Raw genomic sequence first — 111,926 nt, 5'->3', positions numbered from 1 at the left:
TAAATCTTTATAAATTAAGTGATAGATATAAAAATATATATTTAAAATTTGTTAGAGAAAAAACTTAATAAAAACTTTTTTATTTATTTATTTTTGTAATAATTAATTTAACTCGTAAAAGATTATTTTATTGCAAGTCTTTCATTTTTAATCACGTTAATTCCAACATCTTTTAAAGAGATAAAACGTACAAGTTTCGAGTTTTGTCTGAACGTGAGTACAATTAAAAGGCTTTTTGTTTTACACTAAAACTTCGAGAGCATGCATGTATCATGAAACAATACATATAACTGCATGAAAAGGAAAGGATAAGCTCAGAAGTTATTTACAGTTGAAATATAAGATAAGCAATAATTTATTCATTTTTAAATAAAAATTATGCACTCCAGAAGAAAGATTAATTGTAAATAACTATTATTTTCCATCAATTTTCAGTTAGCATTACTAAAAAAATTATTAAATAGAAATTAATTTTAGAAGACTAAAAATCATTAATATTTAATTTAATTAATATAATAATTAAATTTTTTTATCTTTAAAATTAATTTTTATTTAATAATTTTTTCGTAGTGTAACTCACATAATATATTACTACATTATTATTTGTTAAACATTAGTGTTTTATTTTCAGGACTGAAAACCATTAAAGGAGCTTTGGCTATGCCATTGATGATAAAAGGATACAATAAGGGTTTGATTAAGTTTGTCATCATTACATGTAGGAAGTCTGGATAATTAAGCAAATTATTTTTATTATTTTGTTTATTATTTTCAACAGGTCATTTATTTTTATAGTTGAACAAAATAAGAGAAGCCTATTGAGAGTGTGAAAGAGGGTGACATGACATCAAATTGAAGATGTAAGATTATTCATGTTCAGCTTCCATCAAGTCATCACCAATAATGATACTTCATTTTTTATTTTTTTTTAATTTATATTATCTTCATCAAATATTTAAAAGATTCACATGCCAATATTGTTATTATTGTTTTTAAGATTACAAAATGATCATAACCAATACTGTCTTTTAATGCCTTTATTACGTGAATGTAATTTCCATTTTTTAGCTCTTTATAAACTTTCAAAATTACCAAACAAATTATTAAAAAAACATAGAACACAATTTGAATCTTATATATATATATATATATATATATATATATAAAACAAACTTAGTACGATGATAAATTGATAATATAGTAAAAAGATGTTGTATATACTTACTTTATAGATAATTCTATTTTTAATAGTTCTCTTACATGTGCTTACACTGTATCTCCTTCTATCAATCACACCTTTTGATGACCCTGTTATTCTCAATTATTTTGAGACCAACATTAGTATATAGTTGATGGATTTTTTTTTCAACATATTTGAGGTTATTGAATTTTATAAAACAGTCAAAGAAAATTATTTAATAGATTTTTTAAATATTAAAAAATAAAGTAATTTTTATTATTACTAAATATTTTTTAAATTAAAATATAATTAACTACCGAAATATTAGTTATTAATTTTATAATTTAATTAATGAATTACTAATATTTTAATAATTAGTTAGATCTATTATATTAACTATCTTATATATTAATAATTTTTTGTCTCTCAAATTTAGTTAATATAATAATTAATTATTTTTTGTTTATAAAAATAATTTATATTTAGTGATTTTTTATGGAATTTTCACTGATAAACATAACAAATAAGGCGATGATATTTATATATAATTTTTAAAATTCAATAAATGAAGGTATTAATAAAAAATAAGGTGATGATATTTAAATATAATTTTTAAAATTCAATGAATGAAGGTATTGACTTTAATGAGTAAGAGTAATTGACTTTATGATAATTACTAACATAAGTTAGTAAGTCACTCCAAAAAATGCATCTATTAACTTCACTTGACATCACCTCTTGAATATAATGTGAATCCTACTATGGTTTAAATTATGGACCATTTTTATGATCATTTTCTCCTATGATATACAAATGCATTTGGATTCTATAAATTATGCAAAAAAACTAATGATGGTTTATATTATATTTGATTATGATTATCTTATATTCTTTTACTGTGAAGATTTGTTCTAATATAGAATATATAAATTTGACCATCTTAATTATAAACTTAATCTTTACTTGAGTACAAGATATTAAAATAATACAAGTGTGCACAATATTTCTATTTTTTTCTTTGTATTATTTATTAATATAATAAACGGGTGAGAGATAGTGTTCTCTTAATCACTTCTAACTCTTTACACATGCAACCAAAATTTTCCAAAAATAATTTCATGAAATTGTTTCCTTAAAATGCTTTTCTTAGTTTTTATTAATTTTACTTTGATTCACTTAGAGTTAATCAACTTAAAATAAATTGATATATATATATATAATATATATATATATATATATCACACTGTTTTAACAAAATGGATCACAACAAATTATTTTATTCCACATATAATTATTAAAACAATATATATTGCTTTAAGTTTATGGTGTTGTAGCCCAATAACTTTGGTCTCTTATCTTACCCATAAGTCATTGCAGGCTAGCAGGGCTAAAAGAATACAAAATGACAATACTTTGGTTTTTGCTTCGCCACTATATATTTTAGGACATGTACAATACAAATTATTTTAAATGTTTAAAATATTTTTGTATTTTTTTCTTTAAAAGAAAAATTTTGGAAGAGAAATTTTGGCAGAGGAATTTTGGCTTATGAATTTGAATTTCTGGAAGAAAGTTTTTGGAATAGCTAGTGCATAATGGACATACGGAACAAAATATTAAAAAAATTATTAAATAAAAAATAATTTTAGAGACAAAAATAATTTATTATTATTTGATTAAATTACATATCGTTTTATAAACTAAAAAAATATTAATTTATAAATTTGTATTAATAATAGAAATAATTTTATATACAAATAATTTTTTAATCTTTAAAATAATATTTAATTTAATCAATATAATAAAAATTATATTTTTATTTTTAGTGTAAAATTCAGAATAAACAATGCCTACACAGTCAACTTAAATTATGAAATGAAATTTCAAAAATTTTACGCATATTATAATCCGAAAGAAGACAAAAAAAGTTAATATTTCAAAAGTTTTTTTCTTCTAAAAAAACACTTTCAAAATCAGCAACAAAACTAAAAAATCGCATACAACAGTCAAAATTTCGAAAATAATGTTCTTCCAACACATACAACAAAACAATATAATAACAAGACTATTTTGGTAACTTCACCTCTATGATAGTGCCAAGTTGGAATTTAATATAGTGCAAAAAGCAAATGCCATGTACTTTTTGTATTATGTTTTGTTTGCTCTCATTCTTTATCACTCAATTTCTTTTTCTTCTTTTTTATTTTTTGCAAACTTCTCATTAATATTATGGTTGTCTCGAATGAATGAACCAATATCTTGTGCCATTATTTGTTTTTATTCTATTAACACTTAATCGTACATGGTTCCTATTTTATTCGTATAAATGGTATTCATCTTTGTTTTTTTCTCAAATTAATTTTGAGGGCGTATTTCTAATTACATAAACAAACATTATTTTCTTGAGCTGGAGATTCTTTTGAAATGTTTTCCTAATTTGAAATTATCTTATGTAATGATATAAATAATTTTTTTATACTCGTTTAAATTATATTCCAACAGTTTGAAAATAATCTTAATTTACACATTTATTAAAGATGTTATTTAATTCGCACGAAGTATAAATATTTGTTTATAAATGGTTGGAGATCCCACATCGACTAGAGATTAGAGCCTTCCATGGTATATAAGTGGGTGCAAACCTCAACCTCATGAGTCGGTTTTATGGAGTTGAGGTAGGCTTAAAGTCCACTTCTTAACATGATATCAAAGCCATTTTGAACCTATTCCAGCAAGTGTTTGTGTTAGGCCTATTGTGTCACCCGCTATCGGACCACCCATAATATATAGTCCCCTTCTTAACATAAACTTTATTAAATAACCTCAATTTACACTTTATTAGTCAATGACAAATAATATTATAATGTATTGATTTTTTAGAAATAAATTGTATATTAGTTATAAATCTTCAATGTTGACCAAGTGTATAGTTGGGGAGTGTGTGAAGTGTATAAATGACTCATAATTGTATGAGAAAAGGGAAGGTGTGAAAGAATATACATCTTTTGTTTTATACTTGGAGTATGAATATTATTTAACTTTATTTTAATTATATATATCAGCAATTACCATAAGTACTTTGAGTTAAGCCATAGGAGTAATTGAGGTTAGATAAAAAAAAATGCCCAAAGCACACTATATCATAAAACATATTACAATAAATATTTTTGGGAAAAATATATTTAACAATTAGGAACTACAATGTAGGTTGTTCAATGTGGCTGGTTTGTAATACGATATGAGTTCACTAATTTAATTTGCTGATCTGTTTAGGTTTGTTATTATAATTGAAGTTCATGTAGATTTTGTTTCAATCTCTAAAAATAACACCATAATGTCATTTTCCTCTTAAATACAACTCCTTCTTCTACGTTCAAACAATCTTTTCAAAAAGTTTTTTTTTTATAGAGACAGACTTGTATTTAATGTAAACTAACAAAATTAATCCGTATTTTTTTATGCAATAGAGACTAATTCAACCTATATTTTGTGAGTGAAATTTAGAACGGATTAATGCAACAATCCTCATTGGAATCCCTATTAACAATATGATAATATTGATATATAATTTCTTCAAACATGCTCCAAGTATGAACAAGAAGCAACGATGCATGGAGAAAAAAAATATTGTAACCAAAATTTTACACGTCTCAATGATATTGAATTTCTCCATTATTTTAATACATATAGTAGTAAAGTATACTTTTATTAATAATATATATGTTTTCATTTTTCAAAAAAATATACTTTAGAGTGGTATAATAGTTTATATTAATAACTAATAAATTATAATATGCTTAAAAAGTATTTGATATTTCAAATAAAATATTCTATAATGTATTTAAAAACATAAGAATTAAGAAATAAATCAACATTTTCACCGGTATTCACCTTTTTTTTTTCTTTTTCGTAGTCGCAGCTAAGTTTTGTCTTAACTTCTGTCTGCTTCATAAATATTTTTTCTCAAAATTTTTAACATAATTTCTTTTTAAATAAGTACAAGTTCTGTTGAGAGAGAAATAAGCACAATAAACTTTTTTTAATACACATTTATTTTGGTAATGAAACTGTAATTATGTCTTTTTTTAATAAATAAACTATTTTAGCTTTGTTATGACTACGTAGCACTAATTAATATATATATATATATATATAAATAATATAATTTTTAAAATGTATTATATAAATAATAAAGATTTAAGTATATAAATATGTTTTAGTTCTTTTAGATGTTTTTTCATAAATAATTTATTTTTATTAGAATTTATAATAAATTTATTTTTTTTTAAAATTAACGTATTTCATTTAGAACTATACTTTAAAAATTAAATATATTTTGAATTACACATTTTATCAATACGTATTTTAAGATACATACGTGTATAATAGACATGCCACATGTTTGTTTGGTGATTAAATTTGGAGTTTTATAAATTTCCAAAATAAAAAAAGAAGAAAAGAGATATTATTGAGGTGTATGTCTGTAGGAGAAGATGGAATAAAGTATAGTATATTGAGAAGTTGTTCCTAACCAAATTCTTCTTTTTCTCTCTCTATATATTGTATTAAATAATTAAATAATTAATTTATTATTATATTAATTTTTTTGGTTTCTCTTTTTTACCAGTCAAATATTTCTTTTTGGGAAACCCATTCTCTCCCTTTCCCAGCCACTGTCTCTTGCCTCAGTTGGTTAGCCGCTATGCCCAAAAACCCTTTCACTTTGCCTTCTTCCACTCTCACTCCCTATCCATCCTTCACCACCATGTTTTCTTAGACCTCTCAGGTTCTCTCTCTCTTCTTTTCTTCTTCTACTTTTCATTCTCTTTCTTTTTTGTTGTTGTTGTTGTTTTCATTGTTTTTTTCTGGGTATTTTGGATTTTGGAAAACTGGCACTGCTCTCGGGTGAAACGTGTCTTGATTGGGAGATGATGGTGTTTGATCTGAGGGGGGAAATGGGAGAGAAAAAAGTGAATATGAAAAGGGTTTAAGGAATGGGTATGGCTGAGATCTTTGTGGGAAATTTCCTGTTCTCTTTTTTGGGTTTTTTCGAAGGTGTCGAACCGACAAGTGCCAATGTGTCTAAAATTTTATTGTTGCCAGAAGATTGAAATCTCTCTCTGCAATTTTTTGGAGTTTAGCAGGGAAACGGTGGCGGTGGAGTGAGCCCCAAATAGGAAAGAAAAAGGGTCAGAAGAGGGGTTAATATTTCAGAAGAAGAATTATTAATATTAATACATATACATATATATATATATATATTATTTCGCATATATATATATATATATATATATTATTTCGTATATATAATATAATAGATATAGAAAGATAAATTTGTTTTTCTATGGTGAAGGTGGAAGGTGATATTAATGTGGAAATGGAAATTTGAAATTATGCACTGTGGAGTGAGTGTGTGTTTCTGAGGTAATGAGATTTTGGTATTTGTTTATGTAGGTTCTTGGAGGACAACTCATTCGGTTGTTTCTGCTATTTAAAATGAAACCACATTCCAATGGGGTGTCTAGAGGTCATAAGGCAAATGGTACTCAAGTTGAAGGGCCTAACTGGCTTATTTTTGCTGCTGGTGCTTTGTTGAGTACGTTATCCATTCGCCTTGGTTACAAGTTGAAGCAGGCATTGGACTCCAAACCCAAGCAGAATGCAACTGCCATTCAGAAAGGTCATTATGTACTGATGGGGGGACACCATTTTTCTTGTTTTGTAGCTCTTTTCCCTTTTTATGTAGATGTGAAAATATATTTAATAGTCAATTTGGATATGTATTTTGGTTTAAGTGGATTCTAACTTCATATCTTTTGATGTTTCAGGAAATGGAAAATCCTCCAGCATGAAGAAATCTGCAGACTATTTTTTGCAGACTAATGGATATTCCCAAACACAAGATAACCACGGATGCTTCAGTTGTATTTCAGGTGGTTTACCATATGCTTCAAGTTGATGACTGGTTGTTATGTGTCTAGTATTTTTCTTCTTATTTAGAAGATTTTTTTTTTTCTGACAAGATTTTGTTTCTGAATTTGGAATGTTGTTGGATGATTATTAATATTTGTTGTAGGATGTTGAGCTTATTATTATCTGCTAGTACTTGTTAATTATGTTCTTTATCTTAGTCTATTTCTTCTACATCAAGTGTTAAGAGTGTTAGTGGAACATTTTCCACTCATCTTTATACCCTGATGCCTTATGATGATTAGTGCTCATCAAATAATTTTTTACCAAGTTGTCTTCCTTTAGTTTTGTTCCCATCTCATTTAATTGTTATCTCTGCTCCCAGTTTTATATCACTAGCATTACTATTGAGTGTCTTCATTACATGTGCTAGTAATAAACAGTATTCCACCTGAAGTTGGTAATGTATGAAGTGGTGTGAAGATCATCTGCTCTCATAAGATAGGGTGGGGATGGACACTTCAATGTTCTAATTAAGCAGCTCAGCTAAACGTTCTGAAACAAATTTTAGCTCAGTGATCTATAGCAATTGATACTTGACTTTGTCTGCTTGCAGTTATGGAGATAAAACTTTTTATTTGGTATCATCATATTTTTTTTCCTTTACCAGCAAAGAGATGCAAACTACACAAATAGTTCAGTATTTAAAGTAAACCTGGGTTTACTTACTCTTAAGCATGCACAAGTTGATGGACTTCCATTTGAAATTCTGTCAGAGATGGTGTAAACTTTGTACATGAGTCACTTGTAAATAATTGGTGATTGTAGTTTGTGGATCTGATTCTACATTCTCTGTGATATTATTCACCTAATTCCTTTCAATTACTGTTCTGTTTCGTTTTGTGTCTTACCTAGATTTTAAGTATCAATGTGATATTGTTTTGGGCAGGAACTGGTGGTACCATGGAAGTAAAGTGTCCACCAAATGGACAGATGCTGAATGAGTTTGATGGAGCTCTCCCATTGGTGACTGTTCCTGCTCCTGCTGCTGAATTTAGTAAGGAAAATGGTGTTATGTGGGCATGCTCCCCTGATCATCATCTTGAGTTGCCATCAAAGCCGTTCCACCATTCAAACTGCTCAGATTCACCATGTGTATCAGAATCTGGTTCTGATATTTTCAGTAAGCGAGAGGTCATTCAGAAACTGCGGCAACAGTTGAAGAGAAGAGATGACATGATACTAGAAATGCAAGATCAATTAGCTGAATTGCAAAATTCACTCAACTCTCAGATGGGGCTTTCTTCACATTTGCAATTGCAGCTTGATGCTACAAACAGGGACTTATTTGATTCCGAGAGAGAGATCCAAAGGCTGAGGAAAGCAATTGCAGATCACTGTGTTGGATATGTTCCCCATGACAAATCTTCCAAAGTGACAACTTCTCCTGCTGAGATTAGAAATGGATTTTTAAATGGGCATCTTGATGGGGACAGTAATTCTGATTCCCCTGAAAAACCAAGGGATGAGGAGGAGAGAGTTGAGTTGCTGAAAAGGCAAGTAGGAGAGTTGAAAGAGGTGATAGAAGGAAAAGAATACTTGCTCCAGAGCTACAAGGAGCAAAAGACTGAACTCTCTATGAAAGTCAGGGAATTGCAGCATAGATTGGATTCTCAGCTGCCTAATATTTTGTAGAAGTTGTCTAGTTTGTGAATACTTTGGTTCTTTTCATTTCACAAATCTTCACTGCCTTCTTCCTCATTCTTTATTTTCTCTGTAATTAGCTCAATATATTTCGAGTTTGTGCAATGTGTGCTGCTGATTAATGAGTGCTGCATATTAAAAATGGCAAGATGAATGCATAAATACAAAAATAGTTTTTTTTTTATATATTTAGAGTAAAAATATACAGTTGCCACTATACATGACAAAATAACACTTTTTCCTTGTCAGCATGTTGTTTTAGTACTAGTTGATCATGTGGGGTTTGTGTTGGTTGGTTGACAAAAACAGTCCATTGGTTGGAGATAGGGTGGTGGTGGTGGTGGTGGTACCAAGACAATAATTTTGACATTAGTTTTGCAGTCAATAGAATAAAAGAAAATTGCTTAGGAAGAAATTGAGATACAAATATTTTAAGGGTATAAAGGCCATTTGCTTCTTTCCAACAAGAAAATTTATATTCAAATATTGGTCTTTAAAAAAACAGTTTAGTTGTTATGAAATTATAGTTTCAGATCTGTGACTTTAATTTTTTACAACCATAAAATGAAATTCACGTTGTCCTTTGTTATTAGGAGTATTCCTTTGGGGTGTTAATTTAGACAATATGTTAAATATTAGTTCAGAGTTGTTGGAAATTATTTAAGTGTCAATGGTTCATGGAGCTGTAGCAATTGTGAAAGTTGTTGGAAAATAATTAAGAAGGAAATTAAAATAAAAAATAAAAAAAATTGCAGTTTAAGACAATTCTTTGTTACCATGTATTATTTTTATAAATAATTATATAAACATTATTTATCTTTTTCATTTAAAGTAAAATAAACTAAAATTATACCTTTAAGGATTATAAATAAAAGAAAAAATATTTTCTTAAATCAAGCAAATCCCAGTAGAAATTATAGACCCTTTCTCAAATACTATATTTAAGATTTTATTAATTAATTGGTTATAATATAAAATAATAAACAAAATAAAATGGAATATTTTTGTGGGTTTTGCATTAATTACAATATAGGAGTAATAATATTATAAAGCATTTTTTTCGGTAGTATTCATTGGGATCAGGTCACAGTACATTAAATGCTAACAAATCATGCATCCTAGAATGTCTCCCTATCATCATTAAGAATGCCTAAAACAATCAATTTCACGTAAGTATCAATCAATTTTATTAATTATTATTAAAATTGGACTAACCACTTTTACAGAGTTTTCTAATTATATCTTTTAAAAACTTATTTGTAAATTCAATTTCAGTTTCATTTCTATTAATAATATATTAAATTCATTTAAATATTAGTAAAATAGTTTCTCCCTTACTGTATGAGATTCCTTTCAACAAATATGTTATAATTCATTATAAGACTATTTGTAATTAAATTTACGAGAACATTTTTTTAAATATCTTTAATTAATTTACATGTTTATCATGTATATTACACTTTCACTCAATTACTTTAATTTTAAATATAATACCAATAATTTTAGAATATGAACAAATTGTTGATAAATTTATTATCTTCAACTAATTTAACTATTCTCCCCCTTTCTTATTATAAATTACATTTTAAAATAGATTGTTAAAATTTTATAAGATACTTTAAATTTCTTTATGATTTTAGATTTACTTTTCAGGTTTACTTCTATTAAACAATATAAATAACTTCTGTTCTGTATTAATAAACAGTGAAAAGAGTATTTTAATAATAATTTTAAAAAATAACAAATATTTGTATATTTGTATATATATATATATTAATGTTTTATATCAAAGAATATAGAAAGTAATTGTTTCAAAGAGTGAGAATTAATTAAAAGATTATTATAAGTGAAAATGGGAACAGAAGCATGAGTCCATAACACAAACTAGTAAGATTCCTATGAAGCTTTAATATAACACCTTACAACTTTATTCTGAAAATATATCTATGTAGTTATGATTTATGCCATTTAGAATCAAGTTATACAACAATTTTGTAGTTTCACCAAAGTTTAAATATTTTTTTAGTATATGAAATTTGAAGTAAATTATTTTTTTATTTAAAGTTATTTAAAAATACTTTGTCTTTTAAATTTGAAAATGTATAGTTTTAATCTTAACTGTTAAATTAAGGAGTAAAAATAAAAAATAGAAGTCATTTTAGTTTCTTTTAAGAAACTAAAACTCTTCTGTTAAAATTTGAGAGATTAAAATAAACTTTTTAAATTTGAGTGAAATAAGAAATTAAACAGCAAAGTAAAATAAAGTGCCAAAAATAATGAACTTGAAAAGAAAAAGATAAAGCATAAAATATAAGTATGCACTAAAAGTAAAATAAGAGAAACATAAAGAATGTTAAAGAAAAGAATAAAGTACCAAAGATACAATGTGAGGAAATGTCTCCATCAAATCCTCGAGTACCATGTGATTCAGGAAATATTTTCAGGTTAATATAAAATTCGAATCAAATCAAATAAATAGTTTGTAGTTTGTTTTAGATTAGTTTTTAATTTTTTATTATTATAAAATTATTTTATTACAATAATTATTATAAAGTTATTAAATATTATATAGTAAAAATGAAAAAAATATTTAAGGCGTTTTTTTTATCTATTTTGTAGAAAGTAGTATGATTATCTATTTTGTATGGAACTTCTACTTTACGAAATAAATAAAAAAAATTAAAATAGTATAAACCAAAACATATATCAACTTTATATATTTTATATATTATAGATAAACTCTTATCAACAAAATTATCATAAAAACTAACACGAATTGCTTATGAACATTTTTTTTTCTTGTATTCTCAACGGCAAATCATTTAAGAAATTTATCTTATATTGTAATTTTTTTTCTTGTGAGTTGTGAAATCCCCACTTTTTTGGAACCATAGCTTTTAAAATTCCGATGCTACACCAACCACCCTCTGCGTTGAGAATTAGGCTATTTGTACAGCATTTTTTAACATTAAAACCATGTTTTAACTCTTCATTACTTTCATTCATATGTTCTTCCTTTCTTCCATCACATCACAAGGATAATTTGTTCCCAAAACATGTTCAAACATTTTGATTCTTTATAATGGTAGAAGGATTGTAAAGACTTAGACAACCTAAAAAATCGAATGCCAAAACGATGAAACCAGTGTTTCCCAGAAAACTAACGATATACATTTGACTGAATTTGTATGGTTATATAACACTTATGAGCACTGAATGATGAACCATGTGCACTGTACTAGTCTAGAGCATAAACTTTGATATTCATCCAATCTAATACTGGTTCAATAGTTTTTCCTTGCGCCCTTGTGAAATAGATTTTGATCTTGAAAGTAATCTTTAAGATACTAACTTGAAGACATTGATTGAAACCCAGGATAATGATTTTTAAAATGGATATTGATCCCTTACACATAGTTTAAACTCTCCCAATTGGCTTTATTCAATCAGTGTCGAGAATCACCTAGCATTCAAATCAAATTCACCAACTTCGCGCCAGCCATCTTGGGTTCCAGTGTCTCCATTTTCGGCTTCATCGTTCAAGAAATCCTCTGATGGCTCCTTCTCATCTCTCTGTGTATTGTTTCCCCATCCATTAATCATCTCACCAGGGTTACCTCCCTGATCTTGCTCTCCCATGTCATGGCCAATCACCATGTCATTGCCTTGGGACCCAAGTGCACTCCCTCTCATGGGTGCTCGAGACATCATTTCAGCATGCGACTGTAAATCTGCTCGTGCCTGTGCCTGTTCTGCTTGAAACATTGCTGCCATCCGAAGTTTCGCCTCGTGGGCTTCACGGCCGGCCTTTTCCCTAGACTCTAGCTCTGCTCTTAGTTCATAATTGGCTCTTTTTTCTTCTTGGAGAAGTGCCTGCTCGATCATCAATCTCTCCTCCGACCGGAATTCCCCCAAACCTCTCTTTTGGGATATTATGTTGAAGGCAAGTGCTTGTTTCTCAAAAGTTGCAGTGAACTCGGCAATTTTAGCAGCAATATTATTATCCCACTGCTGTGACCGTGAAAGCATCTGGCCAGTAGTGTCGGAATCGAGTATCCTATCATCCTCTTCTTCTTCATAGTCTGCCACAACATGGTAAGGCAATAACCTGCGGAAAGAAAAATTAGGGAAATTCTGAAACATAAGAATTCCATGACAGAACATTTTCCGGTTGGATCAAACATAAGTATTCTCTCTTAATGGGGGGATACTAGCATTATTTTTCTTTTAAGCGAGAAATAATGTGTTTAGATTGGTATTAGCATATCTCAATGAAATGCAATCAGGACCAACAGCATTTAATGCTATGATAAAATACATATGCAGCAAGTAATAGGAAGCTGATCAGCACTCATTGTTGTTTTAATTTATCATATTAAAAACCATTTAAAAACTAAATTGTGGGAAGTAAAATACGAAAGCATTAATGTCTAATTTCATTTTAGTAAGATCATCATGAACAAGCATATCAAGGTCAGATTTTCTAAAAGGAAAAACTTCACACATTTGCACCATGGTAATAAATGAGTTCCCAGTTCATTTCTGCATTATAGTAATCAAACTGAAAGTTTTGTTTCCCTTTATTCAAGTACATTATCACGTATCAATTACCATAGGACAGAGCAAGAATAAAATTTGATAGAATCTAAATGTTACAGGTTCTGGAGAACTATATCTACTAAATAAAATATACATATAGTAAAATAACAAATAAGAGCATGGCATAGATAACAAATTAATCTAGCTGTGCAAACATAGATAAATGGATTGATTTGTTATTAGAATCAGGGTCAGTGGCAAGGAAAATGAATATGGGATAGAGGATGACAATAATAAGTTTGAAAGCAGAGCAACAAAACATAACAAGGAGCCAAATATCTAACAAAAAATTACTCTATACACAAGACCAAAAGGACACATTAGAATATAACTTGAAATCAAATAAAAAGGAGAAAGTAACATGACAGTATTCTGACTGTGCATAAAAAATCCACATAAGGAGCAGGTTGCAGTGAGGGAAATTGCAAGTGAAGAGATAAAAACAGTATTCAGACCAGAAAAAAACTGACAAATATAGTTGTAAATAGACTATAGGACTCTAAGCATATGACAAATACGTGGATTAGATTTTTTGGCATGAAACAGCTTAAATGAATGAAAGAAAAACCAAGCTCCATCAACAATACTTTCATTATCTTTGTAATCCCATCCAAAAATGAGACAAACACCCCATAAAGTCTCATATTTTCCTTTTGCTAAATTAACATCATGAAGAAAAATATTGCAAATTGGAAATCAATTCATAAGAAAAAACAGTTCTTAAACAATTTTTTTGGTCTATTTTGGATAGTGCAATGGTGAAATCTTTTTCAGAAGTGGGCCCTTCAACACACAAACAATGGCTGCAAATAAGCTGAGGCAACTTATGACCAGAGTGAAGGCCGTCTTTAAAACTCACAGTAACATGAATGTCTCCAACACTTCATCAATAAGGGCAAGTGAGCAGTATTAAAATGAAATCTATTATTCTCCTTTTCACAAGCACATTCCATCTGATTCTCACAAAGTTAGTCGAGAAGTTCCACAAGTTATTGTGTATTTGGTTTAGTTTATTTTGGAGAAAGAGTTACTTATTTCTACCAACTTCCAGAAGAATGTTATTATTATTATTTCTCCAACAATAAGTAATTTCCTAAAATACATACACCTTTATTGGAGAGGGCACTCTAATTACATTTACAACCCTTTTTCTCAAAAAGAAAATCTAAAATGAATATAAAGAGTATGATCAAAAGCATTACTCTGTAACTCTTACAGGCTATTTTCTCACAATGAAACAGAGATATTACAAACATTTGTTTATCTATGATGGGATAGGAGAAGAATATATCATGTAAAAGACTTATTTCACAGCAACAGACTACGTAATATACCAATATTCATCTAATAATCCTAGTATTTTTTTTTTATCATACTTCTCACATCTAATTGATTCAGGAATCAATGCAAACAATTAATTTTAAACTTGAGCTTTGCAGACAAACTTTGGAAACAAAAGATTTTTGCTAAACTAGGAGTAAGGTAAAATATATGCATTGCATCTTTACCCAGAGACAAAAGGAACATTATTATTATAAAATGATGAAAAATTAATGAAGATATCACACAAAATACAAACAAGGTGGTTAAAATGACAAAATAAGAAATGAATGTATATGAGAAAATATTTGGAGGACACCATTTGAGGAAAAAAGGACAAAAAATTGGTTAAATTGATTTAGACACATACAAAGGTCATTCTTTATACCATTCAGTTAGGAGAATAGATTGCATGACTTTTAGTCTTGTGAAAATGGATAGATGGAAACGAATAAAACATTGAAATAATTTGTTTAGAGGGACCTCAATGTGAATAATATTACTAAAAAATTTGGTCTTTAACCAAATCAAATGACATCATGTGAAGTAATGGGATAGGGATTTTGTTCTTGTTCTCACATGTAGTTGAAAATCATTTGTTTGATAAACATATTTGATCTGGTGGCTTTAGGAGGACACAATTTTTTCCACGTGCTGCAGCAACAAAAACCTCCACATACTCATCTATATGTGAGTGAAATAGCATAGCTCATCTTGAATATTACTTCTTTAAGTAGATTCCCTGGTGTACTAAAGTCTAAACTATCTATACAGAGTATAAATAATAGCTTCATTTGATGGCAAGTGTTTTTCTCATCCAAAGACTATTGACTTAATGGTAAAGCAAGAAAAATCACAAAATAGGGAGCTTGAGAGATATAAGACTATGAGCTGGGAGTAAAAAATAACTTCTGAACAAGCTGTAATAGAGTAAGTGCAAGGCCATACAAATAGTTCATGCAGTAAACCACTGATGTATACAAAGGGGCTGGCAAGGCACCCCAGAAATTTATGTGCAAAAGCTTCAATGACAGTATCGATTTCGATCATACAAATTTTCAGTTCAAGAAGGGTTTCATCATATGTCAGATAAATCCAAGAGCCATTGGTCATTACCATTCTTGTGACCGTCCCAATTTTAAGGAGAAAACCTTAATTGATCAAACAAGCCTCTTCAACACCACTTTGTCACTACACAATACACTGGGAATGGCCAAGTGTAACAAGATATCGCTACTTTTCCCATCCTAACGTTAAGTAATATGAATAAGAAAGCACACACAGAACAGGTATCTAGCTTCTTTCTACACTAAAAACTCAGCGAAACGTAACTCACTCTCAAGTTATTCAGAAAAACAGCAGGGAAATCACAGTCAGCAAGGTCGGAGAAAGATTAGAAAAATGAAATATAGTAGCACAGCAGGGGTCACAAGTAAAAAAAAATATAAAATTGAAATTCAAGCATGGAAAACACCATCATTGTTTTTGTTTCCACAGTGACCAAAGGGAAAAACAGAAAGCACGATGTTGGTAGGGTTAAAGAACAAACCTCTCGCAGGCATCTTCAAGAGAAGAAAAGGGTCGTTTGAAGTCCGGATGGCAGACCCGCCACGCGTCCTGGTAAGCCATCTGGAGCTCCATCTGGTTCCCGGGTCGAATAATCTTCTGCTGCTGCTGCTGTTGCTGCTGCGGCGGTTGCTGCGGCTGCTGGGGCGGAAGGTGGTTGGAATTAGGGTTCTGGTGCAAATTGATGATCGGATTAGGGTTAGGGTTGGTAGGAGGATTTGGGTTAGGGTTAGGGTTTTGTTGGAGATTGAGGGGTCTTATGGGTCGCAAGTGAGCGTCAATGTTGGAAGGAAAACGAGAAATTGCAGCTGCTTGCTGCTGTTGATGCTGCTGCTTCTGCAACTGCTGCAACAGCAGAAAATGTTGTTGATGCTGTTGCTGCTGCTGCTGCAACAGAAGTTGCTGTTGTTGCTGCTGCTGTTGCTGGTGCAATGCCTTTGCCTCTTCCATTTTTGCTGCAAAATCTGATTAAAACCGCTCAAATCCCCTCTATTTGGAATCCGAATTTGTGGGTCTGAAATTGAAGAAGAAGAAGAAGAGAGAGAGAGGATTTTGAAGAGTGTGTGTTTCTCCAAAATTTATATCTCTCGTTTCATGATCTTAGTTTCTGCGGTTTTATCTTTGGAATTTGAATCGACACAATCGTTTTTGTTGCCGTTCACACTCTCACCCTCCGCGGAATGCAGTGTGACCCAGATGCATCTCTCTGTTTTTTATTTTTTTTCTTTTTCTTTTTTTCACCATCAACCACTCCTCAAAACACCCAAATAAGTCAAAAAGAAAATTCAAAATTATAAGTTGACACTCAAAAAAATTGAGGATAAAATAAGTTTTAGGGATTTTAATTTTTTCTTCAGTTCTTCGACCTTAATTTTGTTGTAATTGAAGGTTAAAACACCTCTTAAAAGTGAACATATCAGACATACTTATATAATACATATTGGCTAACTATTTAACTTAAAAAATATTTATTAAATTTCTATTTTAATATAATTTTAAAAATAAAAAATACATTAATTTTTTAAAAATTTAAATTTATTATAATTATAAAAATAAATAATAAGAATGAATTTATATAATTTATAATTATATATTATATAGATTTGTGTTTTTTTCTTATATTTGATATTGATCTTATATCATATGCTATCAGTTTTTATGCTAATACTGAAACTAATAAATTTAGTTTTATATTTTTAATAATTTGAACCCAGAATAGTCGAATTTAAAATGCTTGAGTTAGAGATGTAATTCGGTGATTATTAAGAATACAAATTATTATTTTTAATTTAAATTATGGATTTTACTAATTTAAATAAAAAAAGAAATACATTTACTGTATATGTACTTGTTTTTATGAAATTTTTTTTTTCGTAGAAACTCAAATTAAATTAATGATTTTTTTTCAAGGTTATAATTTTAGAATCTAAGGGTCAAATCGATATCAAACAATGTGCTTTTAATACTTCTCTTGAAACTATTTGGTTAAGTAATATTTTAAAACTTCGTTTGATTTTTTACTCGATTATATTTTGAATCTCTATCATATAGTTATATTTATTTCGATATTCTTTTTGTTGTTCAACTTTTACTTTTTGGAATATTTAATTTTAGTTACTGTTATTGTATTTAAATTTTATTACAATATTACTTTTCATTCTTATAAGACGCATTTTCCAAAGAAAATAATTAAAAAATAAGAAAATATCGTAAGTTCTCAAACAAAAAGTTAATACTCCAGAGAAAATAGAGTAAAATACGAAGAAGAATGGAAACTATTTTTTTTAAGATAAAAAGTTAGTAAAAAATATTTAAATTTAGTTTCTCAAACCAGACTGAGACTGGAATCAATCGAATAATTGTTTTCTTTCTCGGGATCTTTGCTTCTCTTCTCATAATAGTTTCACAACTTTTCTTTCACGTTTCTCTTTTTTGTAAACTTCAAACTTAAATGATACCTACAAAAGATATTTCAACGATTAAGTAAGATCTCGGATGTTCGGTACAATTAATGATATAACTTACTCTCCAAATCTGTGACTATATGATTGTCATGGACCCTTATTGTTGGACCGGATTAAGATTTTGAATCATAATTAAGAGTATATTATCTAATATTTGATTACTGTTTGATCTTGTTAATTTTTTAAAAGCTTAATGATTTTAGTCGTGTTGATCGATTATGTCCGGATGACGAGACTTAACACATGTCGTCGTACAATTTTTGTTTTTGTTTGTTAAAAATGACTTTTAATTTTTATATCAATGAATATGAATAGTGTGAATAGTGTGAGAGTGGTGCATAAATAGAGAGAAGTGAATAAGAGAAAATAAAATGATTAAAATAAAAGGAAGATAGTGTTTCCTAGCCAATAAGGTAAGAAGAGAGAATGGCAAAGTGTTTGGTGGGGTCCACACTCATTTTTTCTCGCAAATGCAAAAACACCACTAATTCACTAATCACACCCCTCCACTTCTCCTTCTCCGCCTGCCACGTCACCTTTTCCGCCGCACCCATGCCCACTGCCGCCGCCCATCCCTCCTTCGAAATCCTCGGCGGCGCACACGACCGTTTCCTCCCAGCCCTACCTCACCTGTCTCGCCCCTACCGCCCTTTCCCCCTCCTCGCCGCCAACCGTCACCTAGAAACGATATTCGCCGCCTTCTTCCGCTCCGTCCCTGACATCAGGCTCCGCCGGGAGTGCCTCCGGACCCATGACGGCGGCGCTGTCGCCCTCGACTGGGTCGCCGGCGACGACCGCCGTTTGCCCCCCGACTCTCCCGTCCTAATCTTGCTGGTCCGTAACTGAAAAAACGATAAAGAACACTTTTTTTGTTGATTTGAAGTAATGGGTGTTGAAAATTGTAACGGGTTTGTGCAGCCAGGTTTAACCGGAGGTAGTGAAGATGCGTACGTGAGACACATGTTGATCAGAGCTCGCAGCAATGGATGGCGTGTTGTGGTTTTCAATAGCCGCGGTTGTGGAGATAGCCCTGTTACTACTCCTCAGGTCAGCTCAATATTGTTGTTGCTAATGAAACTAAATCTAAGAGTTGGGTTTGATTTGAATTTGACATTGGATGAACAGAAGAAAAACTATATGTGACACTGATTCTGCTAGTGTGTGTTGTGAACATTGATGTGCAGTTCTATTCAGCTTCGTTTTTAGGAGACATGTCTGAGGTTGTCTCCCATGTCACTGGTAGATACCCCAATGTTAATCTATATGCGGTTGGATGGTCTCTTGGGGCCAACATTCTCGTTCGTTACTTGGGTCAGGTAGCATTATTTTTCATTCCTGTGTTAATTTGTTTTGAAAAACAAAAGCATTGTGTTGCTTCAGGTTTTGGTGTAGAATATTGTTTTGGTGCTTTGGAAGGTGTAACTAGGGATCAACAGTATGTTGTCTTTTAAGAAAGGAAGAAATTGTCAATTTCGCTCTTGAACTATTGCTGTTTCTCCCAAAGAGTCTCTAAAGTAATTAAGTTATTGAAGTAATATTGAAGTATTGAGTATCAATTAGTTTGTGGTTATATATTTCAGTAAATTTTGTATAGTTTGAAGGGATTGTTAATATTTAGGGAACTACTCAGAATGATTTTTAATACTTCTGAGATTGCTCATGTAACTAGTTTTACTTTAAGGACCATTCAAGACTGAAGGTAATACCTTATGGATGAAATTGGTGGTTTATTTTGGTTTGAAAAATAGTAAAGGTGTTTGCTTGAATGAGGAGATTACCAAAAACCTGTTTTGTAAGAAAAAAATGGGAAATGGAGATTGAAATTACACTTTGCTCTCACAGTGTAAAAACAATTAGAAGTGATTTTAGGTGGATTATCTTTGCCTTTATCCATTGAATACTGCTTCTGCCATGTTATTTATGTTTTTCATTTGCTGATCTCAGGAGTCTCACAATTGTCCTCTTTCTGGCGCGGTATCGTTGTGTAATCCTTTCAATTTAGTTGTCGCGGATGAGGACTTCCGAAAGGGCTTTAACATTATTTATGACAAGGCCCTTTCAAAGGCTCTTTGCAAGATTTTCAAGAAGTGATACAAATTTATATGTTGTTGTGGTTATTCTAGCTACTTGTTAATGGATCCGTTTGCTGGCTATGATGGATGGTATCACTAATGTCTTGTATTTTTCTTCTTTGAGTACAGACATGCTTTACTCTTTGAAGATATGGGTGGTGAATATAATATTCCAATGGCTGCCAATGCCAAGTCTGTTAGGGAATTTGATGATGGACTGACCCGTGGTATGTGCCCCTACTCAATGGAAGCTTGATAGATAAATAGATAGATCACACTTGTGAATTATGTCTGCTCAGATATTCATCTATGAGGTTCGCAGTTTCTTTTGGATTCAAGTCTGTGGATGAATACTACTCCAATTCAAGCAGTTCAGATTCCATAAAACATGTTAAAACCCCTTTGCTTTGCATTCAGGTAAAATTTGTTGTTGACTCAAATAGTTTTATCTATGTTTCTTCTGGTGTTTAGTTGTGTAAAATTGAAATGATAACCTATTTCCTGCTTGTTGATTAATATTTTTGTCATTTATGCTTTTTGAACTCTATTTATTGATCTTTTTATGCTATCTCTTTCAAAGTGACACAATGCTCTCCTTATATTACAAAGGAAGAAGAAAGTATTTGGGAATTGTGAAATGAATCTTCAATCTAGACTGACTTTTATTTTTATAAATCAAGATATTGAGCTTGTAACCGAAATGGCACTAGCCCCAATCTCTTGAACTGAGAGTGTCTAGGTTTTTGCACCTTCTGTTGTGAATAAATAAATAAATTATTGAACTCAAAAGAATCTCTTACTTTTTCAGGCAGCCAATGATCCGATTGCTCCTTATAGGGGAATTCCTCGTGAAGATATCAAGGTATGTAATTTTGTATTTAGAGATGGGATTATGAAATTTAGTGTTACCATTCCATTCTTGACTACAATGTGTTTGATAATATCAAAAGTACACAAGTCACAAATACTTGTGTTTCTTAACCAAGGATTAGAGTTTGATTTCCGATTTAGGATGTAGTCTCTAAACATATGTAGCGCACACACAGATACTGAGATACATATAATCTCTAAAATGTAGGATACAAATCTATATATTATATAAATTGACAATAAAGATTTATGTGCACAAGTATGTTTTAGTTTTTTTTATAGCAAAAAGATTGTTCTTATAAATGATTTAAAAAGATTTGTTCCTTATTTTTATAATAAAAATTTATATAATAAATTTGAGTTTTTAGAAAATTAATGTATTTCTTTTTTTTAAAATTGTGTTAGAACTGTGTTAGAATTGTTAGAAATCCAACAAATATTTTTTGAATTGGACACTTCACGTAAACTTGTCTTATGAGTGTCTTACGAGTGTCGAATACGTGTGTCCAACACGGACACGCCATTTAGGCGTGTCCAAGTCTCATAGGTCTAAACTTGAAATAACTATGTACACACTAAAGATCCAACCTGGTGAAGGGGAATTAATTGGGTGACTAATAGAAGTTACAAATACCTCTTGGTAATACCAAATCAGTGTGTTTGATAGTAATGGCTTTGTTATGTGTACATGTTTTACCATCACATTGTTGGGTGTTTTGCTTTCATGTATGCTAGAGCATCTGTCAAAATAATCTACAATACCTCTCTAGGTTTGTACTAATCTTTCTCCCTCTGTTGGCTGATTGAACAAACTCCAATTTTATTTATTCTTTTTCTGTCAAATCATCTACATTTCTTCCTCTTTATTTGATTTTCATTCATTTTATTTTGACTCTTATTTTAACTATAATACTGTTTATCATGTCAGGAAAATCCAAACTGCTTGTTAATAGTGACACCCAAAGGTGGCCACCTGGGGTGGGTTGCTGGTGATGAAGCTCCACTGGGAGCCCCTTGGACTGATCCTTTGGTAATGGATTTTATTCAATATTTAGAGAGAGATGCAGTTAAGGCTCCAGGAAGTAAAGAGACCTTGCACCATCTTGAAGTGTAATGTTTGTTGATCTTTTTCATGCATCAAATGCATCCTTGAAGCTCACCAAAAAAAGGATGTCTATATATCCTGCAATATTATTTAGCTCATTCATAATTCTTAATGCGTGGAAGCAACTGCACTCTGCTTGATCATGGATCTCGTAGCTCGGAGGCAAATATCAATAATGTTCAAACTGATATTTGATTTACCAGTCAATTTATGTCTTGTAGCAAGGAAATAGAAAACAACTAAGACTGTACAAGTACTGCAATTATTACCATTTTTTGCTATTTTATTTAACTTTATTTGTTGCACTTTTCAAACATTCTTTCTGCGGTTATTATAGGAAAACCTGAAACTAGTATGATTTGAAGCTTGAAAGGCTTTAACTAATGCATAATAATGAAAAGCATAGAGGTGTGAGAAAGATGGTTTTTGAAAAACTCATTCCAAGAAACCAACATTTCAAACTTTCAATTTTTATTTTATTTTTGAGTTACTTTTATTCTCTCTGAATATCATTTTTCTAATAAAGTAAAGGATAGGGGACACTAACTTCTGGTTACATGAATGTTAATAGCAGCAAACAAACAAGCAATCAGTCAACTGAATAATCTCTGGAAATATACTCATTAAACAGAAGTGGAATTTTGTTTAGAGCAAAATGTCACCAATAATTTTCCTAGGTAATATATGAACCTTCAAAGGATTCTTCATTACTGTTGTGAACTGCAGCTCCTCTGACAGATCAACATGGTCTCCATCAACAGCCTTCCACTCAAAATTCCAAAGAAAATTGGCCACAAAGTACTCCAAGTGCAGTATTGCCAAAGCATAGCCAGGACACATTCTCCTCCCTGCCCCAAATGGCATCATCTTTATCTCTTTACTTCCCATTATGTCAAAAGTTGTGCCTCCCTTTTGCTCCCCAATGTTCATGAACCTCTCTGGCTTAAAGGCCATAGGGTCATCCCAAGCAGTTGGGTCCCTCCCTATCTCTGCCACCAAGAAATTCACTGAGGCATAGGTAGGCACCAAATAACCATTTAAAACAACATCTTTTGTTACCTTGTGAGGAGCCACAAAGTGCAATGGAGGGTGACGCCTCAACCCCTCCAAAATCACAGCCTTGAGATAAGGCAATTTATGCAAATCCTCCTCCTTCACTTCCCTATCCTCTCTACCAACCATCACCCCTCTAATTTCCTCCACTACACTTTCTTGGATTTCTGGGTATTTCACCAAATTTGCCATGATCCACTCCAATGCAGTTGAAGTTGTATCAGATCCAGCATTCAGAAACTCCGAACACAAGGTGCAAATTTTACCATCATCAAAATTTAACCCCTCCTCATCTTCCAACATCTGCAAATCCAACAAACTGTCCACATATGACAGCACAGAATCACTCTTCTGACTTGAGCCATTGCTCACTCTCTCTTCCTTAGCCTTCCTTCGAGCATTGATGTGAGGAATCAACACGGCATCTTGGTCTCTCCGCTTCTGCAAGAACTCCTTCCACCTCTTCCAGAACAAAATCCTAGTAACTGGTGGCCAAAAATTCAAGACACTGTACCTAGCATAGCTCACAAGCATGTCACGTTGACTCTCCTCAATTTCCCTTATTTGCTTCTCATCGAGTTTGTCACCAAAGCACATCAAAACCATCAAAGAAAACATGGCATATTGAAAATGGTCAATGACCCTTATGGGGCTGTTGGCATGAGAATCAGATATGAGGCCTTGTAGGAGCATGGCTAGGACCCATTTGCGTGCGTGTGCAAAAGATTTGACCTTTAAGGGATGAAGGATTCCTGAAGTGAGGTTGCGCCTAAGGAGGCGCCATCTGGGGCCATAGAAGCTGAAAAGAATGTCATTTTGGTTGCTACTTATAACCTTGTTGGTGGGGTTAGCCCTGGGGCGATCAGCAAAGATGGTGCCATGTTGGATCAAAGCTTGGTGTGCAAGGAAACGACTTGCGATGAAAATATCAGTGTGAGAATAACCAACATAAACAGTGAAAAAAGGACCATATTTTGCATGGAGTTTTTGAAGAATGGTTTTGGGGTCAGTGAGGTATCCTCGTAGCAATGTAAAGTTGCATTTGGGAGGCCCCGGAGGGAGGGAAGGAAAGAGAAGTTTGCATGTGGATTTGAGAATCAGCCAAAGGCAAAAACACAGAACAGAGAGAATGAACCACATTTCCATGTATGATGAGAATGAGTGCATGATAAACTATGAACAAACAGAACAATCAGAGAAAAAGTTAAAGGATTGAGATTTGAGTGTTACTTTTTCTTTTAATGTTGCTTTTAATTTAACAGGTAAAACTGATAAGGCGTTGTTAGATTCTTTTCAATGTTCATTTATGGTTAATTAGTAGCAATCAAGAAAGATTTTTGTTTGAAAAGAGTTTTGTTCACACTATGAACAATGAACAGTATAACATACATTTGATATAGTTTATAATAATAGAGTAATATTTTTAAATTAAAAAATAAAATAAAATAAAATAAAATAAATTATTAATTTATTAAGATGTGAAGTGTATGTTTTTATTGTTGAGTGTGTTAATATATCAGCATTCGGTTGATTTTCATGGACTGTTTGATTAAATATGTATTTATCCCTTTAAATATAATTCATTTTCTTTAGTCCCTACAGAAATATTTTCTAAATATTCTCTTTTAGATCTTATAACTAATTATAGTTAATGTAAAAAATAATAAGTTAAATTAAGATAATTATTATTTTTACTTAATTTTATTAAGTAATATATTTATTATTTAATATAAATAAGATAATTATTTTACTTCTTTTATTCAGTAATTTACTTTTAATATTTCATTTTAAAAAAATAAAAATAAAAATTTACTCAAACTCTTGTAATTTTTTATTTATATTAATTTTGAATTATATAAAGTCATTTATTTTCTCAAGGATTTTATTCCTAAAGAAAAAAATCGTAAATTATGTTTTGTAGTTTTAGAATTACCAATTATATCATATTAAAATTATATAATATATAAAATAGTCATTTTTATTTATACACAATTTAAAACTAGCATAAAATAATTTTATTCATAATATTTTTTTTCTCGGATCATTCTTTATGTATAAAATGATAAATATATAATTATAAACCACCAATTTTGCACTTGAACTACTACTCTATCTGCCCAGTACTCAGTTCTTGAGTTCATGGACTAGTTTGAAAGGATTTTAAATATTTAAGGAACTATTATAAATGTTTCTAAGGTAATACTTTAACACCAAATTGATGGTTTATTTGGTTTATAAAAGATCCTAAAAGATAGCACCAGAGAACATAAAAAAACTTGAAGGGTGGGTTATTCACTGGAATTTGAGTGTTATTTCCTTTCATATTATTGAATGCTAATGTTTTATTCACTCACAATCTTTTGCTTACAAAAAAGGCCAAAATAAGTTGAGCTGGAAACATTGTATTATAATAACTTTATTCAACTACACAATGTCTTTAGATTTTGGTTTAATTAATTGTTTAAAATAATCACATAGTCTGGAAAAAAGGAATAATAAATATTTGCTTTTTAAATTTTCAAGCTTCAGAAATTATAACTCTATCAAAATTATCATAATTGGTAATAAGATGTCTTTTACTATAGGTTGATTTGATTAATAATTAGGACCTTGAGGAATTTAAATAGTTCCAAGGATTATAGAAAATCTCAATGTTCTGTTTTTTTCTTCCTTAAAGTAATTTAATTCAATTTGATTTGCATGAAAAAAAAGATTGAATTAAAACTTGTGTTAATATTGCAAACAAATCTATTCAAAAGATTTCTTTTTCTAACAAACTGCCTCATGATTGATTGATTAAAATACCTCCAGAGTTAAAATCTACACCAAAATTGTAAGATGATTTCAAAGCCCTCGATACTTCAAATTTGGTTAGCAAAAGTGAAGAATAATTGAAGATTTAAGTTTTCTATCCCATGAATGATCCCTTCTAAACAGCAAATTTGTGTCCAGTTAAAATAGAAGAGAAATTTGCAGCAAGATAGAAACAAGTACCAATCACAGACTACTAAATGAAATAAAAGAACGAAATTATAGGTCATTTTGCAGGTTTGGTAATGTGTATCACATTAAAATCATGACTATGAATGGTTAAGAGTTTTAAGTATAAAACTGGTCAATGAAGAAAAGGGGAAACTCACCCCATAATTAGATTAGATGGACTTACAACATCAATTTCCGTTAAAATTGACAAATAGAAAAAAATAATTTTTTTATAGAAAATAAATAAGTAAAAAAGAACTGTTTTTCCCCAGCATGACAACATAGCTCCATTCCATAGTTCTCAGAATCTGAAGTCAGGATCCACATCCATTGCCCAACAGAATTTTGCCAGCAGAGACTTGTTGAAAATCTGTAACATTTCAAGCAAGTAGCTCAAGATTAAAAAACAAAATGAGTGATGAAGGCATGCATATAAACCAACCAAGCACAAGATCCTGTCAGTTTTGACCACAGATGAAACATTATTGAAAATGCAGCCCATGGGGCAAAGAAGCATGCCTGCCAGTAATAATAAAGCACACAAAGGGTCTTTTAGGGCACAAGAATAAATAAATGACCATAAAGAAAATTTAAATTTCCACATGCATTATAAACTAAGAAATTTTAGTATTTCCACATGCATAATATCTAACTAATATTTTCCTCTGAACAAAATACTACATAATTGTTGTGAGTACAAGAATAGTACATTATATGGATCAAGTAAAAAACCCTTTTAAAAATTTTAGGGGTGCCAAAAAAAATTGTAATTATTAAATAAACTTAAAATACTTTGGGACTGAACATGGTTCTACTAGACCACTCCTGCTTCTAGAAATTGATATCGCAACAATATTAATAACATGATCTAAACAAGGAAGAAGCCAGCACCTTTTCGATAGGAACCTCATGCCGCTTGCACCAAGCAACTGTAATCCTAGGGTCAAGGTAGTTTATCTTGGATGTGCCTAATGCCACAGTTTTTAAATCTTCTTTTGTCTTCATATCACGTTGCATCTTCTCGATTTTTGCATTGGTTTGAGATATCTTTTTCTCTAGTCTGTAGATTACATAAACCACAATCAAACATCATGTTAAGCAATCAATTGACAATCAATGACTAAAGATGTTACGAAAAGCTAAATTACACTTCAGGAGTCAAGTTCTTTTTTGTCTTTCCATCTGAACTCTTTGAAGGAGGCTTCCCTTTCCTTGCCCTGTCTAAATCCGTTTTCAGCTCCTTCAGAACAGCCTACAAGTAAAGATAAGCCACATATAACTGTGTGAATGGGCCACCCAAACCATCGCAGTCTCATATTAACAATTTTCAGATATTATTATTATGCATACCTGAAGTTCATCAATTTTTTCAGTTAACTTTGACATTTGTGCATCATGAGATTTTGAAACACTACGTTGATGATTGCAAATGATAGCAACCTGTTATGAAAGACACAAGTCATTACAACTTAAATATGAAAAAATCAAAATACTAAAATGCAATATCATAGGTATAAATAAGCAACATGCTTTAGCCAACTAACCTGTTTATTTGCATGCTGATAAACAACAATTTTCTCCCCAACATCTCCGTCTTTAGTTCCTTTGTTTAACTGTCCTCACAAAATTCCACAAAAATCATGTTAGTCTATTGTATATCCAATAAAAGAAATCATAGTATATACATGATCCAATAAACATATGGTTGACTTTACGACATATTGATAACATGAGAATTTTTAAGACATGCATAACAATTTCACCAGAAGCAACAATTTTTACAAGGGAATGCAATTTTGTATTTGTGCGGAGTCATTATATTGCATACAAAATGTATAGAATTTTTTTTATATGACCACACAGACAAATCTGAAAGCGTATAAACGAGAGGCTTTGGTGTATTGGTCTCTAATAAGACATGCTGTCTTAGCTATTTTCTTAGGGGGTGGGAGGTCCCACATTTAAAAACTCAATCATTAAACATACAATCAAATAACAATGTATACTGAGGCTGAGATCATATAGGAACAGTGAAAAACAGAACAAGAGAACTAGCTTTTTTCCTTTTTCTTTATTTTATCTGCAAGAAATGTGAATATCAGGAATTTTCAAAATCAACTTGTACCATATTATCCAATGTGATTGATGCATTGAATGTACGGAAGACTTTTGCTGTTAGACCAGGCATGAGTTCCTTTAGATGAGCATTCAATTTACTTGTATCCAGCTTATCAAAAAGATCATCACCAGGACGTTTATCTGAGTATTACAGGGAAAAAATTATTAAGTGCTTCAGTCTCATGCTTAAAACATAAAAAAATTAATAGCTAATTTCCCACCTTTTTGTAACTTCAAGATTGCATTATATACAGGAAGCTCAACCTCAACTGTATTTTCATACTTGATAGAATCTTTACCAAGGAAGTTAAACTGTACAAGACACAGGTAACAACGTTACTAATAAATATAATTATCAAGGGAGGCTACCATTAAAACAATCTGAGAAGGACTACTAAACTTAGAAAAACCCCTGAAGGACTTAAAACTCATCAACCTTAACATGAAGTGAAAATAATTAGAAATCCAAATACCTTGAGTTTGTTGGGAGGTTCTCTTATCACATTCTCTACTTTTAATGTGCAGCAACCAACAGTATCAGCTTCATCGTCATCCTGAAGAAATGCAATTATGAAATACCAAATTTAACAACTACAATCAAAATAATCATCTACTATGAACACAGTCAAACACACTGTGGAAGTTGCATGTGTAGAACAAGTTATTTCAACAAATTGAAATAATGTATACATTTATTCACCTCTAGGTTTTGCACTATAAAAAAAGTATATGATATTTAGTCGAGGGTAGGAATACCTCCATGGCATTTCCTAACAAAGCCTTACATACAATTAATTTCTTTAGGAAATTTTATCGAAATTTACTCAGGTTAACAAGCAAGACTTTATAGTGACAACTTATAACTTTAATCAGTCTGCCTTCCTTTGCCAAGTCAGATTCTACTATATACATATAGATAGATAGATATAGATATTATAAACATGGAATTAAAAACAAAATATTCAAGTAGTACATGATTAATTGATTCTTTAGATATTGGGGTAATTTAAATGAAATTAGCAAGAGCCTAAGAGTTCAATTGACAAAAAAAATATCAAATGCTAGCAAAGTATGCATTTCTATGGCTTTTGACATCATGTATACAAATGTATGTTTTGTTGAAGAATGTAACTTGCTGTTAACAAATGAGAGTGTGTAAGTGCATATACCAACATAATACCTTCTCATTGCCAGCCCTCAGAGCTAGTTTATCAATAAGATAAGTAGCAACAGCAATTTGCAGCTTAGTAATATCTTTATTGGTAAAATCTTTTGTGTATGCAGACCTAATGTTCTCTATATAATCCTGCACCAAGAAGTCAAGAACTACAATAATTAGACAGGCCCTTAAAAATGTCATCCCAAAATATCAAACGAAAAACATGAAATTCACAAGGCTGGCGAACACAGCATGAAAGCACCTTTAACATCCTAGCTTTCTCATACTTTTCCTTGTCACTTTGACCCTTCAAGGAACTACTAGCAGCCAGAAACACATATTTGAATAACTTTGGATTTATAGGGTCACTCCAATAGGCTAACCAGGTAACTGTATTATCATGTCTTATCTCCTTCCACCTGCCAAGGTTTGACAACTAATGATTAGAAAAACTGGCTTTCAACTTGGTAGCATATTCAATATTCTTTTAAATTTCTTCTCTATGTCAAATAATGGAAGTAATACCTTTCACCAGGAATAGGACATTCAGGAATTGGGGCATCCTTTCCAATATTAATTGTGATGTCACCTGGATGAATGCGTTTTTTCAATTTTCCCATCTAGTAACATAAATTACAGTCAATAAGTATACATTATAAACTGTAGAAGCCAGTCAAAATCCAGAAGTTGAAGTCACCATATATAAAACCACTGTATCTGAAAAAAATAAGTGTATCTTGTTCCAGTAACAACCTTGGGGTGCTCTCCCCGGCCTCGGAACAATCCTGGTGGTTCAACTCTAAAATTCCCAACCTAAAAACAAAGATTTGATAAAAATAGTCATAAATTAAAATGATTCCTAATGAGTATATTAGAGAAAGGATTGAGTATAGAATGCCACACAATTAAATAGGAGAAAAAAGTGGAGCTTCAAGCACATATACAACTCCCTTGAAAACAACCATGTTGTAAAGAATACAGAAACACATTATATGGAAAGAAAGATATAGAGCATCCTTACAGTGCCAATTATTCAGCAAAAGGTGTCTACTAATGGGAGAAGTGAAAATTCAATATACATGAAAAGTTAGTATAATTTTAAATTAAGCCCTTTAACTTTAGACCTTGAACAGATTAAACCTTTATGGTTTAACGAAGTGCAAGTAATCCCTTGAAAACCAGATTTTCTACTTCTTCCATCTAAACATGGATTGTGTAATCAATAATGTATTATCAGGTTAAATATTTTAACATAGGGTCAGTCACTTTGTATTCCCCTAACAGCAGGGTATATGCACAAAATTTGAACACTAAGGTCTAATATACACATGGCCCAAAATTAAAGGGTGTAAACTTGTCTATATTAAATTGGCAACATGATGGTGACTGACATTGTTCTGGTCAGCATTATTAACTTCACAAAGCAATCTAGCATTAAACAAGTATGGAGATATAAAAAGTAAGTCAATATCCAACCACAGTAACAATAACTCAACAACTACACGAGAAAGCAACATGAATAATTCTCCAACAAAAAATAGAATGCCCGATTACAGTTCATAAAGTCTGACGGAAATTTTAAGATAGAAATCTACACAAATTAGAGAGAGAGAAAATTAAACCTTCTCTTTAACACCATCTACAATAGCCCACATGTATTTCTCCTCTTGTTTCATTTTCTCTTCCTTCACAGTTTTCTTCTCCTGCATAAAGACAAGACAAAAAGGGGTCAATAATCAAAACAAAAAATAATAAACACAACAAGAATAAACCTCTCAGGCTAACTCAGATCAAACTTGCCACAATTCAAATTCATACAAATAGGGTATGAAAAATGTGCATAGAATATATATTTCTGCAATTCACTAAATCACTCTTTCCTAATATCAACCCCCAAAGAAGTTCTTACAGAAAACAAACTTCTGAATACGGTAAAGGGAAAAGAAATAAATACAGACACAATTTTCCCTAAATTTTCCACTAAATGTCTATCTACCCTGCTGCTCACAGTCCACTGCCTTCTTTCGAACAGAACTCAATTTCCCCATCATTTTGCCATGTGTGAGTTCTGTTATTCCTATAGTGAGAATTTTCTGTGGTCCATCTGCCTACTTCCCCGTGTGAGCTGTGTCTCTTTGTGAATTTGATTTCCCATTTTAGGCACACTTTAATTGGGTATATATATAATGTGAGTCTTTCATAAAATAAATTAAAACTGCAGTGTGAAGGATCATTTAAAACTGCAGTATGAGGGGTCATTTGCTTCTTCTTTTCCTTCTCACATTGGAAATAAATAAAAAATCTGCTTAAAAATCAGATAGTGCTCTAATATGTAAATTGCTATCATTGTCAAGTGAAGTGTAATGTAACAAATGACAAACTTACATCGGTGGTCATTTGCTTCTTCTTTTCCTTCTCACTTTGGTACCAGTCATATATTGGAGTGAAATCACAGTCTTTCAAGTTCTGGATAACATGATTTCTTCCAAGCAACTTTCGCCAGTCAGACCAGAAATTATCCTTGAACTTATCTTTCTGCATGTACTCAGTATCTCGCATGACTGCATACATTGTAGCAACCTGAAAAATAATTTTGAAGTTTATAATTTGGAAAAAGGCTCAAAAGAGAATTCAGAAAGAAACTTGCACATTAATGTACTTAAATAATCCCAATTCATCAAAAAAGAAAAGGTACAAGAGCAGTTCGTCAACCAAAATCTGAAGAGCGTAGTCTTCAGAAATAAAACCCTACCTCCTCTTGCTCAGGAGTCAAATCAACTGGTCTTCCCTTATAGAGCATCTTTACACCATGCCGCTGGTAAGGAGGGGGGAAAATGACACCATTGTGAACCAAAGTAGTCCATTTTTTCTGCCCATCACCAGAGCTAGGAAGAAGTTTGCTAGATTTGGAATATTCTGAACCACTGCCTGATTTTTTAACTGGCTTCTTGGTCTGTTTCTTGAAAGATTTTGAGCTAGACTTGTTAACTTTAGCAACCTTTGTAATCACCTTCTTCATGGAAGATGATTTATCACCTGACACGGTTTGTTTCTTTATTCTCTGGGAAATAGGAATATCATCATCATCATCATCATCCTCTAGCTTCAGCTCACGTTTCTGAAAGCCTGGCTTGGTTTTGATAGATGCATCTGAGCCTGAGACCTTAGGCTTCTTAACAGAAGGGTGCAAGGAATTACTATTATCTAGTGGTCTTTTAGCTGGCAATAGAGATGGCCTGTCCTGTTTATTACTCATGCCAGAACCATTTTGCCGCTCTTTCTGAATTTTAGAAATAGGCTTCTTATCAGAGTCGTCATGGTTACTGCTACTTGTTCCCAAATTGAAATTACGAGGTAACTTTTTTGACAAAGGGACATCATCATCACCATCAGAGTCTTCATAAGATTTCTTGACGACAGACGTCACCTTGTTATCATGGTTAGAATTCTTCAGCCTAAAACTCAACGGTTTATTATCCTCATCATCTTCAGAATCTTCACAGAAATCTTTACCACTGTGTACAGTAGATTTTGGTTCCACCTTGACGTCAATGGACATTTTCTGCTTATCTGCCAATGAAGGTGATTTTGAATTTGCTACAGGAAACTTCACAGAGGAGGTGTTGCCAACAGAATTTGGAGCTCTTGAGATACCTACAGAAGGCTTCATGGCTGATGGCTTAAGAGATGGGGCAGTATTACCTTTCTGCATGCTAGAAGTTTGGCCATTCGAAGAAGATGCATTAGGAATCTGTCTATATGACTGTCCCTCATGAATGTGAGAACTTGACTTCCTTGCTTCTGAAAGTGATTGATTTTTCTTAGCTGATAACCTTTTGTAAATTATGGGTGCATCATCATCATCGTCAAAATCATGAGGTAAATTTGGTGCTTCTGGAAGTGATTGATTTTTCTTAGCTGATAACCTTTTGTATATTATGGGTGCATCATCATCGTCGTCAAAATCATGAGGTAAATTTGGTTTATCGGAAGTCTCAACAGCCATTATTCAACTATTGAAAGTGTGGGCATGTACATCAGATACAAATTCTGGATAAAAAAAATGAAGTTTCAATTAATCATCAAACATCAAGTTTTAAATTTCCAAACCAGACATAAAGTAACATCACCAATACAGAACTATAAAGACAAAGGGGTTTCAATTGCAACAAAAGGGATAACAACCTAATCCATACAAGAACTGATTAAAATATCATCACAAATAGATCAAAAAAATTATTTAAATCCCGCTGTCATCTGAAAGAACGAATTGCAAACCCAACCCAGCAATTCCCATTCAAACTATCGAAAATAACAAGACTAAAACATCCATAAAAAAAATCACGGTAAAAGCTATGTCCTGAAGGTGTAGCATTGGCATAAGCTGCCCAATTGAACCAAGAAGAATGCCCTATAACTCATACTCGCTCACACACACAAAGAAAAACAAAAACCCCAATAACATATAAACAAAAGGACAGCAGCAGCTGGGGATTGCATGAAAACAACAAAAAAAGGTGGGAATGAATAGGCAACTAACAAGCTACTACCCTAGCCTACATCAGATTCCAATAAACAAACACACAAAAAATCAAAAGCTCAAACCCAAGAAAAGACGAAAACACACATTCAACGGGCGGAAGCAAAAAGAAAGCGAGGAACTCATATTACGGAGCTCGCGAGAGCCTATTACGATTATTATCGCGGTGTAAAAGAGCTGAGAAAACGAGGGTTTTATCCAAAAAACCTGAACAATCACGAACCCACGCACGCACAAGTTAAAATCTCAATCCAAAATTGAGAGAAGCAACGAGAAAGGTGGAGGTTTAGGGCGTGTGGGGATTCGAGGAGGAAGAAGAGGAGCATGCAGAAGGTGAAAGGGGGAAAGGGGAAATGGTGGGAAAAAGAAAGATCTTTGAAGAAATTGCAGAGATTGGAGGAAGTAACAGGAAGTGAAGAATGAAATAGAGAAGGGATTGATTACCGGAAAGGATGCGAATGAGGGTGGGTTGAGGTGGAGGAAGAATAGTGGGAGGAGGGTGGGTAGCTCACAGATACAACCAAAGGGGAAGAAGAAAGAGAGAGAGAGAACGAGTTAGGGTGGGTGAGTCCAACTCGACTCGGCGAATTTCGGATGAGATATAAGAAGATATGAAGCAATACGATACAATACAATTTTACAGATGTCAGGTTCCGCTCTGTTTTTCTCTGTCCGATTACTTTCTTTCAGCTAACGTTTTTCCTCTCTTTCACTCTTTCTTTGTCTTTCTGACACCAATGGCCCAATGGGCCCTGTTATTTCCCTTAGAGGGTATTTATTCTTGCACCCCTACATTTTACTTTCTACAGCCCTAATTTTACTTTCTTACATCCCTACATTTTACTTGCTACACCCCTACATTTTAATTCCTTCATCTCTACGTTCTTTGTAATGAAACTCAGACACTCCTCTTAAATGGCGTGTCGGTGTTGGATACTCATATCGAACACCGACACTCATATAACACTTGTAAGACACATATTCGTGAAGTGTCTAATTCAAAAAATATTTGTTTGATTTATGACAATTCTAGTACGGTTCAAACACAATTTTAAAAAGGAAAAATACATTAATTTTCTAAAAACTCAAACTTACTGTATAATTTTTATTATGATTACAAAAATAAGAAACAAATCTTTTTAAACCAGTTATGAAAAACATATTTATGCTCCAAAAAAATAATTTGGAACATACTTGTGTACATAAATCTTTATTGTCAATTTATATAATTCATAATTATATAATATATAGATCTTTGTCCTCGTGTCCTAAATTTTTTATTATACTTATCTTCGTGTTTGTGTCCGTGTAGTATCAATGTTCGTGTGAGTGTCTGTACTACATATTATAATACCACCAGAATTATCTTTGTTAATTGTGATTGATTATGGAATAAGAGTTTCAGCAAAAGGTATTTCTGGAATAAGAATTTCGTAAGTAAAGTGTTTTTAAAATAGAAAATCTGGAAGAGAAAAAATCATTATGGAATATTTTTTCCATAACACATTTTTTTAATTTCCAAAATTGTAAATCTGAATTTATAAAAATGTATTCTGAAAAGTATGTTATGAAAATATTCAAAAAAACTAATCCGAAAGTCATTTTTAAAAAGTGTAAGATGGTATTTTTCTGAGAATGATGGGTGCAGGAAGTCATTTTTTTTGGAGGACAGAAAGAAACACTCTCGGAATATTTAAAAGATATTATATAAAAAAAACATTTATTATTATTTTCTTCCAAGAAAATCCATATTAAGTAAATTTGTCAAAAACTAACACTAAGAATTGAGGAAAAATCATTTTCAATTTTAAGTGATTTTAAAGAACAAGAAGTGTGTTCTTTTTGTTTCGAAAGGTGAGATCAAATTATAAACATTGAGATGAAATTAAAAGAAAAGACAATAGTCACGAAAAAAAATCACTGAACAGAAAAATAACATGAAACAATTAGAAATACCTTTGCTGTTATAAAACACCGAACTTGCAATCTCCAGATTAGCGATTGGGTATGGCAGTAATGAAAAACACAAGAGTGATGAGAAATTTATCTGAAATTGAACTTATTTATAGTGTAAAATATGATATATATTTGTAAGAATCTTTTTATATTCTATTTAAATGACTAGTAAAATCTTTTCTGTTAAAATCAAATCTTGATAAAATATACACCAAGATTTAAAGTTTAAAAAGGAAAGATAACTTTATCTTTTTTATATGTAGGATAAAATAATATTTTCCATTAAATAATTTTTATAAAATGAACACTCAATAACTAGAGTATTTATATAAGTTATATAAATTTCAAAAAAGTCACTTTATAAATTGAGTTAATTATGGATTGGAGTTTGAATATCATGGGATATAATATTTAATTTGGAATGACTTTTTGAAAAAAATTAAAAGATCTTGTAACCAGGAGTGGGTGTAATAAATGATTGTAAATGTGTGTTTTGACTATTTTAGTTGTTCGTTGGTTTGGATAAAGTGTTTCAATAAACTTGTATGTTTTGGTTAAAATTATTTTTTGATTGATTTTAGGTTAGTTTTAAGGAAACAATTTATGGTAATTTTCTACATAAATTGTGTATTTCAAGAGAGAGATATATTAAGAAAAATCAATATTAACGAACTATAATAATCCATAAAAAAACACACTATAAATTTGTAAGTCTTATTTGATAAGTTATTCAACTTTTTCATTTTTAAGTAGAATCCATAACATGCATTATTTAAAAAATGAATATCTTCAATTTATTTTGAATTTCAAGATGCATAGAGAGCTTAAAATAAAATAAATCAAGTGTTAGTTTTTGATAAAATTTATTTAATATAGATTTTTTTTAAAACATTTGTAATAAATATTATATTTATCGAATTTATCTTTATTTTGTCTAAGCGAATTTTTTGGATGGGCCGAAAGGAGAAAAGTTTGGTCTATTATTTTCTCTTTAGTTTTCTTTTCTCTTTAGAAATTGTTGTGATTTTACTCATAGATTTAATTGATTTATCATTCTTTAGTCACATTCTTAAGTGTACAAATAAGCTAATATCGAAGACGAAAAGTGAGAAAATACTGTTTGGATTTGCAGATAAGAGGAAATGAGAGCACGAAAGGGTGGGAGAGGAGGTTAAATGCTTCTTCACAAAGTAGCATAGAAATAAAGATCATAAATATGTAAAATAACTTATATATCCTTATTCTATTACAATATTTACTATAAATTATTCACATTTTAATTTTTTTTAACAGAACTGCACATATAATAAAATATTAAATATATTTTATTTCAAATATATTTAAATAATAATAATAAATATAAATTAAAATCACTTAATTTTATCTTAAATAAACTGTAAATATTCAAGAAATATTTAATATATTCATAATAAAAATAAAAATATTAAATATATTTTTAATATACCTAAAATTATATTTATATATTCATAATAATAAAATTTATTATATTTAAATTATATATTATATTAATTTATTAATGAGAATACAAAATTCATTTAAATATTTAAATATTTAAATTCTAACTAGTGAGAATATTTTATTTTTTTCTAATTAACATTATCATGTTCTTCATTTTTACATAATTTTAAAATTACAAACAAATTAACATGTCTTTATCTCTTTCTACATTAAATATAATGACTTTATATTATACATTTTGACAATTAGTTAATATTTATGCTATATTCTAAATATCTATTTTTTTAAAAAATATATTCATTTTGTTATTGATAATAATGAAAATCATTATTAAAAATAATTTTATATATTTATATATAATATAACATAATTTAAAGAATCATAAATAATATTAAAATTATGTAAAAAAATTAAGTAAAAAATAATAATAAAATGTTAAATAATAAAATTATACTTAAATTTTAAATTATAATTCATTATTTCTTTCAATTTTACATTTTTTTTATTTATAAATGAAACTTTAAACTATTTTAATTAACTAAAATATGCACACACAAAATAATCATTATTTATTATTTTTTTATATAGGAAATGATAAATTTATAATCTTACAATTTTTATTATTCAAAATAATTTATAATATTCCTATAACCATCAAATTACTCACCAATTTCAATAAACTTTCTCCAAACATTCACTCACATCCACTCTAGCATACTCCAATCCAAACAACCTCAATTTTCTTCACATTTTCACTCTTCCACACCCTCTAATCCAAACAAACCTTAACTCTAAGCTGTTAATATTTGTATGAACATTACTCTTTTAATTTGAATATAAAATATTCATTCTCTCTTCTCCTTCGAAACCCAACTCCCAACTACGTTGTGAGTTTTGAAATATTCATTTTCCAGACTTACAAGAATTAAACAGTACATGACATAAACCTCATAATACAATTTGCATTTTTTTTGCCAAAAATGGAAGGTATTTGATAATTTCAATAATAATAAATTTTCCTAAGGCAAATTTCATAAATTTAACTGTTAAATTATTTCATATAATCTTAATATATATCAAATTTTAGATAAAGTATTAAAGATTTTTAAATTATATAAGCTTTTATATTGTTTATCTAATAAGAGCTCTACAAAAACTAGATTAATGAAAATTCGATGTCATAGGAGTATTTTGTGAAGTTGGACAAGACATATTCTTTGTGGAAGTGGATCCCTTGTTAGGGGACATCTTAAAAGTGACAACTATAAATATTTATATTTAGGAGTATCTAAAACAAGGGTGGTGATATCTTAACACCACAAAGAGTAAAAAACATTCACATGACAAACAAAAAATTAATATTTTATTCATATTTAATTTATTTTTTATTTTAAATATTATTATATTATTATAATGTGATGTCAAATATATGTTTTTATTGTGCAGGGTGTCAAATAAATCTTTTCCCTAAAAGAATTAAGAGGGATGTCAAATACAATCATATCCTATCAATATCCTAAGTTCAATGTAGCCCTACATCATTGCTTGTATGAGAAGTCACTTAAAACGCGTATATGTTACAACTCTCATTTTCAACCCCATGATTAAGAATGGGTATTAAGTATGAGTTTATACAATACTATATTGGTCCAATGAAGTATATAATATTTTGTACCGTAGTTGCAGTGACAGGAGAAATAGCTTCAGTGTATCATAGCTGGCTTCAACTTCACGATCCAAAAACCAAGTCACGTAAAGAAGCCAAAGGTGAGCTGTGATCGTGCACTACACTGTCTCTCCAGAAAGCCGCTCCTATCACAAGGAGAAAACCAAATTATGTTTGCTGCAATGGGGCAAAAAAAGGTTAGGCAATTTGTACTATCCATAAGCTACAGTTACATAGAATAGTTATAACACCGTTATAGTTGATTATGATTCATGAAGACAAAAGATATATAACTATACTAAAAATGGGCTATTTATGACAATCACACAACAACCAAATAGTTATTTTTTCAAATAAAAGTACTTAACAATACCTAAAGAATAACAGTTTTTGGAATGTATGGAGCAATGTTCCCCACGGGAATACCTATTTCATAGATTTAGCAATAAAGTCCCTCAAGACATGGCAGTACAATGACTAATGCACAATCAGCAGCAACGGTAAATCAGCATTATTATACATGGGCCATGACTCAAATATGACATAACACTGCGTCACAGCCTAGGCATGGTAACAGATATATAAGTGACACTGATTATGAGTGCTATAAGGTTAAGAGAGGAACCTATCCAAGAAACCAGACCAGCAGTTGCTGCTAAGAAGAATTCCTTGCTGATAATGTTTAAACTGGAAAAGGCGCAATATTAGTTTATAGTTGATTCTATGCTTTGCTGGAAAGAACACCAGAAAGAAAAGTGTGTAAGTAGACTGGGCATAAAACTTACAAATATAGGCATGCAATATTCCCGTATCCATAAAAGAGGGTAGCCCATGCCGAACCAGTGAACCTACCATCACAGTTAATTGAATTCATAGGGTTAACATATGCAGAAGCAACTTAACAAGATTACAATTAACACGGCAATTAAATGGAAAAGTTGGGTATATGAGTGACATGCAATCAAAGTCTTTGCTGAAGTGGTTATCATTGGAGGTAAGCAAATAAAAGTAATACTCATCATGAAAGTAGCATTTTTAAATTGAATCACAATTCACCACCCATCATTATCGACAAGGCAATCTCAGTAATACAGCAATTTATACACTTTACTGCTATCAACGATTCTACAAAAATTGTCATTTAACTAATAAGAGTTTTTGTAAATAAGTCAACTATTTTGCAGAATAATTCACAATAGTTTTAAAAATACTAGATAGTGCTACAAAATGTAAGGTGAAGTACACAAACAACATTTCTCGGGCAACTTTCTTGCAGGTTATAAAAGACAGTAACTTTTGGATAATGTGAAGGATATCCTTGAGTGAAGGGTTAGACCATAACACTACTTTTAGATATTATGTCTCGAAGCAAATATGGCATTGCCATAATTTGTGATTAATAGAGTATAAGAATCAACAGAAGAAAGATAATTACCACATCAAATCACGAATCAAGAGAGCACGTGGAAGCATAAGCCCATTACCAAGCATGGCAAGCAGCATCGAAAAAGCTGACAATCCTTTCATGTTCTCAGGATTGAGATAATTTGTCCACTGTGGCAGAATAAAAAGGTTAATAGAAACACATAGGAGATAAAAGTTGAATTGCACAGCTTCTGATGTAATTAAGATTCTAAAATATAAAGTTTACCATTTGAGAAACTGGCATCCACATGAAGAGTAGTGTAGCTGTCCATCCAGATATTCCTCCAACGAATTTAACACCTTTCTCAGAAAGTTTTCCAGTTCTGGCCTGCAAATTTTAGAGCACTGCGTTTAGAATGACAATGAAACTGAAGCCTATTTACAATAGCAAAGGTCTCAATCTAGAAAAAGACCCCAAATTCAAATTTCCTGGTTTCAGTAAACAAATACCATGCCATTTGAACACATTAACTAGAAAATCCATTTTGGCATTACCTTCTATTGCATAGGTTTGTGAAATAAGTTATGTGAAAAATCAATGGAGTTTTGTGTTGCACTGATAAGGGTGTGATGGTATGAGCACCAGCATTGGTATGGTACGCAACCTGGATTTAGCACTAATCCATAATCAAAACAAATCCAAAGGGAATAAGAAGATTACCAATGTAACAGCCAAGACAGCAATCACAAAGGCAGTTGCCCCTGGTAAGATGCTGTTAGGTACATAGGGAACAAATGTAGACCACATTATCTGCATCCAGATTAGAAATTAGGCAGTGTGAAGAAGTAAAAGTTAGTGTATCCATCTGCGTGAAAAGACTTATGTGAATTGGCGTGCTTGCTATGTACTTGAAAATGTCATTATAAATTGATATAATGTCGTAATTGTATTGATCCTAGGATGAGAGAAGGAAAGCATATTACTTGGGGAAGCACTGAAAGACCCCCAATTGTAATGAAATCTTCCCAAAAGCTCCAGAGTCCAGCATTTAGTAAACCAAAGTAATTCAAGAAATTCAGAACAAGGCCAGAGATCACAATAACAGAAGTAGCCAAAAAATAAGGCAAAGGCATGGTTTCAGCCAGTGCCAGCTGAACAAGGACAACATATGTTGAAACCACACCCAATGTCTGCACTACAACAGCTTCCTTTTCCCTTTTTTTGGCAAAGTATGAAAGCAGAGACAGGTTCCCAAGCAGACTAGTTAACATTCCCTGCGTTAACACCCATGTCATTACCCACGTTAGGTCATAGCATAATTTTGAAAAAAGCCAATTAAACAAAGTCAATTTTCACTTTTGAAAAAGTAAACAAAAAATAAACCGTCATTCTGGTCTCTAATAGTGTACATTAAATTGATCCTTCTAAAACCAAGAAATGTCAAAAAACTTTATGAAACTTTCAGTTGTTTCGTCATCGAAGTCCAAAAACTTAAACACGTGCTATAGTTTTGATCTGAACACACACGTTTCAACATAGAACTAGTGCATTAGACTGATTGCACTAATGGACTCGTTTAAAATATGTTTTAAGTTTCAGTTAACTTTTCTGGTTGTTAGTTTTATTTGATAGTTTCCTTTTCTTCTTATCTTTCTAATTGCTATATAAGCACAACCACTCTTAAAATCACATACGTCGTATCATTCAACAAAATAGACGCGATTCAGCATCACATGTTTTCTCTGATATTCTAAAATGATGATTTACTCTTTTCACAGCAAGGTAAACAAAATCGATGAATGCAATAATTCCACGGCTTCAAAAGTTTGAACAATGGATTACCAGCCAGGGGACAGCGGAGAGAGCAGTTTTGTTTCCGGATAAAAGATTCCGAGCATTGAGTATGATTTGCGGCATTTGCAGCAACAGAAACGGAATATTGGCGGCGGCGGAGAATCTCGAGGTGAGCGAATCCCATTGCTGGTAGCTTTGACTTCTCCCGACGCCAACTGATCCCTTCGAACAGTGCTCAAAGTCAATCAACGAGAAGGAGAAGCAACGAATTGAGCAGCGAGTGGAAGATGTACCTGGTTTCCGGCGCCGGAATCGAGAGCTTGTAGAGCGAAATCAGGGCGGCGCGGAGGGAAAGCGAAGAGTCGGAAGCGAGAAGAAGGAGAAACGGTTAGAGTGAGGTTAAGGTGTTTGAATTGTGGAAAATTGGTGGTGTGAGAATGTTGTTGAAAACGGTTACGGTAGCGTGGATAAGGAGGAGCGAGAGGTGTAGAGAGTAAGGAACTGGCCATGGTTTGAAGCTGGATTATTGGAATAGAAACGAATGCATTGTTTGTTTGTTTGTGATTTGAGAAATGAAGAAGGAAAGGAACAGAAGAGAAGAGAAGAGAAGAGAAGAGAAGAGAAGTGAGTGACTGGTGCAGGGATTGGACGGTGGAGAGATATGCGTATCTCGAGGACAGTACACGTGGATTAACCCTTTACTTTTGCAATACACGGTGGAGAGATATGTTTGTTAGTGATTTCAGAATGGAAAATGTTTTGTTGACATTGCTTATTTACCAACTTAATGACTTTCAAATATTTCTTTTAAAAGACTTGTTCGGATAGATATAAAAACATTCAAAAAATACATATTAAATATTTATAGGTGGAATATTAAATTCAAAAAGTATTTATTGAAATTTTGATAATTTTAATATAATTTTAACATAATTTTAAAAATAAAAAATGATTAATTTTTTAAAACTCAAATTTATTGTCTAAATTTTAAGTATGATTATAAAAATAAAAAATAAATTATTTTAAACTAATCATGAAATTTTTCTATAAAAAAAATAAACATACTTATACATCTTAAATCTTTATTATAAATTAATATAATTTATAATTATATAATATATAAATCTATACTTATGTCTTACATCGGCTTATATTTTAAAGATTATATAAATCTATGTATTTATATTCGTGTGGTATCAATCAGGATATAAGCGGATCGAAAATAGAATATAATAGTATCTCTTACTTCACACACTCCCTCCTCTTTCAACTTTATTATTATTTTTAAAGATAGAATAATACTGCCACGTGGATCCTATTAGAGAATCTTGGAATAAACGCATTTTGACGAGAAAATAGTACTAGTGACAAATCTCGTGTTACACCTCTAAAAAAATAAAATACAATTTATTCTAAATAAATATAACATAAGGAAATGTAAATATTGCTTGAGGATTAGCGTTTCTTTATGATTTATGAATTAATTAATTATTTTAAAAGTTATGCATTCAATTATCCTCGGAGTTCGCACGAGAAAGTTTGGACGGAGAAGAGACAGTGAAAAGGACATTGACACTCTAAAAGTAGAGTTCACACCCAATTTAAATTAAATAAGTTAAACTTTACTAAATTTGGATTCATTAATAAATGGACCGAATTTAAATTAATCATCAGTTGAGTTATTTCATTATATATTGTATGAAATAAATTAATATATAACCAAATCATAATCTTAAATTAAATTGATTTAAACCCATTTCCAAGATTAGTTGAAAGCTTGTGGAGGATTATTTCAAAATATTAAAAAAAAGTGGTGTGTTGAATAAAAATGGGAGGCATAAACAAATAGAGAGAGCAAGAAGCTAGATTAAAGAATACTTTGTTTAAACTGGTACCACTTTTTTTGGATCAAATTTTATTTTTTAAAGTCAATAGCTTCAGTTGTAAGTTTATTTAAATATATCTTTAATAGGTCTGATCGAGAGTGGATCATTTACTAAGGTGAAAAAGGATAAAATATTATATAATATATGTACATGTCTAGATCACAAAGTAATATTATCCATTCAATACATAATTTGTTGTCGTGTTAATAGTCATTGAATTCTTCAAAATTCTTCTCTTTTCATGCAAGGACTCCATTGTTCGGTGGAGTACCTGCAATGGTACTCCGACGCTTAAGTCAGTGCTGGTGATTAATCTGCTTTTCTAAAATATAAAAAACGTACTTTTTTTTCTTTTATAAATTTTACTTATATGTTGACTTTGACCTCTACCTGTGTGGGCCAGATTATCAGCTCATCAAGATGTATGTAGTGACCCTCAGGTCATGTGTAGTAGTTTCTTGTTCGAAGTGTCTTTGACTCATTCAACACCAATTAAAACTGTTTTCTTACTACATATTCATTACGTTGTATTATTAATTTACGTATTCGGTCGTACGGATCCGACCAATACAATATATAATGAGTATATTTTAATTTTTAACTCATAAGATTAAATTAGATTTAAATTTTTTAATATAATATTAGAGTATTTATTTTGTTGAGAATTTATTGATGTTATATATATATATATATATATATATATATATATATAAATAAGACATCTCGTTTTTTATGATAGTTATTTAATTTAAAATGAAAATTTGAATTTAAAAAAAGAAGAAAAATCAATTTCTTACAATATGATTGTATTTAAATTCATTATTTTCTCTAAAAGTATACCAGAGAATTCATTATCTCTAATTCATTGTTTTTTCTCTCATATAACTTATACTGAGAGTGTAAATTACTCTCTTTTTTTAAAACATGTATAAATAGAAATATCTAGTAAAATTTATAATGACGTTTAATAAATTTACCTTATATATTAATTCAATAAAATTATAATTATTACAAATTTATAATACAATATCTATAATAAAAAAACACAACAGCAAAAAGATATTTAAAAAATAAGAACACATAAAATAAATCTGGTATAAGAATTATGTAAAAAAATGACTATTTACGTTCACTTAAATTCTTAGTTTTAAAATACCAATTTTGAATCATCTTCAACTTAGCCTTTTCAAATAAATATTTTTTTAACACTTTTATCTTCGTTTATTTTTTTTTAAAAGAACCTGGTTAATCAAGATAGGATAAATTCTCTATCTAACATCATTTACACTTTTATTTTCCTATCTAGCACCTTATTGTTTTTATTTCTCTATCCAACACCCTTTTACTTGAAATTAACATGATTATAAAAGAGTGTTAATAGATAAATAAAAACAAAAGAGTCATAAACGGAAAATAAAAGTGTAAATGGTGCTAAATAGAAAATTTACCCACAAAGCTAACATATTTATACCTTTATTCACGATTTTTCAGTTTTTTATTTTATTTTTAATTCTATAAATTTAGTTTTTTTAAAACGATTTCTGTCATTATCTATTAATGATGTGATATGTTTCTACACATATGAAACGTGAAAAATTATTCATTTAACGTTTCTAAATACATAAAAACTATTATAAAAAATGCAATGAAATTTTTAAGAACTCAACAACATTTTTGTGTTAACACCATATCAAACATCCAATTTCAGTATGAAAAGACACAGCATCCAATTTCAGTATGAAAAAATAAAATGGAGTACATATAAAATAAAATATATTTTGGATTCTCTTTTCTGAAATATTTTGTTTTTCAATACGGAATTTTTTATCCAAAATGTTATTTTGATTTTTGTTTTAGAATGTTTATTTCTGGAACACAATAATCTCTTTGAAATTTTTTCAGAATGTATTATCTACAATTCCAAATTTTCATTTAAAAATGAAAAACATTTTCAAAAACTTAAAATTATGCAGGGTATTTAGGGTTTAGGGTGCATGATTTTGTGCAGGGAGAATTTGCCTAAAACCAAAATTACCCATATTCATTGGTACTAAAACCATATTTGAAGGGGGATTTACAAATCTTGGATTTTCCCTTATATCGTTGTCCTCTTTTTGAATGAGGAAGTGAAATTTCTAGGTACATTCTTCCGCTCTGTATATATACATTGTATCAAATTTCTGTGATGAGTCCAAATTTAATGTTTCAATAGCATGGCCTCCAATTCTCTATTCCTTGCACCATGTTTTAGTTTCTCCAATGCAACAAGCCCAACTTGCCTTACTCTTTCTCTTGATAAACCCATCCTTCAGATACAACACAAGAACAGTAATCAGTGGGTTGCAAAAGCTTATGCTTTAGGATGCATAAAAAATGGTATATAACTTTGGCAAAACTTTGGTTGGTATGGCTATTTAAGAAAAGAAGTGAAAGAAAATGGAGGTTGAACTCACCTTTTACTAATATCTTCCCATGTAAGACATTCTTTGCCCAGTCCATAATAAAGTCGAATAATTTCTCTCTCTCGTTCCTTAAGGGTCACATTGATGAGTCTGTTCACTTCATCCTGTGAATATTTACAACTGGTATTAATCATCATGGAAGTTTATAGCATTTGAATGTCTACATAGTCATCATGTTTTCAACTATTCAAGTTATGAAAAATGATACATTAACAATCTTGATCTAGTATACAACTTTGTTCCACTATACAACATTCTTTCTTTATCTAAAATTTCAATTTTTGTATAAAATGACAAATGCAGTATACAACTTTGTTCCAGTATACAACTTTGTTCCAGTATACAACATTCTTTCTTTATCTAAAATTTCAATTTTTTATATAGTGGAGCAGGTTGTCTATATATCATCCCTCTAAAGTTATATGAGAATTTTTTGTCATTATTCAATGACTTCAAATCAATATACATATGCTTAAAAGAGAACCAGCAAACACAGCATTGAAGGATAACAGACATTAAAACAGTTCTGTGCAGGCCAACAATGAAATGCCTATGCTTTGAAATTAAGTCAAGTTTCAATCAAAATGTTTTCCTGAATACCTTTAATGCCCACTCATCTACTCCCTCCCAGGGGATGTTCTCAACGCGATTATCTGCAATGTACTGGGAGTGGCAAGCATAAAACACCAATGAGACAATGGGTATTCTTGAGAAAAAGAAAACAGAAGGCAAAAAATAAGTAGTTCTTATGATCTTCTCCTTGATGGAGGAGTCAGTAGAAAGGTATTAGATCTTACACTATGATGAGTGTCTCCTCGTAGACCATTCAGAGAGGGGAATGCTTCTCTATCAAGCGAGATAGTTTTGCTGATTGCCTGCAATAGAGAGTGTAGAGACATGGTGATCAACAGATGGAGAATAGAGTGTAGAGACATTACATGTACCAAGTATGAGGATAGTGTAATTCTCAATGGTTTGTTACCTCAGTAGCATTTCTGACTTTCTTTTGAGACATGTTAAGGTGTTGTGCAATCCTCTGCAAAAGAAGGAAACAGTTCAGGCAGGTGTACCAATATCTAGAAATTTTTTAAAATTTGATACAGACTTACATCAATAGTTGGAGTAATGCCTCTCTCTTCTAGTCTAAGCTTTGCATTGCGGATTAAAGATAATCTCTCATGCAAATGAGCAGGCAATCTTAATGTTCTTGAGTTCTCAATTAAGGCTTTTGAAACACCCTGTCAGCAGAAAAACAGTGTCCATGGTGATTGGACAAATTTGAGATGTAAACAGCACAATCATATAGGATTCTAATGGAAAGGGATCAAAATGATGCAGAAGATGCATTCTCTACACCTAAAATTTTGACTTGATTGGTTCAGCAATAACAATAACACCCAATTGGTGAAGCTGATTAATCATACCCAACAACAATAACAATCCCCAACATGTGAAACTGATCAAAGACACCCAGATTCAAACGTTATGAGTGCAAGAACTGCCAGAGATTTAATACTGACTACAAAATAAAAGTTTCATAATACCCTTCTAAGAAATTTCATGACAATATTTTCTAGTATGCTGTTTTTCTTTCTATTGATTTAAATGAATAAATTGGATGAATCTTATGACATCTGTGTAAAGAACAACTATGATCAGGATGTCTGATAAACAACCATATAGAAGGAGAGTCTAGAAGAAAACATGTAAAACCTCACCTGACGTATCCACCAGTAAACGTAAGTTGAAATCTTAAACCCTTTTGAAGAATCAAACTTCTCAATACCACGAAGTAGTCCAATCAAGCCACCCTAGAGAGAAAATAAGATGAGTATTTTACAGCAGAGAAAGGAGCAGAACCAATCGGATGTGAAACGGAGCTATGTTTATAATCACCTGAACAAGGTCACCCATTTCTGTACCAGCGTTTTCATATCTTTGAGCAATAGACATCACTAAGCGAACATTGCTCATAGCCAACTTTTCTCTTGCCAGAGAGCACTCTAGCATTTTTTCTCGTAGTTCAGTACTAGAAATCTTCAATGAAGTTGCAATTTCATCGTCAGAGGGTTCACATCCTAGTCTCTCCTTCAGCCTGAAACTCATATAAAAGGTTTCAGTCAGTTATCATTCTCTTTGAGGTAAAACCATAACCAATGGAAGCCAAGTCAAAAAATGATTGCTAGCATTTCTATGAAGACACATAAAATAAAAAGTACCCTGAAGAATGAAATTTTTCATCAGAAAAGACTATTATGTTATAACTTTATAAGAAGTGGATACGTGATTAATGATTTATATAACCTTTTCTACAACCTAAGCCAATTCTTAACAGAAACATTTCTGCCTCTATCCCCAGCTATAAGCTGTTGAAAGCTGCTGGGAAGGAAATATTTGAGTTTCATTAATTAAACAAGGTAAAAGAAATTCAAAATTGGTTCTCTGTGTTCAACTTGTAATAAAGTCATAACATATGCACTATATGAAACATAAACCTGTCAAGAAAACCAAGGTTATGGCATTGAGCACAGCAGGGTTGTTATAAGAAAATGAAACTGTTAAAATGATACCTTTACAGAACAAGTTGCAAAGAACAAAAGCAGACTAGAATCATCTTTACCTTTTTTTGCATTATTAATTACTAATTCCCCTTTAAGATTAGCATGATTCAAATAAAAGGTTGAAAAAATAAGGTTTAAAACTTCAGTACCAAAACTTCCATGCAAGTGATCCAGATAATCTTAAAAGCACTGCACTGTTTAACACAAAAAGACACTAGCAAAGTAACAATTACATAATGTGGAAGCTAACAGGCAGACTATAAAATGAAGAAATTCTTCATCACTTTTGTTAATCATAGGATCAATCAAATCAACCAATTATGGAATTACCTGGATTTATGCTCCTCTAAGGAAAGGCCAACTTTGATTTTCTCTGATAGGCTTACAACTTGTGCATGAGAGAGCAATTCCTCACTCACTACTCCTTTCACATAGCCCTTCAAACGGTTTTGAAGCAGCTCTGGACTGATCTTGGACTTCAGCTGCACAGCACCACCGGTTTTAACCGCGGTCTTCCGCTTGGCATTCATTCTTCTTTGCCTTGCAGACACCCCAGAACAGGTCACTGCTGCCACTTTCCTGCAGTTTTTTTCTTTACTACAATGTTCTGTTACCCCTTCCCCTTCAAAGGAAAGGCACCATTGCTTTTCCAGCATTGACTTCTGCAGCAAAAGAAGAGCCTCCACAGAATAACCCATTTCAGAGCTTTCCACTTCCAAGTCATTAGAACTCAAACTCTGAAACCATGCATCCGCAACGGTAGCAGCATCATCAACAATCTCCTTGAGCACCTTAATGGACTGATTCTGCCGGTTCGGTGCAGGAAAAGTTGGAGTGTAGTTGGATGACTTCTTGGCAACTATCACAGATTTTGTTGAAACAATCTGATAGTGTGTGGATCCAAAATCACTTCCATAAGAAAGCTTTTCTATAATATCAGAGTAATGATAAGATGAACTCAACAATCTCTTCCCTCCACTGAGTCCAATAACTGCAGCACTAGCCATTATATCCCTAAGATTACCATCAATTCATATTTTCCTACTGTAACAATGATCCTAAACCGTCTCCACTACTTCCCTCAGAAGCTTCCCAAATTCTCTCAATCCCTCTGATAAAATCAAAGAACAACAAAAATCATATTAATTACAGTTCCAACAAAAACAATGAATCGGTCAACATTTTCTGTTAAAAGAGGATTAATAGTTTCTTCCCCAATCCGAATAATACAAACAGTTTCATGAAAACAATACAAATAAAACTGAAGAATCTAAATGAAACCCAACAAAATTCTCAATGGAAATTAAAAACCTGCAAAAATAGAAAGAACAAAAAACAGTGCATGGCATGTGTGTGAATGGAGTTCCAGAAAAAAAAAATTACAATTTGGAATTTGAATCATTGAATCAGCTGCACCAATTGAAAAGGCTTCACTCACAAAATAGTTAGATTTTTTTTCTCTTTCTTTTTCCCTCCTTTTATTTGTTCTTGATGGTGTGAGGAGGAAGTTAAATTGGTTGAGAGAGAGAAAGGAAGAGAAAATAGAAAATAAAATGAAAAAACAGAAATGTGAAAAAAATGTGAAGATAAAGATATGGAAGAATGAAAGATTATTGGCTGAAACAGATATTGGGACCAACCTTGTGTGGTGTATGATGCGTTATGTTCTCTCTTCTCTTAGTTCCACGTTCGCTATGGATTCAACGTTCTTTTTATGTTTTTATCCATAACTTCTTTTTTTCTATAATTCTATGTGCTAAGCTAACTTATAGATTTTTTTTGTATTACTGAATACAGACAAATCACATGTCTAAGTGTAAAACACAAGTACATCTTGGATGTACTTTACAAGTTTAAGAATGATTTAATTAATCTTAACTATAAAGATACGATTTCAAGATCAATCCTTATTTTACTAATTTTTCTTTGTTTTCTTCATGGGCTCCATATTTTTTTCTGGAAGGTTCATTCATAATTTAGTAAATTTAAAAAATACTCTTTTAAATTTGTGTTTTTTTTTTAGTTATGGAGTGTGGAATTCCTAGACTTCTCAAAAAATACAAAATTGTATTATACACTTATAATCTATAATAAAATTTTGCATTTTAAATAAAAAGTTTTATAGATCCGAAAATATGTTTAGAATTATATAATATGAAATACGTTTAATAAAAACATTTCAGATTATGCACTTTTTCAGATATAGGAATAAGTTATAGATTGTACAATTCATAATACATTTAAAAAGATATATTTTGGATTGTATAATCTAAAAGATTTTTCTGAATATAAAAATATATTTCAGACTGTACATTCCATAATACGTTTACAAGCAAATAGATTTCAAATCTTGCAATTCGAAAACTAATTATTGATTTAAATAAATCTTTTGCATTATATTGTCTAACATAACATGTTATGGATTTTACAATCTAAAAGGTGTTTTTGAATCCAAAATTATCTTCAAGATTGCACAATCTATAATGATACAATCTATATCACGTTTGATTATTTCATGTCTCGCATTGTCATCTTTATTTATTTATCTATTAAGGGTGAAAGTGGGAATTTCACCACCTCCGTAGAATGCAGGAAGTAATCACGGAGGTGCAGAAAGAAAACACCTGGAAGAAGGGCCATAAGACTAACAAGAGAGGGCCCAAAGACATACAAGCACTGGGCTAAAAGATGCAGCCCAAGACTGAATAGCCACTTTTGATGGCCACTTATACTTCTTCTAACCTCCCTTTTTATTTAGAGTCTTGCTGAGAAGTGTGTTTAGAACACCGATTCCGATTTTTTTTAATTATTAAAAATTATATGAAAACTATTAAAATAAACATTTTACACGCCTCAATAAAAAAATCTTTCCATTTTAATCCCTTAACTTGGCCTTGATTATTTACACATTCCTCTTCTTCTTTCTATTTTTTTTTATATTCTAAATTAAGTTTTTGCATTATACTTAGTTTTAACCATTTCCAAAACCAGATAACCTTTTCCCAAAAAATGTTTCTTGTTAATAATTATTTTAACCACTTTAATTATAATCTTTAACTTTTGATAAAAAAAATCAAAGACTAGTATTTATCGTTAGAACCCCACTTATAACTACAAAAATAGTTTTTTCTATCTTTTCTTTGAATTATTATGATGTGGACAAGGTTGCATGATACGTCTCATTCGATGGTGTTCCTAACCTTACACCTAAAGCATTCTCTAAGATTGGAAAAAATTATTTTTTGCAATGCCTTGCTTGCTTGTGCTTCCTACTAATATTTTGAAGAAGAGTACATTTTTTTAATATTTAAATTTATATTTTTTACATTTTTTTAGAAACTTGAAAATAATTTCGTTATATCAATCATTTGTATACAAAAAAAAAATCCTTAAGAAAAGAGTATATCTAAGGAAAAATACAAAAGGAAAAGGAGGGTGTATAAATAAGAAAAAGAGAGTGCCAAAAGTAATAACCAAGTACGTGGCCGAAATCTGCATGCACTTCATCCTCAAAACGTTTAAAGGAATTGGCAGACTCCAGCTATGCTTTGCTTGCTTGCTTGTCCCATCAAGTGATTTTTTTTTTTATAATTTTCTTACACATAATTAATGTAAATTATTTAACATTAAAAAAAACATTAACATATAATTACTTGATTTAAAACTCATTAACAAATGTTTGTAAGATTTACTAACATACACTAAAAAGTGTACAATTAATTTCAAAATACATTTTAGTATATCGGCAAACTAAAAAAAAATTAATCCTAATCCTATACTCTAAATACCATATTAAAAATAAAGAAAACAAATATTGCTAGAATAAATAAACACTAAAAATAAAGAAAACAAATATTGCTAGAATAAAATAAACACGTAAAATGATGTTTATATTTATAAATAAAATTAATAAGAGAAACTATGATATGACTTAATTACATTCAATACTCAAAATGATGCATATATAAATCATAATAATTAATCAATAATAAATTATGTTACTACTAAAAATGAATTCGAGAAGTGTAACTCGTCGAAGTCAGTGTGTTTTTCAGAGAACACGTTTTTAGTTAGTCTTCGATGAGAGTAAGATATCCACCTACAAAAGACTTTTCAATGTTTAAGTCAGTAAGAACACATAAATGACGATAAATTCTTAACATAGAGCTAAGATTATCATAACTTAATAAAATAGTTATTGTTCCTATTAGGGAGATGTGACTTAGACAACTATTGAGAAACTTCATCTTTCTCCTTCCTATCGGGCGGTCGATCTGTACTTCAGCTTACTCCTTCAGTCTTCCTGCTACTTCTTTGGGTCTCGGTTACCTGATCACTCGATCTCCTGAAAAATGCTGAATGGGGGATACCTGTAAAAGGCACACGCTCAAGTCAGCAAAGGGTGTTTGACACTCAGATGTCAAAGTACTTACTTCTTGGAATGTGTGTTATTTATATTATTTTAATGGGTTTACCTTGTTGGACCGGATTAGTTAGGTGGATTGTACTTAGAGATGTATTAATGATGATTTAGCTTTATTAATCTTGATTGAGCATTAATGAATCGAAATTATCAGTCGATCCACATGGAAGTGTGTCATCTGGTCAACCCGACCGTGGGAGTCAAACCATGGTATTAACCATTCGATCTAGTTATAAGTGAGAAATTAAAATATTTATATGAAATTAGATCTATCATCTAATCTTATTTGAAAAAACCTGGGTTCAAATATCTACAAAGATGAGCTAAGCAACCAGAACTAGAAAAAAAAGCTTGATGCATTTATGGATATTTTTCTAATGTTGTGTTAAAATATAGTTGTGCAGGCTTATTGTATCTATATGAAGAAGAGGGTGGAAGTGAGTGGGATTAGTTGTTTGGTTGGTAAGAGTCAAGAGTTCCGTGCTGGTTTGAAAATGAAGAAGTAGAATTCAATATCAGTGCCCTAGTTTTAAATAAAGTAATAGTGTGATTTGATTACAATATTTACTAATAATATCATTAAGCTTTACATTAGTGGCTATAGACTTTCCAAATCACGTTGGAGTATCTTATTATTGGTAAATCGACTTTACCATAGTGGCCAATACTTTTATCACCTTATTATATTTGTCACCTTCAACTATCCTAAAGTGATATCAATCAAATTCATGGTTCAAAATTGTTGGGACAGATTAATTAATGTTAATTTGAGTCTTAATCAAAATTAGGAAATCACTAACTGCGTTGTTAAAGATGCTGACTCATCCCACTACTCAGTTATAATAATAAATAAATCACATGATGAAGCTTTACCTCAAGAACAAGAATGCAACTTCATCTATTAATTAAAAATCTTTGATATTTTATGATATTTAAGTGATTTTAGAGAGAAAAGTATAAACAATCTCAAACTCAGAAGATTTAGTGTAGTTAAGAATAAGCGTATTTTTAATCAGAGTGTGTGTAATATGTCTTTTTTATTTTTGTATTTTTTTTATATATACTAAAAATATTTCCTAATCCCTTTTGTATTGGGTTTTTTTTACTTGTGTGTTTTCTTATATATAATGAAAATATCTCATAATCCTTTATGTATTGAGTTTTGATATTGACTTAATTTAATAATAAAAATTAATTATTCGGTATTCCTTCTTTTGTGCTGATACGACATTAAAGTCTTTTCGCGAACGGTATATTCACACAGTCGGACTCGGTCTATGATGTTACAGACCCCTAACCTCAGACATAAGTCAATCAGACTAAAAATCAAGTTTAATCTGACGATCTTCCACTAACCCACGTATATTCTTAAACGGGTTCTACCTATGATTCCAGAAGAACATTATTTTATTTCTTTTGACCCACGTGTATTCTCAAACGGGTTCGACCCATGATTCCAGAGGAACATTATTTTATTTATTTTGACCCACGTATATTCTCAAACGGGTTCGACCCATGATTCCAGAGAAACCTTATTTTATTTTTTTTGACCCACGTATATTCTCAAACGGGTTCCCCATTATTCGAGAGAAACATTATTTTATTTCTTTTGGTAAAGTGTAAGGAAACATTGTTGTCACTGGCTATCTATTTCTTGCGTGCATTATTGCTAGCTATTGCCATTTCTATCGGTTGAGAAAGAAGTTTTGCCATGGATAACATTCATCCATGAACTGTCTCTCTCCCATCATCTTCATTTCCCATTCTTCTTCATCCCTTTTTCAATAATGTTCACATGTATAGAAAAAACTAAATTTTGAACTCACTATCACTCAGATTGAACATCTTCAATCTCCCCAATTTACAATATAAACATACACAAACGAACATTTCAAGTCTATTAAAGAAAAAAAGTGACATAAGAGTACCTCAAATCTTGATCAATAATTTTTTAATTAAGAAACCAAGTGATAGTCTAATTTCACGTTAATTAGAAATGAAAAAAATTGAACAATATGAGAAAAAAATCCATAATTTCATTTTATTAAGATTTTAGGTTGGAGATGCGACTTGAGTTTCATTACTTTGACTCGAGTCTCATTAATTTAAATTTTCCTAACAAATTTTTCTTAAAAAATTTAATAAAAATACCAAAGCCGATAATTTTTTTTTCTTGGTGACCATCTCACATAACTACAATATAAAAATGGTTTATGTATTGAGTGTATTTTTGACAAAATTTTATGACAAATGTGTCTCATTATGGCACAAGTAAGAATCACTACTAAAAAGTAATCATGATTAATAATGATTTCGGAAGAGAAATCTACCCAAATAAAAAGATATTCAATTAGAACAATTTTTTTTTCTATAGAACTAAATCATAGACTAATGTGAACATTGTTCAACTAAAACTACATTTATGAATAGCAAAGTGATGAATTAGATTTGCATGTCCCAAGATATTGAGACACACGGTTCACACACTATTTTGATTTAGGTGATTGAAGTTGTCAAAGGTACATCTACATCAAACGAAAGAACATTGTAGATAGAAATTATCCCTCCAACTTAGGACAAAAACCCCTCAACGTGGACCACGAACTTAACCAATGAAGGTAAAGCTTTGAAAGCTATGTTCTTTCTTTCTTTCACGCTTGTTAACAAAATGGACTTATTTGTGGACAATTTTTTCCTTCGTTCTCACACCCCAAAAAACAGCAATGCATTAGAAACTTGAATAATGGCAACGTCAATTTTGGACCATAAATAGAGTTGTGAACTTGTAGCATCAGACATTTAGAAATGATAATCTTTATGTGCAATAATACAGCCCAATCAAGTTGGCATGCCAATTGTGTCCTTTGCAAGAGATTGTGTGCCTTGCAATTTGTTTTTGTTGAAAAGTGACACGCTTTATTTTGCACCAAAACCCTAACAACTTGACCATAAACACAAGTGGAAATTGCAATCCGGTTCAGAAGAACACAATGGTTCTAGACAGATACTCAAAATAATGATAATTGTTTTCCATTACATTATTTGACAAGTGAGTGTGACAAGCTCCGAAAGAGTAACTTTCAAAGGGTTAAATATGTTTTTCTTAATATAACACGAAATTGATTTTCGTATCTAGTCCAAACTTTAGAACATCTAGATGTTTGTAGTATGAAAATTATTGGAATGGATCATTCTTTACAAAAAAAATTGGTTCAATTTGAAGTTTCACTTTATTAATCTATTGGGAGTAGTTAGAGTGAACTTCAGTTTAACTAGCAATGTTTAAAAAAACTAACAATCATTTCACATATTGAATGGCTAATTACTAACAATCATTTCATATATTGAATGACTAATTCCAATCATTTTCACACTACAAATAATACTTGGGAGTAACGATATAATCACAACCCTGTTTTTTTATACAACCACATTACAACTTCCAATACTATTATTTTAATATTTTTTTATATAATTTAATTATAGATTTATTATTTATTATATATATATATATATATATATTTATATTTAAATCAATCATATCAAGATTTATTATACATATTTATATTTAAATCAATCATATCAAGAGTGGTAACTCATGATAATTGTCAAAACTCTGATAGTTGTCAAAATATCATTTCTCTAATATTTGAATGATATGATGTAAAGTTTATACCAGAAACGCAAATTAATTTAATAACTTTATAATATTGGACAGAATATGATGAAAGTGGCAAGGGGGTTGGTCAACTATCTTCTGATATCATCCATATTGAATTAAAAGGCCATGCTCAAAGCATAGAAGAAAAGGCCATAAGTCCAACTGAGAAGCTTAAGCTTTACCAGCAATTTGTATTGGCAATTCCGTTTGATGAACCCATCACGCCATTGAAAAATGGTACACAAATCAAAATTGCAAACTCACTAGACAAGTTTCATTCTTGACAAGCAAATCTTGAATAGCTTGTGCTTAGGGAAGATACTATGCTACAATTGCTAATTGGGTATCTCACACAATGTACAAAAAAGACAACATCTGAACCTATCTACCGATATTAAGAAGCATAAAAAGCTGAAGATGCCCTCTCCATATAAACACTGTTGGGCACACTCCTCTTTAATTTAATGAAATGAAGCTTTGAATGAGACTTCATAGACACTCCTACACTACACATACAGCAACAAAACATTGCCGTGACCCTATAGATTATTCTTATACATTGAGTGAACATTCATGTGCCCTGTTAGACCTTGATTCTTCCATCTTTGTGGTCACCTCTGCCACTACTAGCTTGGTCAAAAGCAACCCTGCAACTAAAGCTGCTGCCATCAACATTGTGAAAACAGCACTCCAACTCTTTGCAGAAATGTAACCTGTTAAGAGGGGTCCAACTGCAGCCCCTATAGAACCGGTTCCATCAATGATTGCTGTCACAGTTGCAAGAGCTCTTGAATTGCCCTTCAATGACTTGTGTGTTCCCAGGTCAGCTGAAACTGCAGTGGTTATAAGAGCGTAAGGACCGTTCACAAACATGCCAGTGATGAACATCAATGCTCCATTGATAACCAAGGAAACGTGCCCGTAGCTTCTGTAGAAGAAGAGAGCAGGGATTGCACAGTACATGAAACTTGCTGCTGTAATGGCTCTAGCGTCTAAGCGATCAGAAATGTGACCGGCTAGAATCCCTCCCAGCACTCCTCCAACATCAAATAAAGTTGATAGAGTTCCTGATGTTCCACTAGATAGATATTTCCCATCAATTGCTGCATTATAATGAACATCAATGAGAAACACTGAAGATTTTGAGGCATAAGTGTTTGCTGAAATTGTAGAAGGTAAACAACAAACATATTGAACATAAAGAAAAATTCAAAATAAGTAGAAAGTTTAAGTACCTGTGTGGCTAACATAGAATGGGAGCCAATAGAGAAACGTATATGCAACCAATTTGGCAAAAAAGAGACAGAGGGCAAAGGGAGCAACCCCAGGAATTCTCCATGCCTCTAAGAAGCCAACTGCTTCTCTCTCCTCAACTGGGGTCTCTTGCCTTAACAAAGGCTCTGCAGCCTCTTCTCCACTTTTTACTGGAAAACTGATTTCATCTTCTTCTCTGTCAGCTCCCACAGACTCAGGTGTAACCGGCAAGAAAAGGAAAACCAACAAACCAATGAAAGCAGTTATTAGTCCTGGCACAACAAAGGACCAACCCCATCCATAGGTCAACATCACAGAACCGATCAAAGAACCAGCAATGTTCCCAATTGAAGTGTGAGCATTCCAAACTCCCATGATCAATCCTCTCTTGCTCTTTCCAAACCAGTTACCCACCACGGCCACCACAGAGGGCCATCCAGTGGATTGAAACAATCCAGCAATCATTTGAACCACTAAGAAATAGTAAAAGTTGTGGATGTTTCCCCAGTACCCTACTCCAAATAGTGAAGTAAACAAACCAGTTCCTACCATCCCAACTGTAAGAAAAATCCTCAAATTACACCGATCGCCCAAATGCCCAGAAAAATACATCCCAAAAGCATACACTGCAAGAAAAGCAACATCCAATTGACCCAGAAGGGATGTTCCATCGGATCCATTAAAGGGTGCCCAACCATCTCCAAGTTTGGAAGAAACTCCCCTTAATCCATTTGACTCAGAGACATTGATTGGCCTTAACCGAAAGAAGGCCAGGCCTGTGTCTGCCGATTGTGGATCAAGCACACTCTTTACAATACTAGTGGTTTTTCTGGTTGCATGATAACTAGTATAAGCCAAAAATGTTACAATCAGAACGATGAGTTGGTGGGTTTTGAAGGAGAGAGGGCCTCCATTTAAGTACTGCAGAACCCGAATTCCAACGAGCTTGCCACCACTTCTCCGAGCCAACACTTCTGGTGCCAAACCCATGTATTAAAATAACAGTTGCAACAAAGAGGAAGAAGTTGAGCTTCCCCTAGTAGAATAGAACTGCAAAAAAAATGAGATGAAAGAAAACATAAGCAAGACTTATAACTATGCTATCTTTCCTGCACCAAACATTAGATTTGAAAACAAAAAACAACAGTAAGATCATCATATCAATCATGATTGTTTTTCAAACAAACCAAATCAAAAACCCACACAAAAATACCTTTTATATATAAAATGAATAGATCACAATTCCCCAGAATCGCAAAACAATTCAAGAGACAATACTTTTCTTAATCCCAGGAAAACATCTCTCAAGAAAAAACCAGATACTTTTCTTGCGCCCACCACTATAGAGCATAATCATCAAAATCAAAAGCAAGACGTAAGGTCAGAAAGAACAGAATTCCCTCTGATTTGACTCGCGAAAATAGTTCCAAATTTCCAAAAAACTTTATATAAATTTTTTTATAACAGTGACAGGTGCAGTATTGATGGACAACATCCCAATAGAATCTGAAACAAAATCCAAAACAACCTTCCTTCATTAATGAAGATGAAACCACCTCGGGCAACAAAAAAACTCAGACAAACAAAAAAACAAAACAACCAAACTATTATCCTCTGGACGGTTACTCCAACATGCAAAGATGAATCTTTGATCTCCGAAAACCAAAAAAACTTTGGATAACACGAAATCAAACGCACCCCAGTAATCAAAATAAGGAAGGAGCTGAACAAACAACAGAAAGAAGCTTGAAAGAGTGCAATGAAGAAAATTTGTCCCTTCAGAAAAAAAGCAAAAAAAAAAGAGAAAACGTACCTTTAAAGCAAAGTGTAGTTGAAGTGTTTGAACCTTCAGCACCGTTAATGGAAATTGCGTCTGTTCCTGCACTGCACTTAGGTGCCGGTTGCTGAAACTTCACCAAGGAAAAGGAAAATTTTCTTCTTCTTCTCTCTTCTCAATACTTAGAAACAAAGACAACGTGTGGTTACTTATGCTGAACTCTAATGTTTTTTTATTTTCTGAAATCTCCGTTTTGCCCCCGAGTACGTGTTTCAGAAATTACCATAATACCACCCGCCCCTCGAATTTCCCAAAATGCCCTCTGTTTGGTACTAACTAATGAGAATGAGGTGGGTCACACAATATGAATCAATATTTTTAAAATATATGTATAATTGTTCTTTTTTATAATAAGATATATATTTCATAACTTTTAGTAAATTGTTGAGTTTAAAAATTAAATAATATTAATTAATATTATTTAATTCTTAAGTTTAATTGATTTCAAGTAACACAGTTATGTTTTCTTATTTTTTATTAAGATGTTGCATAGTTTGATTCATTTATTTTTAAGGAGTACTAGTTTTTATATTTTATTTGGTAATATTTATGTCTTAATCAATATTATATAACTTTAAATGAAATTGGTTCAAAGAAGTTGAATTTTTTTTTATGAAATATATGTTTTTGTAAGTTTTAGTTAGTTACAAGTTATCTTTTAAATATTAATTAATATTATTTTATTTTTAATTTTCGTTAAATTCTGTTTTTCTACTTTAAAGTTTAAATAACTTGAGATGATAACAGGTTGAATTTTGTTAAAAGTTTATTTGATAAGATATAAATCTTAATTAATATTATTTAATCTTTTAAATTTAAATATTTTATTTTAAAATTTAAACGATTTTAAAGTATACAAGAAATGAGTTCCTTATTATAATGAAAGATGTATGATATAAGTTCTAATTTATTATCTCTAAATTTTAACTAATGTTATTTAATTGTTAAAGTCAACTAACTTTAAGTAGTATATAAATATTTTTTATCTTTTTTAAGATTTTAGATAATTTTATTAAATGCGTGTTAATGGTTAATAAACTCTACAATCAAATTTAAATAAGATATGATCAATAATTATAATAAATGTACCTCAAAATCATAATGAGGTAATAAATATTCATAATATATTTGAAAATTAATCAAGGTTTATGCTTTTTTAAATTCTTTTAATAGATTCAGTGTCTTATTCTTTTTATGATGTCTCCTTAAATAAAATATCATTAATATTTAAAAGCTTTTTTATTTGTGTGAATGATTACATGGGCAACTTTGTGCCTTCTAAAATAAAACAATATAATAAACTCGTATAAGAATTTTAATATACTTTTCTAAAATAAAATTTCTTCTAAAATAAAACTGTCATAGAAGGTTCAGTTTTTTTTAATGATTTTTTCACACACAAAATATTAATAGTAACTTAAAAGTTTATATTTTATATAAAAAAATTACTACTTAAATGACTTATAATGAGACTTTAACAATATTAATTTAAATAAAACATCATATTATATAATCCATTTTTATATATTTAAATTCCTTTGTATGATGTCTAATACTTCAAATTTTTACTCTACACAATGTTCTTGCTGAAAAAATACTATGAATTATTAATTACTAAATAAATATGATTGCATTAAAGTTAAAAGATATTAACACTCCTTGTTTTAAAAACAATATTTTTTATTCTTCACTTAATTTATTGAAATTTATAAAATTATTTAAAAAATGTAATTAACTACTATATAAGATAATGTTTATACTTAAAACAACCTTGATTAATATGAGTCATAGTTATTTTTGTTATTCAAATAATTGATTTTTTGGTGATTTTATTTTGACTATAAAACAAACTATATTCAAAATTCTAAACCCTCTGGAACAGACAAGCACAAGCTTAGAAAAATAAACATTTTAATTTTTAATTATTATTATTATTATTATTATTTTAAAGGATAAATTCTATATCTAGCACCATTTACATTTTTATTTCCCTAACTAACACTTTTTGTTTTTATTTTTCTATCTAACACTCTTTTATTTTTATTTCTCTATCTAACACCATTTTATTCTTTATTTCCCTATTTAGCACAATTTAAAAAAAAAAATAATAATAATAAATTAATTTTTTTTGATAATTTTAATTTTGAATGCATTGAAAAATAAGTATTTTTAATGTTTAAAATAATTAAAAATATAATTAATGAATAAAGAAATGAGTTTTTACAAATAAAAAAAATTAAACTAAACATTTTTAATTTATTACTTTTTTTTATTTTTGTAAAAACTCATTTCTTTATTCATTAATTATATTTCAGACTATTTTAAACATTAAAAGTACTTTTTTTTAATATATTTAAAATTAAAATTATCAAAAAAATTAAAAATTTATTTTATTTATTTATTTATTTTTGAAATGATGCTAGATAGGAAAATAAAAAATAAAAGGATGCTAGATAGGAAAATAAAAACAAAAGGGTGCTAGATAGAGAAATAAAAATAAAAAGATGTTAGATAGGGAAATAAAAGTGTAAATAGTGCTATATATAAGGAATTGAGTCAATTTTAGATGTATATATTAATTTTAATAACTATTTGTTTTTTTTATGTGGTTTAGTTTAAATTTCAAAATATTGACATTTATGTTTCTGTGTGGGTATGAGTAGTTTGAGGAAATACAACCATAAATGAGTGAAGTGGGATCCCTTTATATTATAGGTTCCTGTTGTACCCAAACAAATCCTTAGTACTTTGTTTGGTTGGGTTTCTTTCTCATCAATGTCAATGATTTGTTCCAAACAGAGACTGAAAAGTAGAAGAGTAAAAAATGTTAATATTTAAAAATGGTTTATATTATTTAAATTAATATTTTAAATGTACTAAAAGCTAATAAATAAAATAATGAGTATGTGAGGAAGAAACAAATAGAGAAGTTGCTGGAAAGGTCTAAGAAGTTGCCTCAAACAATAAATATTTTAAAAAGGGTATTTTTGTCAATGCACCCCAACTTGCCTCAAACTAAAAATAAAATAAAAATAAACAGCTTAAATTCTGCTGCTACTGTAGCTTGAAATATTTTGGAAAGGGTAGTTTGGTCAATGCACCCGAACAGGAACCTCATTATACAAAAATGCACGCCAACTTGCAGGGGTAAAATAGTGATAATAAGAAAGGTGTGAGTGTTACTTAATTCAAAATTAAAAAAAGGAAGAGAAAAATGGATATTCGAATATCCAATTGGAATTATTCCTTTTGTGAAGCGGATATCCGCTCCAGAAAAATTGGGCCCCATCTGGGCCCACTTATTCTGATTGTCCTACGTGGGCCTTTGACGTGTTGAAACTAGCGGACGGTGATTGTCGAGTAGACACCTGCGTTTTTCGGCTTCTTTTCGCCAACAATTACTTCCGACACCCCATTTTTTTACATGCACCTTACAATGGGTGAAATAATCGAATTACCCTGTTCACTTATTTCTCACTACACCTCACACAGCAGGTGTTATTTTATAATTTAAAAAAAAGAGCTTAAGTCTAACTTAATTTAAATTGATTTATAAAATGAAGTTTTAACTTATACTATTAAATATTTTTATTTTTAGTTGATAGTAAAATCTTTAACATATCTTATGTGACACTATATATTAATAGGTGATCCAATAACAAGATGATAGCGATATAAAAGTCGTTTAATAAACTCTCATTAAATTCTAAATAATTTTAATAACATAAAAATAAAACTAAAATTAGATTTGAATTCTTTTATATACTATCAAATAGTCATATTTATATTCTAGGTAAGATCTCTACTTTTATAAAATAGTTGTTGCAAAAGCATGAGAGAAGGAGAGAAAAAAAAAAGAGAATATTTTAGAATTTTTTTATGAAACACATAAAATTTGTTTTAAGAAAATCTTCTTAGAAAACATATTTCAAAAAATCTCGAAAATTTTGTTTCAAAAAATGTATTTTTAAAATAATATATAAAAAACCTATCCTATTTCAGATAAGGTGTTCTATGGTGTCTTTCATAAATTTTAAAAATCGCACTCTGATAAAATATTTCAGATAATCCAAAAACTACTCTGAAAAAATTAAAAAATTGTAGAGTGCAGATTCAAATTGAGAGATTATAAGAATCAATTCCATTTTACATTAGTTATAGCTAATGCGACACTCTTACACACCTCTTAAATAATATATTTATATTATACATATCGGACACCTATACGTAATAGAACACTTAATCTTTATGCTACAAATAAAAATTTATACATATAAATTTTTATTATTAATTTATATAATTCATAATTTATAATTATATAATATATAAATTTATATTTTTCTATTCTATATTATCTCTTTATCCGTGTCTAGATCTGTATCTATACCACATAGCTTATGCCTTTGTAAGTCTACTTCGCTGCGTTGTTTTGATGTGAATGTGGATAATGGAGTATGAAAACAAAACCCAAAATGATGCTTTTTTTTCTTCTCAAGTTTTGATAACAAAAGCTTGGATAAGTCTAATCGAAAAGAGTGTACCCAATTATTTGTTGATGCTGTAGAGTGTACACTCTTTCACTGAGACACGCAACATTATTAATTATTCATTGTTTCATGATCTGTAACAACATTTCTTAATGTTTGGTGAAAAACGTTGCTAATTTATGCAATATCTGATAGCACGAGACGTGAGGAACATATAAAAATCAGGAAGGGTATGTGCTGGATTACTTCTTTTGTTTTATCTATAATTTTTTCTTTGATTCTTATCACGATCATCATCACGGATTCATGAGTCATCTGCTTCATGATTGTTAGAAAGATTGAAGGTTTTGGAGGAGTTGGATCATGAACACCAATTCTGTGTTCTGGGTTTTAAGGAATGGTTTTTGTTGTGAGAAATGGCTTGCAATTTCTTGCTGGGATATATGGAGAAGTGAACGATGAAAAAAGTGAAGAGAAACCATAGCTTATTTGGTAGAAGTCAAATTCAGTTGTTGCATAACTTGACCACACAAATCTTTGAACTTGGTCTTTCTCAGTGCAACCAACACTTTTTGTTTGGCTCCCACCAAATTGGACTTCCGTTAAAATGAATGTTCATCATGAAAGTTCTTTGACTAATTCTTCGTGCACCAAATCTTACTGAAACTAGATTTATCTTTTGGATATGACTATATACAGTATACTGATAAGGGTTTTGGATTGCATAGGCTCGTTCCGCACTTGGTCTGTCCCGCATAAAATTTGTGAACCGATTTTTCTAACCCGTCTTATATAAGGATTGATTCACGAACCTGGTGGATAAACTTGCATAAGAAATATTTGTTAAAAAAATAATTTTTTAAATACAAATTTTGAATTTTTTTATTTAGATACATTAGGTAAATTGTCTCAAAATATTATTTTTATAAAACATGCGTAATAAGATATTATTAAAAATTTCATAATGTAAAATATGAGGTTACATGAAGAAAATATGGAGGTGTAGAAAAAAATTATATATACGGACCAACCCGTCCCGTCCCGCACTTGACCCGCGTGAACGGGCCTAAACGGGCTAACGGGTTGAAATAAACAACTTGTCCCGTATTTTTTTAGTGGCACGGTTCGCCCCACTTTACCACCCTTATTTCGTGACTATCCTCGTTACAGAAATGTATTTTAGATATTAAAATCTATAAACCTTTTTTCTCATTATGAATGTAAATTTCAAAAAGGATAACAAGAATAATTTAAAATTTTAAAAAAAATTATGAGTGATACATATCACAATTCATTCAAAACTCTTTTCACAAGTGAAGTCCTTCAAATCATAATAGTAATAGGTTTGGATTGTTCATACAATAGTCATAGAAGTGTGATAAGGGGTGCTAATATTGTCAATTATACAATAACATTTTTTTAGATTTAGTGGAGAACACGACTAAAGAATCTTACTACTCTAAGAAACTCACATCACAACTCTTTTTTTTTTTTCTTATGTGAATGTATTTTTTGAATCTTGACTAAACAGATATCTGATTAACAAGTATCTAATACAGCTTGTTACTCTAATAACTTTGAGTGCAAAAATAACAAACGAATAATATGAACTTGTTAAAATCATTTAGAATAAAATGAACGCAAACAATATGAAAAGAATAAAATAAAAAAAATGTTTATTTATTTCCGCTTTAGATTTTAGTTGTTTAAATTTAAAAAGGTTTTGTTGTAAGTTCGTATAATGTGTCTATAACATTAATGTCATTTTATTACTTTAGGTTTTTTATATGGAGCTGATTTAATGTGTTATTGAGACGTGTTAACAAATTAATTAAATTGTTTAGATATTTATCTTCAGAATAAAACTAGATCAATCAGTCTTCACAACTATAGTGTTCGGTACATTACAACTACCAATCAGAGTCTTCGATTCTATTTCTAAAAAATCAGTGAACAAAAAATTGGAAAAAACTTGTTCAAAACGAATTATAGTAAAAGAACCAAAAAAAAAAGTCCTAAAAACATGGGGTTAGATTTGTACTGTGAAGCCCTACAGATCAAATAATTAGCGGAGCCCAAATGTGGAAAAAAAATCCAAAACCTTGCATTGCACCTAAACTGGTAAGTAAATTCAATTTAGGCAATTACTTCTTGCACTATATTACTGAACCAATTTCAGTGTAAAAAGACGAAAATATCCTTAAATAAATAGGGTTATAAATTACGGATCTTCTTTTTCTGGATCTTCTTTTTCTGAATGTTTCTGTTTTTTTTATAACAATTTTATGTATTACAGATTTTTTTTATCCAGAGAACTTTTAAATTTTGAATTCTGGATATACTTTTCTGGATTGTATTATTTTCAATTTCAGATTTTTTATTCAGAATGAAAGAATTTTTCAGTAATAAAAAATTATATTAGGTGCAGTTTAAAAATATTGCGTGTAGGATTAACAGAATAGGAAACCTAATCTCAAAGGGTGTTTCTCCCCGCATCCAACTTCATGCACCTCATAATTTTTGGAAAAAGACCATTTTATCTTTTTTTTAAATATCATTAGATTACTCTTTCTGAAATATTTCCAAAATATTCGAACATAAAAACATGTTTTTTTGAAAAGAATATTCTGAAATAATTTTTGCCTTCCTAATTTTCTATTTCAGAAACAAATTTTGATTACGAAACCCTTATTTCAAAAACACCTTTTGTTTTTATGGAATTTTTATTCTGAAATTTCCCAAAATTATAAGGATAATTTTAATATTTTAAAAAATATAAGAGTGCAGGAAGAAAAATGTAGGGGTGCAGGAAGAACTACCCATCTCAAAGACCCAATGGATCCACAAAACCAAACCCAATTGACTCAGATTCTGCCAGCCCAAATGCAGCTAATTCTTCCAGTTTTAATTTTTCAAAACTATTCTTTATTCTAAAATTGATAATTCTAAATATAAAAGAAATACATTTCAGAAAATAGATCTCTTTCTGAGATAGAATTATTATCTGTTCTACAAATAAAATTTCAGGACATTTCTTATTTAAGGGCATAAATAAAATTCCAGGACATTTTTGTAATTTCATAGTAGTCCATGTGTAGGGGATTATTAGTATGTTAGACCTAATGTAAATAGCAGATTGGTTTATGGGAGCAATGATGGTGGGTCTTTGGGGTGAAGAATCACTGCAATGAAATTTTTTTGTATGGTTCTGATGAACTTCTGTATCTTAAGACAACACAAGCTTTTGAGCCTTGCAATGCTCCCATAAGGAGAAGAACAAAGAAGAACACTTATTTGCTCACAGTTTTCCTAACAGTATAATAGGATAATGTTCTATTCTTATGAATTTGAGAGCACTACACAGAAATTCCATGGAAAAGTTCGAAACTCTGCAACCATTTACTATAGAGAAAATTTGAAGTAACAGAGCTATGTACTTCCATCACCACCTAAAAACAAAAGCAAAACACACACAGATTCATACCTAACAACTTTTTCTAGTCAACGATAACATTGATCACATCTGTCATCTCCTCCTCCTTGATCTTAGGCAAAATGATCTTCAGTACACCATTCTTCATCTCAGCTTTGATATGATCTACCTTGTAAAACATGGACAGCAAGCCAATCTTAACATAACAAGGAGCGCTCTCTTCCTCGTCTTCCTCCTCGCCTTCTTTGGCATCTTCACCTTTGATAGTAAGACTGTTCTTCCCCACGAAGATCTTCACGTCCTCCTTGCCAAACCCAGCCATGTTCACGCGGAGAAGCAGAGCATCTTCCGTCTCTCTCGATTCCAATCTGCCACGGAATCCGGGACGGTCTCCGGCACCCGAACGGTCTCCGGCTCCGATACCGCGCGGCGCAGAGAGGAATGGATTGTGCTTGAACTGATCCATCATGTTCAGACTCTGGCTTAAACTCCAAGCAGGAAAAAACGGATTCAGCACCAGCACGTCTGCAAAACAGAATAATCCAAGGAAAAGCCGAAACGTTCAGCAATGAGATTCACACAACCAAATCGATCAACATAACCGCGAAAATTATTGCAGAGATTCGTTAGTGCGGGAGGTTAGAGAGCGCGACTACAACTACCTGAGAAGGTACAGTCGCGACGCGCGGTGCGAGGGAAAGAGCGTTCTGAACGACTTTCGAATTCGACGTTCTGGTCGTCGTCGTAGTTGTGCATGGCATTGGTGTGCACAGAGCGAGAGGCGGAAGCGGCGGGAGGAAGGAGAGACTTGGAGAGGAGAGAAGAGGAGAAGAAGCGCTTTGCTGCGAGATACGACGCCATTGAGAATGCAAGGTAGCTTCTCTGTGCAGAGAAATGGAAGCGACAGTGTGCGATATTTGAGGACAAGGTGCAGAAGGTTCTAGAACAATATTCGGTTGTAAGAGATTCTGCAAGAGGTTCTGTAAGAGATTCTTGGGGAACAAGCAAAATCCGTTATAATTTATTTTTAAAAAATTTATGATATATATTTACTAAAACCATCTTTCAATAAATATTTCCTTTTTTATTATTTAAAATTAGTATTAGGGAGAGATGTGGTCTCATTAATATTTATTGTAATAATAATTTTAATTTAATTTTTCTGATCTCTCATGATAGCATCGTAATTACAAATTTCTTCTTTAAAATTTAAATAATATTATATTTTCGGAAGAATCTACAGGCATAATATCCTAGTCAGTCTTTTTTGGATTTTTTTTTTGTCTATATAGTGATTTTTTTTTAAAATTTATCAATAATAAATATTTTCTTCACAAACCTGAATAAGTGGTGTTCGGGAAAGCTATTTTGAAATAGAAAATTTGTGTAACTAAAACATGATTTTTACTCTAGATTGAATTATATATTTTTTACTGAAGTTGAACTTCATTATTAATATTTTTTTTATTTTTATAGAAATTTTACATAAAACAACCTCTTTTTATTTTCAAAAAATTTGTTTTTTATAGATTGTATGGAAGTAGAGCATTAAACCACAACTTCTTTATTTATTTATTTTAAATGTTTTTTTTTTGTTAATTAGAAGTATTGGCTTGAGTTACTACTTTAATTTTTGTGACCTGTCCGATCCAGTTTTAATTTTTCAAAATTATTCTTTATTCTAAAATTTGATAAGTCTTAATATAAAAAAATACATTTCAGAAAATAGACTTTTTTTCTGAAATAGATTTTTTTTTCTATAAATAAAATTTCAGGACATTTCTTATTTAAGGGCATAAATAAAATTTCAGGACATTTTTATGTTTTGTAGGGGATTATTGATATGATAGATCTAAATGTAAATAGCAAATTGGTTTATGGGGGGCAATGATGGAGGGTCTCCACAAATCCAGTTGCTGAACTTCTGTATCTTAAGGCCACACAAGCTTTTGAGTCTTGCATGCTCCCATAAGGAGAAGGACAAAGAAGTGACTGTTGTTTAGTTCTCCACTTATTTGCTCACAGTTTTCATAACAGTATAATAGTTTAATGTTCTATTCAAATTTGAGAGGACACAGAAATTCCATGGAAAAGTAAAAAATCAGATAGCATATTGGTAATTAACAAGCTCCTTCATAACTCTATAACCATTTATCATAGAGAAAATTTGAAGTAACAGAGATAAATACATCCATCACCACCTCAAAAGAAAACATAACAACAGAGTTAACACAAATACCAAACAACTTATTCTACTCAACATTGACATTGATCACATCTCTTCTCTCCTCCTCCTTCATTTTAGGCAAAACGACCTTCAGCACACCGTTCTTCATCTCAGCTTTGATATCATCTACCTTATAGACCTTGTCCGGCAAGTCAATCCTGCTGGTATAGCGACGAGCGCTCTCTTCCTCGTCGCCTTCTTTGGCACCTTCACCTTTGATAGTAAGAGTGTTCTGCTCCACGGAGATCTTCACGTCTTCCTTGCCAAGTCCAGGCATGTCCACGCGGAGAAGCAGAGCATCTTCCGTCTCTCTCGCGTCCCATCCGCGACGGACTCCGGCTCCGGCTCCGATACCGCGCGGCGCAGAGAGGAAGGGATTGTCCATGAACTGATCCATCATGTTCAGAACCTGGCTCAAGCTCCGAGTAGGAAAAAACGGATCCAGCACGCCTGCAAAACGGAATAATCCAAGGAAAAGCCGAAACGTTTAGCAATGAGATTCACACAACCAAATTGATCAATGAGATTATTGCAGAGATTCGTTAAAAGCCGAAACGTTCAGCAATGAGAATCACAAAACCAAATCGATCAACATAACCGCATAAATTATTGCAGAGATTCGCTTAGTGCGGGAGAGGTTAGGGAGCGCGACTACAACTACCTGAGAAGACATCGTCGCGACGCGCGGTGCGAGGGAAAGAGCGTTCTGAGCGACTTTCGACGTCGACGTTCTGGTCGTCATAGTGGCGCATGGCGTTGGTGTTGAAAGAGCGAGAGGCGGAGGCGGCGGGACGAAGGAGAGACTTGGAGAGGAGAGAAGAAGAGAGGAAGCGCTTCGCAGCGAGAGAGGACGCCATTGAGATTGCAGAAGGTAGCTTCGATTGAGAGATTCTCTGTGCAGAGAAACGGAAGTGATAGTGTGCGATATTTGAGGAGAAGGTTTGGGAGGAGCTAGAAGGCACTAGAACAAGGTCCAGAAGGTTCCAGAGCAGTCATATTCTGTTGTAAGAGATTCTGGAAGGTGGGTGCTGTCTTGGGGAACAAGCAAATTCGTTATAATTCATTTTTTAAAAAAATATGATATATATTTACTAAAACCATTTTTTAATGAATATTTTATTTTTTATTATTTAAAATAAGTATTAGGGAGAGTTGTGGTTTAATTAATAATTGTTGTAATAATAATTTTAATTTTTCTGATCTATCATCGTAATTACTATTTTCTTTTCTTTAAAATTTGTATAATATCATATTTTCGGAAGCATCTAGAGGCAAAGTAACAAGTGAGTCTTTTTGGATTTTTTTAACCCTATATAGGGATTTTTTTAAATTTTTTTTATAAAAAATAATAAATATTTTCTTTATAAACCTGGATAAATCGTGTTTGGGTAAGGGACTTTTAAATGTAAAGACGAATTTTACTCTCCATAAATCAAATTATACTTAATTTAATATGAGTATATATATATATATATATATATATATATATATTACTTTTATAGAAGTTGTACATAATGAAAAAAAAAATATTTTCATTTTTTTTATAAATTGAATGGAACAGAACTTCTTCATTTTATTTTTTTAAATGGTTTTTGTATTCTGTTAACTATATGGGTTGAGTTACGACTTTTAAAAAAAAATGTTATTTTTTAGTGTTTTTTTTATGTTGTTTTGTTTTTTATTTTGTAAATTATATTGTATTTTCTTTAATGTACTTTTTGTCTTAAATTAAATAATTGTGTGAAAATTTATAATTATAATGCATGGAAATAAGTTTATTGATTAATGAATGATGTCAAGTATTTTTAATCTGAGAAATAAAAAATATATCATTAAATGAACAAAAATAATAATAATGACATTTGTATTTAAATACAGATAATTTGTTTGCATAATATTTTTCGTGTTTGTAAGAGTAGTTTTTTCTGTTGTCATCTTCATTCTAACAATATATTTTTTGTCGTTATTAGTAGTCACATTTGTGATATATATGTAAGTTGGAAATGAAATTTTGTCCCTTATAAATCATCCTCAATTTAGACCAAATAAAATTATAATTAATAAACTTAAAATTATGTTATAGAGTATAAACTGTTTCAATAAAAATTAATTGTTACAAATTATAAGAGGAACAAACATCAAATATATAAAGATAAAATAGTCTAAAATCTTAAAATTATTTTCACACAATCAGTATTTAGCTAAATTGTGGAGTTACTATTTCTTTAACATCAAACTTAGAGTTAAAATGATTTTAAAAAACTAAACAAATAATCTTCTAAGTATTAAAGTTCATGTTCATTAAAAGTATGAAATAACTCTTTGTATTGATCTCTAAATATAAGTAAAATATAAAAACTTAACGAACAACTGATAAGTTTTTTTTTTTAAGATCATGTGTTAAAAAATGAACTTGGGAATATATTCTCAATTATTTTTCTGATTTAAAAATATTTATTAGAACTAATTAGATTTTAAAAAACTACCTATATATGATCAATTTCAACGGTTTATTATTTTAACATGATAAAAAAAATCATAAATATTCCATTCTATTCACTGTTTATCATTTTTCATATGACTAAGGTGCTTATTAAAGTGAATAAACTAGGTATTAATTAATTTAACTAATTTATATTTCAGTATCTAAAAAAATGTTTAATGAATACATCAGAATAATTTCTTTTAGAATTTTTTAACTTATAAATTATAAATTACCATAATTAAGTTGTAATTTATTTATTACTTTTCATATTTTAATAAATTGTCTTATTATTTTTAATTTTGTATTATTTATTTCAATTTCATATAAACAACTAATTAATTTTTATTTTTATTTTTATAGCCTTCAAATAAAAAAAACATATAAATTGAAGTAGTTGATATTTTATTATATAATTCCATGTAAAAAATATATAATAAAAAATACAAAAAAAAATTAATTTAATATTTTGAAAAATAAAACAATTTAGTTTCTAGAAATAAATAAAAATAAATTTTATTATATTAACTCATTTAAATAAAATGATTTATTTAAATCAATAAATTATATAACTTGTAAAAAAATAAATAAAAATACTAAAGAGTTTGATAAGAATTTAATTATTTTAAAAGGTAAAATTATGTATACAAAACAATATATTTTTGTTTAGAAAATATTATTTTATCTATATAATAAATTTGATATAACTATGTGGATTTGCTTTACCTAATTATTTTATTAGCTAGTTATACTAAATGTTTTTTATAGAATAAATTATTAACTTACAATTTGTAGGTTACAAATTTATCAACTACCAGATAATTTATAATTTAAAAATTAAATTTATAATTATTTTGATCAAATATATATTTAATATGTTAAAAAATAAATGTATGTAACATAAGTATAATTTGAATTTCAATATAATGTAAAAGTATATGTTATATTTTTCCCAAAATATAATTTATACAGTGTCTGAAATTTGGCAAATTATGTAAATTTTGCATTTATTGTCTTTTAGACGAAAAAAATGTTCCCCTATAAGAAATCAGATATTTCGTAACTGCAACACTGACAGACACTGATACCACACAAACAAACACAGACATGGAATACATATAGTTTTTAAAATATAAGACATACAAATACAAATAATATCTAAAATGTATAACATGAAAGCACATATATATATATATATTAATTATAAATTATATAAAGAATTATGTGCACAACTATGTTTCAGATTTTTTTCTGATAAAAAGATGTTTTTCATGATTGATTTAAAATGATTTATTCTTTATTTTATATTCATAATAAAAAATTTATACAATAAATTTATATGTAAAAAATTAATATATTTTTCTATTTTAAAATTATGTTAAAACTATATTAAAATTCTCATAAATTCAATAAACATTATTCACGCTCATTGGGGTAAATTTGTGCTAGAGAAACCACCATTGAAACTGTTGGGTGAGTCTGAAGAGAGAAGAAAAGAAGACGATTGTGTGAAGTGGTGAGTTCCTGGTTCTGGTTCCGTTGCTGTGACAATGATGCTAGATTTGGGTCCGTTCTCGAACGAGAACTTCGATCCCAAGAAATGGATCAACTCGGCATCTCAGAGTCGTCACCCTCAGGACTCTTTGGACAAACACCTTGTGGACATGGAGATGAAGCTCCAGATGGTATCCGAGGAAATCGCCGCGTCGCTCGAGGAGCAGAGCTCCGCCGCTCTCCTCCGTGTCCCACGCGCCACTCGCGACGTCATCCGCCTCCGCGATGACGCCGTCTCTCTCCGTTCCGCGGTCTCCTCCATCCTCCAGAAGCTCAAGAAGGTACGATCGGAGTAGGTTTCAATCTGTCTTGTTTCTACCTTAGGTTTTGGAACATTGAAATCTGTCATCTCATTGAGCTCAGCAATGCATCGATTATAATAATTGAATTGTAGTTTTACAATGCTTTTGGTTTCATTGAATGATCTGAAATTTTGATCTGGTCCCTGAGATCTAGCACCTGTTATTTTGCTTTTCATATTATAGGCAGAGGGATCGTCTGCTGAATCTATAGCTGCACTTGCTAAAGTCGACGTTGTCAAACAGAGGATGGAAGCTGCATATGACACGTTGCAGGTAGGGATTGTTAATTTGCATAGCTGATAGTTGTTAACTTAATTCAGAGACACTCTCTATAATGAGGCTAATAAAATTCACTTCCTTCGCAATTTAATGACAGGATGCTGCGGGATTAACTCAATTGAGTTCGACTGTGGAGGATGTATTTGCCAGTGGAGATCTCCCTCGTGCTGCAGAAACTCTTGCTAACATGAGGCATTGCTTGTCAGCAGTTGGGGAGGTACAATTTTCCTGTTCCGGATGCTTATCAAGTGGCTTAGGCTTTAGATTTATGATTGGTTTCATATAATTTTGTGTATTTTCACCTACCCTCGCCCTCTATTTTTAGGTTGCTGAATTTGCCAACATAAGAAAGCAACTTGAAGTCTTGGAGGATAGGCTAGACACGATGGTGCAACCTCGTATTACAGAAGCGTTATCTAATCGCAAGGTTATAGATTTATAGTATCAAATACGTTATTTTGTGCTATGATTTGCATTGAATCCCTTGTCTTAACTCTTGTTATTATTCAGGCCGATGCTGCTCAAGATTTACGGGCTATTCTCATTAGAATTGGAAGGTTTAAGTCTCTGGAATCACAATATATAAAGGTGCATCTGAAACCAATTAAGCAACTTTGGGAAGATTTTGATTCTAGAGAACGCGGTAATAAGCCTGCTAATGAGAAAAATGAGATGGAGAGGATATCAAGTGGTGGTGATTTTCATTCAGTTTCACCTGCAATACCATTCTCCACTTGGCTACCAAGCTTTTATGATGAGCTATTGCTTTATCTTGAACAAGAATGGAAATGGTACCTTTACTAGTGTTAGCTTCCACTTACTACTGAACAAAATTTGGTGCTAATGCATCTTTATTTTTCATGTCAACCTACTGAAAAGCCAGCTAGCACAAACATGATAATACTAATCAGATTTGCATATTGAAGTCGCATAATAAAAGCGTTTGAGCTGTTACTTGCAGGTGCATGGTTGCTTTTCCTGAAGATTATAAAACTCTTGTCCCGAGGCTACTAAGTGAGACTATGATGACTATAGGAACTGGTTTCATATCTCGTATCAACCTTGCCATTGGAGATGCTGTTCCAGAAACAAAAGCACTGGCTAAAGGTTGTTCTTAGATCTTTTGAATGATTTCCTGTTGGGAAGATGTTGACTTTATTTACATATTTATAATAACATTTCATTGCATATGATAGAACTTTTCACTATAAATAAATGGTTAGCCTTTTTTTTTTCTTTTTAAGTCATAATGGATTTGAGCCCTCAACACCCGGCTGTTTCCTATATGTTAATAAAAATATAAAATAGTTGAAACTGTTGTGCCCCTTGGAGAACTATCTTGGTCATTAGTTCTTGCTCCAGTGAATTGTTCTTTCTGTTCACACTTGAAGAGCTACGAGGGACTAACAAAACTTGTGGTTTACATTGAGGTATATAACAAACAAATACTTCCCTTAGTTCTCCAGTAAGTCCCAGTATACGTAATTGATCATGATTTACTAGTTATTGTATCTTGATTAATGCCGAGTTTCTGGGTCCCTTTATCATTTATGCAAAGCTGCAATGGATCATGAAATCTTATATTTTGTTCCTTCTCTCTACAGTTACCTTTTGAATTAGATTTAGCATAGGGGTTCCGTGTTCTTGAAGAAACCAGAGGTTTTAAGTTTAGAACTGTGACAATTCATTGTATACCTTACATTTAACTAACGTGTAATTTAACAACTATTATGCTATGTGTTAACTCTACAAGTTGTTGACATATTAGCTCATGAATTTTCATAGGTTTACTAGATACTTTAGCGGGAGATATACATAAAGGCATTAAGATTCAAACGAAGCATCTTGAGGCCTTGATTGATTTGCACAATATGACTGGGACCTTTGCGAGGAATATTCAGCACTTATTTTCTGGTTCTGATGTCCGAGTTTTAATGGATGTGCTGAAAGCTGTGTACTTGCCTTATGAATTGTTTAAACAGAGGTAAAAACTTATTTTAATTTGAAGAATAACTGAAATATTTAAATTAAATGTGGCTAATCATGCCTTTTAGCACATTGCTTCATTGTTATTTAAGCATTGAGTGGGTCTATGGAAGAGAATGCTAGCTTCACATCTCACAATGTCTCGAGAAGTAGAAATATAAAGCCAGAGGAGCAGAAAGATAAATTTTAATAAACTGTTTTTCTTTTTTTTGGGTCTTTTGATTTATCATGCACATTATCTGTATGTATGAAACCCTTTTAGAATTCCTACTACAAATATCCAATTTATCCTTACTCCATCTTATATTGAGTATGTCCTACAGGTATGGACAAATGGAGCGTGCCATCCTTTCCTCCGAGATTGCGGGAGTAGATTTAAGAGGAGCTGTTATTCGAGGGGTGGGAGCCCAAGGAGTTGAACTCAGTGAAACAGTTCGTAGGATGGAGGAGTCTATTCCTCAAATAATTATACTTCTCGAAGAAGCTGCAGAGAGATGCATCAGCTTCACTGGAGGTTCTGAGGCAGATGAGCTGATTCTTGCCCTTGATGACATAATGTTACAATACATTTCCACTCTGCAAGAAACACTCAAGTCACTGCGAACTGTTTGTGGTGTGGATTATGGAAGTGATGGTACTTTTAAGAAGGAGACAGAGAAGAAGGATGGAAACCAAAATTCTCGGAGAGTTGATTTGATCTCAAATGAGGAGGAATGGTCCATAGTCCAAGGGGCATTGCAGATCCTGACAGTTGCAGATAGCTTGACTAGCAGATCTTCTGTATTTGAAGCATCTTTAAGAGCTACTCTTGCTAGATTGAGCACAACTTTATCTTTTTCTGCATTTGGTTCAACTCTGGACCAAAACCAGACTATTAATAGTAGGGTAGAAAGGGAAGCTTCTTATGGCGGAAGGGCTGCCTTGGATATGGCAACACTGCGGTTGGTTGATGTGCCTGAGAAGGCCAGGAAACTCTTTAACCTTTTGAATCAGGTATATATAAGATTAGCTTTATTTTGGTCTCATTTTTTCTTTTTCTTTTGATTTAGAAATTGATAGAAGGGACAGTGAATAGATTGTGAATTTGAAATTTGGAGGAACCTTAAAGATATAATGAAAGGAATAATGACAAGAATGTATCGTACAACCCAATCCTTTAAACACACTTTTTGAATATTCCTTTCTCCCTCCTTGTGAGATTGTGCAATATGGTGATGATTTAACTATCCCTACCCTCCTATTCACATTGATTAATATTATAATTTAAAAAATTAAATAAGAAACAAGCTTCTGAAGTCAGAGTTCTTATGGAATTGATTTGCACATGTCCTTTGTTCTGTTTCCCTCCATCTACATGCTTCTACCATAACCCTTTGTTTGTTTTATAGTTATTCACATTGGTAAAATTTGTAACTTAAGAAATTAAATAAGTAATATTCTAAAATCAGAGTTTTTATGGAATTTGTTTGCATTGCACGCTTGAAAATGGTTAATGGAAATTTAAACCACAATTAAAAATTTATGCATGTGATTTTGTATGAATGTGATTCATTGCTTTTTTAAGGCCACAAGATTGCATTGGTATTGTTCCTTTAGTATGTGCTGACACACTTTGACAAATCACTTCGAGCACTTTTATTTTCTTTATATCCTCTGGTCTTACATAAAATATATTACTATTTGCAGTCTAAAGATCCCCGATTTCACGCACTTCCCCTTGCATCTCAAAGAGTTGCAGCATTTGCAGACACAGTTAACGAACTTGTATATGATGTCCTCATATCCAAAGTGCGACAACGCCTCAGTGAGGTGTCCCGTTTGCCAATTTGGTCATCAGTTGAGGAACAAGGAGGCTTTCCTCTCCCTACCTTCAGTGCATATCCACAGTCCTATGTTACCAGTGTTGGTGAATATCTTCTAACTTTACCCCAACAACTGGAGCCACTTGCTGAGGGAATCTCCAACAGTGAAGCCAATGATGAAGCGCAGTTCTTTGCAACTGAATGGATGTTCAAGGTAACTTATAATATAAACGAAGATCAAAGTTACAAAAAAAACTTTTTCTCAACTTGTTTGTTTAACCCTTTTTGACAAACAAAAACAATAATTTCCGTTTTTAACATCACGTTAAAATTGTTAAGTGTGTTTGAGCTTCTCAAAAAATAAGAATCAGATATCTGATTATTTTGGAGGCTACTGAGTAGCTTTTTGAAAACAAAAGAGAAATGATTCTGATCTTGGTATGCTTCTTAAGACCATGAATCTCTTTTCTGTATGCACATTAAATTACTAATGAAACGAACTTTTTCCGTCGGCTGCTGTTAAATTTTAGGTTGCGGAGGGTGCAACTGCACTTTACATAGATCAGTTGCGTGGGATTCAATACATTTCGGATCGTGGAGCACAGCAGCTATCAGTTGATATTGAGTATCTTAGCAATGTGCTTTCTGCTCTATCAATGCCAATTCCTCCAGTTCTGGCTACATTTCAAAGTTGTCTTTCTTCTCCAAGAAACCAACTAAAAGATCTTTTAAAGACAGATTCAGGAAACCAACTTGATATGCCAACAGCAAACCTTGTCTGTAAGATGCGACGAGTGAATTTGGACTCATGAATGTTCCTTACTAACTTCAACCAATGAAGCCCATTCCACCAACATATGTTTTTGCCTTGCAGAGGAGATTCTTTTACACCGGCAGTGCTTACTTCCAATTATTCGTCGTGTAGGTATACCCTACTCTCATATTGAATTTGTAACTACTTACAAAAGGGTTATAATCCGGGGAAAGGAAGATTAGTCTATCATTATAACAATGTATTGTTGTTTCTTTCTCTCCTTTGTTTGAAGCCAATCTTCCATCCCTTTTTTGTATTTATGTGCAGATCTCTAGTTTTATTCAAAGAAGTTTAACAAACTTATTTTAATTTTAAAAATAGGCAATTACTTCCTGCACATATCAATGCACCCAATTTTAGTATGAAAAGACGAAAGGGCTCTTAAATAAAATGGAGTACATATAAAAATTCATATTCATTTCGGAATGAAATTTTTGTATTATAGATTTTTAGTTCAGAATGGGATTTTGATTTTTGTTTCCGGATTTTTATTTTTGGAGAACAATAATTTCTTCCAAATCTATTTTCTGGAATGTATTGAATTTTCATTTCTGAAATATATTTTTGGAATGTATTATTTTTAATTTTGGATTTTTATTTCTGGAATGAAAGGTATTTTGGGAAATTTAAAACTATGGTGCAGGTTCAAAAAGATTTGCGTAGGAAGAATTTGCCTTAAAAATAAAAATAATATTCGAATAGAAACTGATAAGGCCTGCTACACATTATTTGGAGTGGATTCAGAGGGCTGAAAGGATAATGAATCTTATCATGTGACGTTTTCAAGTCTCAAGATTATGTGAAAAATTTGTGTTCATTTTTTGTTTCACTTTCATTAATTAAATGTTAAATAATTGATACTATGTGAAACTGTTATTTGAAGTTACTTTTATTTATTAATTATATTTCATATATATGTACATATAAAAAAGACTCTTAGAGGCAATAAAACTTGTTTGATTGTTTGTAAAGAAAATATTTTCCTTTTCTTTTGGTGTACATTAAATATTATCAGAGGGTGTCCAAGTATATTTATCAAGAAGATTACACAGTTTTTGTACAATACAATTTTGTTTTAATATATTTATTTAAGGATAAAAAAATTGGTGTAGACCGAGGCGTGAATTTATTCTTTTAACAATTTATTCTTAAATTTAATATCTTAATATTTTACAATTGTTGCAATTTCTATCATGTTTTTACACCTACAGATTCAAATCTTCATATTTTTATTTGAAATATTCATATGCTAAATTGACTACTTTTAACCCTCTTATTTCGAAATTTATAATTTAAAACGTCATATTCGTCCACAACCAGAAAAATCTCAATGTTTGTCCCAATTTGAAACTCAACTTCACTTTTTGTAATGTCTTCTAAATTTAAAAACAACTTCCAGATTTTTTTGTATTTTCAACTATTTATATTTTAAATCCATCTCAACTTCACTATCAATAATGTTTGTAAAAAAAATCTCAAAAGCTCCCTAAAAACTAAGATTATATGAAAGATAAGAGTGGATAATGATACCAAAATTTTTAAAATATAAATATATGGTTAAATTATCTGTTGTAGCTGTTAATAAGTATAAACTAACAGGAATAAATCTTACTACAATATTTTATATATTTTTATTGTATCGATGAAATCTATTTTATAGGATTTCAATTTTTCAATAAAATTTATTCGCATATCACTCATTACAATTTACAACTATATTTTACCTTTTATATTATTACATGTTTTCCTAATACTTATTCTATCATTCGTTTGAGACTATATCTTAAGATGTCTAGTCAAATTTTGAAATACAATAAAAGTACAATAATTTGAAAGAAAGATCATAGTTTCATTACGTTAACAAATATAATTGTTAAACAAATAATATATATAAAATAAACTATCATTTATATATTGAACTCTACTTGAGGAGTAATCATAGTAAAATAATAAAAGTTCAATTCAATCTAATTCTTTTTTAAAGGGTGTGTTTTTCTCCAAAAATAAATGGTTGAAATAGCATATTGTAGGTTCAAAAGTTTCCAAGTATATACCGAAATTTCATCAGTTGTAAAACAATGTGCCTTTTACTTCATCCAATAATTTAAGAACAAATTAAAGCAAAATGTTACTACGAAATATAATTAAAATGTGCCTGTTACTTAATACTCTATCCAATTCTTTATTTATATAAATACATAATTTATCAAAATCAATATTAATAGGTAGGTTAGATTGCAAAAAGAAACTATAAAAAATCATTTATCACAAACAACAGCTACAATTGTTTTTATCGGAAAGAATATCACAATTTTTCTCAACCAACAATCACCACTCATTACGTTATTTTTTTCCGTCTTCAAGATATTTTATTTACAAAGAAATATACGTAAACTATCAATTTAGCTCCAAAATATTACCCACTTATGTTCTTTATGAAAAACCCTAGTCTTGCAAATATTAAAAGTAGTGTTCAATAATCCTCCAAATATTTAAATATCCTTTAAATTGATCTCTGAACATCCATCACTGGGCAAATAATAATAAATTTAAATACTTCAGAAGTTACATTACTTGAGAAAGAGTAATGATTTAAGGACAGAGTCCGTGGTTCAATCAACCCAAAATTTGAACTTATGAGTCCTAATTGATTTGTCGTTTTTTGATCCAACATAACCCTGTTACCTTTTTTATTTGCGTAAATGTAGAAACTTTCTTTATTTTCACTAATTTGTAAGTGATACATTCACAACTGGTCCCAATCTACAACCCATGTACCTAAAATTTCAATTTTTTCATAATGACAAAAGTACCCTTTATTTATATCATGCATGAATCACAGATTCTTTCTTCGAACAAGTTGTCAATGTAATGTAACGTTACTGTTCGAAAATGGTCGCAAGACAATTGCTAAGAAAAAAAAAATTATCTTCATTTCACATTTGTGTTGTGTTTAATCATTCCATAAATTACACTTAGTAACAAACAAAAACAAGTTTAAACAGGAGGAAGAGGCTTGAGAAATAACAAAAATGCAAGAGGCTGGGTGAGTCATTGCTCCAAAAAATGGCTCATTTTATTTCCTTGAATCTTTACAATCTTTAAGATCGCAAGTTGGAAGTGTATTGACCCAAGTCCTAGGTTCATCAGAGATTGGACTGCTATTTTGAATAATAAGAAGCACATCGCTTTCTCCACATATAAAAAGAATACAAAAATAATAGGCTTAATTTTCATTTGGCCTCGTTTTTTATAACAAGAGGCAAGGGTTGTTTTCATGCACGTATCTATCTATCAAATATCACAAGGAAATTTGAGTTCCTGAACACCAAATTAAACGCTCTAACCCAGATATGAGAGACAATTACCTCCAATCACCCAGACAATAAAGGAAGGACGTTTGTTCATGAAAGGAGAGATTCTGCATTCCACATCAACGAAAGTTTTTCAAGCGAATGTCAACAATATCAAATCCCTGTATTTGCCAGTCCTTTCATTTTCTATTCAAACACTGTAAAACGTTATTTTTACAGAGGATGATTCGCCATCCTGTAATTACTTACCCTTCCAAAGTTCCCAATTGGGTAAAATAACTGTTTACTTATACTGGACTACATGAACTAATAATCTTTTCCCCGTCGGAACCCCATATAAAGAATGACATCAGGAAGCTAGGGAATAAAAATTAATTCTTCATTCAGAATATGATCATATCGGATGATATCACACACCAAATATATTATAAATATGCTATGTTACCATGGATTTGGTAGATAACTAACAACAGATTCAGTAAGGTTACCTATATCTTCTATACTGGTGCCTTCGGAATGTAGTTCAATGTCAAATTTCATGTCAGACTAAGCAGCATTTTTTTAAACCTGTGTTGGTTTATATCAACTTAAGAAACAACGGTAATGAAACAGAAAAAGGAAAGGGGAAAGAAAACAAACATTTCTATGCTGAACAAATATCAATATATTTGTCGCAGGGTATAAGATTCACAAGTTACCTCAATACAAGAGAAAACCATCCCCCTCGGCAGCAATGACATTCATTCATGTAATTTTGTGTCTGACATCTTAAATCAATCAATTGATTCCCAGAAATGAGAGAAAAGAAAGACTACACACAATGCTTCAGAGATGAATCATCATAAATAACTTAAATCAAGGTGCAAAACAAATTGTAAGAGAAGTTACAACAGTGAAATACCTACCTCAACCCTTTTCTCCATTAATAATATTTGATGAAACGGAGATTGTATAGTCTCAACAAAGCTCTGAGATGGCAAAAGTGTAAATTCACCCTTGATGATGACAAAAAGAAACTCAAGACTCCAAAAGCACATATTCATATAAGTCTTGGGATATTAAAGACTACCTCTTTTAAATTCAAATTCTGACATCTATCAAGAAATTCCTCTAATTTGAGCAAACGGGACTTCAAGAAGACCTTCTGTAGCCATGCTTAACAGGAGAACGTGATCTGCTCCGATCACGGTACCTGTCTCTACCTCCATTCCGTCCATTCCTCAACCTATAATCCACTCCCCTTCCCCCATCTCGATAGCCTCTACCATCATGTTCCCGAGACCTTTCACGCTCCGAGTCTCTATCCCTATATCTATCCCGCTCCCTATTGTGATCTTTATCACGGTGCCTATCCCTATCACTTGAATCACTTCGTCTCCTCCTCTCAGATTCCTTCTCCCTTTGTTTCTTCCGTTCTTCGGTCTCTTTTTCCCGAGCTAACTTTTCCTCATCATCAGCTTTCTCCTTAGCAGTCTGAAAACAGTACCAACATATATAAAGAAACATTTAATAATTTTTTTAGTGTGCAAATTAGTTCAAGACAACAAAACTCACCTTATACTCAGTTATGAAGTCACGAACCATGCCATAACCAACATGTTGCTTTCCTGTTACATGTGACTGTGTCCTTTCTGCAGCATCATTGGCCACAAGAAAAGAACCACAAATTTCACATAGTGCCATCTTCTTCTCCTGACCAAGCATCAACACCTTATCATTTTGAGGTTGTGTTAAAGCTGTCTTCTCAGCATTAAGTGTCTCCACCTGTAAGAGTAAGTCCCACCCAAACCCCCAAAAAGTGCTTAAGATATGCCAATAGTAAATCATTATAAGTTCAACTTGTATGCAAGGGAAAAAAAGGTATTGCATAATGCTCAGCACCTTCCTCATAAGAGCTTCAGCTTCATCAACTTTCCCAGCTTCGCCAAGAGATTCAACTTGTTCAAGAAGGTTCTTTATTTTCTCCTCCACAACAGATAACTGCTCGGATTTTTCAGCTGTCAGAGGTGGGGGTGGTGCTGGCTCAACCTCTTGAGCAAGGCGTTCTCGTCCACGTCTTACTCTTCTATCTAAGTCCATCACCTGTGGTTATTGCAGAACATATGAAGAATGATTCATCAAGATACAAACAACAGTAAATTTATGTGTTTTGGGAGGGAAGGACAACAGGTGGGTAACCTACCAATTTCTCACAAAATTGAGAAAGTTCAGCTTCAAATTTGGGTACATATGCATCATGTCTTGGAGATTTCTCAAAACTGAAGTCATCAATACAGTAAAGCTCATTAAATCTAAAACTCAATAATATAGTATGTAATAACCTAAAACAATGCACTGAGACTTGTGCTTTCATTTATCAGCATCTTATCATCAAATGTACACATATGACAAAGCAAAATCAGCAAAAGATAGTAAACTTGAAACAGAAGCAACATCAGTAAGGTCCATGTTGAAATACGAAAATAACACCAACCTATATTGAATATGATTATATAAACTGAAAAAGTTAATATAATACTAGGATCCACTTTTAAATGAAATTTTGCTAGCAGCACGACATTAAACAAACTTCAACACATCAATATGGGATTAACAGTAGCTAAATTTTCGCAATAGAGCCACAAGAGAAACCACTGCCTAAAATTTAAAAAATAGACAACTACAACTTCATACACGCACATCTAATAACAATCAGAAATATAATAGTTTTCGCACGTATTGCCAAATATCTGCAGCAAGACCGAAGAAGTTCCATACAGCTAATCAATAGAAATCTTATACGGCTCATTTACAAAATCCTAAATTATAGAAAATCAAATTTATTCGTTCACCTTTCTTTCAATTTTGGGTCGTGAATTCTCGGGCAAGGACCTGCAACAAAATTAACAGCAAATTAAGTAGAAGGAAGAATAATGAAATCCAGCCGCAGCCATCACAATAAAGAAGATCCCTATGTCGACGAGGGAATTCAATTCAACAGACACATTACTTACGAATTCATCAACTTATCCTCAGTCAAAGCTCACAAAAAGAAACATAAAAAAAACACTCCAAACCAAAGCCATCGCAACAATCTAACGAAGTAACAGTGTAGTTGGATTGACATCAAGACACGACAGAGAATTAAAATCGAATTATTCGTGATAAAATTGATCAAACGTACCAAGATCACTGCGCGTGTTGACGAAGAGATCGTGAGGGCAAAAGCGCACCATGTAGAATCCACACACTTCCTTATCGTCCCAAGTAACTTCCTTATACCCCTTTCTCTCTTCCTCCGTCAAGTTGCGGGCTGAGAAATTCACCGCAGTAACAACAAAACAAACAACTCAATCAATTAGACAGTATTGGAATTCGAATTCGTGATTCAGAATGCGATGAACAGAGACGCACCTGCACCCATGAGTTCGTCGAGCAAAGCTCTCTGAGCGTCCATGATGAATTGAAGAAAAGAGATAACCCTAATTCGAAAAACTTGTTCTCCAAATTGGAATGAGAAGAGAAGTGTTCAGAATAATGGATTGCGAATTTGGTTTATAGGGTAGGGTTTGTGAACACTAGTTAAATGGACAGTTACCACTTTCTTCTATCTTTCTCTTTTTACTTTTTTTTTCCTAATTTTCTACTTTAAATGTAAATATTTATTAAAAAATAATAATAATAACAATACATATTACACTACAAATAAAATAAAGAAAGAAAGAAAAAGTAATATTTTTTTTATAAATAATTGATTGTAGTTGTATCCTAAATTTGTTTTCTATTACTATAATAATGATGATTTAACGTTCATTTATTTAGATTTCATTCTTAACAAAATATTTTTAGAAGATAGAGTAGAATAAAAACCATTAATTATAAAATTAACTAGTGTAACTATCTTAGTTTCTAAAATTTGTTAAATATATATCTTATTATTATATTTTTTTTAGTTTTTGTCTCTTCATTATAAACGAGTAAAATCCAATTATTTATTTATAATGTTATGTAATCCACTTCTTGCTTAATAGGATTAGGAAAATTTTACATTTAAGTTTTCATTAATTTGAACTATTAAATAAAATTTCAATGATATATATTCGTACAAAATTATTAAATAATAATCAAATAAAAAATAAATAATCACAATTAAATTAGATACTATTTTAAAAGTTATAAAATATTAGTGTATAAAATATTAGTTAATCAATATAATAACTAGTTATATTAATTTTTATTTAAATATTTTTATAATGTCAAATTTATATTTTAAATTAAATTTATCCAAATGAAATGACTCCATTCAAATTTTTATTGAGGTAAAGTAAAGTACGAGTCATATGATTTTTTTTTCCTGAGGTAAATGTAAATATAATAACTTCTGAAAGAAAGTTACTAAAAAATAACATGAGTATTAATAAATATATTTAGTATGATTGAAATGGAGAAAATAATTAATTTGAAAAGAAATTAAAAACAGAGGAACAATATTTTCTTGAGAGATGAGATGAAAGCAGAACATCACGTACACGTAGCCATAAGAAGCAGAAGAATAAGAACAAAAGCAAGTGTCTTAATAAATGCTCACAAAATTCCAAAGAAAAAATGAATGGTGGCACCAAAGTGTAACCACAAGCTTCTCTTATCCAAAAACCAGCTTCATCTGTGACTAAACTTAACATTTTCTGCCACAACAAAACAGAGTTCACTTCCTCTGTTCATGAACAGAACCACACTCCCACCATGAATGATTCAGTGGACAAGCTGGTTATCTTCCTCGCGAAGAGAGATGGCATTGACAAGCTTGTGAAGACCTTTCAGTACGTGTCCAAGCTCGTGAACTGGCACGTGGAAGCCACAAGCCCTGACATATCCAAGAGGTTCAAGCAATGGGAAGTGGCTTCAGGGCTCAGCAGAAAAGCCTTCAGAACAGGGAGGTTTCTCACTGGCTTCAACGCTCTCAGGAGAAACCCTGGTGCCACTAATTCCCTGAGGCTACTAGCAGTGTTTGCTAATGCAGGGGAGATGGTGTACTTCTTCTTCGACCACTTTCTCTGGCTGGCGAGAATTGGGACCATAGATGTAAACTTGGCTAAGAGGATGAGCTTCATCTCAGCGTTTGGTGAGTCTGTGGGGTATGTTTTCTTCATCATAGCTGATTTCATCATGCTTAGAAAAGGGGTGAAGGAAGAGAGGAAGGTGAGAAGCTGCAAGGAGAAAACAGAGGAAGAAGAGAAGAGGATTGAGGAGATCAGAAGTGATAGAGTGATGAGGCTGATGGGTGTGGCTGCTAATGTTGCTGATTTGCTCATAGCAGTAGCAGAGATTGAGCCAAATCGCTTCTGCAACCACACTGTTACTCTTGGCATCAGTGGCTTGGTTTCTGCTTGGGCTGGATGGTATAGAAATTGGCCTTTGTAAACATATCTTTTCTCATTCCCATACCATGCTGTAATTTTTTTACTGCTAAATAAATACTTTGATGATGGTGTCTACATTAATAACTCTTACATGGTTTTTCTTATCATCTCCAAAAGCGTGCGTGAGACAATATATTTATGCGTGATTCGGTAATGGTCTGATAGTAATAACTGGATAAGTTCACCAAACAATCAATAGTATAGACTGAAAATGGCTCTGATATCATATTAAACAGTGGACTTTAAACCTACGACAATCTCATAAATTGGAGGTTTACACTCATCTATATACTATGAAATGTTTTAATCTCTAATTGATGTGGAATTCCAATCTATATACTATGAAATGTTTTAATCTCTAATTGATGTGGAATTCCAATAGATATGGTTGATGAGTGGAGTTATCGATAATGATAACACAATACAACCAATAATTAGTATTTAACTTCATAAATTGTTGAAAATCTATTGCAAGACAAAAACAATGATCTCAAAATTAATTATTGATAAAATAATATTCCTAAAACATAGAGTCAGGAAATAAAAGAACAAACCAAAAAAAACTACAAGTTCAATCCTCCATTACTTGGAAACCTCTGATGCACTCGTGCTGATGACGAATCTCAACTCTTCAATCTCGACTGAGCAACTCTTTCACTGCTGCATATGATAGACTATATTTGACAAAATTTCAGTTGAATCTGAGACATCTGATAAAATATCTTGTAGAACATCACACATCGACTAAATATTAGAACATTTCATATTGTATGACAGACTATCTTTCACAAAATTTCAGTTGAATCTGAGACATGATAGAACATTTGGTTGGGAATCTCACATTAACAAAATATTATAACATTTTATAGTATATAAGTAGATACAGACCTTACCTCGTAAGTTGATTTTATGAAATTGAGTTAAGTTTAAAGTTCATTTCTTAATACATCTCCATCTAATTTTATCAATTTTCAATGACATATATATCTATAGTTATGATTAATTTACATAGTTAAATGTGAAGAATGACCGAGTTTCTTTAATTAAAACTCATTTACATCAAAATTGGTTGTCACATAAATATTTATCTTATTTAATAAATTATAAGGAATTAACTGTCAGCTTTTTATGTAATTTAAGATATACCAAATGTGTATTTTTAAATAACTTAAATCATATCTAACTCATTTGTACAAAATCTAGAAAATCCTATGTTAAAAATTAATAAAATCTTAGAAACATTCACCTATTTATAATTTTTTGTTATGGATCCTAATCTATAGGAAGCGGGTTATTTTAGACTCAAAAATAATAAGGTTTATTTTATAATTAACCTTCATTTTAGGTGTTTGATTTGCTAGATCAAAAAATATTCATTGTTTAGGGTTCTTTTGGATTTTATTTTTCATAAAAAGTTACCAAAATAAAACTAGAAACTCACATAGAAATCAATCCTACAAACAACAAATAATTAGTTACTATATTAATTATAAATATACATGTCTTTTTAATATGTTGAAAATATTAAGTTATATTTTCAGTTGTTTTTATATTCATTACTGATTTTTTAATATTTTTTTGCAAGTATATTTGAGTCGACTCCTTAACACATCATTGGACCGACTTCTCAACGCATTATTGAGCCTATTATCATTTTGGGCCGAGGTAAATATTTATTTTTCTTAAACTAAACAGAATAATGTTCTTAAGTATTGGGGTCCCTCCTCTTTCACAATTCATCATTTTTCATTTTCTTTTACATGTTATTTTATGTTTTTCATACTCATCCAAAATTATTTTTATATATGTTAAATTTATATCATCCTGAAAGTTAAGGAAAGAAAGATAGAGATAAAAACATATTATGTTTGTACTTGCTATCTACATGATCTAAAAACAACTCTTCTCGTATATAAGTTATATCCTCTACTATGTTATTTGCAGCCAAGATCTGAACCACTTACATATCATGTTTTCTTCTTTTTGTATGGGACATGATTTTTGTTTTTTTTTACGAATAATCAGAGAGAGTTTATCTGAGAGGTTCTCAGGATGTGTTTGATTTCTTACTTTAAAACTGTTTTTTATTTTTAAAATGCAACTAAATCAAGTTGTTCAGATAGTTGGTGCTGGAGGTGGTATACGACACAGAACTAAGTGTGGATTTGAAGAGAGATCGAACAAGATAAAAGAAGAAGGAGAACACCACAATATATCTCTATTAAGAAATGAATTTTAAGTTTAACTCAACCTTATAAAACCGGTTCATGATGTTGAGGTTTGCACCCAGTTATATACAATGAAAGGTTTTAATCTCTAGTCAATGTGCGATATCCAACAATTTCCCATGATTTATGCGTTTTAGAAACATTTAGGTGTAAATAATTTTCAGAACTTAATAAATTTTTGATGAAAAAATTGATTCATGAGTAGTGTGTGGAATTGTTTTAGAAGACAATTTAAAAAAATAAAATAAAAAAGATAGCGGGGGAATCAATCATGCCCTTATTTTTTTTTATTTTTTTTTTACATTTAGGATATTGTTTCTATAAAAAGTTTAAAGACTAGTTTTGATTTGAAAGGTTATTTATTCCGGAAAACTTGAGTTGTTTTCTTGTGGGTTTTTTTTTAATGACATGAAATCTTTTATTTTCACAACCAGAGGATATTTTCTGGTTTCCAGTCAAAAAACAGGTTAGACTTTACAATGGTACTTTTGTAAATATTTTTAAAAAATTATTCTTTTTATTACGACCAACATTTTTACTAGTTGTGTGGTCATTTTGATAATTTATGGTCATTATTTAACTACTTATTTAGGGAATACATCCTCTTTTATCTGGGAGGATGAGACACATTAATTACAAAAGGATTGACCTCAGTTTTTAATATCAGAGAAAAAGTGGTTGGAGGAAAGCCCCTCCCAAAACTTTCCTTTTAAACTCAACCACATCGTTGATGGTCCAATCTCATGATCCAAATGGCTTGACATTTTCTATGTTATAGGTTTTTACCGAGGAAAATTATGAGGTAAAAAAAAAAGAACTTCTCTTTGAATTGAATTGAATTTTATGGTGTTGATTGATCACATGAAAAGGAGGAAGATTCATCTGAAAAAACTCGACTCTCAGGTGTAAGAGTACAAGATGTTTGTGAGTATAGGAGAATATAAGAGATTATGAAGAGTTAAGTGAGTACTTTTTGAGATTTATCATCTATTTATAAGTCTATTCCTATCCCATCTTTCTTAATTTCTCCCTTTAATTTTCATTTATTTCAACCATAGCTAAAGAGTTAAGAATTAATTCTACCTAATCACTTTTTGAAAGAGAGGAAGTTCATTTTTATTTTAAAGATTCATTATTCTTTTTTTTGTTTTTCCTTATGATTTAGCAATCATTCTTGATGGGTACAGTTGAAAAAAATGGTCTTTACAACTTGTTTTACCTTATTTATTTTAAAAATATAATAATTTAGATATTGTTCCCGTTTCAAAGTGTTGTGTCTAATCTGCAGAAAGATAAATAAAGAGACTATGGTATCATTTATGAAACTTAGACATTTTTTTTAAATGGCATGTCCGCATCATACATGTTTATTAATGTTAACATTCGTACGACACTCGTGGTGAAGTTTAATTTAAAAAATATTTATTAAATTTATAAAAATTCTAACACAATATTAAAAAATAAATACAATAATTTTTTATTATATAAATTTTTATTATAATTATAAAAATAAGGAAAATTCTTTTAAACCGGTCATAGAGAATGGAAGCGCTAAAACTGTGCACTCTAACATGGAACCCAAAGAATCACGCATTTCGTCGAACACCTCAAACGTTCGTTTTCCGCGCCTGCTCAACTTCCACCACCGCCGATACCAGGGCTGCCGGTCGCAATCGCTGGAGCTCGGCATCGTCGTCGTCGTCTACCAATTCGACTTCCGACAGGGATGACATTCGAGCCATTCGCTTGAAGAAGGTACGTGGCTCTCGCTCAATTGCAAAGGTGTCGCTTTCTTCTGTTTTCATTGCCGTGTTTCGTGTATGAATGAGTTTAAAGCTGAATTGAAGTTGAGTTTTGAATTGGAAAATTCTGCGTTTTATGGTTTTTCGTTGAAATTCAATGTAGGAATGCTATTAATTGCCCTGTAGTTAATTTTGTTATTAAAACTTCTCTTTGTATTTATCTGTTCTCCCGGTTTGTTTACAGTTCTAGCAAAATGAGATTATCTTGTGTGTTAAAAAGGAAAAACTTAAGACTAATTTTGCTTAGCAGCATTTTTTTTTTCTGGGGGATAGGATGCAAAAATTGAATGCATGGTTGGACAGTGTAAAGAGTTTGGTTTAGATGTAGTGTTTGTCAGAGGACTAACAAGCTAAGGGTCTTTATTTTTAGATTGTCTTCTCTTTTTTTGGAGAAAGGCTTATCAATTTTGACAATCCTTCTTTGTGGTTGTTTGTAGGTTGAAGAATTGAGAAGCAAGGGGCTTGATCCGTATGCTTATGAATGGGACAAAACTCACGGTGCTAGTCAGCTGCAAGATATCTACAAGGATTTGGCAAATGGTGAGGAAAAAAATAGCGAGAGTGACCACGTATCTGTTGCGGGAAGAATTGTGGCCTGGAGGGATTTCGGAAAGCTTGCATTTCTCACACTAATAGATGATTATGGGTCAATTCAGGTTTTGTTTTTCTCTTTTTATACATTCAAGGTAGAGTCTGTAAGTATTGTAAGTGAGGACATTTATTAGCTATTGTGAGCTGTCTGTATTTATGTAAATTAGGAAACCATTATTCGTTGTAGTTATGAAGCATATTATAATATAAATAAGAGCCCCCATTGTGTAAATTAAACACACGAATTCATCACATGTATCTTGTTCTCTTATTTTGTCAGCATGTTGTCTAATTCTTGAAAAGAGACAAACCCTAAATAGGATATTTACGTAATCTCTAACAGTAACTTTAAGCAAGACATGTTGGGCTTTTGTAAGTTTAGGGTATGTTATCATTTTTCTTTGTTCTTAATCTAGTTTTAATTGTTAGATGCATATTTTATTCATGTAGAGGATAGAAATTACTGTCCTTCGATAAAGTGAATGGTATATAGAGAGCTGCTAACTGAAGTTTTTAAAATCTATGATTTCAGCTCTATTGTGATAAGGAGAGACTCATAAACGATCAGTTTGAACAGTTAAAGGCGTATGTTGATACTGGTGATATATTAGGTGTAAAAGGAACAATAAAACGCACAAAAAAAGGTATTAAATGATTTTTTAGGCTAAAAATATGTTTTTAGTAAATTGACATGGCTTGCATTTGCAACATGCTATATCTTGTGCCCAAAATTTATAATTTATTCCAGATTTCCATCCGTATTATCTTTTATCTCAGTGTGAATAAAGGTAAGAACTTTCAGTAATTCTGTGACTGTTGTATGTTTGTAAACTCGCATGCATATGCCCTTGCTAAGATAATATAAAAATTGTGTTACTGAAATTTTGCAGCTGATGTTATCATACACAAATTCTAGTATGTTAGCAAATATGAGAGTTCAGGGGATATGGTTATTTTCTACAAGTTTTTCTCTTTATAGGTAAAAGGTAAAAGAGGTTACAAATGTAAAGAACATGTTTACCCTAATTGGAAGTCTCAAGCTATTAAACCAAATAATTTTTTACAATATTTGCTGATAGTTGTATTATGTTCAACTGGAGTTTGCTCAGCCATCTTTGGTTTGGTTTGGTTTCATATATGATTTTTTTTTTGTCTTATGAGTGTCTATCTACTGAAGATTTCTAGTATATGTCATACCTGTAATTACTCTTTCAAGTTACTAGGAACTAGTTATGATAATTGCGGACTGAGAAATAGTTAACACCTGAGCTGAGATTGATATCTTTTCTCTACTGGATCAAATATGCTCTTTGACAAATGCCAGCTGATAGGCTGATTGTTATGAAACATTTGACCATCTTCTCATGTTTTTTTCTGGTCTTATTTCAGGAGAACTTTCTGTGTGTGTCCTATCTTTTGCAATCCTTACAAAATCTCTGCTTCCACTGCCTGACAAATATCATGGACTAACCGATAAAGATAAACGTTATCGACAGAGGTAAGCTCATAATTTAACATTTGTGTTTGTTCCTTACCTATTGAAATCTGTTATATACTAATGCATTTGTTATTTTATCAGTGACCATGATTACAATTCTTCCACACTAGTTTTTTTTTTCTCCTTTTGTGCAGTTCATTCTCTTTTTTGTAATAGGATATCTACATCTACTCGTGTTCTTTCTTCTTTTCAAATAAATATCTTCATCTTTCAAATTTTTAAATACATTATATTTTTTATTTATTTCTTATTTTGTGAAGACTTTGTATTATATCTTATTCTTTTTTTTTTGTTCAATTATTTCTTATTACTTCTTTGTTGCATGACTTCTCTAATTGTCCCTCACACTTTTGGACTATAAATTGATTGCCTATCTTTTAAAATGTTTCTTCACTGTTTGTTGTGGACTTGTGGTTAGGTATCTAGATATGATCGCAAATCCAGAGGTAAAAGATGTATTACGTAAAAGAGGAAAGGTGGTTCATCTTTCAAACTTCTTTATCTCTTAAGAGTTTAAATGAAATGGTATTCAACTGTTTTTAGATAATTGTAATGTTGTAGATTCATTAAGTGTATTTTCTCTCCTGTCCCATGTCTCTTAATTGAGTTATAACTATTTTTTGTTTCCAGGTTTCGTATTGAGTTAATTGAGATATCTTATTCTCACCTTCTTGTGCTGTGCCTATTTTCTATATAGTATTGTTCTTTTCTATAGATATGTGGAATAAGGAACAAATCAGGCAGAACAATTTATTCTATTAATTCATGGGAGGATATCAAGGGTCAAAACTACAACTCTTAAGCAAAAGTGAAAGGACTCTAGGTATTGGACTCAGTGGAATAAGTGAACAACAAAGATAATTAGGTTATAATTGTACTTTGAGTTCCTAGGGGAGTGTTTTCAGTTCAGCTATAGAATGTCTTACACTTTTAATGTTTTTCTCCTCCAAAATAAACTAGACTAAAAAAGAAAAAAAAATTACAGCCATCATGTTGTTTGGTGTAGAATTTTGATAAAACTATTACGGTAAAGTTCAACCTCGGTGACCAGTTTGTTTGGTCATGCATTTGAATCCAGAAAAAATATTTTTGCATATGCTAATGACCCTCTCGCATAATATCACATAGCAAGGAGCCTTATGGCATTGTGGTACTTAATTTTCTTTATTATTGGTAAAAGAATGATATTCAGTATGTCTATTTTGGGTTGTAATACATTATCACATGTTTACATTTATTTTTCTTGAAATCTTGTGGCTGTAAGTTTAATGATACTTTTTCATTTTTGCCTTAATTATATATTTGATTGGATTTGATTTGAAAGAAGATTTAGAATTTTGGTTTCAGGGATCATAGGCTCACCTTCTGTCCATTTAGACTGATTAATGAACTTCTCTTATGTATTGCCTGAGCAAGGAACCCAATTCAAATCGTTCTTCTAATCAATTTCATTCAAATAGGTTGAATCAGAGATACGGAGGACTATGGATTCTTTAGGTTTTCTTGAAGTTAAAACTCCAGTTTTGCAGGTTTGTTGATTTTAATGTACCTACACTGGCTACATATTTTTATTTACATAAAAGTGTATCTTCAAATGTTGAGGACTCTACTATTTGTTTGATATATGCTGTTTATATTTATGCAAAGAGCACGGATCTTTCAGAAGTTTTGATCTAACAGGCTTGCTTGATAGACATGATCTTTTTTGTTTGGTTATTTTCATATTTATGTATTGTACTGGATCCCATGCAAGTCAGATTGATATAGGGGTTATAAGATTAAATGGCATTGTGGAACTTGTTGGACTTGTGTATCATGTCATTGTTGGCTTTGTTTTCAAGCATCTTAACTATTTGGGTTATAAGTGCAATCCAAGTCACATCTGTTTCAGTTTTGCTTGTCTCCGGAACTTGTTTGAATCCTTCATTATCAATCAAGACCAAGTACCAAACCTTTGATGATAACTATAGTTGTGCTATTACTAATTATTTATCTAATAGCCATTTGTTTTTAGAAATTTATTTTGTCATCATGTTTAATTGTATTTATGTCTTATGCTTCCATGTTTACTTTTGTTTCAATTCACCAACTCCTTTTTTTTTTATTATTATTTTGAGTATTTCTGTGCCTCAAATGCAGTAATGAAATTATATAAAGTTTTTCAAAATAGTAACTAAGATACCTTTAAAATTTTGGACCTTGTTTATGGATTGTACCATATGATCTTTCAGTCTCAACTTTCAATAGCAACTACTAAGTGATAAATGATGTAATTACTCTATGAAATGCCTTTTGTTGTAATTTTATTAATATGGTACGTTAGGAGTCTGGCATTTGTACATGGAAGTTTTTTTTCCCTGAAACTGATTAATTTCATTGACTAGGGAGCAGCTGGGGGAGCAGAAGCCAGATCTTTTATTACTTACCATAATTCTCTTGGAAGAGACTTATATCTGAGAATTGCAACTGAATTACATCTGAAGAGAATGCTGGTGAGATTTGACATATTTGTTATTTGTGAAGTCCTGCTCAGGAAAGAGCTCACAAAAGCATTCTTTTTTGCACTTGAAGGAAGTATCGTGGGGTTAGCCTCTTTTTACTTCACATGTTAGGGGTGTAATCCTTTGCTTAACAAAGGAAGATACATCATGTATCCATCCTGAATATGGTGCAAATGAATAAAATTACTGGTCAAAATCTTGTTTCTTTTATCAAATTTTGAAAATGCTATGGGAATCCTGAAATTTTACTCTTGACAATACTAACAATTAGAAAATGTTGTCTTTTCTGTTTAAGGATAATTTCATTCGTTTTAGCTGCAAACTGTTTTGAAATTTTTTCATCTTGAATATCTCGTATATTCTTCATGCCATAAATTTGAAACTGACTTCATTAATATGGATGTTATTTTTCTAGTAAAGTCATTAACCATTTTAATTTTTTTTTATGGTAGGTGGGTGGTTTTGAAAAAGTATACGAGATGGGTCCAATATTTAGAAATGAAGGAATTTCAACTCGTCATAATCCTGAATTTACAACTATAGAGGTGAGTAAAAGTTTAGATTCAGGAGGTGGATTTTTAAGCTTCCGTTACATAGGCCCAAAGTGCATTTCTATTGTAGAAGCGGAAAACCTGGGGTCCAATAACAACTAGCTGTTGATATGAGAGGAAAAAGAAGAATAACTGAAGAGGGCGGGAGGTGGAAAATTCAGTTAGCGTAGAGAGAGAATGTCATGTGAGAAGATTTGGGACTAAGGGGGGAGAAGGGAGATGTTACATAAGAGAAAAATGGGGGTGGGGGAAGACAAGTGGATATGGAAAATTTGGTGGTGGTTTAGAGCATCACTGCACTAGCTTGGTGACAGTCTTGGTTTTCTTTTCTAGTTTTTGTTCTCTATTTTCGGTGATATTTCCATAGTAATATTTAGTTAGTTTTGGTACTTGATGTGGACATACATAAGATTTCCCCATATCTTGGCTTTCAAATTGTTTTAATAGTGGTCGCTTGATATTTCAATTTGCACATGACCTTTTTCACTATATCTTGAATTGCATTCCATTAAATATTGATATTAGTTAAAATTTAGATGTACGAAGCATACTCGGATTATCAAAGCATGATGAGTTTGGCAGAGGAGATTGTCACTCGATGTGCTCTTGCAGTTCATGGGAAGCTTACAGTTGATTATCAGGTAGACACTGTTCTTACTAAATATATTCTAGAATTGAATTGGTGAGATATGTCAGAAGGGATGCTTAAGCCTCCGGAATGGATAATACATGTTACAGTATTGTTTATTGTTCAATGTTTAAATAGGAAGGGTCATGCTATTCCCTCCTTGATTGATCCCCGATTTTAGGGGCAAATGTTGGGAATTTGAGCTGCAAGGGAGGGCTAGGAGTACCACCATATTATAATTATAATATCTAAATATATGGATGTTCAATTTGACAAAAAAAAATTATTGGTTCTGATTGCTTAATTTAAAGAAATATATTATTAATCAAAGGGGCTGTCTATTGGCATATAATAAGAGTACTAAAGACACATCTGTAAATACTTAAATCCCTTGAAAAAACAAGATGGTATATTTTTTGTGTTTTTGATATTATAAATATTTCGTTTTCCAACAAAACCTTTCTATTTAAACTTCTTATCTTGTGCCTACAGGCATAATAGAAAATTCCTTATTCAAATTTAATAAGAATGCTGTTAAAAATTTACAATATCATCAAAATTTATAATAGTATGTTATGTTACTCTTTTACCAGTACTCAATATAAAAGCAATATCAAATAATGGCTCTAAAGTAAAAAAAAAAAAAAATAATAGTCATAAACGAGATCAGAACTTTTGAATAAATTCCTAAACAATACATTAGTTTTTTCTTTAAAAGTTTATTTATTTATCAATTTATTAAAAAGACAAGTAAGTAAGTTCTCAATTTTGTTTTATTTATTCAGTATTTTTTTTTCTTTTTTTACATTGGATTCAACTTTACATTTTTTATTTATTTTCTCTTATAACAAAAAGGACCTTGAATGCCATTCTGTTATGTTCAAATTATGCAGATAGGCATTTTATTTTCTCTCCACTCTTTTTTATTAACTTCTGTAAAATAAAATTGGAAACCCAAAACTTCATTTATAGTTCACCTAGGGAAAACAATTCACAGTTATAGGTAGAATATGAAATTTTTAGAATATAAGAGGGAGCTTCTTATTATGGTATCAATTATAAAACTTAGAAAATTCTAATCTTCATATACTTGTAATCTATATTTATAAAAGTTAACCTTTATATAACTACAGAGAATGTTTATATATATAAACATATATGGGTGTATGTATACATTCACCCATATATAACATGTGTGTATATATGTGTGTGCGCGGGTGTGTACATATAGGTAACGTGCCATGTGAAAACTTTTGTTACAACGAGAAATAAGAACTGGAAATATAAACATGAGATATATTGTATGGCCAAGAATTGTATTTTCATGGCCATGATTTTAAAAAAAAATTCCCATGACCTTTTTAAGTGATGTGTGTCCTCTAGCTAACTTTTAATCTTGACCGCCCATGTCTAGTTTTTTAGTCCAACTTTTTAGTTTTTATTTTTAAAAATAGTAAATAATTCTCATTTGATTCATCCCCTATTTAAGTAAAACTTTCATATTATCAATTACTTTCAAATTTCCCTTTTTATGTATCTAATCTTAATTGAACGTACAACCAAATTTATATATTTATCTTTAAATTTGCTCATTCTTCTTCCCTGCTGCCCTTCTGATTTCATCCTGCCAACCGAGGATATTATGTTTACAATATTGCTTTAAAACATAAAATGAAGTTCTTTTATATATTCTGGACATTTTCTTTCTCATGCAGTTCCCTCAATGATGGCTTAGCATTAACTTAAAAATTGTAAATATCAGCTGGTGTTTGATGAGTGATGACATTTTAGTGGAATTTATTTCCTTATAACAAATTTGTTGAAGGTGATGTAATGATTCCTTACAGGGAGTCAAGATATGTCTTGAAAAGCCTTGGAGGAGGGAGACTATGCACAATCTTGTTAAAGAAATTGCTTGGGTCGATTTCAGTGAATTTGGAGACGATCTTGAGGTTGCAAAGCGTGTTACTCAGGATACCCTTGGAAAGAATCTTGATAACAAAGATAAAGCTTCCATTGAAGCATGCCGATCCATTGGCCACCTTCTTAATGAGGTAGATTTTATTCATGAACATCCAGTTTTTATTCTTTTCATTTGATAAATTTAGTTCTTTTTTGTACTTACACTTTTTCTCCTTTTAGTTGATGATCTATTGATATTCCTTTGTGTTTGCACTTTTTTTTGCATTTATTATATTGTCAATTTGACTTGCAGCCACTAACCAGATTGTTTTTGTTTTGTTTATTTTAGGTTTTTGAGATTTTTGTAGAACCAAAGCTCATCCAACCTACTTTTGTTCTAGACTATCCAATTGAGATATCTCCACTTGCCAAACCACACAGAAGGTAGAAACATCTCAAAATATCAAATAATGTTATTTGCTGTTATTAAAGGTATTTTTATCCTACCTACTATGAAATATGAATCTTTTTGAACTTAGAATATCGGTTTCACAGATTAAAACTCATCCCTTATGAACTTGGAAATGTTGTATTGTACTACGTACTTTCTGGCATGCAGTGATTACATATATTTTAAAAAAGGCATCCTAGTAAGAAAGCGATGCACATTTTCTGTTTCTAGATATTAGCTTCTATCTTACACATGATCCTACATTAGATCCACAGGTTTGACCGAGCGATTTGAACTTTTCATTTGTGGTCGTGAGTTGGGCAATGCATTCTCCGAATTGAATGATCCCATAGATCAGGTAAGATCCCAAAGTTTTCAAACTATTCAGATCCAAGCTGCATAGCTTGTTCGATTGTACCTTATATATAATGTGTTTGTCATCAATTGTTTCCCATAATCAACCACTTGATAAGGGGAAAATAAGAAAGCAGTATGGGGGGGGGGGGGGGGGGGGGTGCGCTGTGTAAAAATCAGAAGAAAACATAATGTAGTTGGTATATCAAACTATATGAACCAAAAACACTTAGTGTGTTAGTCAATTGTTCTTATTGTCGTGTTGCGCTTACTAGGCCATGCGTGTGCTCGGTATTCATGAGTGTTTTTAGAGATCTTGCCAATATCACATTCAAGCATCCTATAGGTGATTTCATCAATGGTATGCTGCAAATCAGGTCACCCATAGGGATATGAAAACTCTGTTCAAAGTTAAAAAGTCCTTATACACATAGAATTTAACTACGAAGTTTATTCTTTCAATGATGCAGTATCTAGCTCTTTGGCACACCATAGGAATGGACAAAGTTGATTTTAAATCAATTTTAGTGCTAGCAGAATTAACAAGTGATTTGTTTTTCCCCATATGAACCTTATTCATGGGATCTCCAATCACAAAGGTTGGGTTTCCATCACTTTTTTGTTTGTGAGTGGCTTAGGTCCCATTCCTCTTGATGTTTCTAAAATCAAGTTTCTCTGTAGGGGTTTCGTCAAAAGATTAACTAGATAGATGACATTAGATAAGTTCAACATCATTTATGAAAATTTGATGACGTATCAACAGGAAAACAGGTCAAATTTGGTGCTGCATCATAATCAAATTGGTGCTTATTTAATGTATGCAGAAGTGCATGTTACTGTGCATTGGCTACGCGCGTTTCTCCATATTTTTTTTCACATCCAATTTTAAGTTCACGCAGAAGCTATAAATATCTGCTTCAGCTTCAAATGGATAACCAAGTTAGGTATTTGGAACCAAACATGCACAGAGATTTGAATGTGTTCGTTAATCTGTTCCAAATACTACCAGAAATAGAAAATGGACTTTGTCCATGCCCACTTGTTTGGAAAAAGAATGAACTCTAATAGTTATTTCTGGTCAACTTAATTAACTGTCTTAATTTAATTATGGTGATTTAGTACTTTGATGGCAATAAAATGGTTTCTTTTCTTAACATGGTAGAGGAGACGCTTGGAAGATCAAATTAGACAGCATGAAAAGAAGAGGTCAGCTGTTTCAGCAAATGATGATAAAAAGGAAGATGAAGATGACTCATATGAAGTAACTCTTGATGATGACTTTATCACAGCTTTGGAATACGGAATGCCTCCAGCTTCGGGAATGGTATGGTTATTAGTCTGCATTGTGTATCTTTGCGTAGCTGTGGGACTTGGCCTTTATTTTTTCTTGTGGTATTAACATGGTCACGAATTGAAGGCACTGATTCTGTCCAATGCAATTGATATAACGAATTAAATTCCTTATAGTGTCAATTTTTTTGTTGGAATTTTTTTACTTGGATAGATTGGGGAGATTCACAACCACTGTTTTTTCATATAAGATAACATGACATCACTTTCAACTCAAAACCTTAATACTGTTTTTTTTTTGTCTTTTTTCCTTTGTCACTAAACTTTCTCGTTTCTATTCAGTGTTGAAATTTCAACTCATATTTGGATTTATAACATTTTTAAGAGAAAAATCGTCATGTTCCATTTATATTGTAATCATTCTTCATTTTAAAAATATTACTTTAATAAGCACAGTGTTGTAAAGGTCCATTATGATTTTCAGTGTGCATCGTCATGTTTACTTTTTATCTTCAAATTTATGTTTCAATTGTTTATTGAATTTCTTGTTGAAGAGCCTATGTATTAGAAATGAATGAATTATAAATTATTTACCGGAATTTCAATGCATGTGTATGAGTGACATAATAACTGTAATAATAGTCAACAACCATGGTGTATGAAAGTTAATGTTTTCACTTCTCTGAATTGTAATGCTAATCTTTGTGAGCATTATTTGCCCCAGTGTTAGAATAGAGATTTTTTTCATTTCCAGTTGTAGCTTTTTAATTGGCATTTACAAATCCAGGGACTTGGAATTGATAGGCTATTGATGCTTTTGACAAATTCTCCCAATATTCGAGATGTTATCGCCTTCCCAGTACTTAAGCTGCAGCAATAGCGATAGGTTTGTGAGGTCACTGTGTTCACTATTTGCTCCTTCTTAAATGTCACTGTTGAGTAGCCTTAATTATATTTAAATTCATTATGAAAGTTATTTATTATTCCCTCAAATTACCTGTTTGGGAGTTTTGATTTGTGGTAAGGCAAAACATGTCACTTTGAATATCAAGAAAGGGTTAGTTATTTGGAAGAGAGTTAAGTTAATGATTATGTATTTTGCATTCTCTGTATTTTATTTTTTAAATAATTACCATAAATAGATTTAGTAATTTAATTATTTAAGGATGTGTATATTATCATCCAATTCACTAGTTTTTTTTATTAGATTGGATAAATTGTGTTTTTAAAGGATAATCAAAATTGAATTGAACTTCTAGTTATTTTAATTTGTTAATTAAATGTCATTTTAACTAAAAACTGATTTAAATTGATGAGCAAACATTTATATCTTACAATAACTTTCCATACTAAGTGCATTCTTTCTACCTTTCCATTTCACTTTTATTTTATTTTTTATTTTTTAATTAATTTTTTTTTTTGTTAAAAGTTCTAAATATCAATAAAAAAACGTATATGAAAATAAATATTTAGGTATAACTTTAGTAGAAATATGATTCCCAATAATACAAAATTATAGAGGATGAAGCAAAGATTTCCTGTGAATGATTTCATCAAAATACACAAAATTTATAACTCTTTATTTATTATAAAATATTAAAATTTGTATGTAATAGAAAATAACAACTGTTGCCTTTTTTATTTATGAAAGTAATTAAAAATAATATAAAGGATATAGTTTGACAACACACGTATATTAATATTTTTATTAAATTAAAATATATCTAGTTTTATTATTTTAATGATTAATTAATTAAAAATAATATAATTTAATATATAATTTTGTAAAATAATATCAAAACTATTACATAGCTATTATTTTTAAAAATAAAAAATAAAAAAAATAAAAATATACATTCTGGATAAAAAAGTTCAGAACATAAAATTAATTCTGGATAAAAAAGTTCAGAACATGAAATTAAAAATGCATTCTGGATAAAAAAATCCAGAACATAAAATTAAAAATGCATTCCAAATAAGGTTGGGTGCATTTTGGCAATTGCTTCCTACACCGTAACCACTGCACCCGATTTCAGCGGAAAAGACGAAAATGCCCTTAAAAGAAATAGGTGTTCTAGATTTTTTTTTCTGAATGAATTTTTATATTACGGAATTTTTATCTGGAATGGACTTTTCATTTTTATTTCCAGATTTTCATTTTCGGAACACAAAAATCTCTCTTCTGGATTTTTTTTTCGAAATGTATTATTTTTAATTCTGGATTTTTTTATCCGGAATAGAATTTTAATTTTTGTTCTGGATTTTTATCTCCGAAACTCAATAATCACTTCCGAATTTATTTTTCTGGAATATATTTTCTTCAATTCTGGATTTTTATTTCCGAAATAAAGGATATTTTTGGAAATTAAAAAAATATGTTGGGTGTAGATTAAAAATAATTGGGTGCAAGAAGCATTTGCCAGCCTTCTTTAGATTGGGTTATTATTAGAACTTGAGATTTCCTCTTTGCATATTCATAATTTTTTCCTGGATCTTCATTGGATGTTGAAATGTAAAAATGTTCATACTTTATATTTTTAGATTATAAGAAATATTTTTCAAATCCATATATATATTTTGGATGATAGAATCTAAAAATTTATTCTAAATTACATGATTCGAAATAATTTCTAGATCTAAATATATTCTAAAATATTTTTTTTTTATATTATACATTTTAAATCTATAATACATTTTCGGGTTATATAACTTAAAAATATATTTTAGATTATGAATCTGAAAAATTCAAAATATATTTAGAATATTTTAAATCATCTAATTTAAATTAATTTTTTAATTTTAGATTTCAATAGACTTTTAGACTATAATCTCAAATATTTTTTAAGCATAGATAGTTTGAAATTTTTTTCTAAGAAAAAAAAAGTATGAAACGACTACAAAAATTTGACTTGTAATTGAAACGAGAAAATTAGATGGTGCTAATTACATGGTAACCGTGGTTGTGATTTAGTTTTTACAGAGATCTCTTTTTATTGGAATTCTTGATTCTTCCGCATTTTTCTATGTTTTTTCTGCATTTTTCTATGTTTTTTATTAAGAAAATAATAATAATTAAATTTTATACGTAATTAGATGTAATTATTGTAGATTATTGTACGTAATTAATTTGAAAATGATAGAATTTCATAATCACTGCATCTTATTCACATTTTTTCGCACCCACTTAATCATCATTTATTCCAAATCTTAATCTGTCCACAGGTTAAATTGCGTCTCTCTCATCTACGGACACAATTAAATTCAATGACAATATCACTCTCATGTCCGTTAGTTAGATAATCACATTGTTATGTCGTTATGTCGTTTTTTTTCCACATGGTTGTGTTTTGCAAGACTTAGCTATGAGAGGATGATTGGCTCAGATGGCACAAAATAAATTTCAGACACGGTACCACCTCGCTATTTTTTTACTTTGACTTTGTGACACAAGTTGGGATCATGTTCTTCACTTACCAAATTAAAGAAATAATGGTTATCAAATTATTGTATCGAAAAAATTGATGGACAATGGGTTATTTATACATACTTGAGTTGCTCTTCTCCCATAGTTTACATTTTTTTTATGCAATCTTAATTCATGTAATTAACTTTAATAGGTATAGAAGGAAAAAGAGCAGTATTGTTGTGAAAATACATGAAAAACTTGTCAATCCAGAAGCAGAATGCAGCTGTTCTGAACACCTGCAACCGAATGAAGATCATGGTGTGAAACAATTTGTGTACGGTTTAAATATTGTCACCTAAGCAGGTTGCATATTTTAATAAGTTTGGAGCAGAAGAGGGACATGTTGTGATCATGTTCTTCACTTACCAAATTAAAGAAATAATGGTTATCAAATTATACGTAATTATTGTATGTAATTATTGTACGACGCAATTATACGCAATTAATTTGATAATGATAGAATTCCATGATCAACGAATCACTAATACATAAAATTAGTAAAGATTCAATCAAATACCGACGTATATCTCACTAATACTCGGCCTGACATAGTGTTTTCGGTTCAAACCCTAACTATACGCAATTATTGTACGATATTGTACAATATTGTACGCAATTCATCTTCATTTTTTTTTGCTAGAGGGAATATAAGAGTTGATACTTGCAGAGAATTGTTCATGTTAAAGGAATTTAACAGATATGGATATCAATTTATTACTAATGTATTCGAAAAAATTGATGGACAATGGGTTATTTATATCCATCCTGCTTCCTCAGTATACTATTAATATACATACTTGAGTTGCTCTTCTCCCATAGTTTACATTTTTTTTTATGCAATCTTAATTCATGTAATTAACTTTAATAGGTATAGAAGGAAAAAAAGCAGTATTGTTGTGAAAATACATGAAAAACTTGTCAATCCAGAAGCAGAATGCAGCTGTTCTGAATGCAACCGAATGAAGATCATGGTGTGAAACAATTTGTGTACGGTTTAAATATTGTCACCTAAGCATGTTGTTGCGTATTTTAATAAGTTTGGAGCAGAAGAGAGACATAAGTCTGCATTTTCAATTTCTGATTCCTTTGCTTGTTATTTTTCTGATCAGTTGGTTCTTCTCTCCAAGAATAGGAAAAGTATTAACATAGTTTGAATGTGAGTTTAGTAAGAGTATTATGTGTTATTGATATTTATTTCCATAAATCCTTTTATGATACATGTAGTTTACGTTTTTATTAATATAATTTTCTTAAGAGTATATATTTGATAAACATAAAATATTTATATTTTAAAATTGTGAAATAATAATAATTTTACTAATACAATTAAAATATCGCAATTAGGGAAACATCCTGTTTTGCAGTAACCGTTTTAGTTTTATTTTAGTAGTCCATCATTCATTTCCATTTGAATTAATTATTCATATCTTTTCTAATTATTATACCGTTATTGTACGTAATTATACGCAATTAATTTGACATAGATTGTAACGTGATATAAATATAAATATACACAAAAGAGGATAAACATTTTCAATCTCTGTTTGTTTGCTTATATATAAATCTGATTGTTCCTTAAGGCTTCTCAGTTGATAAACATTTTCTTATTACTTTTTTTTCTCAGCTATTGAAGTCAAGCATCTTGAACTATGGCGCTTCAAACCACCTTATCCTTAAGTCTAAATATCCTTCTTTGGTTCTTGGCAAATTTTCGTATGATATATTTGTACATGCTTGAATTGATTCATCTCAGCTATTGAAGTCAAGCATCTTGAACTATGGCGCTTCAAACCACCTCATCCTTGTGTCTAAATATCCTTCTTTGGTTCTTGGCAAATTTTCGTATGATATATTTGTACATGCTTGAATTGATTCATATATAATTTTTGTACTTCGATCGTATCCAACTTCAGTAAAATAACTCTTATCTTTTGGTGGAGCATCTTCTTCTGCTCTTCAATACCTTCTATCACATCCTTTCTCGTTGTTACCAGTTCTTCATTATGAACACTTGCTAATTCATTCTTCGTACTTTTGAAGTTCTTTCTGCCACAAAAACAATCATATATTAATCCGTTCTTTGTTGGGAGGAGGGATGGTGACTTGTCTTGGTTGGTTGCGTATTCCCATTGAACCAATTGGGATTGCATGACAAAGTTACCACCGTCTGTATTTCCGATTTCTGATTTCTTTGCTTATTTTTGTGTTTAGTTGGTTCTTCTCCCCTCGTTTTTTTTTTTGGCCCTGACATAGTGTTTTTGGTTCAGACCCTAATAATACGCAATTATTGTATGATATTGTACGCAATTAATTTGACAATGATATAATACCATGATTAGTGGATCACTACATAATTAGTTTGTAACTTGACACACAAGAGAATACAAATCTTGATTTTTTTTACCATTTTATATGTAATTTTTTATCATTATCATTTTCAGTTTCTCGGCTATCGAAGTTAAGCATCTTGAACTATGGTGCTTTAAATCACCTTATCCTTCAGTGTAAATTGTCTTCTTTTATTCTTGGCAAATTTTCGTATAAGATATTTATATGCATGCTTGAATTGATTTCTGACTTTTTTTAGAAATACTTGTATGCATACTTGCTTAATTGATTTCTGCATTTTCGATTTCTATTTGCTTGCTTATATATAATTCTGATTCTTTCTTAAGGCTTCTTACCAAGCATCCTGAACTATGGCGCTTTAAACCACGTTATCGTTCACTTAAACTCTTTAGTCGATGTAGCGGCCCGATAGCGGGTGGCACGATAGGTCCAACACAAACACTCGCTAGGATAGACTCGAAATGGCTCTGATACCATATTACGAAATGGACTTTAAGCCTAACTCAACCCCATAAAACCGGCTCATAGGGTTGAGGTTTGCACCTACTTATATACAATTAAAGACTCTAATCTCTAGTCGATGTGGGATTAAATATATTATGAAATTAGTTTATGTTATGATTTAATTATACTATAAAGTTTTAATTATATTATGAAATTTAATTGTGTACTGAAATTTAATTGTGTACTGAAATTTAATTATAATATGAAATTAAATTATATTATAGAATTAAATTATAAAATAGAATTGAATAAAATATTGAAAATTATAAAAATAAAATTAAATATTTAATACTTAAATTACAACCGTTGTAATGACTATTATAAACATCACACTATACTATATTAATGGTGTTTAAAACTGTTGTTATTTACACTGAAATTGGTTTATCCAGTTTTAAAATTACGACATTTATAACGAACATAAATTACATACTTAAAACTGTCACTTTATACGATGTATTATATGGCGTGTGCTATAGCGGTTCGCAATAGACCGCCAGATTATACTTTGTACTTTGTGACGGTCAGATCTGTGTATATTGTGACAGTTATAAACATCACGTTATACAAAAATAACCACCACCACATACACATTTTTTTGTAATGATAGAAATAATATTTAAAGTTTCACTAAAATAAAATGATACTTAAAGGATGAATATGTGCTAATTTATCCATATATATATGAGTAACCATTTCATTACTCATGATTGAGCATGTTAAAACGTGTGTGACCTTATTTATTTTATTGTAATAAAAGATATTATAAAAAAACAATAAAATTATTTAATTAATTATTTTTCTTAGTTTCACTAATTTAAACTACCTTTGTCACACACTTATAAGTGAGATATAAATTTTTTCACTTGAATACATTGTTTGACTAACACTTAACAATTAGTAAAGTAATTTGACTACATGTTCCAGTTTATGAAAGTTAACACCAAAGTTATCAAATTGCATATTTTGCTTACTAATCTCATCACAACAATTTAGCTCATAATAATGGTTGTGATTTACATCTTTTCTCCATGTAACTGAAGGTGATCTCATTCACATTTTTCTTTCAACTAAGATATTTGTTATATATGTCTACACATTATTTCCTTAAATTTAAACAAAAAACAAGATCATTAAATATTACGGTCCACATCATTATGTTGTCCCGAGTATTTAGAATTTTTTTAATATGTTAAAAAGTAAACTCGTGCGTGAGATAACATATTATGGGTGGTGGCCTGATAAATCCAACAAACACTCGCTAAGATAGATCGAAAATGACTCTGATACCATATTACGAAGTGGACTTTAAGCCTAACTCAACCCCATAAAACCGGTTCAATGAGGTGAGGATTGCATCCACATATATACAATGAAAGGCTTTATTCTCTAGTCGATGTGGGATCTCCATCATAATATTCATCCTTCCCTTATTTAAAAATTGTGTTGGTGTAAGTATTTTGAAAGTTCTTTTCAAAGTAGTAAGTTGTCGTAAAAGAACATAAATAAAGAACAATGATGAGATTTAGGAAATACCTTAAAAGATCAACTTTAATTTATTTTTTCATTGATAAAGAGTAAATAAAATGAAAAGTGAAACATTTTATGGATCTCCAACCTTATACAAAAATAAAACAAAGATTCTCAAACTCTAACTCTGAAGGAGATGAAGATGTCTTTCAACTTTAAATTTGTAATTATTTCTTATGAAAAATTATCACTCATAGATATGTTTGTATGTTTGCCATTGAGCACACCAAACAAAAAAAAATGTTTATGATGATTCACTCGACAAAAGGAAGAATGAGCATATTGTATCTCTTTGTCAAATATGTAATCTTAAATAATACAAATGACTCATAAGTTGTTATTCCCAATTCTTTAAACAGCTGAAAAATTTTGTTTGATCTCAACTTTTCTTCAGCCATATTAACATGAAAGAAATCGATTTACAAACATATTTTTTGAGTAATAATATTTTTACATCCATAAAGAAAAAATATCTACTTAACAACTTAAAATATTAATATTTATGTGATTCTTTTATATTTTTTAACTTAAAATATTAATACATACTATTATATTATTAAAATGAATTAAAACCCTAAACCCTATATTTTTTCAAGTGTATGTCAACTTGTCATTTTTCTATTTTTCTCTTTCATGATATGTAAGTAAATAGTACATGGCATCAATCTTTGTATTCGTGTAATTTTTCTAATCCCAAAGCAAGTTCATACGCATAGTTATTATAAAATACACTAACTTTTTCTCCCACCATCCAACACTCTGAACCTTTTTTATTATTTTGTCATTGGTGTGTTCAATTTGATTACTGGTTCTTTCTGTTAATGTTAAAAAGGGGAAAAACGAAATGGAATTGGAATGTTCCAGGTGATTGGGCTTTTGTGCTTCATGACTGGAATTGTACGCCTAAAATATATTCTATGTAGGCCTCTTTCTTCCTGCACCTCCATATGTTTTTTTGACACCCTATATAAAATATGAAAATATTTTTTTATTCTTTTTGTGTCATCTTCATATTTTAAATTACATAATCCAAAATAGTATTTTGAGTTATGTAATCAAGAAGTATGGATTTGATAGTAGCTTCTGGATTGTGTAATTCGGACACATATTTAAAAAAAAGCTTTCGGATTACATAATTCAAAAGTTAAAAAAGACTTCCAAATTATGTAATCCAAAAACTAATCATTCATCTGAAAAAAAAACTTACAAATTATATAATCTGGAAGCTAATTTTAAATTTAAAAAATGACTTTCAGACTATATAATCTGAAATATTACGTAGAAATATTTTTGGAAATACGAAACCGACAGCATTGTTGTCATTGGGCTCGGTTTGCACTGGAGAACATGCATGATTTGGGCAGTTTCTTCCTGCACTCCTACATTTTTCTTCCTACACCCCCACAATTTTGTAAATTCTGAAACTGACCCCCACAATTTCGAGATCTGGGAGTGTGCTACGGATTCATGAATCTGGAAGTGAATCATGTTGCATTTCGGATGAGGGGGTGTTCCGGAAGCAAAGTTTGCATAAATTATTGATTTCTGGATTGGTGAATCTAGAAGCCTAATTTCTATTATGGATTGGTGGATCCAGAATGATTTTTTTCAATTATGGATTTCTGAATCCAGAATGCATATTTTGAATTATGGATTGATGGATCCGAAATGGTTCTTTCAATTATGGATGTTTTGCATATTTTTACTTTGGATTA

General features: G+C 30.9%; 15 protein-coding genes across 26 annotated transcripts in view; 6 read left to right on the top strand and 9 right to left on the bottom strand.

Annotated features, from left to right (window-relative positions):
- Window positions 1–975, top strand: part of LOC137818558 (gamma-tocopherol methyltransferase, chloroplastic) — a 4,337-nt gene extending 3,362 nt beyond the window's left edge. Inside the window, exon 6 of the mRNA XM_068622433.2 lies at window positions 632–975. Within this exon, the coding sequence (XP_068478534.2) occupies window positions 632–735 (104 nt within the window). The 3' untranslated portion in view covers window positions 736–975. The remainder of the gene's footprint in view (window positions 1–631) is intronic.
- A 4,734-nt stretch (window positions 976–5,709) lies between these two features.
- On the top strand, window positions 5,710–8,899 carry LOC137823342 (uncharacterized). Its single transcript, XM_068628435.2, has 4 exons — window positions 5,710–5,966; window positions 6,635–6,860; window positions 7,009–7,113; window positions 8,040–8,899. Exons 2-4 carry the CDS (start codon window positions 6,677–6,679, stop codon window positions 8,783–8,785), a joined length of 1,035 nt encoding a protein of 344 aa, XP_068484536.1. The 5' UTR covers window positions 5,710–5,966; window positions 6,635–6,676; the 3' UTR covers window positions 8,786–8,899.
- Window positions 8,900–11,942: 3,043 nt separating this feature from the next.
- Window positions 11,943–17,047, bottom strand: LOC137811292 (mediator of RNA polymerase II transcription subunit-like protein). The gene is made up of 2 exons (XM_068612984.2): window positions 16,263–17,047; window positions 11,943–12,902 (listed from the first exon to the last, which is right to left on the bottom strand). Exons 1-2 carry the CDS (start codon window positions 16,727–16,729, stop codon window positions 12,254–12,256), a joined length of 1,116 nt encoding a protein of 371 aa, XP_068469085.2. The 5' UTR covers window positions 16,730–17,047; the 3' UTR covers window positions 11,943–12,253.
- A 1,534-nt stretch (window positions 17,048–18,581) lies between these two features.
- LOC137826105 (esterase/lipase/thioesterase family protein) lies at window positions 18,582–22,604 on the top strand. 2 transcript variants are annotated; one of them, XM_068631964.2, is made up of 8 exons: window positions 18,582–19,077; window positions 19,162–19,290; window positions 19,428–19,559; window positions 20,188–20,330; window positions 20,445–20,542; window positions 20,638–20,732; window positions 21,124–21,177; window positions 22,114–22,604. In XM_068631964.2, exons 1-8 carry the CDS (start codon window positions 18,670–18,672, stop codon window positions 22,297–22,299), a joined length of 1,245 nt encoding a protein of 414 aa, XP_068488065.2. In that variant the 5' UTR covers window positions 18,582–18,669; the 3' UTR covers window positions 22,300–22,604. The 2 variants fall into 2 exon arrangements, 1 of the variants encoding a protein (XP_068488065.2); XR_016517443.1 differs by having other exon boundaries at window positions 18,610–19,077; window positions 20,615–20,732.
- A 133-nt stretch (window positions 22,605–22,737) lies between these two features.
- On the bottom strand, window positions 22,738–24,567 carry LOC137826098 (cytochrome P450 89A2). Its single transcript, XM_068631951.2, has one exon. The coding sequence runs from the start codon at window positions 24,508–24,510 to the stop codon at window positions 22,936–22,938; it is 1,575 nt and encodes a 524-aa protein (XP_068488052.2). The 5' UTR covers window positions 24,511–24,567; the 3' UTR covers window positions 22,738–22,935.
- A 1,816-nt stretch (window positions 24,568–26,383) lies between these two features.
- LOC137811274 (DNA topoisomerase 1 alpha) lies at window positions 26,384–34,841 on the bottom strand. 3 transcript variants are annotated; one of them, XM_068612957.2, is made up of 16 exons: window positions 34,587–34,841; window positions 32,355–33,652; window positions 31,988–32,182; window positions 31,225–31,305; window positions 30,356–30,415; window positions 30,128–30,222; window positions 29,865–30,021; window positions 29,624–29,749; window positions 28,917–28,997; window positions 28,665–28,755; window positions 28,451–28,584; window positions 27,870–27,938; window positions 27,676–27,765; window positions 27,474–27,577; window positions 27,217–27,385; window positions 26,384–26,695 (listed from the first exon to the last, which is right to left on the bottom strand). In XM_068612957.2, exons 2-16 carry the CDS (start codon window positions 33,606–33,608, stop codon window positions 26,627–26,629), a joined length of 2,775 nt encoding a protein of 924 aa, XP_068469058.2. In that variant the 5' UTR covers window positions 33,609–33,652; window positions 34,587–34,841; the 3' UTR covers window positions 26,384–26,626. The 3 variants fall into 3 exon arrangements, with proteins under 3 accessions (XP_068469058.2, XP_068469066.2, XP_068469073.2); XM_068612965.2 differs by having other exon boundaries at window positions 34,350–34,834; XM_068612972.2 differs by having other exon boundaries at window positions 34,230–34,830.
- A 4,152-nt stretch (window positions 34,842–38,993) lies between these two features.
- On the bottom strand, window positions 38,994–43,116 carry LOC137811255 (maltose excess protein 1, chloroplastic). 2 transcript variants are annotated; one of them, XM_068612945.2, is made up of 9 exons: window positions 42,697–43,116; window positions 42,452–42,625; window positions 41,593–41,883; window positions 41,330–41,419; window positions 40,895–40,996; window positions 40,679–40,797; window positions 40,029–40,091; window positions 39,869–39,930; window positions 38,994–39,389 (listed from the first exon to the last, which is right to left on the bottom strand). In XM_068612945.2, the coding sequence occupies exons 1-9, from the start codon at window positions 42,910–42,912 to the stop codon at window positions 39,307–39,309; spliced, it is 1,200 nt and encodes a 399-aa protein (XP_068469046.2). In that variant the 5' UTR covers window positions 42,913–43,116; the 3' UTR covers window positions 38,994–39,306. The 2 variants fall into 2 exon arrangements, with proteins under 2 accessions (XP_068469046.2, XP_068469038.2); XM_068612937.2 differs by having other exon boundaries at window positions 42,452–42,618; window positions 42,697–43,061.
- A 3,187-nt stretch (window positions 43,117–46,303) lies between these two features.
- SIGA (sigma factor A) lies at window positions 46,304–50,916 on the bottom strand. Its single transcript, XM_068612909.2, has 10 exons — window positions 50,696–50,916; window positions 49,643–50,423; window positions 48,648–48,846; window positions 48,470–48,562; window positions 47,861–47,989; window positions 47,734–47,787; window positions 47,549–47,626; window positions 47,352–47,414; window positions 46,743–46,855; window positions 46,304–46,595 (listed from the first exon to the last, which is right to left on the bottom strand). The coding sequence occupies exons 2-10, from the start codon at window positions 50,317–50,319 to the stop codon at window positions 46,487–46,489; spliced, it is 1,515 nt and encodes a 504-aa protein (XP_068469010.2). The 5' UTR covers window positions 50,320–50,423; window positions 50,696–50,916; the 3' UTR covers window positions 46,304–46,486.
- A 6,732-nt stretch (window positions 50,917–57,648) lies between these two features.
- Window positions 57,649–60,688, bottom strand: G3PP1 (putative glycerol-3-phosphate transporter 1). Its single transcript, XM_068612897.2, has 3 exons — window positions 60,464–60,688; window positions 58,632–59,700; window positions 57,649–58,499 (listed from the first exon to the last, which is right to left on the bottom strand). Exons 2-3 carry the CDS (start codon window positions 59,638–59,640, stop codon window positions 57,949–57,951), a joined length of 1,560 nt encoding a protein of 519 aa, XP_068468998.2. The 5' UTR covers window positions 59,641–59,700; window positions 60,464–60,688; the 3' UTR covers window positions 57,649–57,948.
- A 7,458-nt stretch (window positions 60,689–68,146) lies between these two features.
- On the bottom strand, window positions 68,147–69,355 carry LOC137822301 (heat shock 22 kDa protein, mitochondrial). The gene is made up of 2 exons (XM_068627189.2): window positions 69,070–69,355; window positions 68,147–68,932 (listed from the first exon to the last, which is right to left on the bottom strand). The coding sequence occupies exons 1-2, from the start codon at window positions 69,266–69,268 to the stop codon at window positions 68,472–68,474; spliced, it is 660 nt and encodes a 219-aa protein (XP_068483290.2). The 5' UTR covers window positions 69,269–69,355; the 3' UTR covers window positions 68,147–68,471.
- Window positions 69,356–70,488: 1,133 nt separating this feature from the next.
- On the bottom strand, window positions 70,489–71,619 carry LOC137826638 (HSP20-like chaperones superfamily protein). Of its 2 annotated transcripts, none has more exons than XM_068632705.2 (2): window positions 71,296–71,619; window positions 70,489–71,084 (listed from the first exon to the last, which is right to left on the bottom strand). In XM_068632705.2, exons 1-2 carry the CDS (start codon window positions 71,489–71,491, stop codon window positions 70,660–70,662), a joined length of 621 nt encoding a protein of 206 aa, XP_068488806.2. In that variant the 5' UTR covers window positions 71,492–71,619; the 3' UTR covers window positions 70,489–70,659. The 2 variants fall into 2 exon arrangements, with proteins under 2 accessions (XP_068488806.2, XP_068488798.2); XM_068632697.2 differs by having other exon boundaries at window positions 71,293–71,581.
- Window positions 71,620–74,524: 2,905 nt separating this feature from the next.
- On the top strand, window positions 74,525–80,171 carry EYE (conserved oligomeric Golgi complex component-related / COG complex component-like protein). The gene is made up of 10 exons (XM_068612884.2): window positions 74,525–74,951; window positions 75,156–75,245; window positions 75,349–75,468; window positions 75,577–75,678; window positions 75,762–76,042; window positions 76,213–76,358; window positions 77,037–77,235; window positions 77,561–78,230; window positions 78,924–79,253; window positions 79,570–80,171. Exons 1-10 carry the CDS (start codon window positions 74,667–74,669, stop codon window positions 79,849–79,851), a joined length of 2,505 nt encoding a protein of 834 aa, XP_068468985.2. The 5' UTR covers window positions 74,525–74,666; the 3' UTR covers window positions 79,852–80,171.
- A 3,690-nt stretch (window positions 80,172–83,861) lies between these two features.
- On the bottom strand, window positions 83,862–86,778 carry LOC137818865 (LUC7 N terminus domain-containing protein). 2 transcript variants are annotated; one of them, XR_011082159.2, is made up of 8 exons: window positions 86,561–86,733; window positions 86,331–86,459; window positions 85,999–86,038; window positions 85,350–85,425; window positions 85,049–85,249; window positions 84,722–84,931; window positions 84,237–84,640; window positions 83,992–84,135 (listed from the first exon to the last, which is right to left on the bottom strand). XR_011082159.2 is itself a non-coding variant. In XM_068622501.2 (7 exons), exons 1-7 carry the CDS (start codon window positions 86,601–86,603, stop codon window positions 84,299–84,301), a joined length of 1,041 nt encoding a protein of 346 aa, XP_068478602.1. In that variant the 5' UTR covers window positions 86,604–86,778; the 3' UTR covers window positions 83,862–84,298. The 2 variants fall into 2 exon arrangements, 1 of the variants encoding a protein (XP_068478602.1); XM_068622501.2 differs by having other exon boundaries at window positions 83,862–84,640; window positions 86,561–86,778.
- Window positions 86,779–87,624: 846 nt separating this feature from the next.
- PEX11B (peroxin 11B) lies at window positions 87,625–88,641 on the top strand. Its single transcript, XM_068634011.2, has one exon. It carries the CDS (start codon window positions 87,890–87,892, stop codon window positions 88,565–88,567), a length of 678 nt encoding a protein of 225 aa, XP_068490112.2. The 5' UTR covers window positions 87,625–87,889; the 3' UTR covers window positions 88,568–88,641.
- Window positions 88,642–92,320: 3,679 nt separating this feature from the next.
- LOC137821696 (lysine--tRNA ligase, chloroplastic/mitochondrial) lies at window positions 92,321–103,454 on the top strand. 6 transcript variants are annotated; one of them, XM_090297586.1, is made up of 14 exons: window positions 92,321–92,549; window positions 93,034–93,252; window positions 93,720–93,831; window positions 94,577–94,685; window positions 95,104–95,161; window positions 96,146–96,214; window positions 97,070–97,177; window positions 97,639–97,731; window positions 98,274–98,378; window positions 100,213–100,419; window positions 100,617–100,711; window positions 100,986–101,076; window positions 102,235–102,396; window positions 103,150–103,454. In XM_090297586.1, exons 1-14 carry the CDS (start codon window positions 92,337–92,339, stop codon window positions 103,240–103,242), a joined length of 1,734 nt encoding a protein of 577 aa, XP_090153712.1. In that variant the 5' UTR covers window positions 92,321–92,336; the 3' UTR covers window positions 103,243–103,454. The 6 variants fall into 6 exon arrangements, 5 of the variants coding, with proteins under 5 accessions (XP_090153712.1, XP_090153713.1, XP_090153715.1 ...); XR_016517644.1 differs by having other exon boundaries at window positions 92,336–92,549; window positions 97,070–97,269; XM_090297587.1 differs by having other exon boundaries at window positions 92,336–92,549; window positions 95,104–95,131.
- The last annotated feature ends 8,472 nt before the right edge of the window (window positions 103,455–111,926 follow it).

The sequence above is a fragment of the Phaseolus vulgaris genome, chromosome 11, assembly GCF_051622355.1.
Source record: "Phaseolus vulgaris cultivar YP4 chromosome 11, ASM5162235v1, whole genome shotgun sequence".
NCBI classification, from domain to species: Eukaryota; Viridiplantae; Streptophyta; class Magnoliopsida; order Fabales; family Fabaceae; genus Phaseolus; species Phaseolus vulgaris.
The sequence above is the reverse complement of the archived record's forward strand: the minus strand, read 5'-3'. Positions and strand labels throughout refer to the sequence as shown.

Excerpts from the sequence above, each read along its gene's own strand:
- LOC137823342 (XM_068628435.2), top strand. The coding sequence starts at position 6,677 with ATGAAACCACATTCCAATGGGGTGTCTAGAGGTCATAAGGCAAATGGT. Across the intron at positions 6,861-7,008 it reads TGCAACTGCCATTCAGAAAG|GAAATGGAAAATCCTCCAGC; the intron begins GTCATTATGTAC and ends TTGATGTTTCAG. Across the intron at positions 7,114-8,039 it reads ATGCTTCAGTTGTATTTCAG|GAACTGGTGGTACCATGGAA; the intron begins GTGGTTTACCAT and ends TGTTTTGGGCAG.
- LOC137811292 (XM_068612984.2), bottom strand. The coding sequence starts at position 16,729 with ATGGAAGAGGCAAAGGCATTGCACCAGCAACAGCAGCAGCAACAACAG. Across the intron at positions 12,903-16,262 it reads CTTGAAGATGCCTGCGAGAG|GTTATTGCCTTACCATGTTG; the intron begins GTTTGTTCTTTA and ends TTCTTTCCGCAG.
- LOC137826105 (XM_068631964.2), top strand. The coding sequence starts at position 18,670 with ATGGCAAAGTGTTTGGTGGGGTCCACACTCATTTTTTCTCGCAAATGC. Across the intron at positions 19,560-20,187 it reads TCGTTCGTTACTTGGGTCAG|GAGTCTCACAATTGTCCTCT; the intron begins GTAGCATTATTT and ends TGCTGATCTCAG. Across the intron at positions 20,733-21,123 it reads CCCCTTTGCTTTGCATTCAG|GCAGCCAATGATCCGATTGC; the intron begins GTAAAATTTGTT and ends TTACTTTTTCAG.
- LOC137826098 (XM_068631951.2), bottom strand. The coding sequence starts at position 24,510 with ATGCACTCATTCTCATCATACATGGAAATGTGGTTCATTCTCTCTGTT.
- LOC137811274 (XM_068612957.2), bottom strand. The coding sequence starts at position 33,608 with ATGGCTGTTGAGACTTCCGATAAACCAAATTTACCTCATGATTTTGAC. Across the intron at positions 28,998-29,623 it reads TGAGGGCTGGCAATGAGAAG|GATGACGATGAAGCTGATAC; the intron begins GTATTATGTTGG and ends GCATTTCTTCAG. Across the intron at positions 27,939-28,450 it reads CAATCACATTGGATAATATG|TTAAACAAAGGAACTAAAGA; the intron begins GTACAAGTTGAT and ends TTGTGAGGACAG.
- LOC137811255 (XM_068612945.2), bottom strand. The coding sequence starts at position 42,912 with ATGGCCAGTTCCTTACTCTCTACACCTCTCGCTCCTCCTTATCCACGC. Across the intron at positions 40,997-41,329 it reads CTGTCTTGGCTGTTACATTG|GCCAGAACTGGAAAACTTTC; the intron begins GTAATCTTCTTA and ends TAAAATTTGCAG. Across the intron at positions 40,092-40,678 it reads TTGATTCGTGATTTGATGTG|GTTCACTGGTTCGGCATGGG; the intron begins GTAATTATCTTT and ends CTGTGATGGTAG.
- SIGA (XM_068612909.2), bottom strand. The coding sequence starts at position 50,319 with ATGGCTAGTGCTGCAGTTATTGGACTCAGTGGAGGGAAGAGATTGTTG. Across the intron at positions 47,990-48,469 it reads TTTACTGGTGGATACGTCAG|GGTGTTTCAAAAGCCTTAAT; the intron begins GTGAGGTTTTAC and ends TTCTGCTGACAG. Across the intron at positions 47,627-47,733 it reads AAGTCAGAAATGCTACTGAG|GCAATCAGCAAAACTATCTC; the intron begins GTAACAAACCAT and ends TCTCTATTGCAG.
- G3PP1 (XM_068612897.2), bottom strand. The coding sequence starts at position 59,640 with ATGGGTTTGGCACCAGAAGTGTTGGCTCGGAGAAGTGGTGGCAAGCTC. Across the intron at positions 58,500-58,631 it reads ATTCTATGTTAGCCACACAG|CAATTGATGGGAAATATCTA; the intron begins GTACTTAAACTT and ends ATTATAATGCAG.
- LOC137822301 (XM_068627189.2), bottom strand. The coding sequence starts at position 69,268 with ATGGCGTCGTATCTCGCAGCAAAGCGCTTCTTCTCCTCTTCTCTCCTC. Across the intron at positions 68,933-69,069 it reads TCGCGACTGTACCTTCTCAG|ACGTGCTGGTGCTGAATCCG; the intron begins GTAGTTGTAGTC and ends TCTGTTTTGCAG.
- LOC137826638 (XM_068632697.2), bottom strand. The coding sequence starts at position 71,491 with ATGGCGTCCTCTCTCGCTGCGAAGCGCTTCCTCTCTTCTTCTCTCCTC. Across the intron at positions 71,085-71,292 it reads CGACGATGTCTTCTCAGGTA|GCGTGCTGGATCCGTTTTTT; the intron begins GTTGTAGTCGCG and ends TCCGTTTTGCAG.
- EYE (XM_068612884.2), top strand. The coding sequence starts at position 74,667 with ATGATGCTAGATTTGGGTCCGTTCTCGAACGAGAACTTCGATCCCAAG. Across the intron at positions 74,952-75,155 it reads TCCTCCAGAAGCTCAAGAAG|GCAGAGGGATCGTCTGCTGA; the intron begins GTACGATCGGAG and ends TTCATATTATAG. Across the intron at positions 75,246-75,348 it reads CTGCATATGACACGTTGCAG|GATGCTGCGGGATTAACTCA; the intron begins GTAGGGATTGTT and ends ATTTAATGACAG.
- LOC137818865 (XM_068622501.2), bottom strand. The coding sequence starts at position 86,603 with ATGGACGCTCAGAGAGCTTTGCTCGACGAACTCATGGGTGCAG. Across the intron at positions 86,460-86,560 it reads CGACGAACTCATGGGTGCAG|CCCGCAACTTGACGGAGGAA; the intron begins GTGCGTCTCTGT and ends TGAATTTCTCAG. Across the intron at positions 85,426-85,998 it reads GACCCAAAATTGAAAGAAAG|TTTTGAGAAATCTCCAAGAC; the intron begins GTGAACGAATAA and ends TGATGACTTCAG.
- PEX11B (XM_068634011.2), top strand. The coding sequence starts at position 87,890 with ATGAATGATTCAGTGGACAAGCTGGTTATCTTCCTCGCGAAGAGAGAT.
- LOC137821696 (XM_090297586.1), top strand. The coding sequence starts at position 92,337 with ATGGAAGCGCTAAAACTGTGCACTCTAACATGGAACCCAAAGAATCAC. Across the intron at positions 98,379-100,212 it reads AGCTTACAGTTGATTATCAG|GGAGTCAAGATATGTCTTGA; the intron begins GTAGACACTGTT and ends GATTCCTTACAG. Across the intron at positions 100,712-100,985 it reads CTTGCCAAACCACACAGAAG|ATCCACAGGTTTGACCGAGC; the intron begins GTAGAAACATCT and ends ATCCTACATTAG.